Source organism: Syzygium oleosum, unplaced genomic scaffold, assembly GCF_021117445.2.
Source record: "Syzygium oleosum isolate NSW1041296 unplaced genomic scaffold, Sole_v2.1 Sole_v2.36, whole genome shotgun sequence".
Taxonomy (NCBI): Eukaryota; Viridiplantae; Streptophyta; class Magnoliopsida; order Myrtales; family Myrtaceae; genus Syzygium; species Syzygium oleosum.
In genome coordinates, this window is record NW_026607520.1 from 1,129,581 (window position 1) to 1,273,759 (window position 144,179).

Consider the following 144,179-nt stretch of genomic DNA (forward strand, 5'->3'; position numbering starts at 1 on the left):
TTTCATGAAAAATCTCTCCAACTCTCTCAAGACAACAAAAGCACGCTATTTTCCAAAGAGAAGCAAGGAAGTATCGCATACCAGAATATCTCTGTTGGTTTTGAGCAGTGGCAACAGTGAAGCAACAAGACAAGATGCAACCTTGCCATCCATATAAGTAAAATAATCTAACAACTCCTTCAGCCGAGACACATGCTCCTTGATAGCGTACGGATAATTGCGAATCAGGTGACCAAGCAGTCTGAAAATGAAAATTTAATCACCATTGCAGAAAATTTTAGAAATAGCTATCACTATTTTGTGGCTGTTACCTAATAATTGACATGCTTTGCTCAGGCTTCAAGGAAAGGATCCGGACTTTGCTTTGCTCAATTATCTAATAAATAAACAAATTGGTTTTGATTAATTTTAGTGATACTAATATGAAAATGTGCTGCAGCATGAAGATCATTATAACGATACAGGAAGTATTCAGTCACAAGCAAGTGCACCTGTACTCATTCAGCACATATGATGCAAGACTATATCAAACAAATCAAGCATAACAACAATCTATAAAAGAGTCAAAAAAAAAAAAATTACAGCAATTGCACTTCATGACAATTGACGTGATGATTTATATGCAACAGACAGTCCTCTGTTCTTGGACCATAAGCAATTCGCTAAGCTTTGTGCATCCCAAAAGAATGCACAAATAAACGTAAATATATAGCTCTTGGATCTAATAAGCACCTAAAAGAGTATAGCTCAATCGATGCGGCAATTAGTACCTAACCAATATCAGCAAATTACAGATGTTGGAGGGAACAAGGATGATAGTATCTAAGCTATGGGAAATTATGAGGACAACCTCGGGCAAATCTATGTATAGTGCCATGTGCCAACACACGAGTAGGAAAACAACTCTTAAAATACAGATATTACGAATTGACACAAGGGAAAGAAGAAACGAATTGGGATAGAAGCAGGGCAGTTCGCTAATGTGCTCGACCATTCCATTCTTGCAGGACTTATTTTCGGTTGAACATAGAAAGATTTTAGGACTATATAGCAGATTTCACCTGCACCATCTTACAGAAGATTAAAAACTCAAAATATCTCCTGGTTGCACAACTGAGGATATTATTCTTGAGTAAATATTGTCTGCTAATACAAGCTATAGATTAGGCAAGTCAAACCGTGTTTTTTCTTGCATGCCACATGGAACCTATTGCCTACATCACCCTAAACGAAATTCAAGTGGCCAACAACAAGACTGCAGTGAAGAGACATATCAGCATTTATTAAAACAAGGTATACATAATACCTCTACATCCACAATTATCTGCTTATTAAAGCCTTCTTGCACAGTAGACCTATGCACGTGGAGAAAGTTATGGATGCCTAAGCACAGTGGTTAAGCTACATTTACTGTGCATGGAATACGTAAAAAGGTAAGTTTCGCATGTGTAACCTTAGGTGGAGTACTACCCACTTGATCTAAAATCGTAAATAAATAATTAGATAAAGGTATCTTTTTTTATTTAAATACCATAACATTCCCGTACAGACTTAGGTTGGGAGTATGCGTAATACTAAAGCTAAAGACTCCCTTTCACTATGGTGCCAAGATGTTACCTTGACCAAGCCACTACCTATGAGCTGCCGGCTCATTCTTTCTACAAGCAAGTGGTCCAGCCTTAGTAGTCTCCTCCAACTTCTTGGGAGCTTACCTGTGTCCTGCTCCATCTCACTCCCTGACGGGATTTCTTTTCACCCGTCCCACACAGTACTACTTCACTGTTGATGACCCATGAGTATTTAGCCTTGCAATGTGGTTATGCTATGAAGGCAAGTGAGGGGTCTAGATAGATTTCAACACAGAACTTCTCTTACAATGATAGCGTGTAAAATCTTGTGGAACCAATGCCAACTTGATCTAAAAGCTTAAAACTATTAGATGAATGCTTATTTTAATATTCAAACGTTACAACGACTTGTTTAATTTCTTGTGATGTGTGAAATTACTATACTTTCCTCATCTACAAGATCTTGTAAAGTGCTGTTACCATTAGGTTTGGCTTTGAATTTCCAGCCAAAAGAAGAAAACTAACTTAAATTTTAAAAAATGGTGAAAGGATGTAAGATGACTTAAATAATGCAGTTCATATGATTCAAGAATGAAGGTGTTCGACATTTGAAAAAGAAACTGTTTTCAAACTCTAAAAGTTCAGGAAAAAGCCATAACCTGATCTTTCAATATTTATCAGTGCCGAAACAGAGTCCTAAAGGCACTGATTAAGCTACACATATATAGTTGTTTCAACACATTGAACATCAATAAAGTGCAATAGTTTTACACAAGAGTACCTAGCATACAAACTTGCTTTCTATATTTTCAAAGCATATTCAACGGAATTTAACAAGTTCCCTAAGGGCACTTACTAAAAATCCTACATGTATAGATAGATAGAGATATATGGAGAGGCAGAGAGTGTGTGAGAGAGAGAGCCCTGGGCGCACATACTAAAAATCCTGTACATATATATAGATAGACATATGTGAGAACGGGGTGGGAGAAAGATACATCAATGAATAAGAATTTGCACAGTCTCACTAATTTAGCCCAATCATAGAGCCAAAGTTTCAGCATGTTTTGTGACACTTGTTCGCACGACACAAATTCCATCCAAATCCCAAAGAGGTTCTCATGCCATAAACCATGTTAGGCTGGCAAACACAGCAAAACTATACAAGTCCAGTTTCAAAACTTCCAGTAGAGTAACAATGCAAAAAATATAGGTATATATGCCCTACAATATGCTATTACAAATCAATGAGCACACTTTACTTTTTGAGAAATGCTACGACTCTAAGCCTGATTTTCTAAATTGATAAACTAAGTATCATGGCAAACTTTATTGAATGTTGAGTACTGGCCACTTGAAAGGCCAATATGCAATCTGATAATTCGTGTAGCATATCAATTTAATATCCTAGTCTTAGTATACCTAGCACCACACAGCGGTTTATCATCTTTATATGAATCATAATATTTTGAAATCATTAAGGTTTTCTACTTATATGATTAAACCAACCTCACTCCTGGCCATGTCATGAGCTTCAAATAAATTTTTCAGCATATGTATAGCAAGCTCCTCAATACGTGATGAGCCATCAGAGTAGCAAAATTTCTTTTGATTTCCCGGTTGCACCGACTCTAGTAAAAGGAAAGCAAGTTGCAAAAAGCTTGGCACCATATGCTCCCGCCCATAGTTAATCTCGTTTACCTTGATGACAGAGGTAAATTGTGTCATGTATCCATGAAAAAATAATAAGCACCGTGGCCACTATAAACTGAGTTAAGATATAACAAGAGGAGAAGAAATTACTGCTCTGATAACAGCCTTCTCCACTAATTTGAACCCTTGCAAAAATTCCTCTCCCATCTCATGCAGGAGCCATTTGCAATCTCTGAAAAAGAAAAAAAATTCAAAATTTAATAATGAGAGAGGAATAGAACTTTCTACAAGGAAGAGCAGTACTTCTGCAGCACTCCAAGCGATCACATAGAGGGAACTAGGTGGCCCTTGAATATTCTTATCAAGAGAATTAGCAACAATCATATGGGAGACACAAAAGGCAACTACAGTTGCCACAATTAAAGAAGACAAATACAGTGGATGCACAATGTACAGACGTCCCCCTGGCAGCCTCTAACAGTTTAGCTTCATAACTATATCAGCAAGATGAACATCCTATCTCTAATTTTACCATTGAAAACTAGAGAGTAAAGAAAAATAGGATACAAAATCTAACTAGAACTTCCAGTCATGTTTAGAGCCATCAATCTGATTTTAGATACTTATATATTTGTTGTCATTGCTAGAAAGCAACTACAGTTGCTGCAGGTGAAGAAGACAAATACAGTGGATGCACAATGTACAGACATCCCTCTAGCAGCCTCTAATGGTTTAGCTTCATAATTAAATCAACAATATTAACATCCTATCTCTAGTTAACCATTGAAAATTAAAGAGTAAAGAAAAACAGGATACAAAAACTAATTAGAACTTCCACTCATGCTTAGAGCCATTAATCTCATTTTGGATACTTATATATGTTGTCGTTGCTAGACAATGCATTCAAGGACCAGAAAGTTTAGATGTCTCTAGCCTATGCTTTCACAACATGTAACCCTGTGCAACAGAATCTAGACAGCTGCAAAAGTTTATCCAGGTCGTACACTGCGAACTTGTAATCCCCATATGAAGTGACAATTGCCTTCTTAAGGATCTCCAGAGCACTATCGCTGAACCTCTTGATTCTAGCAAGGGATAGCATGACAGCCACGGCAAAATGATTAAGAGCCTGACTATCAGATTTAATTAGCCCCATAACCTCTTTCCCAAGGGAAAAATCCTGCTTCACAGCAAAATTCATGTGAAGCAACACAGTCCCTTCAACTTGCCTAATTATCGAAGCCCCCTTCTTCGGCTCCAATTCCGACCCGAAGAAAGTCACCAACCCTTCAACCACCTCCCTTTTGCAGAACCCTTTTGATGCCAAAACCAACAAGTGATACACCAGAGAGGGCAGATCCTGCAAGTCCAAGTCCCCCATTCCTTCGAACACCTTCTCCAAAAACTCCCTCCCTCTCCCCTTATCCAGAAAGACAAACTCCCTGACTAGTGAAACCAATTTCAACAACAACCCTTTCGACCAAACAGAATCCACTACTCGATCAATCATGGAGTTCGCGAAATCACCCCCTCGCTCGACTTCATTCGAATCGCGAATGAGGTCGATGCACCTGGGCAAAAGATCGAGCAGCTGCGCATCGTCCAACGTGACCAATTTCGGGAAACTGGAGAGGATCGATTCCACCACGGATCGGACGTCGTCGATTTCCAAGGCATTGAGGAGGGTGCCGAAGAGCTGGATAGTCTTGAGCGAGTTCGCGTCGTGCGGGAACCGGCGAGAGACGAACAAGTCGATGTAGGAGAGGAGCAGCGAGGAGAGGAGAGGGGGGAGGCCGGGGCTCTGCGGGGAGAGGGAGATGAGGGAGATGAGAGAGAGGGCGTAGTCGGAGACGGCAAGCGAGGGGTTCGGAGAGTCGGCGGCGCGTGATCTGAGGTGGGAGACGAGAGCCGGGTGGAAGCGCGGGGAAGAGAGCTGCGGGGGGACAGGAGAGGAGGAGGAGGACGTCTGCTGGTGGCGATGGAGGCTTTGCGCGATGCGGATTACGTCCGTGTCCGTCAACGGCGGCGGCTCTCCGGCGGCGGCGGCCATTGTACCAGCCAGCTGCTTCTTCTGAGTTCGCTGCGGATGGGAGGGAAGCGATCAGCCGGAGAGGGTGTTTTGGGCGGGAAAGTGGGAACACACCCAGAGTTGGAGGCAATCTACTCACTTATTAGGAAAAAATATAATCTTTTAACAGTGATTTACGACACCTGTTAAATAAATTTTATTTGCGATAATTTAATTACAAGTTATAGTACGAATAATCAATTTATTGTAAACTGTAAAATTTCTTTAATTGATTTGTTGGGAGACTCGTTAATAAAATAAATAAGTCATGAATTTTTTAGACATTTTTACTTTTTCCATCTATATTTATCTAAGATTTTCAAAAGACCTCAAGCAATGCATTTTTTTCATTATATGATTCCCCTAGATGAGAAAAAAGGCTCAATTCTCTTCATAGCGGTCTAATATTGGAAAATTGGCACAATTGTACGTGATTAAATTCTCATGAAACAAGGGCCAAATTAGTCATGAAAATGTTTATAAAGGGAGGAGAGTGACGAGAAGACAATCCTATAAATATTTTATAGATGACAAAAGTTTTTATTGTTTTCTTTTTGCTAAATAAATTTCCTGAGCTTGATGCAAATTTCCTGGGCCAAATAAGTTTTCTTTTGTATCTTTGCTTCCCGCCCTTACAAAGAAATTCAAGCACCATTCCTAGTGTTTGAATGCTTATTCAATTACATCAACAAAACTGTTATAATTAAGTAATTGTTGCGTACTACATAGAGGTGATGACGGAGTACACTTGAGTAAGGTCGGGCACCTAATGAAGCCGAACTTCATTACTAAGACGGGTTGGACCAAGCGACGGATAGTCGGGTCGAGACTTTTACACGCAAGATCCTTGTCCAAATTTGCTCACCCTATGTTAGGCACCAGGTTCATGTTCGGGTTCAAACGGGCATACCAAGCCATCCGGCCCTAATAACCTCTACATAAGCATCCTAAGTTCCTTGGAGAGACTTCTTCCCAAGTCGCAGGTGTTTTTGTCCTCAGCTACTTGCCCCTTGTGTTTCTTTTTTATCACCATTTATTTAGCTATCCATGAAATGAAAAACTAGCCATTTTGATAGAGGTTTAGTGATTTTCCATCCTAATGCACGTTGAATTTCTTTCTTTCACTAGATATTTTTTTCATATTGATTTACTTCCCGACGATGCATGTACTCGCAGAGACCTTTGAACAAGCTCAATCTTCTCCAAATTGGGTTCTACACACCAAAAACAAGAATGCCTCTTTGGATTTTCCTTAGGAGGATCCTCCGATGATTCAATGAGTTATGGCTCGAAGAAATGGGCCAAAATTTAAGAAAAAGTTTAATTGCGGTATAAATAATTTTGACTAAATCTCAAATCTGAGTGACTCCCTCGTGATTGGCGTGCACGGCAATCTTGTGAGGGGCGAAAACTTTTGGTACTAAAGTGAGCGTCGTATATGAGTTTTGATACTTATAGTGTTCTTTCTCCCAATATATAATGATTCATATGTGGTTGAAAATTGGAGTTAGTTTTGAGTAACATGTAATCCTGGAGATTTGAGCAAACAGCCAAAGGCTCACTTTAATATCCACCCAAAGTCTATTCTCACGTTCTTTTAATGGCAAGAAAAAACCCTTTTTTCCCTTTGATAAAACCAATTTGTAGTGAGAATGAAAATGGGACACGAAAAATAAAAAACTTGTGAAAATTGTGGCCTTGGAAGGGAAATGACAAAAAATGAGACAAATAAAATAAAATATATAGCCAAAAAGTATCGCCAAAAACCTAAACTATATCCACCGTGATGTCAAAACTTCAAAACTTTTTAACGTGTGACTAGGATACCCTTGTCTACCATTCAAAGATCTTAAACTTTGTCCACCAATACAAATATACCATTTATCTATAATAAAAAACCCTAAATTTTCTCTAATATAACTCCAGTGCTCCAAAAAAAATTTCGCATCACGAATATCCCAAACTTATACTAGCAACCCAGAAAAAAAAAACCTTCCGTCATAGTTCCATCCAAGATGGCCGTTTAAATTCTATGTAAAGGCTTGTGTGGACAAAATGGCAAACGGAGCAAGATCATTAGTTAGGCAAACGACTTGAGGGTATTTTTGTGGCATTGATACAAAATTGTAAATATTTTGATCACACAAAAAAAATTGAGATATTGACGTCGCGATGGACATAATTTAGGGATTTCGGCGACACATAAAACTTTTTTAAGAAAACGACACAAACAGTCCCTAAATTTTGGCCCAATGCACAATGTGGTTCTTGAACTTTTAATTTGTTCAATGAAATCCCTGAACTTTAATGCAATGTTCAATGTGTTTCTTGAACTTTTGGTACATATTCAATTTAGTCCCCGAACTATATGAAGATGTTCAATATAGTCTTTAAACTTGAATTAATAGAAGGACTATATTGAACATCTTCATATAATTCGGTGACTAAATTGAATATGTATCACAAATTCAAGGACGACATTGAACAAATTAAAAGTTCAGAGACCATATTGCACATCAGGTTAAAGTTCAGAGACTACGATTAGCAAATTAAAAATTTATGAATCACATTACACGTCGAGCAAGTTTAAGGACTATTTGTGTCGTTTTTCCAAAAAAAATTTAGGGCATTACTACTGCCATAAACATATTTAAGGTTTTTGGTAACATCAAAAAACAAGATTCTTTTGGTGAGGCGGGAGCCATTGTCGGAGGAATCATCTCTCTGGTTTCCGCCCCCCCCCCCCCCCCCCACAAACCGTCACCATCTGATTCGATTCCCACTCCCATCATCCACATTTTCAGGCACTTACAGTGCTCGTTCCGATGCCAGACACCATTCAGTTTTCCATGGCCGTGCAATAACCTCCCCCCCATTTTAATTGTCAACCGGATTCAATCAGAGCGGGAGAGAAACAGAGAAAGAGAGAGAGACAATGGGGAGTTTGGGAGCGATTCTGAAGCACCCGGGCGATTTCTACCCGCTGATGAAGCTGAAGATGGCGGCGAGCGATGCCGGGAAGCGGATCCCTCCGCAGCCTCACTGGGGGTTCTGCTACTCCATGCTCCACAAGGTCTCCCGGAGCTTCGCCCTCGTCATCCGGCAGCTCGGCGCGGAGCTCCGTGACGCGGTGAGCAGCAGTTTGTTCGGATCTCGACGTTCTCGTGATGGGTCCGCGTCTGTTCTTTTTGCGGGGATATGTGAATGATGGTGCGTGAATTAGGATTGCGGATCAGGGGATTGAGTTTTGTGCTGTGTTGATTTTGTTTTGGATGAGCGTTTTTATGCTTTTGTGGACTCGTGATGTTGGCTGAACATATCCGTTCGTGGTGTTTAAGCAATGCCATGATGAGTTTGGATGCATTGACTCTGCCTGTTGCTGCTAAATGGGAACGAAGTTGTTTTCTGTTTCTTTTTTCATCTGTTGGGGCCAAGAGAAATTTCTCTATGGCTTGGTGAACAGTAGATGCGATCAGGAAATGTGAGGAAATTTTGTCTTGTCATAAAGGGAGGAAATGTGAGAGAATCAGGAAAAAATTGCTAATTCTAGACTTCCTGACGAAGACAGCAGGCGCAACGGCTTAGATAAAGTCAATGATCAATAAAAATTCTGCAAAGATGAATTTGGGTACATTTCTCTGTATCTTGTGGCTCGAGTGGTGTGCTCTTACTTACCGAAAGGCCCTGACCCTGAAACAGTTTAATGAGGCATTCTAGTAGATGGTCGGTCAATGCATGATCTTGATGCAAGACAATGACGTTAGAAGGAGTATTCCAAGGATACACTTTTCTCTCTCATTGAGCCCCCATGAGAAGTTCACAAAACTTGTCATTAGTTCAGCATAAGCCCAAGGTTTCCATGATTTTGGCATTTAGTTGATGGGAGGTGGTTTCTCAAGTCCATCCTCCTCCTCCTCCTCCTCCTCCAAAGGTTTATTTGTTTTAGTATTATTGTTTCTGCATTCCTAGCAAAATAAAATATCGGCTTTTTCTCTCTCATCCTTTCTCAAGAGAGATTCTGCAGGCAGGATATATCATGTGTTAATGTTTGGAATGTTTCTTGGCTGGATAGCATGCGCGTGGCAGCTGGAGATCCCACAATTCTGATCAACTGGATATAATTAACAATTTAGTCATAGAAGATGACACATGTATTAGTGAACCACGTGCAGGAACTGATTTTTGTCTATTCCTAGAAATCAGGATATCAGCTGTGAAGTACAAATTATTATCTAGCCATTTTTAAATTGTCATTGGGAGCTAGTTACTTTATCTTGGACAACTGTTTAAATTCAAAAGTCATAGAAAGTGCTATAGGCACTTATGACATGAACCACATGTAAGTATGATCTTGACTGGAATTGCGTGATATTAGTGTCGATGCCTATGCTGTCCTCATCCGTAGATTCATGTGGTTACTTCTTGTTTTCTTTTGATACTTTCTCCTACTGACTTCTCTTGTCTGCCAATCCAAATGCAAAACTATGAACTGTTAGATTAGTTAATGCAAATCCTACTAGTAGCCAATGCAAATTCCATTGGAATTATTAGATTAGTTTCTTGCAATGTATTTTTATCTCTTCAACTTTTCTTTCGCATTTGTGCAGGTGTGCATATTCTATTTGGTCCTGCGAGCACTTGATACAGTTGGTTCGTCCTATAACTTTTTATTAATTCTCTTTGTCTTGCATTTGCAAGATAGTATGCTGTTTATCAAATATAGTGCGTCTGTCCTAAATTACTGTCATCCATTTTGGGGACAGTAAACCTTAGTGGTCGTTTATCAAATTGATTTCAAATGTGTCTATCCAGTTGGCAGCTCTTCTTTTCCCTTCAAACTTCTGCATAACAGGAAAAGGAAGTGGGGGTTTTGAGGCTACATTTTCTTGTCTGTGTTTTCTTAAAGGCAAAAAGGTATGCCTCTTTAAATATTGATAATTTTGTGTATTCTTTTAGCTATGGGAAGTTGCAACACTTATCTTTAGCACTTTTGGTTGGCTAATCTGAGCCAGCTGTCCTTTTTCTGTCAAAGACTAACCATAGCGTAAATGCACTTGGAGCTTCCTTTTATATGCAGATAACATTCATGCAAATATTATTGTGTAGGTCAGAGCGAGTTCTTCACATCTAGACTTCATTCATTTTATTTTTCACCACTAACCATCATAAATGAAAGTGGAGCATGCTAATGCATTAGTTGTTGGGGCCCCTGCTGATTCACCGGATGATAAACATTGACTTATAGTTTTAATCCGTTGAATAATCCATAAAAAATCAGTTTTGAGGATTAGTCCTTAGTTCTCCTGTCTAATTCTCGTTAGCATCGTGTTGATAATCGTTTCCAGCTCCATGATGACATTAGTATGTGATTTGGTGCTGGAATCTTATTGTTTCTAATGTACCCCTTCCAGAGGATGACACAAGCATACCTACTGATGTCAAAGTGCCTATCCTGAAAGCTTTTCATCAGCATGTGTATGATAAGGAGTGGCATTTTTCATGTGAGTAAACATGCCATTCATTTAACTCTTTCTTGCCAGTTAAAGTTTTTGGTGATCTAAGACTGGTCTTCATGTTTTTAATTGCTTGGTTCAGTATTGTTGCCCTTTTCTGACCTTTACAAAAATTTCAGGAAACGTGAGTTATATGTATTCTGACAAAAATTTTGTTTGACTCATGTCTCTTAATGTTTTCCTGGTAAAAGTATGTGTGTATCTATGTGTAAACTCCACATTTTGCGTTAAGAATGGTCTTCAAAGTTACATGGAGATTCTATCTTTAACAATATCTTGTAGCAATTATACATCTTTGCCACATTTTTCTTCATAGAGGAGTAGATCCGTCTGTGACATTTATTTGAATTGACTTCAAATCGACTGAACACCGCTATTTGTAGAACGAGATATATCAACAACATTTTGCCTCTACGTTATGATTCTACATGAGAACCTCTACAAATGATATCATTTAGTTTTCTTCTTTTGTGCATTCTTTTACTACCTTTTTAGAACCAATACTAAAGTACGATAAATGCTCTCTTGCTGTGAGAAGTTCTTGTGATTTTTCTAGCATATGGGGATATTGGACGACCCCTCGTAGGGTAAAAGATTGCCAAATTATATCTGATGTCAAGTTGGGAAATAAGGTGTTCCTAAGCTATTTAGATTCCATCTGCCACTTATTCCTTCAACTAGCAACTTTTGGGACAAGCAGAACTTGCTTAGCAAAGCTGTCTTAAGTTGCGACTGTTGTTACCTTGAAATTCTTATTATTGTAAGTTATAGTCTTTTGCTGTTTTAGTATATGACAATCTGTTGATGGTGCTTATCCACTGATCTGTGTTACCTCATTTGAGAAGAAGTTGGAGCTGGACTATTCAAGGGCCCAGAACTTTAGTGAGTTCACTGACTTGAGTTTTCTATTGTCGTATTAAGGTGGTACAAAGGAATACAAGGTTCTAATGGACCAATTTCGTCATGTTTCCATGGCTTTCCTGGAGCTGGGGAAAAGGTTACTAACTTACGATTTTTCTTTGTAATCTTGATGTGAACGCCTTTTGTGAGATCAGGATATTCTCTTCTTCTACCTGATCTTTAGCCGCTCACTTAACCGTGTGTGTTTCCTTTACCAATATAACTAACCATCATAGTTTCCCAACTGGTTCTTGATAATATCATTGTCTACAAAATGTTTCTCTGACCAGTTTTTTTATGTCAATGGAAATGCAAACTCAAAACTAGAATTTTCCTGCAATTAACACCAACCTTGGCAAACTGTTTCTGCTGGTTGATAGTTGACTGCTTTTCCTTTATAAATTGTGGCTTTTGACTATACTTGCAGGTATCAAGAGGCAATTGAGGATATTACTAAAAGGATGGGCGCAGGAATGGCAAAATTTATTTGCAAAGAGGTTTGTGATCTATGCCATGTGACACTTCTGATATTTTCCAAGACCTTACCTTAACAAGCAGCCAAGCTGAAGGAACTCTTACAAAGATTACAGTACTTGGTTGTGCTTGGATAGTTCAATATTGAGCAAGTGCATGTACTTTACATGAGGAGGATCCTTGCCTCCAGTGGAAGAAAATAAAATTGTTTAGGAGCAGTGTAAACCTTTTCTTTGTTGAGTGGCTGGCACATACAATGGGTAGCCCATCCTGCTGTTTACTATGAATGTGCTGGAGTAAGGATTTGACCTTGGTTCTTTGGTACAACTCCTTGAAAGGTTCACTTGCATATAAAAAAAATTCGTGCCTCTAGAAGTTTAGCATTTGGCCTAAATGACCGTTCTTCCATCTTCCAAGGTCCACTGGCTTATGAACTGACTATTGACTCTACTATTCGCCTGGTTTATGGTAACTGATCGGGTTGGATTGAAACAAGTTTGATAAAAAAGAGCTGGTAATGTTCTTTTGCACAAAGCATTTCAAGGCTAGTTTTAGTCTTGCACCTTCTGCAAGAGTTGCTTGTTGTGGAGATTAATCTGTTTAACACGTCATGCAGTTACTTATCCTACAAAGAGTTCCACTAATTTCTTCCTCATCGCAGGTGGAAACAGTTGATGATTACGATGAATATTGCCACTATGTGGCAGGACTTGTTGGTTTAGGTTTGCCAAAGCTTTTCCATGCTTCTGGAGCTGAAGATCTCGCACCAGATTCTCTATCCAATTCAATGGGTTTGTTTCTACAGGTACTTAAAAAGATGACTTGAGTTTCATTTGCATTAACACCTTTTTATTTTTTGGATTTCTCACATTGATTTGAATATCAGAAAACAAACATTATTGGAGATTATTTGGAGGATATCAATGAGATTCCAAAGTCACGCATGTTTTGGCCTCGTCAGATTTGGAGTAAATATGTAAACAAGCTTGAGGTATACCTCTTCAACATGACTAATGACTATTAAGTGCTTATGTAGATTGCTTAACCTTTTTGCCATATGAAGTCGATTTTCCATGACCTAGTCTGTAGATGAATTGTTAAGATATTATTCACCTATAGTGCTGAATAGCTTGTCGCATGCACATCCTTATTTTCTCTATTCTGTGATTTGCCCCGTCAATGTAGGACTTGAAGTATGAGGAGAACTCAGAGAAAGCAGTGCAATGTTTGAATGACCTGGTCACAAATGCTTTGACACATGTTGAAGACTGTTTGACATACATGTCTGCTTTAAGGGATCCTTCTATATTCCGGTTCTGTGCCATTCCTCAGGTACATGATCAATTATTCTTCAAGACAACTGTGTTCTTCTCTTTGACCAAGAGTTGTTGCCTCACATCTCTCCTAAAACATAGGAAATAGCTATTGATATTAAAATTTTGGCTCTATAATAAGATCTCCTTTGAAAGGTTTTCTCACAAGCATACTATGAACCCACTGTCTGCACTATTCCCCACCCCCTCTCTCATGCACATTTGCGCTTGTGCGCAGCGTGCGCACAGACACACAAATTGTCCCTTTCTCTTTCCTGTCACACATGTTTGTGCATCCTACACTGGTGCGCATTAAAGAAAAAAGTTGCTTCTTCTTTTGGTTTCACACATCGATTTTGAAAAATTTTCCTACCATAATCAGTTGTTTATTTTCTGAACTTGCTCTTCATTAAGACTTTCTGTACGTGGCTGTTTTGCTTTCATGGTGTTTAATGTTTCTATTTTCTTGTCTATGCCATTAATCTTTTGATTATCTGGGAGAAGCTCCTTTGCCAACATTTTTCTACTTTTTCTAGATAATGGCAATTGGAACATTAGCTTTATGCTACAACAATATTGAAGTTTTCAGAGGCGTAGTAAAGATGAGGCGAGGTAAGAAATTGATTTGCTGGTATTTTCTTTCATCATTGAAATTATAGCTATCCTAGAGTAGATGAAATGAAAAAGTTTTACTGGGCATTCATAAAATAGTTTTACTGGGCCATAAGACACGAGGAAATAATGAGGTCTACTGGAGAACTAGATCGAGGCAAGACGGAAATAGCTTGTGAGACTATCACCATTCATTAGTTCGAGACCATCCGTAGGGCCTTGCTTCCAGTTCTCATAATTCATCAATTGTGTCAAGGCAGTGTCTATCCATGACTCTCTCTACTTTTGTGTATGTTCTGTAGTAGCTCCGAGATAATGGTCGCTCGGTGATTCCATTTGTCTACCTATACTTTTCAGGTCTTACTGCTAAAGTTATCGATCGCACAGGAACAATGGTTGATGTTTTTTTTTTTGGTAAGGAACAATGGTTGATGTTTCTGGTGCTTTCTATGATTTTTCTTGTATGCTGAAGTCCAAGGTATGAAAGTCAAAATCTAGAACGCATGTCTGGTAATCTATTCTCATGCACTTATCATATTTAATTTTTTAGTTATTTCTTCTTGAAAATGCACTAGACCTTATAACCTGCATTAGACTTGATTTGTTGGAAACAAACTGCTGATGTTCCCAACTCCCCACTTTGTATGTCTGTGTAACTTTGGGAGGCCCGCTCAGGACATGGCCAGCAATTAAAAAGGCGAATCTTCCAATATCTTAGGGTCATTGGACCAACCCCTGTATCTCCAGATACTTCTTACTCAGAGGACTAATTCCCCTATTTAGCTCTAGCATGCAGCAGAAGAAATTTGGGGTTGGCTGGGGGTGTACTATGAGAATTCCGTACATAGCTCTAGGCAAAAGTTTTTATAATTTACTATAAAATACCTGAGTTGACCCTGAATGTGGGACTGACTGGTGGGAAGCGAGTACAGTGTGAGGGACATGTTATGACTTCTCATTAGAGATAACAGTATCGATATACATGTGGAGCATGAAGGGGATGTAGGTCAAAGCTATTCAGAGGCTATAAGAACAATTTTAATGACGGTGAAGATAGTTCAGATAGTGAGGAAGGAGTAAAACCCTTTCAAGTAAAGTGGCTTTAAGATGATGAAGATGAAGAGTTTTCAGCTGTTAGAAATATTTCAGAAATTCCAGAAGAAGAAGAACATCGAGAAAGTGAGAGTGGCAGAGAAACAAAGTGAAACATCCGCTCGTTGGTTCCACCTACAGGAGATACATTTATGGAAAGATCTGGATTAGTGGAAGAAACAGCAAATGGTGGCGATGAATCAGTGTATTTTGACTCGAGTGACTGTGGGAACTTTGTACATATAAGTGATGAGGATGAAGGAGATCATGCACAAAGCAGGAGAAGCAGGTATCCTGTTTACGACACTAGTGCACTATCACCTTGCATTGTGCTTGGCCTAGGTATGACCTTTTTGGGTCCGGACTGTTCATGGAGGCCATTACTAAGTACTCAATTGATTAGCATAGAGATATTAAGTGTATAAAGAATGACAGAACAAGAGTGAAGGTTGCCTGCAAGTGGGAGGGTTGTCCTTGGTTTATTAATTGTTTACATGATAAGCACAACCATCATTTCCATTTAAAGACCTTTGCAGATGATCATAAATGCTGTCAAACATTTAGAATTACTTAGGTTACTTTTTCATGGATTGCCAAAAGATATGCATCTATGATAATAAGCTCTCCTAGGTGGAAACAAGGGACATGAAGGAAACGTTGAAGCAGGAGTATGCTGTGGATGTTACTCTTAGCCATTGAAGGAGGGCCAAAATGCTTGTCTTTAAGCAACTAGAAGGAAATCTGGTTGATAAATTTGCTATGTTGAGGGATTATGAGGAAGAACTTCTGAAAACTACCATTGGTTCGTGGCTCATTTTATGTACTTAGGTTTAAAAAGGCATGTAAGTTGAGAAGGTGAGGAGTTTCTTTGGATCATCTTTGATGTGTAGCCAAACAGAAACCAATGAAATTGTCAGTTCTTTTTATGTTTCCTTTTTTCCTTCTCTCCCATGGGGGTTTGCACAGTTGATAGGAAAAAACGGGAGAGGGAGAGAGATTGTGGTAATATCCCTAACAAACATTACTCTGCAAAATCTTCGGTGGTCAAATTGGGGGAGAGAAGGGGTATTGAATACGGCAATCCGGATTATAAAGGCTAGCTATCTTGAATCTGTAGTGGACGTGACAACACTCACTTATCTTAAATTTTCCTTCACAATAATTTCCATGCCTTTCACACTACGATTCTTTAAATATAGTCTGAGGTGTTATTCACTATATTACGCTTTTGGCTCCTGTAGGTTGACAAGATTGACCCTAATGCTACAAAAACATTAAGCAGAATCGAGGCTACGCAGAAGGCTTGCAGAGATGCTGGCCTCCAAAACAAAAGGTTCCTCTTTCTCAGTGGTATAGATACTGATTTTGTTCTTTCCTCTATAACAAAACTTCTTTTCATAAATGCTGACAGGAAATCTTACATCCTTCCAAGTGAATCCAGATATAGCTTCGTGCTAGTGAGTTTACTGCCATTTATCTTGCATTTATATGGCTGGTCTAAGGACAATATGCTGAGCAGTAACCCAAACAAAAGAAAAACAACGCTTGTCAGAATCTAAATTGCAGGTCGTTGTTTTGCTCATTATACTGACAATACTTCTCGCTCAACTCTTTGCAAGTAGATCAAGTAACTACTGTGAGTTCCTTTCGGCATTATACGCCACCAATGATTGCTACAAACTTCTCTTATCATTGTCGTACAACCTCTATTCCTTTGCTTTCTCTTGTGCAGGATGGGCTTTGTGGGAACACCAGCAAATCGTAAAGATTGTGTGGATGCATGTGTATATTGAGGAGTTATGCTTTTACATATGTTTGTAATTTTCTCTTTGTAAAAATAGAGAGAATTTTGCTTATCCTTCCCCTTTCCCTTAAAAAAAAGGGAAATAAATACATCGCATTTTTCAAAAATTATTTCAGCCCCATCTTTACCAAATTGCCCCTTATTCCCAGCAAATCCGTTAAAAATTCGAAATGAGAAACTATTATCTTAGTCAACCGAATTAGGATACTCCAAATCTGACATGTTTCGTAAAAGGAGTAACATGAAGATCAGAATTATGGATGTATAAACTATTTCAAGGGGATTGATCTATAGTCAATTCAGTAAAAAAGAAATAGTCATTTTTAGCTTGACCTCGTGAAAAAAGACTTTTATTTGTCAGTTGATGTCGAAATCCATGAAGTGAGAGGAAAGCGAGACAATGCACCAACGATAACGGTGGGCAAACCCGTCGTGGATGCTATTCATCGAGGTGCCTCGACTTCGAACATGATGATGCCCTGGACTGCCTAAAGGAGGACAACATTGTCCTGGAAGCTGGTGCGCGATGGTGGTAGGTCCACAGCCGATCGAGTCTTGCAAACGATGAACTCCGGTGAGATTTTTGGCTACAAAGACCAACGTCGCCTTGACTTGAACTCGGAGCCGGACGTGTCCTTTGTAGATCGCGTCAAGTTGGCTCGCAACTCGACTCGACTCATGGCTCTGTTGCTCCAGCTCATGGCAGCTCGCGGAGACAATATGGGTGGTCGCCGACCATCCTGAAGGGCCACCGGAGGCGGCGATGTTTTGCAAATAGTCAAGGCGCTGGCCTACGACTGTGGCCAGCGTGAGCTAGTGAAGATCAATGGTCGAAGGCCTACGGTGGTGGCCGTTCTTCGTTTTTGTCATCTCCCTCTCTCTGTCCAGTCCACTCGCCTGGACTGAACAGACCCGTACACTTCAGCAGCAGCAGCTTCGCTTCTTTCACACGCATGCGCCCACGCCTCTGTTGTCCTTTTTTCTTTTTTCTACACGCCAAGGTCTTGTCTCTCTCTCTCTCTTTCAGTTTATTAGTCGACTCAACTGAAAACTGAGGACCCCACCATGCTTTTTGTCCTCTATACTCAATCTTGTATCCTTCCGAGTTCCTCCCTGTTCTGGACAAGCTATGACAAAAACGCAGTAGAAAATAATAGAAAGATCATAAAAGATTGATGAGTTTTTTCTTTTTAAATTAGATGGCAAAATTCGAGTGTAAATAATTCTCAAGAAAACTAATAACTCCATAACCAAGCCTAAAATAACAAAAGTCCACAATGCAAGAGAATTTCACGTAAAGTGAACAAAAAAGTATGACTTCTGACAAATCACTCACTGTGAACCTTTTCAAAATAATAGAACAACAAAGTCCTCAATTGGCTTCATGAGTTTTTCATTACTATGTTTTCATTGATACGTGTTAAGACAGTCTATTGTTCTTTATAGATCGCATATGGGGAATTTCGAAAAAAAAGTTGAGAGAATGAAATTAAATATAGATATGTTTGCGTTTTATAAATGTAATGCATTCAGTGCTCACCACAAATTATCCACAATAATAAAAAGTTAAGCATGAAACAACAATCAGATTTCTAAGATTGCAGATTACACAAAACGTCCAAGCTTAAGCCATATCTACCTAGACACACCCAAATTACCATCGGACATGAAGTTTCGCAATCACCTCTTTCGAAGAGAGCATAGAGAAACACAAACATGGGCTTTCGACCATAGTAGTCACTTTTGACTCTACTAAAGCGAAATCAGAGCTGAGGCAAACTCACTGGAGAAGAAGGCTAAGGCTTGTCGGACGGCGAGAGAGCCGAAGCAGAGGCGGGCAAAAGTTTTTTGTGATTTACTGACAATGTGATGAGAATTGAAACGGTGACCATGGTAGAAATTCACCAAAAATGATTCACCTTTCCTTCTAATTTAATCAAGATCTCGTGAATCACATACTTTCGACTATTTAAAAGCCAGATCAATTGAGATTTTCACAAAAAGCACGTATTGACGCGTAAATTCACATTTGATTTGGTATAATTTTTTGAAATATATTTGGTATGTTGAATTTTGCTTGGCCAGATGGAAAAAAAGTTATTTTTGCTTTTGCTTAAACTCAAATAAACAAGCCCCTAATATATGTCACTAATTGAAAGTATGACTTTTCAGTTGCAAATATTCAACTTTCACTATACCAATAAAGCTAATATGTTTTAAACTCGTGTCGTATTTTCCAGCTTCCTTAATATTTCAAAGTTCACGGAAGCTAATGTTCCAAGGTCGTTAATCATGTTAACTGTATAAAACGAGTTAGACACTACCAAAGATTCTTAATGCCTGTTCACAAAGATGCCTTTTCTATCTTGATTATTTAGAATGTTATTACTTACCGAAAATTTGTTCGTTACGGAAGAAAAGACTATGATCAAGCCATAAAGAGAATGTTTTACTAATAAATTATTCACTTCTGGATTTGGAACCCCCTCGATCACTAGGAACTCCCTTCGCACCCCCCCCCCCTCCCAACAATGAGATGTGTTTATTTGTCTAATCTCTCGATTCAAAATACTCAATTTCATGGAATATCGATAATATCTATGTTTGTTTCGATAGAATTGAGGATTCTGTACACCATATCCTTATTTTGGGCGAATTCGTTGTACCTTCGGCCCAACTCTTGTTTCACCGCTTTTACGTCTATAAAAGAACGTAATCTATTTTCGAGCACAGGTTATTGTCAGCAGATTAATTATATTCAAAATTGTATTTGGATGGTTTTTTTTTTTCGGGAACCATTAGTATGCTAGATCCATGCCGCCATAAGGAAAACTCAAATGCTTCATCAGTTTGATCGGCGAATTCACATCTCAGACCATAGACACAGTCCTCTATTCTCGCAACATAACATAATACTTATGGAGCCGAATTCACGTCTCGGGTCCGACTAAAGAAATTTCAACTCATGGAGCCGGCCGATCATACGGAGCATGATATTTAGCACCGTAGGATTAGAATTATTCAAATTCACACCCCTCGAGATCGCGCCACTTGGCACGACCCCGCAAAATTCCCCGAGAAAAAGCCCCTCACCCTTTTTGCCTCGCTTTGTCTGCTGGAAAAAAGATAAACAGAGAAGTGGCTCTTTTTATGAAGGGAAAAAACCACCAAAAACCCCAAACTTTCCCATTTGTGACACATTTACCCCGAACTTTTTTTTGTAACACCAAAAACCCCAAACTTTGTTATTTGTGACACATTTACCCCGATATACATTGTCCATGGGCATTTTCGTCTTTTTAGCTTTTTCTTTTTCTTTTTACTTTTTTTTTCTTTCCGGCGAGGGCCCCTCGCCGGATCCGGCGAGGGGGGCCTCGGGCAAGGGCCGCCCTCGCCAGATCCGGCGAGGGCCGCCCCTCGTCGGCGTCGGGCGGCCCTTGCCGGCGTCGGGCGGCCCTTGCCGGCGCGGGCGAGGCTCGCCCCGCTCGCCTGGGCGAGGGCGAGCCCCGCCCCGACGCGGCGAGGCTCGCCCGACGCCCGGGCGAGCGAGGGCGAGCCTCGCCGGCGTCGGGCGAGCCTCGCCTCGCCCGGGCGAGGAGGGTGAGGAGGGCGAGGCTCGCGGCGTCGGGCGAGCCTCGCCCGGCCCGGGCGAGGAGGCGAAGCTCGCCCTCGCCCGGGCGAGCGAGGGCGAGGCTCGCCCGACGCCGGCGAGGCTCGCCCTCCTCGCCCTCCTCGCCCAAGCCTCGCCGGCTCGCCCTCGCCCGCCCGGGCGAGCGAGGGCGAGGCTCGCCGGCGTCGGGCGAGCCTCGCCTTGGCGGGCGGGGAGGAGGCGAGGCTCGCCCGACGCCGGCGAGCTCGCCCGCCCGGGCGAGCGAGGCGAGGCTCGCCGATCCGGCGAGGCTCGCCTCGCTCGCCTGTGCGAGGCGAGCCTCGCCGGCGTCGGGCGGGGCTCGCCCTCGCCCGGGCGAGCGAGGGCGAGGCTCGCCCGACGCCGGCGAGGGCGGCCCTCGCCGACGCGGCGAGGGCCCCTCGCCGGAAAAAAAAAAAAGTAAAAAGAAAAGAAAAAGCTAAAAAGACGAAAATGCCCATGGACAATGTATATCGCGAATGTGCACAAATAACAAGTTGCGTTTTGGTGTCACAAAAAAGTCGCAGAATGCACAATGTCATGGTGAAAGTTTGGGGTTTTTGGTGATTTTTTCCCTTTTATGAAAGAAAGGGACCCATTTTTTCCGCCTGGCTCTGTTCGTCTTGCTCCGAAAGACACAGGAGCTCTGGTCTCTCGCGAGAGTCCCTTCTCTCCCTCGACCATCGCCATTGTCGTCCTAGTCCTCCTTCGTCCAAGACCTCGCTCTCCTCGTTCGGGCCTTTGCATATCATCCGATCCTGAAGCTCCGGAAGCTCGTCCGGTCGTCCCGTGCCTCGGCGACCACCACAGAAGCCCTGGTTGCACCCCTAAAAGAAAGCCACTCCTGCCGAGCAGGTTCGAGAGGGTTTCTGTTTCGACGCTCTTCCACGGAGACGGGCTAGTGTTCGTGTCCGGGGGAAATCTCAAACCAAGGGAGGCGTTTGCTCGAAGCTTGTTCGGCATTTGTGATTTCACTCCTCAACGATGGCAGCAGTTTCGCTCGCCGATTCAAGCGTCTATCTCGACTTCGCCTTAGCTTATTGACCAGGTAAATACTTCAACTCGATCTTGCTTTGTTCTGATGAAGGAAAAAACCCGAAATAGGCACCGTAGGAGAGTTTATTTCATGGATTGCGCACGCCCTGGAACGATTTTTGTAAAACCCGACAGCAGAACCGAGTTCATTACCCTTCGCCGCGCTCCTCCGCTCAACGCTCGTGATATGTTTGATAAAGATGTCTCTTAGAGGTGGTAACGAATTTTCTGGTTCAAGTTGAGAACATGATCAGCGACGTTCACATGGGTAATCTGAGTCAGTAACCATTTGACATGGTTACATGTCTCGGGCTGTTAAGAATGATATGATTTTTGCTGAACACATTGCTGCATGGGTGTTTTCTTTGTATTGCGTTCTATGTTCCACGGTTATCAGTGGTGGTTGTCGGTGAGGCGATGATGCCGAATCCATGGCCCGAGTGTTGACCATCACACGCATCTGCCCCGGTTTGCTTATCGTCGCGTCCCTTTTATCTGCTTGCTTTAATCATGCCGTGTGCGTGTGAATGTTAAACGGTTGATGATAGAGGTGGAGATTGATGGCCGACAGTTCCGGGTGGCGGTGACCGGTGACTCCGGCAGTGGTTCTGGTTCGGTTCTGAGCATAGGCGAACGACGGTGATGCTCAGTTTAAAGGTTCAGAAGTGAAAATCATGGACGAAACATAAATGCTCAAGGTTTACTTTAAAGAGGAGTTGTGTTCTGGGAAGGAGATGAGCGGAGAAGAAGAAGGAATAGAAAAACAATTAATTAGCAAAGAAAGAAAAAGAAAGAAAAAAGAGAGTAAATGATGGACCAAGGCCAAATCTGTTTGCAAGTGGATCGGGTCTTAGATTGGTTTTGATCAGTTTTGGGGTTTAATCTGATTATAATAGGGCTAGGCATGAATGAATAAGCCCATAGCTTCATTTCGGCTTTTTTCGGCCTAGACCTATTTGACCCAAATTCACCCTACATTGGGACTAGGCTCAAGAGCCCAGCCTCTCTTCCTTATTTTCTAGAATATAAAAATAATTTTTTTTAATAAAATAAAAATTTGAACAATTGAAAAATTGAAAACAGGTTAGGAAAGTAGAGTCTTGATTGAGCTTAATTTCATTTAGTTAGTACCCTTATAGTTTAGGGATTACCTTTGATATAGGTTTAGTCGTAGTAGATTAATCTTTCTATAAAAGAAATTGAACTCAGTTTGAATCAAGCAGCAAGGTTGCTGTGCTGGGGCATAATGATAAGGCCATGTATATTCTATAGTTGGTGTTTTATTGAGTTTACTTTCTTATACTTCACTTTTATCGCATTGGTTGTGATTGTCTACTTTTCCTTAATTGCGCACTCATGCATGGACATCATTTAGCGACATAGGATAATAAAATGGTCAAAGATTGCATGAATCATTGAGCTAACAAACCAATCAAGTTAGGATATTGAAAGAGCACTAGTTAGATAATTAGTGTAATCAAGTCTCCGTCCCTAGATCTCTAATTGCATAGAAAGCGAGTCATGCTTCCATGCCTCACTTTGCTCGTAGTCGGCTCCAATAGGCTAGTGGCTATTCCTATTTAGGTAGGACTTCATGGATAGATTTATTCTAATGGTAGTTTTCCAATGTCGTGCGAGGTAAGGGTTTTGGAGCACTCGCTCCGATTGAGGACCATTGGTCCCCAACTTGACATTACTTATAAACCCGTCCTTTTCCCGAGATGACTGTTGGGAGGTTCGCGACAATGTAATATTGTTTGCCTGATTCGTATTGAATTACTTGATCTCATTGTACCATTTACTCGCCAATTTATACTATTCTTGAATTTAATGAAATTGATCGATTGATTTTGAGGCGACCTTTGTTTATGCTTGCTATAATGCAGTGGCAAAGTCTGTAATTGTTTAGTTGCTCCTCTCATTGGAAAACTTTCAAGCAGTGCAAACACCTAAAGAAAACTGATGGGTCAAAGAGAGAACCGCTGGAAGATTCCCGAGCTTGAGGATGCTTATGAGGTTGGAGGTAGAAGCTCTGATAAGTACACATTGATCTTGACAGATGGAGATTCAGGAAAGGCCCTTGTAGTAAGTGCCGGCACCTTTTGGATGTGTGACATGGAAAGCTTCTTAATTTCGTGGCTGAACAATCTTAAAGAGTTGGCTAACCAAACTGAGTTGATGCAGATGGCTGGGCTTTCTATTGTCGGTCGAGATCATTATGGTGTGTTTCCTTTGAGAGGTAAATAACTCAATTTGAGAGAAACCAGCCCTGATAAGATAATGAGAGACATCATGCAGATTCTTGGGTTGCAGCAAGAATTATGACAGTGTCAAATCTTTAAGAAATGGTCATTTGATGATAATGACAAACCAGGTTTTGCTCTTCTATAGTTTTGTTTTGTGTAATTTTTTTTGTCAAGCATGTGCCACTACTGTTGATGCTTCTCATAGTATTGTGAATAAGTATATATTGCTTTCTGGATGTGCATTTGCAGGATCATGATGGCTCCCATTTTAAAGGCCTTTTAATTAACTTCATTCATTTTTTCTGGCCATCCTTGCTCAAAGTTCCATCTCCTTTAATCGGAATGGTGCTGTTTACTTTCTTACTTTCTTATAATATCACCAAATGATGCTGTTTCTTTTTGTACTTCTATTTTTGCTGACTTGGTCCGTTCATAAAACTCTATGATGAGTTTCGCTTCCTTCATTTTCATGTCCCACTTTATCAATTTCAAATCCATCTCCTTTAATCGGAATGAGCGCCATTGCTGATTCAAACTCTCTAGGGTCCCGGCATCCATTGACCCTATTCCCATTTTTAGTCTCAATAAACAAGACAGGCTGCTCCAGTTCTTCGACATAACAGCACCAAATGATGCTGTTTCTTTTCTTACTTCTATTTTTGCTGACTGACCTATTCACAAAACTCTACAATGAGTTTCGCCTCCTTTGTTTTCATGTCCTACTTTATCAATTCCAAATCCATCTCCTTTAATTGGAATAAGCGCCATTGCTATTTCAAATTCTCTAGGGTCCCGGCATCCATTGACCTTATTCCCATTTTTAGGGTGTCGTCATCTAGGTTTAATTCATCGAGTCTCAAAAAACAAGACAGGCCGCTCCAGTTCTTTGGCATGTCAACACCAAATGATGCTATTTCTTTTTTTACTACTCCGCCACCATCATTCCTGTCCTAGAGAATCCCACAAAGGTCATAAACCTTTCGGTCGTGGGGATTCTTCTCGGTCAAATTCCCATTTAAGAACTTGTCTCTTATTTTGGTCATGTTTTTTCGCAACAGCTTCAGTTTGTTGAATGGGAAGTCGAACTCATCCTAGTTATCCTAAATGACAAGACGGAATGAAACAATGTGGATCAAAGGATCTAGAGTAGTCCTGTCCCGAAATTTAATCATGTTTAGTAGGAGCGAGAACTCCTTCTCCTGGGACTACAGTCGTTTAGTCTTCTTTTTAGGGACTGACGGCTCGACCCCATCGTCGTCGGCCTTTCTTTCCCTCTTAGCAGAGGACTCCGACAGGACTTACGGCTTGGCCCCATCACCGCCGGCTTTTCTTGCCCTCTTAGCAGAGGACTCCAGCTCGATTGTTGAGTGGGACTCCAGCTCCAACTCTCCTTCGTTGCTACCCTCCACATGCCAGAGCTTCTTGCATAGTTTGAAAAGAGTCTCATCGTGTTCGGTCTTAACAAAGTTACTCTTCATTATTCTTTTAGGCAACCTCCTCTTCAACATAGCCATCTTGGTTTTTATTTGACATGACTCGTAAGAGTACTCGAAAATCGCCATATTATCTTGAAGGAAAGTGTTAAAAAGCGGGAAATTTGAGTAGGCAATCCATTTATTTCTCGTCTTGAAATTTAGCCATGTTTTGGAGGAGCACGATTTGGTCCTTTGAGGACACAAATGATTGCGCCTCCTACACTCCTCACCTCTAATAGTTGGAACCCCAGTCTCGGAGAATCGGCCGTGAGATATGGGAGAGAGGGAGAGGTAAGAAGGATATGAGGAATTTTAGAGACAGAGAGAGAATATGATAGTACTTTCGTTATAAAAAGGGCAAAAAAGAAAATCAACTTTGACGCTCTAATTTCTGCCTTTTCTATCTTGACGGATGGTTAGAACATGATTCAGGGGGGCTCAACGCTTATTTAATTACTTAGCAGCATTGAATGCCAGTCTAATTTTTATCCCCCACTCTTTTTGCCTTTTCAATTTTTATATTTAAACATACTTATTCTTCTTTTCGTTGACGTTGATTTTGTTGGTTTTTGAAGAGTTTCAAATTTCTCGTTGTTGCTGAATTTTCAAAATCAAGATGTTTGTACTGTGATTTTCTATTTATCATAATAAAACATAGTGAATTTTCAATTTCTGTTTAATTTATTTAAGGTAATGGTCATTTTCTTATTTCTTAGGCATTTAACTAATGATGCACTTGATGACCAAACAAATAAAATAAAAATTTCTCCTACTTCCCATTGTATTTATATTCGAATATCAAATTCAATTAAAATTGTTCTCTCAATCTCTTCTTATTTCTATTTTTGCTGACTTGGCCCGTTCACAAAACTCTGTGATGAGTTTCGCCTCCTTCGTTTTCATGTCTTGATTTATCAATTCTAAATCCATCTTCTTTAATTGGAATGAGGGCCATTGCTGTTTCAAATTCTCTAGAGTCTCGGCATCCATTTACACTATTCCCATTTTTAGGGTGTCGTCATCTAGGTTTAATTCATCGAGTCTCAAAAAATAGGACAGGCCGCTCCAGTTCTTCGACATATTAACACCAAATGATGTTTCTTTTTTTACTTCTCCGCCACCATCATTCCTGTCCCACATAATTCCACAAAGGTCATAGACCTTTCGGTCGTGGGGATTCAACTTGGTCAAATTCCCGTTCAAGAATTTGTCTATCATTTTCGTCATATTTTTTCGCAACACCTTCAGTTTGTTGAAGGGGAAGTCGAACTCATCCAAGTTATCCTAAAGGACAAGACAAAATGAGAACGTGGATCAAAGGATCCAGAGTAGTCCCGTCTCGAAATTTAATCGTGTTTGGAAGGAGCGAGATCTCCTTCACTTGGGACCACAATTATTTAGTCTTTTTCCTAGGGACTGACGGCTCGGCCCCATCACTGCCGGCCTTTATTTCCCTAATGGGAGAAGACTCCAGCCCCATCATCGCCGGCCTTTCTTACCCTCTTAACAGAAGACTTCGGCAGAACTGATGGCCCAACCGCATTGCCGCCGGCCTTTCTTGCCCTCTTAGCAGAGAACTCCGGCGGGATTGCTGAGTGGGGGCTCTGGCTTCAACTCTTCTTCATCGCTATCCTCCACATACCATAGCTTCTTGCATAGTTTTACAAGAGCCTCATCTTGTTCGGTCTTAACAAAGTCACTCTTCGTTATTCTTTTAGCCAACCTCCTCCTCAACATCGCCATCTTGGTTTTTATTTGACATGGCTCGTAAGAGTACTCGAAAATCACCTTATATTATCTTGAAAGAAATATTATCTTGAAAGAAAGTGTCAAAAGCGGGGAAATTGAGTAGGCAATCCTTTTTTTTCTAGTCTTGAAATTCAGCCATGTTTTGGAGGAGCACGATCTGATACTTTGAGGACCACAAATGATTGCGTCTCCTCCATTCCCCTCCTCCAATAGTTGGAACCCTAGTCCCGTTGCTAGCATTCGTTGCTGTTGACACCTGATTTTTAGTTCATTTTTTTAATTTTTTCAAAAATAGCAAAATTAAGATTAGGAACCCTGGCCAAGCTTAGGAACCTATTTCTAAACCAAAACAATTTTTTAAGAATTTTCCTGAATTTTTCCTTAATTTCTTTTAGTCAACATAAGGGAGAAAATAAAAAAAATAACAAATAGAATCCAAAAATTTCATAAAAATAGTCATTTTTTTTTGGTAAGGGCATAAAATAGTCATTAATCTTCTTTTAAATCCAAGTTCATTAATACATCATTAATTTTGAAAAATCTCAACTGGGGATGTGTTTTTCCCAAAATTGGGTAAAACTAAGCTCAAATTGAGTCAAAAATTCAATTGAGTCTTTTCTAGTCAATTTTAGTCCATAGTGTCTTCACAACAAATGATTCTGAGACCTTGAATTTGCATAATGGTGGGTTCAATTGCACAATTTGCTAAAGAAATTAAAAACCCCAAAATTCAATTGAAAATTAGAGATTTTTAAGCCCAAATTGGGGTTCATAATCAATTCGAAATTGTCGAACCCTGAGACTATTATTTCTAAGATTAATAAGGTGTGGGTAATCCAATTTTGGCACCAATTTTACCCAATCAGGTCATCTAGGTACTGAATTAGACAAAAACCCCAATGACCCGAATTTGCAAATTGAAAATCTTAGGTTTAATTGTGACAAAAATTAGGACAAATCACATATTTGGGTATAAAATGTGATGAGGAATTCAATTTTGGGGTTAAATTTGAAAAATTGATTTAAAATTGGGTCTAATTCGTGGATTTAGACCAACTTGGGTCTACCAAGTCGGTTGGATCAACCCGACTCGACCCGGGTCGGCTTTCTTCCTTACCCGACTCACCCAAGGCACAATGAACCCAGAAAAATCAGCTTGAGCTCGTGACTTGCTGGCTTACCTAGACCAAATGAGCACGTGTTAATCTCCGATTCCAGCTGGAGAATCTCCGGCTGGCATTGAAGATTCGATCCAACTAATTTCGAGTCGGTGCTAACCAACTTTGAGCGGGAAAAATTAAGCTAGAAAAGGAGAGAACACATTATCTCGCGCATAGAGAGTGTTTGACAGAATTCCAGAGAAAAGGAGAGAGAGAACGAGCGCAAAAGGAGAAAGATAGTAATCAGAGGTGTGTTGAGGTTCCGAGAGCCGAGCGATCGGCGCTTTGCAGAAAAGCGCTGGCAAATCAGCTTCGACGGTGAGCCTCCTCACTCGAGACAATCGGCCCGAGGTTGGCCGCCACCGCCTGAAAATCTCGATCTGCCGGTGCATCCAGAGATCCTCCGGCGAAACCAAGCTTACCAGTTTGAAGACCAAGTGACGAGGAACAATTCCGCAGGCGTCGATTGGTTCGGAAATCTCATACGATCATCAAACGAAACAAGTAAAAATCGTTTGTAGTCACGGGTTTTCCAAATTTCCAGAAAATAAGATTGAGTTTGATATTATTAATCGTGCAATTTCTTCAATGATTCTGAGTTCTTTGTTGCCTAAAACAAGTTTCTAATCACATTTTGTGTTTGATTGCATTTGGGTTCTTAAATGGCATAAACCGAGTCAATTCGACATGGAAACCTCCTCGCCGGAATTCAGAGACCTTCGCTGGAGTGTCCTTATGGCCATAGGCCATCCAAGTTAGCTTCATTTGACCTTGTTTGATGTTCTGAAAGTTATCTTGATCAATGTAGACTGTTAGGGCCATCCAAGTGTCCTAATGATGTTAGTTTAGGTAAGTTGCAGATTAGCATTTTTCGACTGGTTTTTCGCCAGTCGGAGGTGGTCCGACAGTGGATCTATGAGTTGATATTGATAGAGGATAATCTAGTCAAGGTGTGAACCCAAAATCAGGTCTTGAAAGCCGCCGGAGGGTCGTCGGAGTCGAGCCCAAATAGTCAGCCTCGCGAACCATAAAACTCAGAACATGCCCATTAGGTATTCGACCAATTGCCCCAAAGAACAGGGGGTCGAATAGGTATTCGACCAATTGCCTCAATTGCCCACTATGATCGAGGCCTTAATGGCCAAGGAGAGGCGAGATACGGACGGAGATTGAAGCCGCGATTAAGGACAAGATCTTGCTGTTATATCTATATCTATGTATCCTATTCGATGAGTCAGTGTGCTCCTCGAGTTCTCGTGCTTGAAAAGCTATGGATTAGTTGGCTTGATTTACTTCCAGTGTACGCGATGGCGTGTGAGAGATGACAAGAATGTGTGTGTTGGCGGGCTCCGTGTTGATGCATCGAACTGCTTCCCTCACTTTCGATCAATTGCTGCTCCACGAACGAACATTGGATGCAAAATGCGGGTTCCTGTGTTGCATACGTATTGCAATGGAAAGTTGTGCCTTTCATTGTCCCTTCCATCACAACATCCTTTTGGATGCTTGGTTGGACTAGATAGTAGGGCTTGCGTTCCACGAACATCTCATGTAATTGTTTGGATGGACCGCGAGTGCCGGCTTGTTCTCTCGGATGTGGAACTTTCTTTATGGGTAAGGAGTCATTAACCCTTGTTCCCAAATCTCTAAGCGTTTATTGCTTTATTAGAATGACGCTCTTGCCTCGTCTTTGACCACGTGGAGCTCTCGAGCTTCGTGATGGATCATATTTGGCGGACGTCGTGCAGGAAAGCTACCTGGTTGATCCTGCCAGTAGTTATATGCTTGTCTCAAAGATTAAGCCATGCATGTGTAAGTATGAACTAATTCAGACTGTGAAACTGCGAATGACTCATTAAATCAGTTATAGTTTGTTTGATAGTATTTGCTACTCGGATAACCGTAGTAATTCTAGAGCTAATACGTGCAACAAATCCCGACTCTTGGAAGGGATGCATTTATTAGATAAAAGGTCGACGAAAGCTTTGCCTGTTGTTCTGATGATTCGTGATAACTTGACGGATCGCACGGCTATTGTGCCGGTGACGCATCATTCAAATTTCTGACCTATCAACTTTCGATGGTAGGATAGTGGCCTACTATGGTGGTGACGGGTGACAGAGAAGTAGGATTCGATTCCGAAGAAGCCTGAGAAACGGTTACCATATCAAAGGAAGGCAGCAGGCGCGCAAATTACCCAATCCTAACACGGGGAGGTAGTAACAATAAATAACAATACAAGGCTCTTTGAGTCCGGTAATTGAAATGAATACAATCTAAATCCCTTAACAAAGATCCATTTGAGGGCAAGTCTGGTGCCAGCAGCCGTGGTAATTCCAGCCCCAATAGCGTATATTTAAGTTGCAGTTAAAAAGCTCGTAGTTAGACCTTGGGTCGGGTCGACCGGTCTGCCTCACGGTGTGCACTGATTGGCTCGTCCCTTCTACCGGCGATACGTTCCTAGACTTAACTGGCCGGATCGTGTCTCCGGTGCTGTTACTTTGAAGAAATTAGAGTGCTCAAAGTAAGCCTACGCTCTGTATACATTACCGTAGGATAGCATCATAGGATTTCGGTCTTATTGTGTTGGCCTTCGGGATCGAAGTAATGATTAACAGGGAAAGTCGAGGGCATTCGTATTTCATAGTCAGAGGTGAAATTCTTGGATTTATAAAAGACGAACAAGTGTGAAAGCAATACTTTTCATTCTCACCAAATTCGCGGGTACTGTTCACTTGGGCAGAATGCTCTCCCCTGCATTTCGCGCAGGTACTGTTCACCCGGCGAGTTTCTGTTGATTCCGGCTGATTCTGGCGGCCATTTTGGCTGATTTTCGGAGGCTTGGTCCCTTGAATGCTCGTCTATTTCCCCTCCAAAGGACTCCTCTCCTCATTCAGCACAGAGACTGTGCTTCCAGATCTGAACGTTGCTCATTTTGGTCTTCCTCGACTGAGATACTTGACTGAACGGAGACTTCGGGTCTGGATTATTTACCTGAAGGTAGTTATCCCCTTTAGATACTCTCCATTTGTCTCCCTCCTGCTTGTTTGGGACTGGTGGTCTGCTTGGTGCTCATAGCAATTTCCGGGAACATCAGATACGTGCTTCCTTGTTCTGGTGCGAACTTGGTTCTGGACCGCTGCTGCTGGTGTTTGCCTGGTTGCTGCTTGGTTGGGTACCTGGTTTTAGTCCTATCTATTGTTGTCTCTCTGCTGGTTGGAATTGGAGTCTGTGTTTGTGGTTGCTTTTTCTTTGGAAGAATTGCTGATAAGTATCCTGCTCTGGTCAATGGTGCTGGTGGGTTGACTGGTAGGTGTTCGTGGTTTTGTCCATATGGAAGAGACTATAGTAACCACATTACTTGACCCATCCCCTGTTCTAGAGGCTGAACCACTCCCTGCTGAGGGTACCCATCAGGTGGCTTTTGGTTCTGATGTGAACAAAACAGCAGCTGAACCTAAAGGAAAATCCTCTTCGGTGTTGCATGAGGCTGATCGTCCCTTGGGTCTTAGACCTATCCTCAAGGGCAACTCTAGTCGGAGTCAGAGTAGGGGTCGTCCGAATGACAGGAGTCGCTCTCGTAGAAGAACACATAATGCTGGTGGTGCTATGCACTCTAAGTCTAGAGCAAATTCAGCAAGGAAATCAGTCGAGGGGAGACAGACCTCTTCTCGTCCTCAAGGTCAGATTAACCATGCCCCTTCTCCTAGAACATGGGCAAACGTTGCAAGGGTGATGACTAAAGGTTATGACTTAGCCTTTTTCCTCCCTGAGGAGAATGGTGAAGTCTTTGTAGATATCACTCGAGTTAAGTTTCTGCATGAGAATCCGTTTTGGCTAGAGTGTATTGTTGGTCATTACATTGGGAAGAAAGTCCCCTTTAAATTAACGGAGGAAGCCTTTAAAAAGCATGGGGAGAGCAAGTAGTTGATATTAAACTACACGAAAATGGGTTCTATTTCTTTCGTGTCCCGAATGATGACTTTCGCAGAAAGATAATTGAGAAGGGTCCAATATCTATTTTCAGCAGCTCTATGCTACTTCAATAATGGCATCCAAAGATGAAGCTCAAGAAGGGTGCTATGGATTCTCTTCCGGTCTGGGTAAGGCTAAGAGACATACCATTCTCTTTGTGGTCTCCTGCTGGCATTGGTAGGATTGCAAGCGCCATTGGAAAGCCACTCTATGTGGATACCCAAACCGAGCATATGACTAGAATCTCTTATGCGAGAGTTTGTGTTGAAATCAAAGCCACAAAACCCAGGTTGGAAACTGTAAAGGTACGTTGGGATGGTGAAGTTAACCTGGTCCATATTGAATATGAATGGAAACCGTTGGTATGCTCTTCTTGTGGTTTATTCGGACATAAATCTGGTTCGAATGGATTTGACTGTGCATCTGGTCATCCTGAAGATAGAGCCCAGAAAACACTTCCACCTCAAACTAATGCTAGACCTGACACTACCCTTCCACCTCGTGAAGCTGAAGGGTGGACTAAAGTTAGTAGCAAAAAAGGCAAACTCCCAATGAGCAAAGGTGCAACCCAACCCAGTTCTGCAGCACACCTTGTTCTGGAGGCTAATCCAGGGGGGGAGGATCCTCTTCCTTCTGTTCGAGACCCTTCTACTGCTCAGGGGCTGTTAAGGCCTGATCTGAATTTTCCAAAGGTACCTAATGCAGGGCTGACCAGAACTGCAATTGACCTTCCTCTGGACATGACTTCAAGGGAGGACGAACTGCTGCCTCCTGTTGTGAACCCCCTTTCTGAACATGAGCTGATCAGTTCTGATCTGAACTTCCCGAAGGAATCTAACATAGGGATGAGTCACTCTGCTGTGCCCGGTCCTTAAGGATGTATCCACCAACAAATTGAGGATCTTGTTATTAACTCTCAATCTTCCTCTGATGATTCTTCTGGCTCTCAAGTCGGGGTGGAGAACGACTCTGAAGAGCTACTGCTGGAGGAACCTGCTGTTATATCTCCCCCAACCACCCGTTCTCGAACCTTGATTCCAAATACCTTGGAGGATACCTCTAAAGTCTCCCGAGGGTCTATTCCTAGCTTGAGCTGTCCTGGTACGACTCCTGGCCGGTCCTCCTCAAAGAAGAAAGACAAAAGGAGGAGGTCAAGGAAATCTCAGAGATAATATTTCCGTTTCTTCCTATGTTTTTTGGTATATGGAATATTAGGGGACTAGTACATCCCCTTAGACAAGCTGAAATCCGTTCCTTTATTAGGAATCACCGCCTATCCTGTCTTGGCATTGTTGAAACGAAAGCTAAAGCCTCTCTTTTTGCTGGTATCTCTCGGCAGCTTTGTGGTAACTGGCGGTGGCTCTCCAACTATGACTCCTCCCCCCTTGGAAGAATTTGGTTCGGGTGGAACCCGGATGAGATGGAAGCCACTCTCTTGTCTTCTTCTGATCAGCTGATTCATGTTCAGCTCAGGCTCTTGAATCTGAATAAAATTTGTCTCTGTACAGTTGTTTATGGTGAACATTCCTTTGTGAACCGGCATTCTCTTTGGGCTGATCTGCTGCGTCTGTCTTCATGTAACCTACCTTGGTTTGTCGCTGGAGATTTTAATGCCATCAAAGATCCGCATGATAGAATAGGAAGTACAACTCCCTGGATCCTGGCTTTTGATGAATTTGGGGATTGTCTGAACCAGGCGGGACTTGAAGATATCCGATACGTAGGATGTAGATATACATGGTCGCATTCTTCAGGCGAGAATCGGAAACTCCGCAAGATTGATCGGGTGCTCTCTAATGACATATGGACTCAGCAGTTTTCCTTTTCGAAAGCCACCTTTCTTCCTCCTGGGATATCCGACCACTCTCCCATGGTGCTAAAAATTCTGTTGCCACATATCTCTAAGAAGCCCTTTAAGTTTTTCAACTTCTGGACTTCGCACCCTAAATTCTTGAAACTAGTTGAGCAAGCTTGGGATACTCGGCTAGTGGGCACTCCTATGTTTATCGTTTGCTGCAAACTGAAGGCACTTAAAGCTAAGTTGAAACAGCTGAATAGGAGCTCCTTTTCTGACATTTCCTTGAGGACAGAACAGGCTAGAACAGAACTTTATGCTGTTCAGTCAGCACTTGAGCACCATCCTTTTGACCAGACCTTACAGGCGAGAGAAGAGGAGCTCACACGATCATTCTCTTCCCTAAGACTACTAGAGGAATCTTTCTTCCGACAGAAGTCCCGCATTCGATGGCTCAAAGAAGGGGATTTGAATACCAAATTTTTTCATCACTTTGTCAACAAAAGGCACTTACATAATCGAATTCTCTCGGTTTCAACAGAGGATGGGCTTCTGGTAACTGATCCTCTGGCGATCAGGCATCATGTTGTTGGTCACTTCCAAGGAATTCTCAATGGTGCTAGTGCTTCTAACCAGGCCTCTGTTTTGGAGATACGTGAGTTTATTGGCCGAGTACTAGATGAAAATCAGGGGAATTTATTGGCACAACCGGTATTGGATGAGGAAATCCAGTCTACCCTCTTCTCGCTTGCCAAGGGCAAAGCCCCCGGGCCGGATGGTTATAATGTTGATTTTTTTAAATCTACTTGGGAGATCACTGGTCCCTCCATCCTTATGGCGGTAAGAGATTTCTTTGAGACAGGATGCATGCTTAAAGAGATCAACAGCACTATTTTAACTTTAGTGCCGAAATCCCCCAATGCTTCAGCCATGTCTGATTTCTGTCCTATTGCTTGCTGTAATACCTTATACAAGTGTATCTCTAAAATCTTGGCTACACGGTTAGCTCGTGTTCTTCCAACTCTGATTGGCCCGGCCCAAACGGCGTTTGTCAAAGGACGCAGAATTAGCGATAACATTTTGCTTGCTCAAGAGTTATTCGCTGATTTCCACCACCAGGCGTACCTTCCTAAGTGTGCCATAAAAGTGGATTTCCAAAAAGCCTACGACACTGTTGATTGGAACTTCATTGAGAAGGTCTTAATGGCTTTCAACTTCTCGGCCTCCTTTGTCAAGCTGGTTATGGCATGTGTTTCGATTGCCAAATTCTCTGTGTCTATCAATGGGGAATTACATGGATATTTTGGTAGCACTTGTGGCATTCGTCAAGGAGACCCATTATCGCCGTATCTCTTTATACTGGTTATGGAAGTCTTCTCTGGTATTCTTAAGGCTAAAACAGAGATTCCAGAGTTTCACTGGTTTTGGCGATGTGAGTACACCCGTCTTTCGCATCTCTTCTTTGCGGATGATGTACTTCTGTTTTTCGAAGCTCACTTGAGATCAGTTGAGCTAATCAAGGAAGCTCTCTCTATGTTCACTGAGTGGTCTGGTTTAAAACCAAACACCACAAAAAGTAATATCTTTCTCTCAGGAGGGACCCCGGATTTGCATGACCAGCTACTCCGATGCATCGGATTTCAGCGAGGTACTCTTCCCTTTCGGTACCTAGGTGTGCCTATTATATCCTCTAGGTTGCGTAAGGAGGACTGTAAAGTGTTGATCGATGCCATCACTGCTCGAGCCCGCTCCTGGACCCAACGGTTTTTATCATTTGCTGGTAGGCTGCAGCTTATCAAATCGGTCTTGCATTCCATTCAGGTTTATTGGGCCACTATTTTCTCTCTTCCGAAAGCTGTTTTATATAGAATTGAGGCTATCTTGCGCCAGTTTCTATTGAAAGATCCTGACCTTGGCATAGGTGGAGCGAGGGTAACATGGAACTCTGTTTGCTTACCCAAGGACGAAGGTGGACTAGGTATACGGCGTCTTGTTGAGTACAACAAAGCGATGATTCTTAAGCACATATGGCTTCTTTTCTCTGATAAAGAATCCTTGTGGTGTAAGTGGATACACTCTACTTTTTTAAAAAACACCAACTTTTGGCTTGTCTCCAAACCTACCTTTTGTTCTTGGACTTGGAAGAAAATCCTTGACATGCGGGTTTCTGCTCAAACTAGGTTCCGGTGGAAGATTGGTAATGGGCATTCTCTTTCTTTCTGGTTTGATTCATGGCACATTAGAGGCCCTCTCTACCTTCTTTTCAGTGATGTGGACATTTATCAAGCGCGCATCCCACGGGATACTTCGGTTAGGCAATTTTATGAGGGTACCTGGCAACCTTCGAACACTCTCAACACTATATTGAGCTGGATGTATTCTCCCCCAACTTTTTCGGAAAATTTGAAGGACTCCCTTTGCTGGATCCTTCATCCATCTAAAACTTTCTCAGTTGCTCTTGCTTGGAATCATATCCGAAGGAAAGGACGGCCAGTTCCTTGGTACTCGTTCATTTGGGATCAGAATATTGCTCATCGCCATGCTTTTCTATTATGGTTAGTTTCCCTTAACCGGTTACCTACCCAGGTGTTCCTTATTCATAATCACAGGATTGCCAATGCTCTTTGCGCCTTTTGTGGATCCATACCAGATTCTATCAACCATCTATTCTTCGAATGCACATCTACCAGTAGGTTGGCGTCTATGTGGCAACAAAATGCAGCTTACCTTGGCGCAACCGACCCTGGCAAGATCATATTAAGTGGGCGATGAAAGTTTGTGGAGGAGCCTCGTTTGCTCACCGAATCTCTAGATTTTCCTTTGGTGCTTTATGTCATATCATTTGGACTGAAAGGAACAATGCAATATTCAGACAAAAGAGTATATTCATCCTAGGCATGCGCAAGCATCTTATCAAAGTCGTCAAGGACAAAGCCATTTCCATGGGAGGAGTTGAGGATACTTATAGGAACCGTGTTTTACAAAGAAAATGGGATCTGCCGTCTACAATCTTTATGAATAGGAGTAGCGTTTAAGTCTTTCCTTTGTTTCTTGTGGTGGTTTTGGTTTTCCGCCCGCCTTTTGTGCTGCTATCGGCTGTGTCCGGTGTGTGTTGGCGCTGTTTTTTCGGTGTCTTGGGTCTTATGCCTCCAATTTTCGGATTGGTTGGTTGACCTTGGTTGTAGTTTTCTTTCTTTCCATTTAGCTGGCCTTGGCTTCTTGTATAGTTCCTGCCGAACCTCTCTTGACCTTGTGTGGACATCTCTATGTCTTAATAGGGTCAGGTTCTGGTTTGGGCTTTAGGTTGTATTTGGAGTTCTAAAAAGTTATATACATACTTACCTTACCAAAATAAAAAAAAACTACAAAAGCAAAGGAAAATCGATAGGGTCCTCATTAATAAGCAATGGATCAGAGATTTCTCCTTCGAGGCCTCATTTCTAGCACCGGAAATCTCTGATCACACTCCCATGATTGTCAGAGTTTTTCCTCACCGATTGTCCAGGAAATCATTCAAATTCTTCAATTATTGGATGTCTCACCCGTCCTTCTTGACTACTGTCACACATGTGTGGGATTCACAGATTTCGGGCACTCCCATGTTTGTCTTATGCAGGAAGCTCAAAATGCTTAAAGGGCGTCTTCAACTTCTCAACAGAGATTCTTTCTCTGATATTTCGACCCGCATAGCCCAGGCCAGATTAGCATTGACTTCCACTCAAGATGCTCTTGTTTCTGATCCCTTTAATATGGAATTGGCTCACCTAGAAAAGGAACAATCCCGAGTTTTCTCGGTACTACGACTTCAGGAGGAATCCTTCTTCAAACAGAAGTCTAGGATCAAATGGTTGACTGAAGATGATCGTAACACCAGATATTTTCATCACTATATCAACAAGCGACACCTCCATAATCGCATCTTATCGGTTTCCGACAATGATGGTGCAATCCTCAGTGATCCAAGCCTTGTCCAGCAACATATAGTCTCTCACTTTGAGAGCCTACTTGTTGCTGACAAATCAACCATATGGCCTGATGTAGCGGCCTTTCGGGCTATGCTTCAACGTGTCCTTGACGATAATCAGACCCTCCTACTCTCCCGAGCAGTGATGGATAGTGAGATTCGGAACTCCATGTTTTCCCTGGCCAAAGGCAAGGCCCCAGGTCCTGATGGCTTTAACGTTGATTTCTTTAAATCTAATTGGGACGTTGTCGGCTCTTCTGTTACTTTGGCCATCAACGACTTCTTCCGGTCTGGTTCCTTGCTAAGAGAGCTTAATACTATTATTCTTACGCTCGGGCCGAAGGTACCCAACGCTTTCTCTATGAACGATTTTCGACCCATTGCGTGGTGTAATACCATATACAAGTATATAACCACGATATTGGCGAATCGAATTTCTTCAGTCCTGCCTTCTCTCATCAGTCCCCCCTAGAATTCATTTGTCAAGAAGAGGAGGATTGCTGACAATATCTACCGAAATGTGCTATCAAAGTTGATTTGCAGAAAGCTTTTGATACACTTGATTAGGATTTTCTATAGATACTTTTGCAAGCATTTCGCTTCCCTCCGAATATGGTCAAGCTTATCATGGTATGCGTTACTTCACCAAAATTCTCTGTTGCTATTAATGGTGAGCTCCATGGGTTCTTTGCTAGTGGCCGAGACATTCGACGAGGGGACCCTCTTTCTCCCTATCTATTTCTCCTAGCTATGGAAGTGTTCACGGGCATCCTTGATGCTCAAACTCGGCTTCCAGGATTCAAATTTTTCTAGCGATGTAAGACCACTAGACTTAGCCATCTATTTTTTGTCGACGATGTCTTCCTATTTTCTGAGGCAAATATGGCGTCTATCACTCTTTTGAAGGATGGGCTTCGATTATTCTCTAGATGGTCTGGCCTCAAGTCGAACGTTAACAAGAGTGAGATCTTTATCTCAGGAGGATCGTCGAAAATTCGGAACCAGATTCTGCAATTCTTTGGGTTCAATGAAGGTACGTTACCTTTTCGGTACCTTGGGGTACCCGTCATTACTTCTAGGCTACTTAAGGCTGACTGTTGCTATCTCGTGAACACCATTATGGCCAAAGCTCGCTCTTGGTCTCAACGGTTTCTTTCCTTTGTTGGCCGATTACAACTTATCAAATCGATACTCCATGCCACTCAGGTGTACTGGGCCAATGTTTTCACCCTCATTAAGTCTGTACTTTCGAGAATTGAGCTGATTCTCGGACAATTTCTCTAGAAAGGACCAGAATTGGGCGTTGGTGGTGCAAAAGTCCCTTGGAGTGTCGTTTGCCTCCCGAAGGAAGAAGGTGGCTTAGGAATTCGGAGACTCGCAGATTGTAATAGGGCGTCAATGCTCAAACATATCTGGCTACTCTTCACTGATAAGGAATCTTTATGGTGCAAATGGATCCATTCTACCTTTTTGAAGACTACAAATTTTTGAGTTGTTACCAAGTCGACCTTTTGTTCTTGGGCATGGAAAAAAATCCTGGATATCCGCTAGGAATTTCAGTCAAATTTCAAATGGAAGATTGGTGACGGGTTTTCACTTCCTTCTGGTTTGACCTCTGGCATAATAAAGGCTCCCTCTACAAATTGTTCTCTGACAGAGACATTTATCGATCTGGTATCCCGAGAAACGCTTCTATGGGAGACTTATTCTCCTCGGACTGGCAACAATCATATGTGCTTGATCATTTCCACTCCTGGTCAGATGATACTGTCACAATTGATTCGGAGAGGCGTGACCGGGTTGTTTGGCAGGGTCACTCATCGGGCGTCTTCTCCATCTCCTCGGCTTGGGATATTATTCGCAATAGGGGCGCCCCTGTCACCTGGTCCTCTTTCGTATGGGACCACAACATTGCGCCCAGACATGCGTTCTTACTATGGCTCATCTCTCTTAACAGGCTTCCGATACTTACCTATTTACTGAATTACCGCAGAATATCTGGAGGAGCTTGTGCATTTTGCCATAATATACTAGATTCTATTGATCACCTCTTCTTCGGGTATGCTACCACTCGCTCCCTTGCACTCTTCTGGGCTTCTAAATGCAACCTTCCTTGGCGTAATGGCTCGTGGCAAGAAAACCTATGGTGGGCTATTCGATTCGTTGGCGGTCACAACTTTCATCATCGCATAGCGAGATTCTCCTTTACGGCTCTATGCCACCTCATCTGGACGGAAAGGAACCATATCCTTTTTAGGAACCGGACCCTCTTTTTGCCGGCCCTTCGCAATCACCTATCTAAGATTGTAAGGGACAAGGAGCTTTCCCTTAAGTCTACCAAAGACATTTCTCGTAATAGAAGGTTACAAGTCAAATGGCGAATCTCGGCTTCCATTTTTGACTGACCATATAGTTGGCTTATATCTAGCTTTCGCTTTTTCTGCTAGCTGGTTGTTTTAGCATTTGCTTTAATTGCGCTCCTTTTGCTACCCTTATTTCACAAGCCATTACACCTTTGCACCTGTCGGGACACCCTTTGTGTCGCCTCAGGTAGGAGGTTTTTATGTTCGGTAACTCTCTTTGTTAGTTGCGCGTTGAAAAGTGTATATGCTACTTACCATACCAAAAAAAAAAATAACTGCGAAAGCACAACTTTTCACTCGCCTCTGGTACTGTTCACGCCGGTGCTGTTCAGTTTCTCTCGGTTGCTGGTGCCCACGGTACTGTTCACCCGCCTGGCTTGTTGCTCTCCTGGTCGATCAGGGCACCGGTTTCTTCTGAAATTTGGTGTCTGGGGTCGCCAGTAAGTATCTTTTCCTTCATCCGTTGTAATTCTCGGTCTGTATTTTCTGCTTAGCTGTAGAGTAGACTTGGGAATTACTGGGTTTTGCTCTGCACTCTGGTGCGTATGCTGTTCTGCGGGATTGGCCCACTGGTTTTGGCTGTTTTAAGCTATACGATTCAATTCCTATGCGGTGCTCTCTTGAGTGATATATGGCAGATCTCGTATAAGGGACTCCATGTCTGGAAATCCCAGTTCTCGTGAAATGTTGCCTTTGCCGAAGGTCCCTGTAGCAAAAGCCAAGCAAGTGAAGGGATCCTCTAAGCATTCCTCTATTGCTAATGCTGGCTCTTCCGAAGCCATCCCGCGACCCACGCCCCCTAAGGAACTTGCGAAGTTGAAACTCCCTGGTGCTTCAGTAGAAGCGGGGACTTCCATTGCTGTGACTCAGCTGGCACAGTGGTCTGGTAGTCGCGGACGTAGCTAGGGACGTTCCTTGTCCAACCCACTTCGTATTATTGCTACTGATGCTGGGACGTCTTTTGACCCCCAAGGAAAACAGGAGCCAACTTCAAGGCGAAGCCGTAGCAAGGGGGTTGCATCAACCAAGATACCCCCCCGGGACTCAAAGTTGCAACCAACTCAGCGCTCATGGGCTACTGTTGCCAAGTCTGCTGAGAAGGGATATACCTTAGCATACATCCTTCCCACAATGATCGATGGTAAACCAATTGTTAAAATCTCTAATGAGATTCTTGAAAATATCAACCCAAAGTGGATGGAATGTCTAGTTGGCTATTATGTGGGTAAGAAATTACCTTTAAGTTGACTGAAAATGCTGTAAAAAATGTGTGGGGAACACATGTTGATGTTTTGGCTAATGTGGATGGCTTCTTCTTCTTTCACATTCCTGACGAAGCTGTACGGAGGAAAATCTTGGATGGTGGCCCGATTACCATCCTCAGGGTACCTATGATTATCCAACAACGGCACCCGACTTTGAAGCTGAAGAAAAATTAGCATCAATCTTTGCTCATTTGGGTCAAACTGAGGGATATACCCTATGCTCTGTGGTCTGCAGCTGGCATAAGTGCAGTTGCTAGTGCAATTGGAAAACCATTGCATGTAGATATGCAAACAGAGAAAATGAGAATGATCTCTTACGTTAGGGTGTGTATTGAGATCAAGGCGAATTAGAATCTGCTTGACTCTGTGCAAATCATCCTGAATGATGAGACTTGGTCGATCGTAATGGAATATGAATGAAGACCCGTGTCTTGTATGGTCTGTGGTACGTTTGGACATAGATGTTCTCCCATCAGTGTGGTGCCCACTGTCAATCATGATGCTCCAACACCAGCACCTGCTGCTGAGGACTCCCCACATCTGGCGGATGGTAAATGGGAGACAGTCCGGAAGAGAAATCGTGTGTTGCAGGTGAGAAGCTCTGCTTTAGCGTCCTCCCCTGTATTGGGTTCTGATTCTGTTGAACTCAACGCTAGTTGTGCGGATGATCAATCCCTTCCTGACCCTGATACGCAATCTCCTGCCACTTCTATGGCTTCGCCTGACTCCGAAGACTTTGAAGGGGAGCTGGCCAGCAACGTTGGCAGTGATTCTAAGGAGAAGTCCCACTCTCCTGCCCCGCCACACACTAGGTCGAGAGCTGTTTTGATCCAAGGTGGTGAACCTGATTTGGGTACTCGTGACCCTACTCCTCCTGTTCCCACCATGGCTATTTCCATCCCCGATAGCAGCCCAAAGACTGCTAAGATGTCCAACCCGAAGTAAAACAAACGAGCTAGCAAGAAAAGGCGATAGGCTCTTCCTCTCCCTGTAAATGTGTTTTTTGGAGTTTGGAATATTGTGGGTCTTATGGATCCTCTTAAATAGGCTGAGATTAGATCTCTTGTTAGATCTAACATCCTTTCTTGTATTGGTATCATTGAGACGAATGTTAATCCATCCCTTTTTGATAAGATTTTTGCTGGGTTGATGCCGGGTTGGGTGTGGACCTCTAATTATAGTTCCTCTCCTCGGGGAAGAATTTGGATTGGGTGAAAGCCTCAAGAGGTGGAACTGGTAGTTGTATATATGTCATCTCAGGTTATTCACGGGCATTTGCGGATATTGGCTTTGAATAAGACTTGTTATATGTCGGTGGTCTATGGAGAACACACCTTTGCTTCTCGGCGGGCTTTATGGTCGGATTTTGTCCAATCGAGTATTCGCTTTGCTACTGCCCCCTAGATGGTTGCGGGCGATTTCAAGGCTATCCGACACCATTCGGATAGAATCGGCAGCTCCAATGCTTGGATCCCTGCATTTGATGAATTCGGATTGTTGGATCTCCCATGTTCGTTTTATGCCATAAGCTCAAGATGCTCTCGCGACTAACTTCTTTAGCGTTGGGTTCAACAGAATTAGAACCCAATACAGGGGAGGATGCCAAAGTAGAGCTTCTCACCTGCAACACACGATTTCTCTTCCGGACAGTCTCCCATTTACCATCCGCCAGATGTGGGGAGTCCTCAGCAGCAGGTGCTGGTGTTGGGGCATTATGATTGACAGTGGGCACCACACTGACGGGAGAACATCTATGTCCATACGTACCACAGATCATACAGGACACAGGTCTTCATTCATATTCCACTATGATCAACCAAGTCTCATTATTCAGGATGATTTGCACAGAGTCAAGCAGATTCTGATTCGCCTTGATCTCAATATACACCCTAACGTAAGAGATCATTCTCATTTTCTCTGTTTGCATATTTACATGCAATGGTTTTCCAATTGCGCTAGCAACTGCACTTATGCCAGTTGCAGACCACAGAGCATAGGGTATATCCCTCAGTTTGATCCAAACGGGCAAAGATTGATGCTGGTTTTTCTTCAGCTTCAAAGTCGGGTGCCATTATTAGATAATCATAGGTACCCTGAGGATGGTAATCGGGTCACCATCCAAGATTTTCCTCCGTACAGCTTCGTCCGGAATGTGAAAAAAGAAGAAGCCATCCACATTAGCCAAAACATCAACATGTGTTCCCCACACATTTTTGACAGCATTTTTAGTCAACTTAAAGGGTAATTTCTTACCCACATAATAGCCAACTAGACATTACATCTACTTTGGATTGGTATTTTCAAGAATCTCATCAGAGATTTTGGCAATTGGTTTACCATCGATCATTGTGGGAGGGATGTATGCTAAGGTATATCCCTTCTCAGCAGACTTGGCAACAGTATCACTCAAGAGAGCATTGTATAGGAATTGAAACGTATAGCTTAAAGCAGCCAAAACCAGCTGGCCAATCCCTCATAATAGTATACGCATCAGAGATCTACTCCACAGCTAAGCAGGAAATACAGACCGAGAATCACAACGGATAAAGGAGAAGATACTTACTGGCGACCCCAGACACCAAATCTCAGAAGAAATCGGTGGCCTGATCGACTAGGAGAGCAACAAGCTAGGTAGGTGAACAGTACCGCGGGCACCAGCAGCCGAGAGAGAAACTGAACAGTACCAAAGGCGAGTGAAAAGTGGTGCTTTCGCAGTTGTTTGTTTGGTTTTTTTTTTTGGTAAGGTAAGTAGTATATTCACTTTTCAACGCGCAACTTACAAAGAGAGTTGCCGAACGCAAAAACCTCGTACCTGAGGCGACACAAAGGGTGTCCCGACGGGTGAAAAGGTGTAACGGCTTGTGAAATAAGGATAGCAACAGGAGCGCAATTAAAGCAAAGGCTAAAACAACCAGCCAGCAGAAAAATCGAAAGCTAGATATAAGGCGACTATATGGTCAGTCAAAAATGGAAGCCGAGATGCGCCATTTGACTTGTAACCTTCTATTACGAGAAATGTCTTTGGTAGACTTAAGGGAAAGCTCCTTGTCCCTTACAATCTTAGATAGGTGATTGCGAAGGGCCGGCAAAAAGAGGGTCCGGTTCCTAAAAAGGATATGGTTCCTTTCCGTCCAGATGAGGTGGCATAGAGCCGTAAAGGAGAATCTCGCTATGCGATGATGAAAGTTGTGACCGCCAACGAATCGAATAGCCCACCATAGGTTTTCTTGCCACGAGCCATTACGCAAAGGAATGTTGCATTTAGAAGCCCAGAAGAGTGCAAGGGAGCGAGTGGTAGCATACCCGAAAAAGAGGTGATCAATAGAATATGGTCTATTATGGCAAAATGCACAAGCGCCTTTGGATATTCTGCAGTAATTCAGTAAATAGGTCTGTGTCGAAAGCCTGTTAAGAAAGATGAGCCATAGCAAGAACGCATGTCTGGGCGCAATGTTATGGTCACATACGAAAAAGGACAAGGTGACGGGGGCGCCTCTATTGCGAATAATATCCCAAGCGGAGGAGATGGAGAAGACGCCCGATGAGTGACCCTGCCAAACAACCCGGTCACGCCTCTCCGAATCAATTGTGACAGTATCATCCGACCAGGAGTGGAAAGGATCAAGTACATACGATTGTTGCCAGTCCGAGGAGAATAAGTCTCCCACAGAAGCATTTCTCGGGATACCAGATCGATAAATGTCTCTGTCAGAGAACAATTTCTATAGGGGGCCTTTATTATGTCAGAGGTCAAATCAGAAGGAAGTGCAAACCCGTCACCAATCTTCCATCTGAAATTTGACTGAAATTCCTGGCGGATATCCAGGATTTTTTTCCATACCCAAAAACAAAAGGTCGGCTTGGTAACAACTCAAAAATTTGTAGTCTTAAAAAAGGTGGAATTGATCAATTTGCACCATAAAGACTCCTTATCAGTGAAGAGTAGCCAGATATGTTTGAGCATTGACGCCCTGTTACAATCCGCGTGTCTCCGAATTCCTAAGCCACCTTCTTCCTTTGGGAGGCAAACGACACTCTAAGGGACTTTTGCTCCACCAACGCCCAAGTCTAGTCCTTTCTAGAGAAATTATCTGAGAATCAGCTCAATTCTCGAAAGTACAGACCTAAGGAGGGTGAAAACATTGGCCTAGTACACCTGAGTGGCATGGAGTATTGATTTGATAAGCTGTAATCGGCCAGCAAAGGAAAGAAACCGTTGAGATCAAGAGCGAGCTTTGGTCGTAATGGTGTTCACGAGATAGCAACAGTCAGCCTTAAGTAGCCTAGAAGCGATGACGGGTACCCCAAGATACCGAAAAGGTAACGTACCTTCATTGAACCCAAAGAATTGCATAATCTGGTTCCGAATTTCTGACGATCCTCCTGAGATAAAGATCTCACTCTCGTTAACGTTCGGCTTGAGGCCAGACCATCCAGAGAATAATCGAAGACCATCCTTCTGAAGAGTGATAGACGCCATATTTGCCTCAGAAAATAGGAGGACACCGTCGACAAAAAATAGATGGCTAAGTCTAGTGGCCTTACATCGCTAGAAAAATTTGAATCCTGGAAGCCGAGTTTGAGCATTAAGGATGACCGTGAACACTTCCATAGCTAGGGGAAATAGATAGGGAGAAAGAGGGTCCCCTCGTCGAATGTCTCGGCCACAAGCAAAGAACCTATGGAGCTCACCATTAATAGAAACAGAGAATTTTGGTGAAGTAACACATACCATGATAAGCTTGACCATATTCGGAGGGAAGCGAAATGCTTGCAAAAGTATATCTAGAAAATCCTAATCAAGTGTATCATAAGCTTTCTGCAAATCAACTTTGATAGCACATTTCGGTAGATACGATTTATGATAAAAGCCAGCAAATAATTCCTGTGATAGAAGGATATTGTCAGCAATCCTCCACTTCTTGACAAATGAATTCTGGGGGGAATTGATGAGAGAAGGCACGATTGAAGAAATTCGGTTCGCCAATATCGTGGTTATATACTTGTATATGGTGTTACATCACGCAATGGGTCGAAAATCGTTCATAGAGGAAGCGTTGGGTACCTTCGACACGAGCGTAAGAATAGTAGTATTGAGCTCTCTTAACAAGGAACCAGACCGGAAGAAGTCGTTGATGGCCAAAGTAACAGAAGAGCCGACAACGTCCCAATTAGATTTAAGGAAATCAACGTTAAAGCCATCAGGACCTGGGGCCTTGCCTTTGGCCAGGGAAAACATGGAGTTCCGAATCTCACTATCCATCACTGCTCGGGAGAGTAGGAGGGTCTGATTATCGTCAAGGACACGTTGAAGCATAGCCCGAATGGTCGCTACATCAGGCCATATGGTTGATTTGTCAGCAGCAAGTAGGCTCTCAAAGTGAGAGACTATATGTTGCTGGACAAGGCTTGGATCACTGAGGATTGCACCATCATTGTCGGAAACCGATAAGATGCGATTATGGAGGTGTCTCTTATTGACAAAGTGATGAAAATATTTGGTGTTACGATCACCTTCAGTCAACCATTTGATCCTAGACTTCTGTTTGAAGAAGGATTCCTCCTGAAGTCGTAGTACCGAGAAAACTCGGGATTGTTCCTTTTCTAGGTGAGCCAATTCCATATTAAAGGGATCAGAAACAAGAGCATCTTGAGTGGAAGTCAAGATTAATCTGGCCTGGGCTATGCGGGTCGAAATATCAGAGAAAGAATCTTTGTTGAGAAGTTTAAGATGCCCTTTAAGCATTTTGAGCTTCCTGCATAAGGCAAACATGGGAATGCTCGAAATCTGTGAATCACATACATGTGTGACAGTAGTCAAGAAGGACGGGTGAGACATCCAATAAATGAAGAATTTGAATGGTTTCCTGGACAATCGGTGATGAAAAACTCTGACAATCATGGGAGTGTGATCAGAGATTCCCGGTGCTAGAAATGAGGCCTCGAAGAAGGAGAAATCTTTGCTCCATTACTTATTAATGAGGACCCTATCGATTTTCCTTTGCTTTTGCAGTTGTTTTTTTTTTTTTGGTTAAATTGCTTTCGCAGTTGTTTTTTTTTGGTAAGGTTTGCTTTCGCAGTTGTTTTTTTTTTTTGGTAAGGTAAGAATGTATATAACTTTTCCGAACACTAAATACAACCTAAAGCCCAAATCAGAACCTGACCCTATTAGGACATAGAGATGTCCACACAAGGTCAAGAGAGGTTCGGCAGGAACTATACAAGAAGCCAAGGCCGGCTAAATGGAAAGAAAGAAAACTATAACCAAGGTCAACCAACCAATCCGAAAATTGGAGGCATAAGACCCAAGATACCGGAAAAACAGCGCCTACACACACCGGATACAGCCGAAAGCAGCACAAAAGGTGGGCGGGAAACCAGAACCACCACAAGAAACAAAGGAAAGATTTAAGAGCTACTCCTGTTCATAAAGATTGTAGACGGAATATCCCATTTTCTTTGTAAAACACGGTTCCTATAAGTATCCTCAACTCCTCCCATGGAAATGGCTTTGTCCTTGACGACTTTGATAAGATGCTTGCGCATGCCTGGGATGAATATACTCTTTTGTCTGAATATTGCGTTGTTCCTTTCAGTCCAAATGATATGACATAAAGCACCAAAGGAAAATCTAGAGATTCGGTGAGCAAACGAGGCTCCTCCACAAACTTTCATCGCCCACTTAATATGATCTTGCCAGGGTCGGTTGCGCCAAGGTAAGCTGCATTTTGTTGCCACATAGACGCCAACCTACTGGTAGATGTGCATTCGAAGAATAGATGGTTGATAGAATCTGGTATGGATCCACAAAAGGCGCAAAGAGCATTGGCAATCCTGTGATTATGAATAAGGAACACCTGGGTAGGTAACCGGTTAAGGGAAACTAACCATAATAGAAAAGCATGGCGATGAGCAATATTCTGATCCCAAATGAACGAGTACCAAGGAACTGGCCGTCCTTTCCTTCGGATATGATTCCAAGCAAGAGCAACTGAGAAAGTTTTAGATGGATGAAGGATCCAGCAAAGGGAGTCCTTCAAATTTTCCGAAAAAGTTGGGGGAGAATACATCCAGCTCAATATAGTGTTGAGAGTGTTCGAAGGTTGCTAGGCACCCTCAAAAAATTGCCTAACTGAAGTATCCTATGGGATGCGCGCTTGATAGATGTCCACATCACTGAAAAGAAGGTAGAGAGGGCCTCTAATGTGCCATGAATCAAACCAGAAAGAAACAGAATGCCCATTACCAATCTTCCACCGGAACATAGTTTGAGCCGAAACCCGCATGTCAAGGATTTTCTTCCAAGTCCAAGAACAAAAGGTAGGTTTGGAGACAAGCCAAAAGTTGGTATTTTTTAAAAAAGTAGAGTGTATCCATTTACACCACAAGGATTCATTATCAGAGAAAAGAAGCCATATGTGCTTAAGGATCATCGCTTTGTTGTACTCAACAAGACGCCGTATACCTAGTCCACCTTCGTCCTTGGGTAAGCAAACAGAATTCCATGTTACCCTCGCTCCACCTATGCCAAGGTCAGGACCTTTCCATAGAAACTGGCGCAAGATAGCCTCAATTCTATATAAAACAGCTTTCGGAAGAGAGAAAATAGTGGCCCAATAAACATGAATGGAATGCAAGACCGATTTGATAAGCTGCAGCCTACCAGCAAATGACAAAAACCGTTGGGTCCAGAAGCAGGCTCGAGCAGTGATGGCATCGATCAAAGCTTTACAGTCCTCTTTACGCAACCTAGAGGATATAATAGGCACACCTAGGTACCGAAAAGGAAGAGTACCTCGCTAAAATCCGATGCATCGAAGTATCTGGTCATGCAAATCCGGGTTCCCTCCTGAGAGAAAGATATTACTTTTTGTGGTGTTTGGTTTTAAACCAGACCACTCAGTGAACGTAAAGAGAGCTTCCTTGATTAGCTCAACTGATCTCAATTGAGCTTCGGAAAGCAGAAGTACATCATCCGCAAAGAAGAGATGCGAAAGTCGGGTGTACTTACATTGCCAAAACCAGTGAAACTCTGGAATCTCTGTTTTAGCCTTAAGAATACCAGAGAAGACTTCCATAACCAGTATAAAGAGATACGGCGATAATGGGTCTCCTTGACAAATGCCACAAGTGCTACCAAAATATCCATGTAATTCCCCATTGATAGAAACAGAGAATTTGGCAGTCGAAACACATGCCATAACCAGCTTGACAAAGGAGGCCGGGAAGTTGAAAGCCATTAAGACTTTTTCAATGAAGTTCCAATCAACAGTATCGTAGGCTTTTTGAAAATCCACTTTAATGGCACACTTAGGAAGGTACGCCTTGTAGTGGAAATCAACGAATAACTCTTGAGCAAGCATGATGTTATCGCTAATTCTGCGTCCTTTGACAAACGCCGTTTGGGCCGGGCCAATCAGAGTTGGAAGAACACGAGCTAACCGTGTAGCCAAGATTTTAAAGATACATTTGTATAAGGTATTACAGCAAGCAATAGGATGGAAATCAGACATGGCTGAAGCATTGGGGGATTTCGGCACTACAGTTAAAATAGTGTTGTTGATCTCTTTAAGCATGCATCCTGTCTCAAAGAAGTCTCTAACCGCCATAAGGATGGAGGGACCAATGATTTTCCAAGTAGATTTAAAAAAATCAACATTATAACCATCCGGCCCGCGGGCTTTGCCCTTAGCAAGCGAGAAGAGGGTAGACTGGATTTCCTCATCCAATACCGGTTGTGCCAATAAATTCCCCTGATTTTCATCTAGTACTTGGCCAATAAACTCACGTATCTCCAGAACAGAGGCCTGGTTAGAAGCACTAGCACCATTTAGAATTCCTTGGAAGTGATCAACAACATGATGCCTGACCGCCAGTGGATCAGTTACCAGAAGCCTATCCTCTGTTGAAACCGAGAGGATTCGATTATGTAAGCGCCTTTTGTTGACAAAGTGATGAAAAAATTTGGTATTCAAATCCCCTTCTTTGAGCCATCGAATGCGGGACTTCTGTCGAAAAAAGGATTCCTCTAGTAGTCTCAGGGAAGAGAATGATCGAGTGAGCTCCTCTACTCTCGCCTGTAAGCTCTGATCATTAGGATGGTGCTCAATTGCTGACTGAACAGCATAAAGTTCTGTTCTAGCCTGTTCAGTCCTCAAGGAAATGTCAGAAAAGGAACTCCTATTCAGCTGTTTCAACTTTGCTTTAAGTGCCTTCAGTTTGCAGCAAACAATAAACATATGAGTGCCCATTATCCGAGTATCCCAAGCTTGCTCAACTAGTTCCAAGAATTTAGGGTGCGAAGTCCAGAAGTTGAAAAACTTAAAGGGCTTCTTAGAGATTTGTGGCAAGAGAATTTTTAGCACCATAGGAGAATGGTCGGATATCCCAGGAGGAAGAAAGGTGGCTTCCGAAAAGGAAAACTGTTGAGTCCAGATGTCATTAGAGAGCACCCGATCAATCTTGCGGAGTTTCCGATTCTCGCCTGAAGAATGCGACCATGTATATCTACATCCCACGTATCGAATATCTTCAAGTCCCGCCTAGTTCAGACAATCCCCAAATTCATCAAAAGCCGGGATCCAGGGAGTTGTACTTCCTATTCTATCATCCGGATCTTTGATGGCATTAAAATCTTCAGCGACACGCCAAGGTAGGTTACATGAAGACAGACGCAACAGATCAGCCCAAAGAGAACGCCGGTTCACAAAGGAATGTTCACCATAAACAAATGTACAGAGACAAATTTTATTCAGATTCAAGAGCCTGAGCTGAACATGAATCAGCTGATCAGAAGAAGACAAGAGAGTGGCTTCCATCTCATCCGGGTTCCACCCGAACCAAATTCTTCCAAGGGGGGAGGAGTCATAGTTGGAGAGCCACCGCCATTTAGCACAAAGCTCCCGAGAGATACCAGCAAAAAGATAGGCTTTAGCTTTCGTTTCAACAATACCAAGACAGGATAGGCCGTGATTCCTAATAAAGGAACGGATTTCAACTTGTCTAAGGGGATGAACTAGTCCCCTAATATTCCATATATCAAAAAACATAGGAAGAAACGGAAATATTATCTCTGAGTTTTCCTTGACCTCCTCCTTTTGTCTTTCTTCTTTGAGGAGGACCGGCCAGGAGTCTTACCAGGGCAGCTCAAGCTAGGAATAAGCCCTCGGGAGGCTTTAGAGGTATCCTCCAAGGTATTTGATATCAAGGTTCAAGAACGGGTGGTTGGGGGAGATATAACAGCAGGTTCCTCCAGCAATAGCTCATCAGAGTCGCTATTCTCCACCTGGACTTGAGAGCCAGAAGATTCATCAGAGGAAGATTGAGAGTTAATAATAAGATCCTCAATTTGCTGGTGGATACATCCTTGAGGACCGGGCACAGCAGAGTGACTCATCCCTGTGTTAGATTCCTTCGGGAAGTTCAGATCAGACCTGATCAGCTCATGTTCAGAAAGGGGGTTCACAACAGGAGGCAGCAGTTCGTCCTCCCTTGAAGTCGTGCCCAGGAGAAGGTCAATTGCAGTTCTGGTCAGCCCTGCATTAGATACCTTTGGAAAATTCAGATTAGGCCTTAACAGCCCCTGAGCAGTAGAAGGGTCTCGAACAGAAGGAAGAGGATCCTCCCCCCTGGATTCGCCTCCAGAACAAGGTGTGCTGCAGAACTGGGTTGGGTTGCACCTTTGCTCATTGGGAGTTTGCCTTTTTTGCTACTGACTTTAGTCCACCCTTCAGCTTCACGAGGTGAAAGGGTAGTGTCAGGTCTAGCATTAGTTTGAGGTGGAAGTGTTTTCTGGGCTCTATCTTCAGGATGACCAGATGCACAGTCAAATCCATTCAAACCAGATTTATGTCCGAATAAACCACAAGAAGAGCATACCAACGGTTTCCATTCATATTCAATATGGACCAGGTTAACTTCACCATCCCAACGTACCTTTACAGTTTCCAACCTGGGTTTTGTGGCTTTGATTTCAACACAAACTCTCGCATAAGAGATTCTAGTCATATGCTCGGTTTGGGTATCCACATAGAGTGGCTTTACAATGGCGCTTGCAATCCTACCAATGCCAGCAGGAGACCACAAAGAGAATGGTATGTCTCTTAGCCTTACCCAGACCGGAAGAGAATCCGTAGCACCCTTCTTGAGTTTCATCTTTGGATGCCATTGTTGAAGTAGCATAGAGCTGCTGAAAATAGATATTGGACTCTTCTCAATTATTTTTCTGCGAAAGTCATCATTCGGGACACGAAAGAAATAGAACCCATTTTCGTGTAGTTTAATATCAACTACTTGCTCTCCCCATGCTTTTTTAAAGGCTTCCTCCGTTAATTTAAAGGGGACTTTCTTCCCAATGTAATGACCAACAATACACTCTAGCCAAAACGGATTCTGTGCAGCAGAAACTTCTGGAGTGATATCTACAAAGACTTCACCATTCTCCTCTAGGGGAGGAAAAAAGGCTAAGTCATAACCTTTAGTCATCACCCTTGCAACGTTTGCCCATGTTCTAGGAGAAGGGGCATGGTTAATCTGACCTTGAGGACGAGAAGAGGTCTGTCTCCCCTCGACTGATTTTCTTGCTGAATTTGCTCTAGACTTAGAGCGCATAGCACCACCAGCATTATGTGTTCTTCTACGAGAGCGACTCCTGTCATTCGGACGACCCCTACTCTGACTCCGACTAGAGTTGCCCTTAAGGATAGGTCTAAGACCCAAGGGACGATCAGCCTCATGCAACACCGAAGAGGATTTTCCTTTAGGTTCAGCTGCTGTTTTGTTCACATCAGAACCAAAAGCCACCTGATGGGTACCCTCAGCAGGGAGTGGTTCAGCCTCTAGAACAGGGGATGGGTCAGGTAATGTGGTTACTATAGTCTCTTCCATATGGACAAAACCACGAACACCTACCAGTCAACCCACCGGCGCCATTGACCAGAGCAGGATACGCATCAGCAATTCTTCCAAAGAAAAAGCAACCACAAACACAGACTCCAATTCCAACCAGCAGGGAGACAACAATAGATAGGACTAAAACCAGGTACCCAACCAAGCAGCAACCAGGCAAATACCAGCAGCAGCGGTCCAGAACCAAGTTCGCACCAGAACAGTGAAGCACGTACCAGATGTTCCCGGAAATTACTATGAGCACCAAGCAGACCACCAGTCCCAAACAAGCAGGAGGGAGACAAATGGAGAGTATCTAAAGGGGATAACTACCTTCAGGTAAATAATCCAGACCCGAAGTCTCCGTTCAGTCAAGTATCTCAGTCGAGGAAGACCAAAATGAGCAACGTTCAGATCTGGAAGCACAGTCTCTGTGCTGAACGAGGAGAGGAGTCCTTTAGAGGGGAAATAGACGAGCATTCAAGGGACCAAGCCTCCGAAAATCAGCCAAAATGGCCGCTAGAATCAGCCGGAATCAACAGAAACCCGCCGGGTGAACAATACCCGCGGGAAATGCAGGGGAGAGCATTCTGCCCGAGTGAACAGTACCCGCGAATTTGGTGAGAATGAAAAATATTGCTTTCGCAGTTGTTTTTTTTGGTAAAGGTAAGAGTTTGTATTACTTTTCTGAATGACCAAATACAAGGAAAACGACAAGAGATAACCCCAGGCCCCGAATCTACAAGAAGTCCGAGAGGGGGGGCACTCAACAAGGCAAAAAGAAAAAGCTAACAACCAACAATGCTAGGTACAAGATAGAGAAACTACACAACCAAATTATGAAAAAATGGAAGGTGAGAGTTCCCAGTTCCTTTGTAGTCGCCTATTTGTAGGTGTGTCAGCAATTTTCCCTGAGGATAAAGCTTTATCCTTCACCAGCTTGAGAATGTGCTTGGGAATTCCCGGAATGAAGATACTCTTGTTTCTGAAAAGAGAGTTGTTCCGCTCAATCCATATGATGTGACAAAGAGCACCAAAGGAGAACCTAGCAAGTCGGTGGCCGAAAGAAATGCCTCCACAAACTTTGAAGGCCCACGAAAGAAGCTCCAGCCACGGACGATTTCGCCATGGCAGATTACATTTGGTTGCCCAAAATGAGGCCAGCCTGCTGGTAACAGAGCATTCGAAGAAGAGGTGGTTGATGGAATCAGGGATAGTACGACAGAAAGCACATAAGCCTGATTCAATCCGACGATTTTGCATAAGAAAGACCTGAGTAGGTAGCCGTTTTAAAGTCACAATCCATAGTAAAAAGGAGTGGCGGGGGGTCAAATGAGAGTCCCATATAAAGGAGTGCCAAGGGGCTGGATTTCCTTTCTTCCTTATATGATTCCAGGCCTGGGCCACCGTGAAAGATTCAGTCGGATTTGGGCTCCAGATCAAGCTATCCGGAGTGTCATCGTCTAATCTTGGAAGATCATCCATCCATTCCAGGATAGAGTGTAAGGTTGCTGATGGTTGCCATGTAGAGTGGAAAAAGTCTCGAACCGAAGAGTCCCGCGGGATCCGAGATTGGTATATTTCCGTATTGTTGAAGAGAAGGTAGAGGGGGCCTCTTGTGTGCCAGCAATCGTACCAAAAGGATATCGACCGGCCATTGCCAATCTTCCACCTGAAAAGGGTCTGGGCTGAGACTCGCAAGTCGAGAATCTTCTTCCAAGTCCATGAACAAAAGGTGGGTTTGGATACAACCCAAAAGTCCTTTTTTAAAAAGTTTGAATGTATCCATTTACACCACATAGATTCCTTATCGGTGAAAAGGATCCATATGTGCTTTAGAGTCATGGCTCTATTATATTCAGTAAGTCTTCGTATCCCGAGGTCGCCTTCTTCTTTTGGGAGACAGACGACATTCCAAGATACCTTAGCACCTCCCGTTCCTAAGCCAGGACCTTTCCAAAGGAAGCGGCGAAGGATAGCCTCAATGCTATTCAGGACCGATTTGGGAAGGGAGAAAATCGTTGCCCAGTAGACTTGGATGGAAAGCAAAACCGATTGTATGAGCTGTACGCGACCAGCAAACGATAGGAATCTTTGGGTCCAAGAACGGGCTCGTGCCGTTATGGATTCAATGAGGAATTTACAATCCTCTTTACGCAGCCTAGAAGAGATAATAGGCACTCCCAAGTATCGAAAGGGCAGAGACCCTTGTTGGAAACCGATGCATTGTAGAAGATCACTACGGAGTTCGGGATTACCTCCCGAGAGGTACATATTGCTCTTATTAAGATTTGGTCTTAAGCCAGAACAATTTGAGAACAAATTAAGGGATTCCTTTATAAGCTGTAGCGATCTCATGTGTCCTTGCGAAAATAAAAGAACATCATCAGCGAAGAACAAATGGGATATGCGAGGCTTCTTGCATCGCCAAAACCACTGGAAGTCTGGGCTGTTAGTTTTGGACTTGAGTATAGCTGAGAAGATTTCCATAGCTAGGATGAATAAGTACGGCGATAGCGGATCGCCCTGACGTATCCCTCGACTACTAGGAAAGTGGCCATGCAGTTCTCCATTAATGGAGACCGAGAATTTTGCTGTTGAGATGCATGTCATAACCAGCTTAATAAAAAAGGCTGGAAATTTGAAGGCTGTGAGTACCCTTTCTATGAAGTTCCAATCAAGTGTGTCAAAGGCTTTATGAAAGTCAACCTTAATGGCACATTTTGGTAGATAAGCTTCATGGTGAAAGTCCGCAAAAAGCTCTTGTGCAACCATGATGTTGTCACTGATTCTGCGGCCTTTAACAAATGCTGTTTGGGAGGATCCAATCAACGTCGGTATAACCTTTGCAATGCGCCCAGCAAGGATTTTGGAGATGCATTTATAAAGGGTGTTGCAGCATGTAATTGGTCTGAAGTCGCTCATGGCCGATGCATTTGGGGATTTCGGCACCAACGTTAAGATGGTGTTATTAATCTCTTTTAGCAAACGACCTGTCTCAAAGAAGTCCTTTATAGCCGTCAGAATAGATGGGCCAATGATCCCCCATGTGTGTTTAAAGAACTCAACATTGTAACCATCAGGGCCAGGAGCTTTGTTCTTAGCAAGTGAGAAGAGATTTGATTGAATTTCTTCCTCAGTAATCGGCTGAGATAGGATAGCCCTCTGATTTCCATCTAAGACTTGGTCAATAAGAATCTCCAACTCTGGAACAGAAAGTTGGGCTGGTGCTGAATCGCCATTTAATAAACTCTGAAAGTGGCGTACAATATGGTTGCTGACTTCCTGAGGTTCGGTAATTAGCACACCATCCTCTGTTGAAACAGTGAGGATTCTATTGTGGAGTCTCCTTTTGTTAACAAAGTGGTGGAAGTACTTTGTGTTCATGTCGCCTTCCTTGAGCCAATGAATTCTAGATTTTTGGCTGAAGAAAGATTCTTCTTGCGATCTCAAGTCAGAGAAAGTTCGCAGGAGAGTGACTTCGCTTGCATTTAGGTCTCGATCAAAAGGATTCGACTCCAGGACTGTTTGAACGTAAGAGAGATTCAATTTGGCCTGCTCTGTCCTGTTGGAAATGTCTGAGAAGGAAGCCCTATTCATGAGTTTCAGCTTTGCTTTGAGGGCCTTGAGTTTACAGAAAACTATAAACATAGGGCTGCCAGTGTAGTGAGTATCCCAAGTCTGGGTAACTATGTCCATGAAGGCTGGATGAGAAGTCCAGAAGTTAAAGAACTTGAACGGCTTGTTGGAAGAACTAGGTGGAACAATCTTAATCACCATGGGGCTGTGATCAGATATTCTAGGCGGAAGAAAATTGGCTTCAGAGAAAGAGAATTGTTGGAGCCAGCAGTCATTTATAAGCACTCGGCCGATCTTACGCATTTTCCGGTTTACCCCTGAAGAATGTGTCCAAGTGTATCGACATCCGATATATCGAAGGTCCTCCAATCCGGCTTGGTTGAGGCCTTCCCTACATTCATCAAAAGATGGGATTCATGGTGTTGAGCTGCCCACCCTATCCTCCGGATCTCTGATTGCATTGAAGTCCCCGGCAACAATCCATGGTAAGTCGCCATTGGAGAGTCGGTAGAGATCAGCCCATAGTTGTCTGTGCTTCACAAAAGTGTGTTCACCGTATACAATTGTAAACAAGCAAGATTCCTGGAGGTGCAAAAACCGGAGCTAAAGATGCATTATTTGGCAAGAAGTAAAGATGAGACTAATATCCAGCTCATTTGGGTCCCAGCCGAACCAAATCCTTCCAAGAGGGGAGTAATTGTAGGTGGAAAGCCAACGCCAGTTGGTGTATAAGCCTCTTGAAATCACAGCAAAAGAAGAGGCTTTAACTTTGGTTTCAATAATCCCAATACAGCGAAGGTGATTTTTAGTAATGAAGGCACGAATTTCAGCTTGCCTCAGGGGATCTACTAGTCCCCGTATATTCCATACGCCAAAAAACATAAGAATAAACTGATAACTAACGCTGAGTTCTCCTAGGCTTCCTCCTTTTGGATTTCTTTTTAGAGGAAGACGGACTAGGGGCTGTTCCAGGGTGCATTGCGTGATGTCCAGTACCGAGAGAGGGTCTAGGCAGTTCGTCCGAAGCTCCAGACAAAGAAGTGCGAGACCTTGTGTTGGGGGGGGAGGAAGGAGCTGCTCCCCTTTCCAGTATTCCTTCCGAGTCACTAGAGTTGTCCAGAATTGCCTGGGACTCAGAAGATCCTTCGGTGGAAGCCTGCAGAGGTAGAGAATGCTCCTCGGTCAGCTGATCAGTAGGTTCTGCAGGACTCGGAGCAGAGGGCAGGCTTGGGCCTAGATCGGTGACCATAGGAGGTCTCAGGTCAGTGTCCCCTCTCTCGGGTTGCAGAGGAGAATGCAAAACAGCCGGAAGGGATTCTGCAGTGTTCAGATTCAAGCCTGAAGCAGGGCCTGGAATGAACTGCGTAGGAACTGTAATTGGCGCTGAAAGGGACTGTCCAGCAGGTGCTTTGCCTTTCCTAGAGGGCACTTGGGTCCATCCTTCATTTCTCTGGACAGGTGCAGGTTGGACTACTCTGTTGACATGGCCATTTGCACGAGTTGTGTCTCGCTGAACAGGAGCAGATTGAGCTGCACATTTGTAACCAGTAGATCCTTCTTTATGTCCAAAAATGGCACAGGAAGGACAAGCCAGCGGTTTCCATTCGTATTCAACTTGGATTACATTTACTTCGTTTCCATTCGTATTCAACTTGGATTACATTTACTTCGTCTTCCCACCGGAACTTCACTTGTTCAGCTCTAGGATCTGAAGCCTTTATCTCCACACAGACTCGAGCATAAGAGATCCTTGACATTTGTTCTGTTTGAACATCAACATAGAGAGGTTTCCCTAAGGCACTTGCGATTCGCCCAATGCCAGAAGGTGACCATAAGGAAAAGGGGATGTCTCTCAATCTTACCCAAACCGGCATGGTCTCAAGAACTCCTCTTTTGAGCTTAAGTTTGGAATGCCATTGCTGCAGTAACATAGTGCAGCTAAATATTGACACCGGGCCAGAATCAACGAGCTTCCTGCGGAACTCAGAATCTGGGACTCTAAAGAAGTAGAATCCGTTTTCATGGAGTTTAATATCAGCCACTTTGTCACCCCATGCTTTCCTAATAGCCTCTTCAGTCAGCTTAAAGGGAACTTTGTTCCCAATGTAGTGTCCCATGACACATTCCAGCCAGAGGGGGTTTTCATCAGCCATAATATCTGGTGGAATGTCCACTATCAATTCACCATTTTCCTCTCTCGGGGGAACATAAGAAAGGTTGTAACCTTTAGTTAAGACCCTAGCAACGTTAGCCCAAGTTCTGGGTTTGGAGGCCGAAGTAGGGAGACCATGAGGTTGACTACCATTTTGTCCAGGCACAATTTCAGTCTCCTTAGTACTAGGTTGGCGACTTGAGGATGCTACAAACTGGCCGCGTCTGAGAGAGCGGCTTCTAATCTTCGACCTACCCCTACTCCGATTACGATTAGGTCCAGCAGGGGGAGCAGCCAGAGTCGAAAATCTTAATTGTTCTACTACAGAAGAACCAGCAGCAGGGCGATCAGCAACAACAGTCGTGGATGGGTTTAGGGATTTCCTAGCCGGCTCAAAGTCAGGCAATGGGTTCCTAGCAACCTCCTCCATTTGACCAATACAGAAATGCTATCACCAACACTATCGATCAATCAGCCAGACTCAACAACAAACATCTCAGCTACAGCTCGAAACCGAAGCTCAAGTACCCCAAATGAGTGCGTCCAGGCCAAATCAATAACACCAGGGGGAGGGACTGATAGGGGGAGTTACCTTCACGGCGAGAGGGCTTCCCCTTCAGTATAAGCCCAGGAGAACCCGTCGAGAGCAAGAACCAGAGACGAACGGCAGAACAGAACAGGCCGACTCAGATCTGGATTTACGTCCTCTTCACTACGAGAGAGAAGGAATCAGGAGGATAGGACGATGGGGAGAGTCCAGCGGCCTATGACTCCTGATCACGTCTTCAATCGTCGCCGGAAACCGCCGGAATCAACGAATTTCCGTCGGGTGAACAGTGTCTCCGAGAACCCTAGCAGAGCACATGATCTGTTCGCATGAACAGTAACCGAGAAGGTGAAAAATGAGAAAAGTTTGCTTTCGCAGTTGTTCGTCTTTTATAAATCCAAGAATTTCACCTCTGACTATGAAATACGAATGCCCTCGACTTTCCCTGTTAGTCATTACTTCGATCCCGAAGGCCAACACAATAAGACCGAAATCCTATGATGCTATCCTATGGTAATGTATACAGAGCGTAGGCTTACTTTGAGCACTCTAATTTCTTCAAAGTAACAGCACCGGAGACACGATCCGGCCAGTTAAGTCTAGGAGCGTATCGCCGGTAGAAGGGACGAGCCAATCAGTGCACACCGTGAGGCAGACCGGTCGACCCGACCCAAGGTCCAACTACGAGCTTTTTAACTGCAACTTAAATATACGCTATTGGAGCTGGAATTACCGCGGCTGCTGGCACCAGACTTGCCCTCAAATGGATCTTTGTTAAGGGATTTAGATTGTATTCATTCCAATTACCGGACTCAAAGAGCTCGATATTGTTATTTATTGTTACTACCTCCCCGTGTTAGGATTGGGTAATTTGCGCGCCTGCTGCCTTCCTTGGATGTAGTAACCGTATCTCAGGCTTTCCCTTCGGAATCGAATCCTATTTCTCCGTCACCCGTGACCACCATAGTAGGCCACTATCTTACCATCGAAAGTTGATAGGTCAGAAATTTGAATGATGCGTCGCCGGCACAATGGCCGTGCGATCCGTCAAGTTATCACGAATTATCAGAACAACAGGCAAAGCCCGCGTCGACCTTTTATCTAATAAATGCATCCCTTCCAAGAGTCGGGATTTGTTGCACGTATTAGCTCTAGAATTACTATGGTTATCCGAGTAGCAAATACTATCAAACAAACTATAACCGATTTAATGAGCCATTCGCAGTTTCATAGTCTGAATTAGTTCATACTTATACATGCATGATTTAATCTTTGAGACAAACATATGACTACTCGCAGGATCAACCAGGTAGCGTTCCTGCACGACGTCCGCCAAGTATGATCCATCATGAAGCTCGAGAGCTCCACGTGGTCAAAGACGAGGCAATAGCGTCATTCCAATAAAGCAATAAATGCTTAGGGATTTGGGAACAAGGGTTAATGACTCCTTACCCATGAAGAAAGTTTCGCATCCGAGAGAACAAGCCGGCACTCGCGGTCCATCCGAACAATTACATGAGATGTTCGTGAAACGTAAGCCCTACTATCTAGTCCAACCAAGCATCCAAAAGGATGTTGTGATGGAAGGAACAATGAAAGGCACAACTTTCCATTGCAATAGGTATGCAACACAGGAACCCGCATTTTGCATCCAACATTCGCTCGTGGAGCAACAATTGATCGAAAGTGAGGGAAGCAGTTCGATGCACCAACACGGAGCCTGCCAACACACACATTCTTATCATCTCTCGCACGCCATCGCGTACACTGGAAGTAAACCAAGCCAACTAATCCATAGCTTTTCAAGCACGAGAACTCGAGGAGCACACTGACTCATCGAATAGGATACATAGATATAGATATAACTGCAAGATCTTGTCTCTAATCGCGGCTTCAATCTCCATCCCTATCTCGCCTCTTCTTGGCCATTAAGGCCTCGATCATAGTTTGATCTCGGTTCAAATCGGGACTCGATCGTTTGCTTGATCGTGGGATGATCATTGCACCATTGTGGCTCATTCATTCATGCTGCGAGGCATGGTCTCATCTTACCAAATGGACTTATGGATTCATCGATTCCCAAGGAACTCGATCATCGATTCATCCTGTGTGGCCGCTTGGCTTGTCGACGACCCATGCACTCGGCCATGATGCTTGCTTGAAGTGAGCCACGCGATGCACGAGTCATCTGTCCATCCATATTTGTTTAGAGGTGCTCTATTTGATCGATCATGGCCTATTTCATCGGTCATTGATCTTTGTTATGACTCAATATTGTGCCCATAACATGAGTCCATGCATTGCCCAACAATTGCTCGAAGGCCGGTCATGGCCTTTGAGCACCTCTACCCCCCTAAAGAGCCTTTTGAGCAATTTTGCTCCCAGCAAGAGGAGACATTCACTATTTTTGAGATGGCACCATATCTCTAAAAAAATGTAGAAATTGAATTTTGATTAGATTTTTTGCAGGGATGCTTAGAATAATGTGAACTAAATTATGGATGAATAAGAAAAAAATTTTGACCCCCGAAATTTTTATTTTTGGTATTTAAAAAATTATAAAAGTAGGAAAATTAGAAAAAAATAGTTTGGAGTTGGGAAAACAAATGGGGGAGCTATTTCATGACTCAAACAAAATTTAGGAAGAATAATGGATTCAATTGGATGAGAAATGATCAGCAAAGTAGCGATCGGTTCTATGAGCCTCGTGCAGGACCGATGCACTCGGCCATGATCATCGGCCACGTCCCATGCACTCAGCCACGACGCAGGGCCATGAACGATGCCCGGGCACGATGCACGGGCATGACGCTTGGCCATGAACGATGCACGGGCACGATACTCGGCCATGAACGATGCACGGGCACGACCCTCGGCCATGAACGATGCACGGCACGATGCACGGCCATGAACGATGCACGGCACGATGCACGGCCATGAACGATGCACGAGCACGACCCTCGGCCATGAACGATGCACGGGCACGATGCTCGACTATGAATGATGCACAGGCTCGACGCACGAGCATGACCTTCGGCCATGAACGATGCACGGCACTATGCACAGGCACGAGCATGGCCTCGGCCATCAACGATGCACGGGCACGATGCGCGGCCACGATGCACGGGCATGACCCTCGGCCATGAACGATGCACGGCACGCTGCATGAGCACGAGCACGGCCTCGGCCATCAACTATGCACGGCACGATGCACTGGCACGAGCAAGGGCATGAACGATGCACGGGCACGATGCTCGGCCATGAACGATACACGGGACGATGGACAGGCACGAGCACGGCCATGAACGATGCACGGGCACGACGCTCGGACATGAACAATGCACGGGCACGAGCACAACACGATGCACGGGTACGATGCACGTTCTAACCATCCGTCAAGACAGAAAAGGCAGAAATTAGACCATCAAAGTTGACTTTCTTTTTGGTTCTTTTTGTGATGAAAGTACTATCATATTTATCTATCCGTCTCTCTCTAAAATTCCGCAGAGCCTCTTCACCTCTCTTTCACTCTCCCATATTTCGTGGCCAATTCTCCTTCGACATCCTGCTACCTGAAATTGGAACCGCGCTCAACGACTATGCTGGAGAAGAAGAATCCGGCTGCATTTCAATCCTCCATGGCAACTGTTGCGCCGCGCCTTTTCCAAGGGGCACGCTATGGAGGTACTTCCATTTGTCACGAATGGGGAAAATGTTCCCGAATGGGCTACTAAGTTCCGATACGGATATTTTGCCCAGACGTCCCACAGACATCCCATCATTAGACAAACATGGGCCTCTCCCAGACCATACCTCACGTGACAGCGGATTGTAATTTCTATCTTCCTATTTAATCTAGATTTTCAATTTGGAAGTCACCACTAGTCATTATTGGTAGATTGACTAGGAACCTAATCGAGATACGGGAGAAATACCACGATTCCACGATCCAGAGATTCTAAATACGTGGACTTGGTTACGCTAATGATCCCGAATTGAGATCCCTAACGCCCTTTCGGTACCTAAAACGATACGGAGTGTCTAACGCGTCACATGAGTTTCCGAAGCCTATCCATTAATGCTATCCATTCTAATCATAGAAAATCAATCAAGCAATCAATCAATAATAGCACAATCAATGCCACTCAAGCAAAACAATCCTAGTTTGTCTCTAAGGAAAGCCAATTTCAAACACCTAAACCCTAGTGAAGCCCTAAAAGGCTTGTTCATTTCATGGTTTATGTCATCTTAGGGTTTTAGGATTTTTTAGGGGTTAAAACCCCTACACTTAGGATTTTCTAAAAATGCCACTTGGGCACTTCAAAAAATTCTAATTTCAATTGCAAAGGTTGGCCACATTGTTTTTGAGTCATTCTGTGAATTTTTGAAATTTTTGAATTTTTTTGGAAATGGATTTTCTGAGAATTAATTTTTTCGAGAATTGATTTTTTATGATTTTTTTTATGTTTTTTTAGAATTTTCATGGATTTTTTAATTTTCCAATTTTTTTTATGTTTTTCTGAATTTTTATATTTTTTAAGGATTTTCTGATTTTTTTGAATTTTTAAGAAATTTTTCAGAAATTTTCATTTTTTTGGTAATTTTCTGTGAATTTCTTGAATTTTTTGAAAATTTGGAATTTTCTAGGATTTTATTGAAATTTTGTAAAATTTTCTAAAATTTTCGAATTTTCGGAATTTCTAAAATAAATTCTACATTTTGGTGAGTTTTTTTTAAATTTTAAATTTTTCAATTTTTTTAGAATTTTATAGAATTTTATGATTTTTTTCTTTATTTATTGATTTATTGTAAAAAAATTTAGAATTTTTTTATTTCTTTTAAATTTTCCTGCCTCGATAGCTAATCGGACCGGCCGGTTCAACCCGATTCGGCCGAGTCGAACCGGGCGTCACCAGCACCGGCCGCTGTCCAGGTGGGCACGACGCCAAACGGCGCCGTTTCGACCCCCTGTTCTTTGGGGCAATTGGTCGAATACCTAATGGGCATGTTCTGAGTTTTATGGTTCGCGGGGCTGACTGTTTGGGCTCGACTCCGATGACCCTCCGGCGGCTTTCAAGACCTGATTTTGGGTTCACACCTTGACTAGATTATCCCCTATCAATATCAACTCATAGATCCGCTGTCGGACCACCACCGACCGGCAAAAAACCAGTCGAAAAATGCTATTCTGCAACTGACCTAAACTAACATCATTAGGATCCAAATCCCTATCCTACTCGCCCTAACCGTCTACGTTTATCAAGATAACTTTCAGAACATCATACAAGGTCAAATGAAGCTAACTTGGATGGCCTATGGCCATAAGGACACTCCAGCGAAGGTCTCCGAATTCCGGCGAGGAGGTTTCCATGTCGAATTGACTCGGTTTATGCCATTTAAGAACCCAAATGCAATCAAACAACACAAAATGTGATTAGAAACTTGTTTTAGGCAACAAGGAACTCAGAATCATTGAAGAAATTGCACGATTAATAATATCAAACTCAATCTTATTTTCTGGAAATTTGGAAAAATCGTGACTACGAACGTTTTTTACCTGTTTCGTTTGATGATCGGATGAGATTTCCCAACCAATCGGCGCCTGCGGAATTGTTCCTCGTCACTTGGTCTTCAAACTGGTAAGCTTGGTTTCGCCGGAGGATCTCTGGATGCGCCGGCAGATCGAGATTTTCAGGTGGTGGCGGCCAACCTAGGGCCGATTGTCTCGGGTGAGGAGGTTCACCGTTGGAACCGATCGCTCGGCTCTCGGAACCTCAACACACCTCTGATTACTATCTTTCTCCTTTTGCGCTCGTTCGCTCTCTCCTTTTTCTTTGGAATTCTGTCGAACACTCTCTATGTGCGAGATAATGTGTTCTCTCCTTTTCTAGCTTAATTTTTCCCGCTCAAAGTTGGTTAGCACTGACTCGAAATTAGTTGGATCGAATCTTCAATGCCAGTTGAAGATTCTCCAGCTGGAATCGGAGATTAACACTTGCTCATTTGGTCTAGGTAAGCCAGCAAGTCACGGGCTCGAGCTGATTTTTCTGGGTTCATTGTGCCTTGGGTGAGTCGGGTAAGGAAGAAAGCCGACCCGGGTCGGGTCGGGTTGATCCAACCGACTTGGCAGACCCGGGTTGGTCTAAATCCACGAATTAGACCCAATTTTAAACCAATTTTTCAAATTTAACCCCAAAATTGAATTCCTCATCACATTTTATACCCAAATATGTGATTTGTCCTAATTTTGGTCACATTTAAACCTAAGATTTTCAATTTGCAAATTCGGGTCATTGGGGTTTTTGTCTAATTCAGTACCTAGATGACCTGATTGGGTAAAATTGGTGCCAAAATTGGATTACCCGCACCTTATTAATCTTAGAAATAATAGTCTCAGGGTTCAACAATTTCGAATTGATTATGAACCCCAATTTGGGCTTAAAAATCTCTAATTTTGAATTGAATTTTGGGGTTTTTTAATTTCTTTAGCAAATTGTGCAATTGAACCGACCATTATGCAAATTCAAGGTCTCAGAATCATTTATTGTGAAGACACTATGGACTAAAATTGACTAGAAATGACTCAATTGAATTTTTGACTCAATTTGAGCTTAGTTTTACCCAATTTTGGGAAAAACACATCCCCAGTTGAGATTTTTCAAAATTGATGATGTATTAATGAACTTGGATTTAAAAGAAGATTAATGACTATTTTTATGAAATTTTTGGATTCTATTTGTTATTTTTTTTTATTTTCTCCCTTATGTTGACTAAAAGAAATTAAGGAAAAATTTAGGAAAATTCTTAAAAAAAAATTTTTGGTTTAGAAATAGGTTCCTAAGCTTGGCTAGGGTTCCTAATCCTAATTTTGTGATTTTTGAAAAAAATTAAAAAATGAACTAAAAATCAGGTGGCAACAGCAACGAATGCTAGCAACGGGACTGGGGTTCCAACTATTGGAGGAGGGGAGTGGAGGAGGCGCAATCATTTGTGGTCCTTAAAGTATCAGATCGTGCTCCTCCAAAACATGGCTAAATTTCAAGACCAGAAAAAAAGGATTGCCTACTCAATTTCCCTGCTTTTAACACTTTCTTTCAAGATAATATAAGGTGATCTTCGAGTACTCTTACAAGCCATGTCAAATAAAAACCCAAATGACGATGTTGAGGAGGAGGTTGGCTAAAAGAATAACGAAGAGTGACTTTGCTAAGACCGAACAAGATGAGGCTCTTGTAAAACTATGCAAGAAGCTCTGGTATGTGAAGGATAGCGATGAAGGAGAGTTGAAGCTAGAGCCCCACTTAGAAATCCTGCCAGAGTCCTTTGCTAAGAGGGCAAGAACGGCCGGCGGCAATGGGGTCGGGCCATCAGTCCCGCTGGAGTCTTCTGTTAAGAGGGCAAGAAAGGCCGGCGATGATGGGGCTGAAGTCTTCTGCTATGAGGGAAATAAAGGCCGGCGGTGATGGGGCCGAGCCGTCAGTCCCTAGGAAGAAGACTAAATGACTGTGGTCCCGAGAGAAGGAGATCTCGCTCCTTCCAAACACGATTAAATTTCGAGACGGGACTACTCTGGATCCTTTGATCCACGTTCTCATTCTGTCTTGTCCTTTAGGATAACTTGGATGAGTTCGACTTCCCCTTCAACAAACTGAAGCTGTTGCAAAAAAATATGATCAAAATGAGAGACAAGTTCTTGAACGGGAATTTGACCGAGAAGAATCCCTACGACCGATATGTCTATGACCTTTGTGGAATTCTGTGGGATAGAAATGATGGTGGCGGAGAAGTAAAAAAAGAAACAGCATCATTTGGTGCTGATATGTCGAAGAACTGGAGCAGCCTGTCCTATTTTTTGAGACTCGATGAATTAAACCTAGATGATGACACCTTAAAAATGGGAATAGGGTAAATGGATGCCGAGACTCTAGAGAATTTGAAACAACAATGGCCCTCATTCCAATTTAAAAAGATGGATTTAGAATTGATAAAGCAGGACATGAAAACAAAGGAAGCGAAACTCATCGTAGAGTTTTGTGAACGGGCCAAGTCAGCAAAAATAGAAATAAGAAGAGATTGAGAGAACAATTTTAATTGAATTTGATATTCGAATATAAATACAATGGGAAGTGGGTGAAATTTTTATTTTATTTGTTTGGTCATCAAGTGCATCATTAGTTTAATGCCTAAGAAATGAGAAAATGACCATTACCTTAAATAAATTAAACAGAAATTAAAAATTCACTATGTTTTATTATGATAAATAGAAAATCACAGTACAAACATCTTGATTTTGAAAATTCAGCAACAACGAGAAATTTGAAACTCTTAAAAAACCAACAAAATCAACGTCAATGAAAAGAAGAAGTATGTTTAAATATAAAAATTGAAAAGGCAAAAAGAGTGGGGGATAAAAATTAGACTGGCATTCAATGCTGCTAAGTAATTAAATAAGCGTTGAGCCCCCCCGAATCACGTTCTAACCATCCGTCAAGATAGAAAAGGCAGAAATTAGAGCGTCAAAGTTGACTTTTTTTTTGGCCCTTTTAATGATGAAAGTACTATCATATTCTCTCTCTCTCTCTCTCTCTCTCTCTCTCTCTCTAAAATTCCTCATATCCTTCTTACCTCTCCCTCTCTCCCATATCTCATGGCCGATTCTCCTTCGACATCCTGCTACCTTAAATTGGAACTGCGCTCAATGACTACGCAGGAGAAGAAGAATTCGACTGCATTTCAATCGTCTAAGGCGACGGATGCTGGCAACAGGACTGGGGTTCCAACTATTAGAGGTGGGGAGTGGAGGAGGCGCAATCATTTGTGGTCCTCAAAAGACCAAATCGTGTTCCTTCAAAACATGGCTGAATTTCAAGACCAGAAATAAATTGATTGCCTACTCAAATTTCTCGCTTTTTAACACTTTCCTTCAAGATAATATGGCGATTTTCGAGTACTCTTACGAGTCATGTCAAATAAAAACCAAGATGGCTATGTTGAAGAGGAGGTTGCCTAAAAGAATAATGAAGAGTAACTTTGTTAAGATCGAACACGATGAGACTCTTGTCAAACTATGCAAGAAGCTCTGGCATGTGGAGGGTAGTGACAAAGGAGAGTTGGAGCCGGAGTCCCACTCAACAATCGAGCTGGAGTCCTTGCTAAGAGGGTAAGAAAAGCCGGCGACGATGGGGCTGAGCCGTAAGTCCCGCCGGAGTCCTCTTCTAAGAGGGAAAGAAAGGCCGACGACGATGAGGCTGAGCCGTCAGTCCCTAAAAATAAGACTAAACGACTGTGGTCCCAGGAGGAGTTCTCGCTCCTACTAAACATGATTAAATTTCGAGACGAGACTACTCTGGATCCTTTGATCCATGATGTTTCATTTCGTCTTGTCCTTTAGGATAACTTGGATGAGTTCGACTTCCCATTCAACAAACTGAAGCTGTTGCGAAAAAAATATGACCAAAATGAGAGACAAGTTCTTGAATGGGAATTTGATCGAGAAGAATCCCCACGACCGAAAGGTCTACGACGTTTGTGGGATTCTCTAGGACAGGAATGATGGTGGCGGAGAAGTAAAAAAAGAAATAGCATCATTTGGTGTTGATATGTCGAAGAACTGGAGTGGCTTGTCTTGTTTTTTGAGACTCGATGAATTAAACCTAGATGACGACACCCTAAAAATGGGAATAAGGTCAATGGATGCCGGGACCCTAGAGAATTTGAAATAGCAATTGCGCTTATTCCAATTAAAGGAGATAGATTTGGAATTGATAAAGTAGGACATGAAACAAAGGAGGCGAAACTGATCGTAAAGTTTTGTGAACGGGTCAGTCAGCAAAAATAGGAGTAAGAAAAGAAACAGCATCATTTGGTGCTGTTATGTCGAAGAACTGGAGTGGCCTGTCTTGTTTATTGAGACTAAAAATGGGAATAGGGTCAATGGATGCCGGGACCTTAGAGAGTTTGAATCAGCAATGGCGCTCATTCCGATTAAAGGAGATGGATTTGAAATTAATAAAGTAGGACATGAAAATGAAGGAAGCGAAACTCATCGTAGAGTTTTATGAACGGGCCAAGTCAGCAAAAATAGAAGTAAAAAAAGAAACAACATCATTTGGTGCTGTTATAAGAAAGTAAGAAAGTAAACAGCACCATTCCGATTAAAGGAGATGGAACTTTGAGCAAGGATGGCCAGAAAAAATGAATGAAGTTAATTAAAAGGCCTTTAAAATGGGAGCCATCATCATCCTGCAAATGCACATCCAGAAAGCAATATATACTTATTCACAATACTATGAGAAGCATCAACAGTAGTGGCACATGCTTGACAAAAAAAATTACACAAAACAAAATCTATAGAAGAGCAAAACCTGGTTTGTCATTATCATCAAATGACCATATATTAAAGATTTGACACTGTCATAATTCTTATTTTGCTGCAACCCAAGAATCTGCATGATGTCTCTCATTATCTTATGTAACATCATCAATTTCAGTCCCTGAGAAATGGCTATGGTTTAAGTTTGGTAGTTTTCCAATTGGAACCAAGTTTTACTCTTGCTCTGGAAAATTTAGTTTCGGATCCTTTGTACCCCTTCGTTTTGTTATTTTTGGGGAAAATTTTGTGATCCTAATTTTCGAACACTTCCTTCTTGAAAGTTTCTCCAAACATCTTGAAGTTTTACATACTTTAATTTTAGAATTTTTGGACTTGATATGAGTGGTAAGATGGCCTGATTTTTGAACCGTGTAAAACTGCCCAGGATAGGTATTTCGGTGATGTTCACCGTTCCTTTATTTTCTACAAGCTTTTACGGGATGATTTTGGAAAAGTTTCCTTCACAAAAGTTGTTGAGAACTTCTTTTTCTATAATGTATATAAATTTGGGAATTTTTCGAGATGATTTGGATTCTGGACAGAGCTTACTTTAAGAAACAAGAATTCTGTTCCAGCGAACTGTTTTTAGTCTGTCTTTGGGCTACTAAAAATGGTGTTTACAGAAAGATTCCGATTTTGTGTTCTTCATGAAAAATGTTTGTTAAGGCCTTGTTTATGACATATTAAAATTTGAGAATTTTCGGAGTCCATTTACTATATTTTCAAGTCCGATTTTGTGAACAGTGCAAAGCTGTCCGGTTTTATTAGATTTCAAAGATTTATCAATTTCTATATGAGAACGTTGGAATCTCGTCTTGATGTCTTTTGGTGATATTTGAGGACATTCCTACGCCGAACCTCGGGTTGGATGGAATTATTATGCATGTTTATCGCGGAAAACCCTCAAAAAATCTTGTGATTAAGTATGGCGCGGGTTGTGATTTTTGTGCCAATTGGTCTATTTCGTGTGACCCGATTGGCCTGAGTCATTTGCGTGAGAATTCAGTAAATCCAGAAGACTCTAGGGAGTCCACGGTTTGGAAATTGGTAGAAGAATCTAGAGGATAAGGCCTTGACCGAGTCAAAGCTTATCCTCCAAGCTTCATTATGGCTTTCATTTATTAAAGTTGGACTTTGGTGGCCTTCATCATGACGCGCAATAAATGAATGAAGACTCTTGACTTTGAGGCACCGTCATCATGACCGACATTAAGGGCCTGGAGTAACGGCGAAGAAAAGCTTCTATAAATAGAGAAGCCCCCCCTCTCTCTCTCTCACGCCACTCTCTCTCCCCTCTCACGCCTCCCTTCCCTCTCTCTCACGTCTCTCTCTCCTAGTTCACGCCCCGAGAGCTCCGGCCAACCTTCTTTCTTATTTCTTGCTTCGTATTCATGACCGAGAAAGAGAGAAAAAGCTCACCGGCTAGCCCGTGTCTCTCTTGTGGTTTGATCGAGTGAGGAAGCCACGTCCAAGGCCCGAGTGTTCGTGTTCAAGCCCGAGAACCACCAAGAATCGCCCGAGAATCGCCGAGACTCACGTGTCCTTCACACGCCTCGTTTTCTCTAGTTCTTGTTTGATATCATTGAGTAAGTGAATTCCCTAATATCGGGAAAGGAAGTTGAGATGCGTTGTGACGTGGTTTGCTTGGACCGTTTCTCGGTCGTTTGGTTGGTTGTAGTTGGTTCATTTTCTTAGTTTGATCATGTTTCATGTTTGATGTTGTTTTGAGATAGAACCGAGCCTTGATTGGTAAAGTGTACATGATGTGGCCATGCGTGATGTTCTCTTGTTTGAACTTTGCTATTGATCTGCCATCGAAGCGGGTGCGGTAAGGGCCGACTTATGTTAACGACGATCGATATATCCTGACTTGATATTAGTGTTTTCACTTGCTGAGTTTCCCCGACTCATCCCCCGTTGTTTCTCATTTTTCAGGTCTGTATGATGGCATCTCCCCCAACCCGCGTTGGCAATCCCGTGGAGCAGAGAGCCGAAGTGCTCACCGTGATAGATGTTAGAGAAGATCGCGCCTACCGTCGAATCACGACGCTTGTGATGTTCGATGAGGGCCTAACGGACTTGGTGCCTCATCCGTACGTGGCGTGGTATCGCTATGCGAACGGAGAATGGGTTGATCACTATGTGGGTTCAACGGTGCTTTGGCGGTGTGGGCGGGTCGGCTCCGGGATAAAGCCACGGGTGAGATGTGAGATGGCCAGGCGGACGGGACCGGGGTGAAGGTAAAGAAGCGAGGAGCAAGAAGCCGTAGTAGGTATAGGATAACCCAAGTCAAATTTTGCAATCCTTAGTTGGCCTGTATTTAACATGTTCACACGCGTTGTAAACATAAGGTTTGCTCATGATGCTTCTTGTCTTATTCCGCTGTGTGTATTGAATGTGATTGTCCCGAAATTATGCTTCCGCTTGTGTGTAACGAAAGATAATAATGAACGAGACGTCACATGAATAACCCCGAGGTGGGGGTATTACATCTTATCAGGGCTGGTTTATCTCAGATTGAGTAATTTACCTCTCAAAGGAAACACACCATAATGATCTCGACCGACAATAGAAAGCCCAGCCATCTGCATCAACTCAATTTGGTTAGCCAACTCTTTAAGATTGTTCAGCCACGAAATTAAGAAGCTTTCCATGTCACACATCCAAAAGGTGCCGGCACTTACTGCAAGGGCCTTTCCTGAATCTCCATCTGTCAAGATCAATGCGCACTTATCAGAGCTTCTACCTCCAACCTCATAAGCATCCTCAAGCTCGGGAATCATCCAGAGGTTCTCTCTTTGACCCATCAGTTTTCTTTAGGTGTTTGCACCGCTTGAAAGTTTTCCAATGAGAGGTGCAACTAAACAATTACAGACTTTGCCACTGCATTATAGCAAGCATAAACAAAGGTCGCCTTAAAATCAATCGATCAATTTCATTAAATTCAAGAATAGTATAAATGGCGAGTAAATGGTACAATGAGATCAAGTAATTCAATACGAATCAGGCAAACAATATTACATTGTCGCGAACCTCCCAACGGTCATCTCGGGAAAAGGACGAGTTTATAGGTAATGTCAAGTTGGGGACCAATGGTCCTCAATCGGAGCGAGTGCTCCAAAACCCTTACCTCGCACGACATTGGAAAACTACCATTAGAATAAATCTATCCATGAAGTCCTACCTAAATAGGAATAGCCACTAGCCTATTGGAGCCGACTACGAGCAAAGTGAGGCATGGAAGCATGACTCGCTTCCTATGCAATTAGAGATCTAGGGATGGGGACTTCATTACACTAATCGTCTAACTAGTGCTCTTTCAATATCCTAACTTGATTGGTTTGTTAGCTCAATGATTCATGCAATCTTTGACCATTTTATTATCTTATGTCACTAAATGATGTCCATGCATGAGTGCGCAATTAAGGAAAAGTAGACAATCACAACCAATTCGATAAAAGTGAAGTATAAGAAAGTAAAGTCAATAAAACACCGACTATAGAATATACATGGCCTTATTATTATGCCCCAGCACAGCAACCCTGCAAGCTTGATTCAATCTGAGTTCAATTTCTTTTATAGAAAGATTAATCTACTACGACTAAACCTATATCAAAGGTAATCCCTAAACTATAAGGGTACTAACTAAATGAAATTAAGCTCAATCAAGACCCTACTTTCCTAACCAGCTTTCAATTTTTCAATTATTCGAATTTTTATTTTATTTTAAAAAAATCATTTTTATATTCTAGAAAATAAGGAACAGAGGCTGGGCTCTTGAGCCTGGTCCTAACGTAGGGTGAATTTGGATCAAATAGGTCTAGGCCGAAAGAAGCCAAAATGAAGCTATGGGCTTATTCATTCATGTCCAGCCCTATTATAATCAGATTAAACCCCAAAACTGATCAAAACCAATCTAAGACCCGATCCATTTGCAAACAGATTTGGCCTTGGTCCATCATTTACTCTCTTTTTTCTTTCTTTTTCTTTCTTTGCTAATTAATTGTTTTTCTATTCCTTCTTCTTCTCCGCTCATCTCCTTCCCATAACACAACTCCTCTTTACAGTAAACCTTGAGCATTTATGTTTCGTCCATGATTTTCACTTCTGAACCTTTAAACTGAGCATCACCGTCGTTCGCCTACGCTCAGAACCGAACCAGAACCACTGCCGGAGTCACCGGTCACCGCCACCCGGAACTGTCGGCCATCAATCTCCACCTCTATCATCAACCGTTTAACATTCACACGCACACGGCATGATTAAAGCAAGCAGATAAAAGGGACGCGACGATAAGCAAACCGGGGCAGATGCATGTGATGGTCAACACTCGGGCCATGGATTTGGCATCATCGCCTCACCGACAACCACCACTGATAACCGTGGAACATAGAACGCAATACAAAGAAAACACCCATGCAGCAATGTGTTCAGCAAAAATCATATCATTCTTAACAGCCCGAGACATGTAACCATGTCAAATGGTTACTGACTCAGATTACCCATGTGAACGTTGCTGATCATGTTCTCAACTTGAACCAGAAAATTCGTTATCACCTCTAAGAGACATCTTTATCAAACATATCACGAGCGTTGAGCGGAGGAGCGCGGCGAAGGGTAATGAACTCGGTTCTGCTGTCGGGTTTTACAAAAATCGTTCCAGGGCGTGCGCAATCCATGAAATAAACTCTCCTACGGTGCCTATTTCGGGTTTTTTCCTTCATCAGAACAAAGCAAGATCGAGTTGAAGTATTTACCTGGTCAATAAGCTAAGGCGAAGTCGAGATAGACGCTTGAATCGGCGAGCGAAACTGCTGCCATCGTTGAGGAGTGAAATCACAAATGCCGAACAAGCTTCGAGCAAACGCCTCCCTTGCTTTGAGATTTCCCCCGGACACGAACACTAGCCCGTCTCCGTGGAAGAGCGTCGAAACAGAAACCCTCTCGAACCTGCTCGGCAGGAGTGGCTTTCTTTTAGGGGTGCAACCAGGGCTTCTGTGGTGGTCGCCGAGGCACGGGACGACCGGACAAGCTTCCGGAGCTTCAGGATTGGATGATATGCAAAGGCCCGAACGAGGAGAGCGAGGTCTTGGACGAAGGAGGACTAGGACGACAATGGCGATGGTCGAGGGAGAGAAGGGACTCTCGCGAGAGACAAGAGCTCCTGTGTCTTTCGGAGCAAGACGAATAGAGCCAGGCGGAAAAAATGGGTCCCTTTCTTTCATAAAAAGAGCCACTTCTCTGTTTATCTTTTTTCCAGCAGACAAAGCGAGGCAAAAAGGGTGAGGGGCTTTTTCTCGGGGAATTTTGCGGGGTCGTGCCAAGTGGCGCGATCTCGAGGGGTGTGAATTTGAATAATTCTAATCCTACGGTGCTAAATATCATGCTCCGTATGATCGGCCGGCTCCATGAGTTGAAATTTCTTTAGTCGGACCCGAGACGTGAATTCGGCTCCATAAGTATTATGTTATGTTGCGAGAATAGAGGACCGTGTCTACGGTCTGAGATGTGAATTCGCCGATCAAACTGATGAAGCATTTGAGTTTTCCTTGTGGCGGCATGGATCTAGCCTACTAATGGTTCCCGAAAAAAAAAAACCATCCAAATACAATTTTGAATATAATTAATCTACTGACAATATCCTGTGCTCGAAAATAGATTACGTTCTTTTATAGGCGTAAAAGCGGTGAAACAAGAGTTGGGCCGAAGGTACAACGAATTCGCCCAAAATAAGGATATCGTGTACAGAATCCTCAATTCTATCGAAACAAACATAGATATTATCGATATTCCATGAAATTGGACCCCAACTTGAAAATAAATTACCTGTTTGGTTAAAATAAATTTCCTGAAAACAAAACAAAAGAAAGCTAGAGGATTACGAAACTGTGAAGTTGAATGAGGAATGTTCGGCTATCCTACAAAATAAATTACCTCCGAAGTTAAAAGATCCAGGGAGTTTTACAATTCCTTACACTATTGGAGATTCTTACTTTGAAAAGGCATTGTGTGATTTAGATGCAAGTATTAATTTGATGCCTTTCTCTGTTTTCAGGAAATTAGGATTGGGTGAAGTAAAAGCAACTACAGTGTCGCTTCAACTGGCTGATCGATCAATTAAATATCCGAGAGGTATTGTGGAAGATGTATTGGTAAAAGTTGACAAGTTTATTTTTCCTGCAGATTTCATAGTTCTTGACATAGAGGAAGATTTTGAGGTACCACTTATCTTAGGTCGTCCTTTTCTAGCAACAGGAAGAGCTCTTATTGATGTACAACTGGGAAAGTTGATTCTTAGAGTTCAAGATGATGTTGTTTCTTTCAATGTTTTTAAAGCAATGAAATATCCCTCTGATGATAATTATTGTTTTAGAGTTGAGACAGTTGACAAGTTAGTGAACAATGTTTTTCAAGAAAATATTTTTAAAGATCCACTTGAAGCATGTTTGGTTCAACCAAAAGACAGAGAAATTGAGAATGAGGAGATAATGGAGTATGCAAATTTTATGGAGGCAAATCCAACATATTCAAGGCATAAGGCAACAAAATTTGAGGAGTCGGGACAACACACAACGAAGCTTAAGCTATCAATTGAAGAGCTTCCTATTCTTGAACTCAAACCCTTACCTTCTCATTTGAAATATGCTTATTTAGATGGAATTTCTTCTTTACCGGTAATTATATCTTCTTCTTTGACAGATTTGATGGAGGAGAAACTGCTCAGAGTGTTGAGAGAACATAACGGTGCAATTGGATGGAAAATAATTGACATCAAGGGAATTAGTCCTTCAATTTGCATGCACAAAATTTTGATGGAGGAACAACATAAACCCACTATCCAACCTCAGAGGCGTTTGAACCCGAAAATGCAAGAAGTGGTGAAAGCTGAGGTAATTAAGTTACTTGATGCAGGGTGTCACGCCTCGAACCCCATCGAGCTCGCGACATCCCACCCCGGTCGAATAGTTGCGACGTCCCAGGAACATCGCCGACCCAACCCAAACATCAGAGACACATGCGGAAATGATTATAAAAACCCCGGACTAAAAAAAATATGACGACGGGGTAGATCATCAGGACAGTCAAAGAACAACAACATTCATTTTTATACAACGCCATTGCACCGAGCATATAAACATTATATTACAAACAAATTAACAAACAAGCATTCATAACCACCGACATAACAAAAGGATCGGGTGGTTTGGTTAACTTAGCTTCACTATAGGTCGACCTAACTATCCAAAGGTAACTAGTCAGACCTATATTACGCAACCCCTAAAATACCCTAGGGAAACCTAATGGTCGCCTTCCTCCACTCTGCTTCAGCGTCCTCTGGCTCGAGCCCTCGGAAGATCACTTGGACTACGACACGGGGACATCGCCTGCAGCTCCACTGGGGCACCATGGGCGGTTCCTCAAAACTCCAAAAAGAGGAGGCGGGCCTCTTGGGTTTAGGGCTGGGGGTCTGAAATTGTAGTTATACAACTATGAGACGAATCTCAATAAGTACACAACCCCAAACCCCACATAGGCTCTCACGTACCGCCAGACGAAACACGCATAACACACAACGATCAACTATACTAACAATCACATACGATCCTACCTGGAATCCGTCATGCACGTCCCTGCATGTTAGATAATAATACAGCCAACATGCCACAGTAATGCATCACAACCGCGCGCGTGCCTCGATTATAAGGCAAAACCTACTTGGGCACGTCCCATACCATGCCTAGTAGTTTTTACTCCATAATCGAGCACTACATTACGCGATACAAACCGCACTCGCACACTAACTCACGCCAGGCGTTAACTTTCACAATCCTCACACGTCCAGCCAAGTACAGCTCATTCCCAAACTTTTCCACCACTACCGCGCCCGCGTAAAACGCATCAGGCCAACGGTCTTCTGACCTCGTCAGGCATCGTCACCCCGTCGGGCCGGGCATCGTCACCTCGTCAGGGATGGCATCATCCCGCGTAAACGAACACGCCTCAGGACGGAACCTACCCCGCGTAAACGAACACGCCTCAGGGTATCACTTTTCCAACCAATCCTACATTCCCGTACGTTCGTTCCACACCTTCCACACGTACTAAACGGCCACACATAATCTCGCGCCTCACATACACTTCGCAAATGCACATTCTCGTCACACGAGCACACCACACGACCATACACACTTAGCACGCGACCCCAATGCACGATCACACCACCACACCTCACGGCCACACATACACACAAGGCACACGGCCACTCATGTAACATTTTGAATTTTAGATCCTTTTCTCGGGATTTATGAAATGAATATTTTGGCCAATGCACTTATAGTGAGATCTCACCCGGAACCTCGCATTCTTGGGGATGCTAACCTTAGGGGTAAGGCCATTACGGGATTGAGTTCGCACGACCAAAGAACTCGACCTTGGTTCGACCTTCGACCATAAGAATTGTCGAGGGAATGTTTTGGGCCAACAGAGAGCGATTTGTTTGATTGATCGTGTCCGAAGGGAACTAGCGACAGACCCTCGCAATTACATGACAATCGAGGTCACCTCGGTTCGAGCAATTGTAAACGTGATTTGACTTAGTGTTGATCACGGGTGGAGAGCGCGGAATTCCAATGAGCCACCCGTTACCAAGAGATAAGCTAAAGTCGCGATTGATCGATTCTAGTCATTTCTTGGAATTCGGGCCCGGGAATTGAGAATTTTGAAAGTGACAATTTTTAGTGGCCGATGGCGTTTTTGGCATGGCCAATCTTGGGGCCACCCATTTCTGTAAAAAAATGGATTTCGGTTCGGGACCGGAAAAATGACTGTTTTGCCCCTGGGTCCGCGAACGAATTTTGAGGATTGGATTAAGTCGGGGGACTGAAAATGATCCTATATGGTCGAAATTAGAGAGACAAGAATGCCCCTATTCTTTTTTTGGTCAATTACTCTTTTGCCCCTTAAATTATTGGATAAGGGCAAACGTGGCCCATCGGATTTGGATAAGATCAATTCTTGGCCATTGGATCGGAGGGGTAGTTAGATGGGTATAATGGTAATTTCCGGTGGGGTTTTGAGATCAATTATTGGGGGTACCCTTTAAATATCATTTCCTCTCTCTCTTCTCAATAATTCTCTCCCTCTTTCTCTCTCCTCACCCCTCACCCACCGAAACTCTCTCTCCTCTCCCTTGGGCGTGAGCCAGCTTGGCCAGCCACCAGCTTGCTAGCCGCCTGGTCGCCGCAGGCCAGCCGTCCGCCGGCGGTGCCTCCTCCTTCCCGGCCGCGCCTCACCACCCGCCGTTCTCTCTCTCTCTGTTCGCCTGTCCAGTTCAGCCTCGCCACCACCGAGCCACCCTTGGCCGACCTCCCCTGGTCCATATGACCAGATCACCACCTCCAGCCGCCCGTGCGTCACCCGCCAGCCGCCCGTCCACGGTGGTGCCGTTGATCGCCCGCCTGGCCGTCGGCGCTGCTGCTAGACTGCTGTTGCTGTTCCGGCTATTCCAGCCACCCATCCAGCCCGTTTGTCACGCCTCTCTAAGGTAAGTGACTTCCCCAAATGTTACCTAGGACCTCGGGTATTGTTAGACGCGTTTAGGGCTCGGTTTAGGTGATTTGTGTAGCTGTTTTGGGACTTGGAGCGGGGCTGGATGTTCAATTGTCGTGGACTGAATTGTGGAGTGGAAATATGAGGTTCGGATAGGGCTGTGAGGATAGGAAACGATTATGGTTGAATTGTGCGTTTGATTGGTAGTTTCATGGCTTGTATGGGTTTAATTGAATGACCGTACGAATTGTGGTTGTTGGCTGGTTTGGAATATACTTTGGGCTGAGTGTAGTGTGGCCGTGTGTGCCATGTGTGTGACCGTGGGGTGTGCCGGTGTGATCGTGCATTGAGGTCGTGTGCCAAGTGTGTGTGGCTGTATGATGTGTTTGTGTGACGAGAACGTGTATCTGTGAAGTGTATGTGAGACGTGAAATTGTGTGTGACAGTGTGGTATGTGTGTAATGTGTGGAACGAAGGTACGGGAATGTAGGATTGGTTGGAAAAGTTCCGTCCTGAGGCGTGTTCGTTTACGCGGGACGATGCCGTCCCTGACGAGGTGACGATGCCCGGCCCGACGGGGTGACGATGCCTGACGAGGTTAGAAGACCGTTAGCTTGATGCGTTTTACGCGGGCGCGGTAGAGAAGGAAGTGAGAATGTAGGATCCGTCCTGAGGCGTGTTCGTTTACGCGGGACAATACCGTCCCTGACGAGGTGACGATGCCCGGCCCGACGGGGTGACGATGCCTGATGAGGTCAGAAGACCATTAGCTTGATGCCTTTTAAGCGGGCGCGGTAGAGAAGGAAGTGAGAATGTAGGATCCGTCCTGAGGCGTGTTCGTTTACGCGGGACGATGCCGTCCCTGACGAGGTGACGGTGCCCGGCCCGACGGGGTGATGATGCCTAACAAGGTCAGAAGACCGTTGGCCTGATGCGTTTTACGCGGGCACGGTAGTGGTGGAAAAGTTGGGAATGAGTTGGACTTGGCTTGACGTGTGACGATTGCGAAAATAGGCGCATGGCGTGAGTTCGTGTGCGAGTGTGGTTGGTATCGCGTATTGTAGTGCTCAATTATGGGGTAAAAACTACTAGGCATGGTATGGGACGTGCCCAAGTGGGTTTTCCCTTATAATCGAGGCACGCGCGTGGCTGTAATGCATTATTGTGGCATGTTGGCTGTATTGTTATCTGATATGCAGGGACGTGCATGATGGATTCCAGGTAGGTTCGTATGTGATTGTGAGTATGGTTGATCGTTGTGTGTTATGCGTGTTTCGTCTGGCGGTACGTGAGAGCCTATGTGGGGTTTGGGGTTGTGCACTTATTGAGATTCGTCTCATAGTTGTATAACCACCATTTCAGACCCCTAGCCTTAAACCCAGGAGGCCCGCCTTCCCGTTTTTGGAATATGAAGAGTTGACCATGGTGCCCTAGTGGAGCTGCAGGCGATTCCCCGTATCGTGGCCCAAGTAATCTTCCGGGGGCTCGAACCAGAGGACACTGAAGCAGAGTGGAGGAGGGCGACCAGTAGTTTTCCCTAGGGTATTTTAGGGGTTGTGTAATATAGGTCTGACCAGTTACCTTTTGTTCGATAGATCGACCTATAGTGAAGTTAAGTTACCCCAGCCACCTGATCTTTGTGTTATGTCGGTGGTTTTGGATGCTTGCTTGCTATGTACGTTTGTAATATGATAATTGTATGCTTGGTGCAATGGTATTGTATAAAAATGATTGTTGATGTTCTTTGATTGTCTTGTTGATCTACCACATCGTCGTCTTTATAGTTAGGGGTTTTGTATTCGCTTCCGCATGTGTTTCTGATGTTTGGGTTGGGTCGGCGATGTTCCTGGGATGTCGCAGCTATTCGACCGGAGTGGGATGTCGCGAGCTCGATGGGGTTCGGGGCGTGACAACTCAATATTCAGCACAAAACACATTTCAGAACCAACCAACAACCACAATTCATTCAATCATCCAATGGGCTCATTCAAGACATAAAACTACCAATAACACGCACAATTCAGCTCAAATCATTCCACGTCATCTCAGCCCTATCCGAGCCTCCCAAACCTCGCATTTTCATGCCACAATTCAGTCCACAGCAACCAAACACCCAGTCCTCATCTCAGTCCTAAAACAGCCACTTAAACTACTCGAACCAAGTCCTAAAGGTGTCTAACAATACCCGAGGTCCTAGGTAACATTTGGGGGAGTCACTTACCTTAGAAAGGCGTGACAAACGGGCTGGATGGGTGGCTGGAACGACCGGACCAGCAGCAGCAACCAAACGGCGTCGCCGGCGGCCAGGCGGGCGAACGGCGGCACCACCGTGGACAGGTGGCTGGCGGGCGGCGATCGGGCGGCTGGGGGTGGCGGTCAGGTCGTATGGACCAGGGGAGGACGGCCAGGGGTGGCTCGGTGGTGGCGGGGCTGAACAGGACAGGCGAACAGAGAGAGAGAACGGCGGGCGGTGAGGCGCGACCGGAAGGGAGAAGCGGCGGCGCGGACGGCGGGAGGGCGGCGACCAGGCGGCAGCGAGCTGGTGGCCGGCCAAGGTGGCTTCACGCACGGGGAGGGAGAGAGAGAGAGCGCCGGTTTGGTGGGGGTGAGGAGAGAGAGAGGGAGATAATTATTGAGGAGAGAGAGAGGAAATAGATATTTATATTCTAACCCTAATAATTGGCCTCTAAAACCCCACCGAAAATTACTAAAATACCCCTCTAACTACCCCTCCGATCCAATGGCCAAGAATTGATCTTATCCAAATCTGACGGCCCACGTTTGTCCTTATCCAATAATTCAAGGGGCAAAAGAGTAATTGACCAAAGAAGAATAGGGGCATTCTTGTCTCTCTAAATTCGACCATACATGATCATTTTCAGTCCCCCGACTTAATCCAGTCCTCAAAATTTGTTCGCGGTCCCAGGGGCAAAACGGTCATTTTTCCGGTCCCGAACCGAAGTCCATTTTTTTTTTACAGAAATGGATGGCCTCAAGGTTGGCCACGCCAAAAACGCCATCGGCCACTCAAAATTGTCACTTTCCAAAATCCTCGATTCCCGGGCCCGGATTCTAAGAAATGACTGAAATCGACAATCACGACTTTAGCTTATCTCTTGCTAACGGGTGGCTCGTTGGGATTACGCGCTCTCGACCCGTGACCGACACTAAGTCAATTCACGTTTAAGTTTGCTCGAACTAAGGCGACCTCGATTGTCATGTAATTGCGAGGGTCTGTCGCTAGTTCCCTGCGGACACGATCAATCAGATAGATCGGTCTCTGTTGGCCCAAAACATTCCCTCGTCAATCCTTATGGTCGAAGGTCGAACCAAGGTCGAGTTCTTTGGTCGTGCGAACTCAATCCCGTAATGGCCTTACCCCTAAGGTTAGCATCCCGAGAATGCGCGGTTCCGGGTGAGATCTCACTATAAGTGCATTGGCCAAAATATTCATTTCATAAATCTCGGGAAAAGGATCGAAAATTCAGAATGTTACACAGGGATCATCTATCCTATCTCTGATAGTTCTTGGGTAAGTCCTATGCAAGTTGTGCCAAAGAAAAGCGGTATGACTGTTCAGAAAAATGACAATAATGAATTGATTCCTACTAGGACAGTTACCGGATGGCGTGTGTGCATGGATTACAGAAAATTGAATGATGCCACTAGAAAAGATCATTTTCCTTTACCATTTATTGATTAGATGTTGGAAAGACTTGCAGGACATGAGTTTTATTGCTTTCTTGATCGATATTCAGGGTATAATCAAATTCCTATTGCACCAAAAGATCAAGAAAAAACTACTTTCACTTGTCCCTATGGTACTTTTGCTTTTAGAAGAATGCCCTTTGGTCTTTGTAATGCACCAGCTACTTTTCAGAGATGCATGATGGCTATATTTTTTGATATGGTTGAAAAATATATTGAGATTTTTATGGATGATTTTTCCGTTTTTGGCTCATCATTTGACTCTTGTTTAAATAATTTGGCTTTGGTCTTACAAAGATGTGAGGAGACTAACTTTGTTTTAAATTGGGAGAAGTGTCATTTTATGGTACAGGAAGGAATAGTGCTCGGGCATAAGATTTCTAGAACTGGAATAGAAGTCGATCGAGCCAAAGTGGAGGTTATTGCAAAATTGCCTCCACCAACATCTGTGAAACTTGTCAGAGGATTTTTTGGGCATGCAGGATTCTACAGGCGGTTTATAAAAGATTTTTCAAAAATTGCTAGACCCCTATCTAATCTTTTGGTAAAAGATGCACTATTTAATTTTACTGATGAATGCGTGCAGGCTTTTAACACTTTAAAGGAGAAGTTAATATTAGCACCAATTATGGCAGTACCAGAATGGGATTTACCTTTTGAGCTAATGTGTGATGCTAGCGATTCTACAGTGGGACCTGTTTTGGGACAGAGGAAGAATGGAATTTTTCAAACCATTTACTATGCCAGTCGAACCTTGTCAGGTGCACAATTGAATTATTCAACAACAGAAAAGGAACTTTTGGCAGTAGTTTTTGCTTTTGATAAATTTCGTTCTTATTTAATTGGCTCAAAAGTTATAGTTTATTCTGACCACTCTGCTCTTAAGTATCTGCTTGAAAAGAAAGAATCAAAACCACGTTTAATCAGGTGGATTCTATTGCTGCAAGAATTTGATTTGGAAATCAAAGATAAGAAGGGGACCGAAAATCTAGTTGCAGATCACTTGTCAAGAATTCCGAATTTAAAGGAAGATGTAAGTCCAATTATGGAAGAGTTCCCTGATGAGAAATTTTTTTCCATCAAATCCACAAAAATTCCTTGGTACGCTGATTTTGTGAATTATTTGGTAAGTAATATTCTTCCTCTTGAATTGTCATATCAACAGAAGAAAAAATTCTTTTCTGATGTTAAAAATTATTTTTGGGAAGAACCTTTCTTTTTAAGGTATGTGCAGACCAAGTCATAAGGAGATGTGTTCCAAACGAAGAAAAGGCAAATATTCTACATCATTGTCATGACATAGAGGCAGGTGGTCATTTTGGTGCCACCAAAACTGCAGCTAAGGTTTTACAATCTGGATTTTATTGGCCCACACTTTTTAAAGATGCTTACTCCTTTGTAGCTTCATGTGATCGGTGTCAGAGAACTGGAAATATTTCTAGAAAAAATGAGATGCCTTTAAACAACATTATTGTGTGTGAATTATTTGATGTTTGGGGTATTGATTTCATGGGACCCTTTATATCTTCTTATGGTAATTTATACATTTTAGTGGCTGTGGAGTATGTGTCTAAGTGGGTAGAAGCTGTAGCATTACCAAAAAATGATGCTAAGGCTGTTGTCAAATTCTTGAAGAAAAATATTTTTACGCGATTTGGCACTCCTAGGGCAATCATAAGTGATAGGGGGACACACTTTTGCAACAAACAGTTTGAAGCACTTTTGAGTAAATATGGAGTCACACATAAGGTTGCAACCCCTTATCATCCTCAGACTAGTGGTCAAGTAGAGGTTTCAAATAGGGAAATCAAGAGAATTTTAGAAAAAACAGTGAATGCCTCTAAGAAAGATTGGTCAATGAAACTTGATGATGCACTTTGGGCCTATAGGATAGCATTCAAAACCCCAATTGGGATGTCTCCTTTTAGGCTAGTGTTTGGGAAGGCTTGTCATCTACCGGTGGAATTAGAGCACAAAGCATATTGGGCATTGAAATTTCTGAATTTTGACATGCGATGCAGTGAAAGAAGATTGTTGCAACTAAATGAATTGGAGGAATTTCGCAATGAGGCCTATGAAAATGCTAAGATGTACAAGGAGCGTACCAAAAGATGGCATGATAAACACATATTCAGAAGAGAGTTCGAAATTGTCCAAAAAGTTTTACTTTATAACTCTCGTCTTAAACTTTTTCCAGGAAAGTTACGTTCTCGATGGTCTGGTCCTTATACAGTCACACAGGTATTTCCATACGGAGCAGTTGAAGTTGCACATGACACCGAAGGCACATTTAAGATGAACGGTCAACATTTGAAGCCCTACTTCGAAAGCGGTTACAACAAGCAGAAGACCACTATTGAACTTCATCCTCCAGAATAGCGACATCTGTGATAGTTTGGCTGAAAACTATAAAGCAAGCGCTTCTTGGGAGGCAACCCAAGCAATTTTATTATGTTTCTTCATTAATTTTTAAGTTCATTTTCTTTTTCAAAAAAAAAACATGATTAATAATTTTTATCCAGGTTAATTTTCTTACTTGAAGGATCACCTTTTTGGAGTTTAGTCATCAAGACCATCCATGGACACATCCTACAGCAAGGGGAGTTTTCTTGTTCCTATTTTTCTTTTGTTTCTTTTGTTTTTCACACTGAGGACAATGCTTCATTCAAGTTTGGGGGGAGACAAAATTTTTGCTAAATCTGGAATTTTTTTTTGTTGCATTCCTTGTTGTGAATTTTTGCGATTCTTAGGAAAATTTAAATTTTGTTCAAACTTGCGAATGATATGTGAGTTAATTTTGATTCTGATGATGTCGATCCACTTACTGAGCACTAGAAGTCCTTAATTTTTGAGTAGTGTGTACATCTAGAGAACATTCATGTGAAGTATGTGCTTTTCTTAGATCTCACCCAAATCTTAGAATTTGTTTGATTTTCTCTTGAGGCGAAATCTTATGCTGCATCTAACTGAGAAAATGATTTAAGCAATTTTTGGATCGATTGAGCCTTTCAAGCCAACCCTCTTTATTTATCCATAGTCACCCCGTTGAGCCTTAATTATTATCCAATCTTTTATTGGCACCCACGTACTTTTTAGCTTACCTTTTGCCAAATTATATCATTGTCCCACGCCTCATGAACATGTTGATTTTTTTTAGGATAAAAGTTTATTTGAGCATAATAGCAATTTCGGAGGAAGGGTGGAGCATGGAAATAATTTGATTGCTATGGTTGTTTGGAGTGTATCTTCTTCTTCAAAAAAAAAAAGAAAAAAAGAAAAAATTGCTTTTATGGTTCCCTATCCAACTTTCAATTGAGTGAGCCTTTTGGATACTCAATGGGTTGGGAATGCTCACGTTATATTAGGAGGGACTTAGGGAGGAACTCTACCATAAAGCAATGAAAAAAAAAAGAGAAAAAAAAGAAAAGAAAAAAAAGAGAGGAAGAATGATGATCCGTAGTGGTAGAAAGATTATTTTGAAGATGTGAAATTGGGGATAGTGGCATGTGCTCTAATTAGATCCTAGAAATCAATGTGTTTATGGGTGATTTGAGCTTAAATTTACGGCAAAAGAACACTACAAGTGCCATAACTTGTGTACAGCGCTCACTTTAGTGCCATAACTTTTTTTGGATCACTTTAGTGCTAAAATTTTTGAAAAACGATCACTTAAGTGCTAAATTTTTTTAAAAACGATCACTTAAGTGCCAACTTCGGTGCCGTACACAATTTTTCGCCGGAAATCTGACGTGGCATTTTTTTTTATTAATTTCTGAAGCTGACGTGGCTCGCCGGAGTCTCGCCGGAGATTGGCACTTAAGTGATCGTTTTTCAAAAATTTTAGCACTTAAATGATCGTTTTTCAAAAAAATTTAGCACTTAAGTGATCGTTTTTCAAAAATTTTAGCACTGAAGTGATCCAAAAAAAAAGTTATGACACTTAAGTGATCGTTTTTCCTCCGACTTAGCACCAAAGTGATCCGAAAAAAAGTTATGGCACCAAAGTGAGCGCCGTACACAAGTTATGGCACTTATAGTGTCCTTTTGCCTTAAATTTACCATTATCTCACCGTTAGCCCAGCCTTACATTACAACCTGAGGAAAGTCCTATTGATTTTTGGTTGGATGATTAGCTTACATTAGTGGAGAGAGGAATGAAAAGCAAACCTATGAGATTTGGTTATAATTATAAAGAGTTTTTGAGAGGTTGCATACTAATGTGAACTTATTTGGATTGCATATAATTCGAAAAGATGAGGACTCACACACACACTTGGACCACATAGTTAGAATTGGTTTTAACTTATGAATCTATTTCAATGTTTGGATGAAATTTGTGTTTTTCTTTGAATTGTGATTTCGAGCAATTATGGAAGGAAATCATGGAGGGGGTTGTTAGCTTGAGTATGTCTTATATCTTGCTTTTGCTCGAGGACTAGCAAAATGTTAAGTTTGGGGGTTTGATAACTCTATAAAAATAGAGTTATTTTATCTACTCTAGGCAATAAATAATGCAATATTTGTTAGAATATTTTTGGATTTCCTTTTATTTACTTAATTTTTCCTTGTTTATGCAGAATATTGAGATACGGAGAAAATAAGGAAAATATGGCAAAAAGAAGGAAAGGAATATGCGACCCAGAGAAGAGTTAGAAGGTGGATATCACATTGGGAATTCTGCGATTTATTCCCTAATTTTATACGAAAAAGAAGCAATTGCCTTGTGAGAGGAGTCTTGGATGTTATCATATAAATAGGATAAATTGGGGGAACATGGAGTTTTTTTTTTCTTTGAGATCATTTTTGTTTTCAGTGTTCTGATAGTTTTTCAAGTATTTTGAAGAGAATACAAAAGTGGTGACATAATTCTTGTTCTTTGATTCAAGATGTTTGGTTTAATTTCTATTGTCGTTTCTTCTTCTATTATGTTCTAATTTTCTTTGTTAGAGCAACGATGTAGCCTAATCATGATGATATGAATTTCATGCTTTTTATGCTTTGCAAGTAATTTCATTCATGTGAGTTATATATTATTGTGCTTAATGCGTTTAGGTGACTGGCCACCACTTGAATGATCTGATGTGCATGTTTGAGACTGAGAAGTGATAATATGCAATTGCTCCTTATAATATATAACCATGAATTAAATGTAGATAGAAATATACCATGTTATTTGTGTAGCTTTCGGTAATAAGGTGGTCCAAAAGATTCATTGTAAACCGGGAATATTCACAGATTTTAATGCGCTTATGTTTATTTAAATTCACATAGAAATATAGTGAATTGATAAACTAAGTAGGTTTGCTATATCTAGAGATAGGATAGTAAATAGACTAGGAAATTCCGCTATCACATGTTTGATATTGTTCTTCTATGCATAATGATCCGAAATTCATATCTAGTGGTTATGGTGAAATCGGATGCTCTAACATATTTTACCTGATTGATTATCTGCCTTTAGTTTATAAAATTTCGTTTTTAAAAATTGTCAATTTTTATTTGTTCTCAATTATATTTTGATTTGTTAGATAAATTTTAGAATTAGTCTATTTTTAATATTTAATTGGTTTATTATCATCAATCTTTGTGGGACGATACTCTTCTCATCATTGTATTACTTGTTCAACACGTTCGTTGACACGTGCAGAATTTTACGAACATTAGCACCAGACTTGCCATTCAATGGATCCTCGTTAAGGGATTTAGATTGTACTCATTCCAATTACCAGACTCAAAGAGTCCGGTATTGTTATTTATTGTCACTACCTCCTCGTGTCAGGATTGGGTAATTTGCGCGCCTGCTGCCTTCCTTGGATGTGGTACCCGTTTCTCAGGCTCCCTCTCTAGAATCGGAACCCTAATTCTCCGTCACCCGTCACCACCATAGTAGGCCACTATCCTACCATTGAATGTTGATAGGGCAGAAATTTGAATGATGCGTCGCCGGCACGATAGCCGTGCGATCCGTCAAGTTATCATGAATCATCAGAGCAATGGGCAAAGCCTGCGTCGACCTTTTATCGAATAAATGCATCCCTTCCAAGAGTCGGAGTTTGTTGCACGTATTAGCTTTAGAATTATTACGGTTATCCGAGTAGCAAATACCATCAAACAAACTATAACTGATTTAATGAGTCATTCGCAGTTTTACAGTTTGAATTAGTTCATACTTACACATGCATGGCTTAATCTTTGAGACAAGTATATAACTACTGGCAGAATTAACTAGGTAGCATTCCTTTATGACGCCCGCCAAGCATGATCCATCATGAAGCCCGAGAGCTCCATGTGGCCAAAGACAAGGCAAAAGCGTCATTCCAGTAAAGCGATAAACGCTTAGAGATTTGGGAACAAGGGCCAATGACCCCTTACCCATGAAGAAAGCTTCGCATCCGAGAGAACAAACCGGCACTCGCGGTCCATTCGAACAATCACATGAGATGTTCGTGGAACGCAAGCCCTGTTATCTAGTCCAACCAAGCATCCAAAAGGATGTTGTGATGGAAGGGACAACAAAAGGCACAACTTTCCATCGCAATAGGTATGCAACACAGGAACCCATATTTTGCATCCAATGTTTGTTCGTGGAGCAACAATTGATCAAAAGTGAGGGAAGCAGTTTGATGCACTAGCACGGAGCCTGCCAACACACACATTCTTGTCATCTCTCACACGCCATCGCGTACACTGAAAGTAAACCAAGCCGACTAATCCATAGCTCTTCAAGCATGAGAACTTGCGGAGCACATGGACTCATCGAACTAGGCCACATCCGCACCGCTAGACGCGAGAACAACAAGATCTTGTCCCTAATCGCGACTTCAATCTCCGTCCCTATCTCGCCTCCCCTTGGCCATTAAGGCCTCGGTCATGGTTTGATCTCAGCTCAAATCGGGACTCAATCGATCGCCTGATCGTGGGACGATCATTGCACCATCGTGGCTCATTCATTCATACCGCGAGGCATGGTCTCATCTTACCGAAGGGACTCGTGGATTCATCGATTCCTAAGGAACTCGATCATCGATTCATCCTGTGTGGCTGCTTAGCTTGTCGACGACCCATGCACTCGGCCATGATGCATGCGTGAGGGGAGCTACGCGATGCACAGGTCATCTGTCCATCCATCTTTGTTTAGAGGTGCTCTATTTGATCGGTCATGGCCTATTTCATCGGTGATTGATCCTTGTTATGACTCAATCTTGTGCCCATAATATGGGTCCACATTGCCCAATAATTGCTCGAAGGCCGGTCATGGCCTTCGAGCACCTCTACCCCCCTAAAGAGCCTTATGAGCAATTTTGCTCCCAACATGAGGAGATATTCACCATGTTTGAGATGGTACCACGTCTCTAAAAAAATGTAGAAATTGAATTTTGATGAGATTTTTTGCAGGGATGCTTAGAAAAAAGTGAACTAAATTATGGATGCATCAGAAAAAATATTTGACCCTCGAAATTTTTTTTTTAATTTTTGGTATTTAAAAAAATATAAAAAAATAGGAAAATTAGAAAAAAAATAGTTGGGAGGTGGGAAAACAAATGGGGGAGCTATTTCATGACTCAAACAAAATTTAGGAAGAAAAATGGATTCAATTGGATGAGAAATGATCAGTAAAGTAGCAATCGGCTCCATGAGCCTCGTGCATGACCGATGCACTCGGCCATGAGCCTCGTGCAGGACCGATGCACTATGCCATAAGGCTCGGCCAGGACCGATGCACTTGGCCACAATCATCGGCCATGTCCCATGCACTCGGCCACGATGCACGGGCACGACACACGGCCATGAACGATGCCTGGGCATGATGCATGGGCACGATCACGGCCTCGGCCATGAATGATACATACGGGCACGAAGAACAGTCATGAACGATGCACGGCACGATGCATGGGCATGACGCACGGCCATGGATGATGCACGGGCACGAACGATGCACGGGCACGGCGCATTTCCGCGAACGATGCACGGGCACGATGCACGAGCACGACACTCGGCCATGGGCAATGCACGGGCACGACGCACGGCCACGAATGAGGCACGGGCACGATGCACTGGCACGACGCACGGCCACGAACGATGCACGGGCACGATGCACACGGGCACGACGCACGGCCAAGAACGATGCACGGGCGCGACACACGACCATAGACAGTGCACGGGCACGACGCACGGCCATGAACGATGCACGGCACGATGCATGGGCACACGATGCATGGCCACGACGCACGGGCACGACGCACGGGCACGTACGATGCACGGGCACAACGTACGGCCACGAACGATGCACTAGCACGACGCACGGCCACGAACGATGCTACGTGCCCAGCCGTGTACCAGCCATTGTGCCTGACCCTTGTGCCAAGTGTTATGCCCGTCAGATCGGGCTCCGATCCAGTCTCGTGCCTAGAAACTTGGCCATGGGCCATGCATTATGCCCATTCATGAGCCAAGGCATGTGTTAGGCCCATGGACCGGCCCTTTGCTCATGCGGCCCGGCAACGTGCTCTGCGCAACCCTTGTGCAGCCCGGTATGATGCCCGTGTGGCCCAGCGCAGCGCTCGTTCGGCTCGGCCATGTGCTCGGCCGTGTGCTCGTGTGACCCGGCAGCGTGCTCGACCCTGTGCCCAATCAAGCCCGGCTACGTGTCCAAGCAACCCGAGAGACCCGAATTGGCATAGTTTGGCTTAGACCTTTGTATGGTTATACTTGGTCACTTTTGGAGGGTTTCATACACCGAACCTCGATTTGAAAGGGGTCGTTATGCGTGTTTTGTTGCGGAAAACCCTCCGAAAACAAGTTAGATGTTATGATGCGGGATTACGACTTAGGCATCGGTTAGTCAGTTTCGAGTAACCCAATTGACCTGAGATATTTTGAGTGAAACCAGCAATTCATAGGGCCTCAAGGAAGCTTCACGTTTCGGATTAGAAGAGACTAGAGGATAAGGATGGACCAAGTTAAGGCTTATCTCTTCATTTAAGGCTTCCATTATTGCTTGGCTTAGGTGTCCCCCTTCCATTATTGGAGCCAAGCTGAGTTGTAGGCCTACATAATTGTGGCATGGTGACTCATGGTCACCAATAATGTGCATGAGACAAGAAGGGGAATTGGCCGAGAGAATCACCGAGAGAGAGAGGAAGAGATAAGGATCAATAATGGCTTGGATTTATTACATAATCTCCATCATGCTCTTTTGGTCTATGTTCATTAATGCCATTTAAGCCCAAGACATCATGACACTTGACTTTGAAAGCCATTTCATTTCATGAAAGCTTTTGTCTTCTCTTCATTATAATACCAAGTGAGAACCACTATAAAATAGAGAGAGACCCCACTTGATGGAGCCTTCACACACACCTCACGCACACACTCCCACTAACCGGCCATCATCTTCTCCATTTTCTTTCTTGCTTCCTTGTTCACGTGCAAAGGAGACCCACCAACTTTTCCTTTTCCTTGTTCTCGGCCAATCAAGAAGCCCACCGACTCATCCTTTGTCTCTTGTTAGTCGGCCACCTAGAGTCCACGTCCGAGAACCGCCCGAGACCCCTTGTCCGCCACATGCCTCTTGTTCTCTAGTTCTTGTTTTAGTTGTTGAGTAAGTGAATTCCCTAATGTCGGGAAAGGATGTTGTGATGCGTTGTAGCATGGTTGCTTGGACCGTGTTCGGTCTAGATTGGTTTTACCAATGGCATGTTCATGTCTTGTTCTTGATGTTCACGTTTGGTGGTCAAAATTGGGACTTGGCTTGATGAGTTGCATGTGATAGTCATGATTGATGTTTTCCTGATGCTTTCGGATTGAACTTTGCTATTGATTTTCCATCGATATCGGTACGGTAAGAGCCGACTTATGTGAACGGCGATCGCTCCCTCCTTGCTTGATATTAGTGTTTTCACTTATTGAGTCTCTTGACTCACTCCCATTGTTTTTTCCCTTTTTCAGGTCCGTAGATGGCGTTTCCCCCGACCTGGTTCGGAAACCCTGTCGAGATGCAGGCGGAATTGCTCACCGTCATTGATGCCCAGGAGAACCGCGCATACCGTCGCATCACTACATACGTGATGGTGGACGAGGGCCGAGCGGAACTAGTCCCCCACCCATACGTGGCCTGGTATCGATTGGCAAATGGTGTTTAGGTTGGACCCCTTCGTGGGTTCAACGGGCCGTTCGACGGCGCGGGCGGGCCAGCTCCGGGGCAAACCGCTGGCGGGGTGTAGCTCGACCAACGGACAGGGGATGGGAGCAAGGAGATGGAGGAGCGAGGAGTGAGGAGCAGAGGAGGAACCGTAGTGGGATTAGGCATAACCCAAGCCAAGTTTTGTTTGTTTAATAGTTGGCTTGTGTTGGAACCGCCTTTAGAGTAAGCATGTAAAATATATGCTTGTGGTTTGCCATGGCCCGAGAAGAGGGCTTGTCTAAATAAGAATCATCATGTAAATACAAGATGCCACGGTTTGCTCCTGTCTTGTTGGATGTCTCATTTTTATTATTTGCTTCAGTGTGCGCATTATTTTAAAATGAACGGGATGTCTAACAAATTTCCGCGAGTCACGGGCTTGATCAGATCATAGTCGGTCATAAAGCATCACTTGTGATTTCGGATCGGGGCGTGACACCGAGGGCGCCCGATTCTCATGCTAGGCTCTTCCCAATTCGCTCGTCGTTACTAGGGGAATCCTTGTTAGTTTCTTTTCCTCCGCTTATTGGTATGCTTAAACTCAGCGGGTAGCCCCGCTTGACCTGGGGTCACATTGGTGAAAGGTAGATTCGTGGAGCGTGTGCATGAGTGACACGCACGACATTGATCATTGGGGTCTCATCAACCACCGAATGTCATGGTACTAATTGCTCCAACGCTCGATTTTGGGCCAACCGGGACAAGGTCGTCTCGGGAGGCCAACATACACACCCAAGTCACGCCCGCCCAATTCAAGGCGAGCGGTTAGGGGCAACGCTATGTGTGACACCCAGGCAAACGTGCCCTCTACCAAATGGCTTCGGGCGCAACTTACGTTCAAAGACTCGATGGTTCACGGGATTCTACAATTCACACCAAGTATCGCAGTTCGCTACGTTCTTCATTGATGCGAGAGCCGAGATATCCGTTGCCGAAAGTCATTATTAATAATAGGAGATTGCATGGCATCCCGTACACGCACCATGTCTGGGGTGGCAGGAGCATCGCTCTCTTGTTGAAGTTCCTTGGCGCATTCCGCGTCAGGGTTCGTTGTGCCGCCAAGAAAGGCCTGAGCGCCATGGGCTCTTGGCCCATCTAAAATTGTTGGTATCTAGCCCATTTAGTAAAAGGTTAATGCTACGAAAAACTCCAAATTAGTATACATGTGAGAGATTTATCCTGAACTAATTTTTTTATCACCAAAGATCCTAAGCCGGTACACTTATGAAAAATTTATCCTAAACTAATTTTTTGACCATTAAAAACCTCAAATTGGTACACTTGTAATAAATTTACCATCCGTAACATTATATTAATATCACAAAAAATCATAAATTGGTAAACTTATGACAAACGGAGGGGTAAAACCCAAAACTAGTACACTTGTCAACTGTTACGTGTCATTCAACTCAGCAATTTGACGGTAAAATTTAACGGAAACCAACAAAGGGTAAATTTGTCACAGGTGAACCTGTTTTGGATTTTTAGTGGTCAAAAAATTATATCGGGATAAATCTGTCACATATATACCAGTTTGGAGTTTTTCGTGATATTAATCCTTTATTAAATTTATGTTTTTACCACAACGGTTGCCCCATATCCTTCTAATACAAAGCATCTTTTTTTTACCCCTTATTTAAGTCGCATCAAGCTACAGCATGCCATGCACTGGCTTTGACCCCACTATAAAAATGTATTAAATTTTAATTTGAATATGGTCCTAACGCCACATTAATAGTCAACTACTTCCTTTGGTCAACTTTGACTTAATTTGTCAGCTTGAGCAAGCTGGGTGCTTACTTGAATGAAGTCAACACTATGCTCTCACCGGTCGAAAATTTTGCCATTTGAACAAGCTGACAAATTAACTGCTGGCAGGTTTGGTGGGAGGCAATCCAAAAATAAATAAATCATATTTTCATAAAAGTGGAACTCGTGCGACCCTTTGGACATTTGCCATAGGTTAAACATATGCATATGCCCGTCTCGTTGTAAAATAAGAGTCGTGCTGTGGCCATATCATCTCAATCATAATTTCACACCATAAAAGAGATATTGAATTTCAAAGTGATGTTACGAAGATGGTGTGCATTTCTATGTATCAATATGCATATATTATTGATTCTTTCAAGTGCTCCGCGTTAAAAAAATATCGAATCATAAGAAACGTAAAGTATGAAAAATAAATAAAAGAAGTTAAAGCGAGAGTCATTCCAAACAAGCTCTTTAACATTAAGCTTCCTAAATCCCATTGCTTTTCTGCAAAAATAAAAGGAAATACTTCAATTTTAGTAAAAATTTTGAGAATCTAGATAGAGGGGAAAGAACACTAGAAGTGTCAAAACTTGTGTACGGCACTCACTTTAATGTCAAAAGTTTTTTTCGGATCACTTAAATGTCACTTAAAAAAAAACGATCACTTAAGTGCCAATTCCAATTTGGGTTGCCGAAAAATTGATGTGGCCATATTTTATTAATTTCTCAGTCTTACGTGGCACGCCAGCGCTGACGGGGAAATTTTTTAATAATTTTTTGATTTTTTTCCTTCTTTTCTTTTTTTCTTTTCTTTCTTCTTCTTCTTCTACCTTTGGCCGGTGACCGGACATTGGCCACCGGCCATGGCCGGCTGCCTGGCCTCGCCCGAACGAGACCGCGTCACCCGCCACAGGCAAGGCCCGGCCGACCCTCGCCTAGGCGAGGGCGGGCGAGCCCTAGCGAGGGCTCCCCTCGCCAGATTCGGCGAGGCTGCCGTGGCCTGTGCGAGGGCTGGCCTTGCTGGATCTGGCGAGGCCTTACCCAAGCAAGGTGAGGCCGCCCCTCGTCGGGGCTCCCCCGGCCTCGCCCAGGCGAGGGTCCACGAGGCCTCATCTGTAGTGGGCGACGGCGACCTCGTCCGGGCAAGGCCAGGCAGCCGGCCATCGCCGGTGGCCAGTGTCCGGTCACCGGCCAAAGGTAGAAGAAGAAGAAAGAAAAGAAAAAAAGAAAAGAAGAAAAAATATTTAAAAAATTGAAATATACACATGGAAATGCCCCGTAGACTTTTTTTTAAAAAAAAATTCAACTCATATTAAAATTTTAATTATAAAAGCCACGTATTAATTTGGCCGGAATTTATTGCCGTTGGCACTTAAGTGATTGTTTTTCCTCCGATTTGGGACTTAAGTGAGCTGGCGAAAATTTTTGGTACTAAAGTGAGCATCGTACACAAGTTTTGACACTTCTAGTGTTCTTTCCTCTTTGATATATAATGATTCATATGTGGTTGAAGATTGGAGTTAGTTTTGAGTAACATGTAATTCTCGAGATTTGAACAAAGAGCCAAAGGCTCACTTTAATATCCACCCAAAGTATATTCTCACATTCTTTTAATGGCCAGAAAAAACCCTTTTTTGCCTTTGATAAACCAATTTGTAGTGAGAATGAAAATGGGACATGAAAAATAAAAACTTGTGAAAATTGTGGCCTTGGAAGGGAAATGACAAAAAATGAGACAAATAAAATAAAATATATAACCAAAAAGTATCGCCAAAAACCTAAACTATATCCACCGTGTAACGTCCTGAATTCGACCCACTTTCGTGATCAATAATATGGATATGTATTTCTCATTTCGTTCTAGTAAGTCTCGCCCGGAACTGATCATTCTCGGGATACTGACCAAGAGGGAATGGCTAACTAGGAAAACGATATGTGGACCCAAGAACTCGACCGTGATTCGAGACCCGATTCCGAGAAATGACGAGAAAATATTTTGGGCCAACGTGGGCCGATCCAAGGAGAGTGACGGATTTGGTTTGGCCAACGACGTACGATCGGATCGCGGGTGATTCCGCACGACCGAGAGTACGCGTGGCGAACGATCCCGAACTTATTCCGAACGATTGCGACCTCCAGAACTAGCGATAAATCCTTGCGTACTCTTGGAAGTCGAGACCGTCACGACTCGAGTAATCCTAAGTCGATACGCGTAACCCCTAAACAGCCGCCCGTTAGTGTGAGACCCTAAAATCGCATTTGAGCGAAATCGATCGTGGAATTGAGTCCGGACTTCGGTGTCGAATTTCGTGGACGTACGCGACTATTTTGCAAGGACAACGTCGTATAAGTGTGGCCAATTATATTTGGGATCGGTAGAGTCGAAACGGGACCGGAAAATTACGATTTTGCCCCTAGGCCTTAGGTATTAATTCTGAATTTTGAGGTTTAGATTAGTCTTGTTCAGCCCTATTATTTCAGAAAATCGTAGGACTAAATTGCCCCTAGACATTTTAGTTAGAATTAATCGAAGCCCTTGATGGATGGGCAAGATAGTCATTTGTTGGGAAGTTGTTCACCTAACCCCACTTAGGCCAATAATACAACTCTCCACTCACTCTCTTTCCCTCGCTTCTCATTGTGACCGGCCACTCCCTCCTCTCTCTCAATCTCGCCGACTCCCCCCTCTCCTTACCCTTGCTTGGTCGTGAGGGCCAACTGGAGCAGCCCTCGCCGGAGCACGCCGCCGCCAGCCAGAGCCGGAGCCAACCCACCATCCTCGTCCGCCTAGCCTCGCCATCACCATCTCGTCTCGCCATTCTCTCTCTCCCTCTCCATTTCTCCTTTCGGCCGTGAGGAACAGCCGCCGATCAGCCCCCCCTTGGCTATGAAGGCCGCCGTTCGCCGCCGCTCGCGCCGTCGTGAACCCGCTCGGTCTGCCCGTTCCTCACCAGTTCAGCCACCTTTGGGAGCCTAGGAATTAGGTGAGTAATAATCCCTAAACCCTAATTAGGCTACTAAGCATTTCTAGATAGGTTAGAGTTAGATTAGAGGTTAATTAGGGTGAAATTAGGCTTGATTAGTGGCTGATTGTTGGAGGCTGTTTACGTGCTGATTATGGGAGCCTATTGTGAGGATTTGGAAGTGGAAAAATGACCGAGAGCGTGCTGATTTGGTGGCTGTCCATGATGTGATTAATTGGACTTAGATTGGTTAATGAGGAGCTTAATCGTGAAAATTGCCGCGTGTGCTTAAATGGTTCAATTGATGGTTGAATTGGTTGATTTTATATTGATACCGTGATGCCATGTCGCGTGCCTAGTGTGGCCGAGAATGAGGATGCATGGTGAGCCGTGCGTATGTGTAATGGTGTCGCTCAAACCGCGTGAATTGGGTGTGCCGACTTTGTGCCATGCAAGATTGAATTGATTTGCTTAATTGGGCACGCTAGTATGTTAATGTGACACATTGAGTTTGTTACATGGTGAATTGAGCACGTCGTGGCATCGTGTGAGCATGTCTTGGCACGGTTTGATTATGTGCCCATGTTGGAATTGAATGCTCATTGTGCATTGTGTTATTGCCCGAGTGCCGGGATTTCATGGCCACGCATTTCGCATGCTGTGCATTGGCGTGATACGAGAATTGTGCGAGTATGCGTGCCTGACATGAGCATGTGATCACCTAATTGCCCTGATGCGTTCTACGCGGGGTTCAGATAAAATTGGCTGTGTGTGCGTGTGATCACATAAAGCTCTGATGCGTTTTACGGGGGGTGTTGAATCCGTCTTAATGCGTTTTACGCGGGACAATGCCCGGATTGCCGGAAGACGGTCAACCTGATGCGTTTTACGCGGGTTCGGTCCGTATATGGAGATCGGTGTTGCGCTTGACGCGTTTTACGCGGGCTAGAGACACTGGGCTTGATGCGTTTTACGCGGCCCAGGAAGTGTTGGATATTGATATAGACCTGATGCGTTTTACGCGGGTCAGACCTGATGCGTTTTACGCGGGTCAGACCTGATGCGTTTTACGCGGGTCAGACCTGATGCGTTTTACGCGGGTCGATCTATAATGAGAAATTGACTGAGTGCAAGTGTGCATCATTGAGCCGGATCATAAGCATGATCATATTGCTGGCATATGTATGCAAGAGTGCATTGGCAAGTGTGCAAGCATATGAGTATTTGTGACTCGTGTGTGATGCAGGCATTAATGAGCTTGAGCATGTGCATGGCGTACGTGTGACTAAGCCTGTCGCGTATGTGCCATTATTGTGATTATTATATGCCTAACCTGCAGGGTCAATTGTGTGTTCGATCTGGGCCCGAGGGCCTAGGTCAATTGATTTTGGTCGGTTCGCGTGATTGTTTGCCTGTCAGGAGGTGCATGTTAGCCTAGTTTAGGTTTAGGGGGTTTTACTCGCTGAGATTTGTTCTCATTGTTGTTAAAACCCAACTTTTCAGACCCCCGGCCCTGAAGATGTCAGAAGTTCCTATACGTTTTGGGATCCCGTCTCGGATAGGTCGGGACGTGACTGAGTACCCCGTAGAGAACGGGGATACGTATATTAGACACTTTACTACAGTATGGATCGATGTGGGCGTACAACACTTTCAGGCCCACGAGTATATAGCTTGGTGCTTTAGGGACTACACCGGGACTTTTGGATCCCTCAGAACCTTTGATGTCCCGTTCAACAGGCTAGGAAACCTAGATCCCCAGTGTGCTGATGGAGACCTGGCGAGCCTCGAGTATACGTCCGAGGGGAGTTCCAGTGCTGACGTCAGGACACGGACCTGTTGTCTGGGAGATGGACGAGCCAGACTCGATGGACAAGGAGCCTGTGGATTGGGACTCTGACCCGGAGCCGATGGAGTCGGATGAGGAGCTAGAGCCTATGGAGCAGGACCCCGAGCAGGAGGGCAAGCCTGAGGAGATGGATTCTGAGGAGGAACCGGCAGAGGCCGAGTTCGAGCTGGATTCCCTAGACTCCGAGGTCGAGCTGCCTGACAGTTGTTCCGAGTCCTCGGGATCCGACTCGGACTGGGTCCCTTAGGGTTTAGCCGTATCCCTAGTTAGGTCGGGCCAGTACCTTTTTGACCGGAGCCCTTCCTTAGGTTAGTGTTAGACTGACCGCCCGGGCCACTTACCCCCTTTTTGTCAGTAGTGGCCGTTAACCCGCTTTTGGTTTTTGTGCTGATGCTGTAAATAGATATTGTATATGTTTCCCTGATGTTAATGCAAGTGTATATTCATAATGTGGTTTGTTGCTTGTGCTATCCTGGGTCACGGTGTTTTATTTGTACGGGTGTTTATGTTGCTTCCGCGTGTGTCTTGATCTCTGTGTTGGGTGTTGGGTCGGCGACGCGTCCTAGGACGCCGCACAAATTCGACCTCGGTTGGGATGCTCGTGCGCCATAGGGTTCGGGGCGTGAAACACCGTGATGTCAAAACTTCAAAACTTTTAACGTGTGACTAGGATACCCTTGTCTACCATTCAAAGATCTTAAACTTTGTCCACCAATACAAATATATCATTTATCTATCATAAAAAACCCTAAATTTTCTCTAATATAACTCTAGTGCTCCAAATTTTTTTTCGCATCACGAATATCCCAAACTTATACTGGCAACCTAGAAAAAAAAAATTCCGTCTTAGTTCCATCCAAGATGTCCATTTAAAATTCGATGTAACGGCTTGTGCGGACAGAATGGAAAACGGAGTAAGATCATTAGTCAGGCAAATGACTTGAGGGTATTTTTGTGGCATTGATACAAAATTGTAAATTTTTTGATCACACAAAAAAAATTGAGATATTGGCATTGCGATGGACATAATTTAGGGATTTTGGTGACACATAAAACTTTTTAAGAAAATGACATAAACAGTCCCTAAATTTTGGCCCAATGCGCAATGTAGTCCTTGAACTTTTAATTTGTTCAATGAAATCCCTGAACTTTAATGTAATGTTCAATGCGTTCCTTGAACTTTTGGTACATATTCAATTTAGTTCCCGAACTATATGAAGATGTTCAATATAGTCTTTAAACTTGAATTAATGGAAGGACTATATTGAATATCTTCATATAATTCAGGGATTAAATTGAACATGTATCAAAAGTTCATGGACGGTATTGAACAAATTAAAAGTTCAAAGACCACATTACACATCGGGTTAAAGTTCAGAGACCACGTTGAGCAAATTAAAAATTCATGAACCACATTACACGTCGAGCAAGTTTAAGAACTATTTATGTCATTTTTTCAAAAATGTTTTAGGGCATTAGTACCGCCATAGACATATTTAAGGTTTTTGGTAACATAAAAAAACAAGATTGTTTTGGTGGTAGTAACCAAAACAGGCGGGAGCCATTGTCGGAGGAATCTCTCTGTGCCCCATATTCAAACCGTCACCATCTGATTCGATTCCCACTCCCATCATCCACATTTTCAGGCACTTACAGTGCTCGTTCCGATGCCAGACACCATTCAGTTTTCCATGGCCGTGCAATAACCTCCCCCCCATTTTAATTGTCAACCGGATTCAATCAGAGCGGGAGAGAAACAGAGAAAGAGAGAGAGAGACAATGGGGAGTTTGGGAGCGATTCTGAAGCACCCGGGCGATTTCTACCCGCTGATGAAGCTGAAGATGGCGGCGAGCGATGCCGAGAAGCGGATCCCTCCGCAGCCTCACTGGGGGTTCTGCTACTCCATCCTCCACAAGGTCTCCCGGAGCTTCGCCCTCGTCATCCGGCAGCTCGGCGCGGAGCTCCGTGACGCGGTGAGCAGCAGTTTTTTCGGATCTCGACGTTCTCGTGATGGGTCCGCGTCTGTTCTTTTCGCGGGGATATGTGGATGATGGTGCTTGAATTAGGATTGCGGATCAGGGGATTGAGTTTTGTGCTGTGTTGGTTTTGTTTTGGATGACCGTTTTTATGCTTTTGTGGACTCGTGATGTTGGCTGAACATATCCGTTCGTGGTGTTTAAGCAATGCCATGATGAGTTTGGATGCATTGACTCTGCCTGTTGCTGCTAAATTGGGAACGAAGTTGTTTTCTGTTTCTTGTTTCATCTTTTAGGGCCAAGAGAAATTTCTCTATGGCTTGGTGAACAGTAGATGCGATCAGGAAATGTGAGGAAATTTTGTCTTATCATAAAGGGAAGAAATGTGAGAGAATCAGGAAAAAAATTGCTAATTCTAGACTTCCTGACGAAGACAGCAGGCACAACGGCTTAGATAAAGTCAATGATCAATAAAAATTCTGCAAAGATGTATTTGGGTACATTTCTCCGTATGTTGTGGCTCGAGTGGTGTGCTCTTACTTACCGAAAGGCCCTGAAACAGTTTAATGAGGCATTCTAGTAGATGGTCGGTCAATGCATGATCTTGATGCAAGACAATGACATTAGAAGGAGTATTCCAAGGATACACTTTTCTCTCTCATTGAGTCCCCATGAGAAGTCCACAAAACTTGTCATTAGTTCAGCATAAGCCCAAGGTTTCCATGATTTTGGCATTTAGTTGATGGGAGGTGGTTTCTCGAGTACATCCTCCTCCTCCTCCTCCTCCTCCAAAAGTTTTACAGTTTTAGTATTATTGTTTCTGCATTCCTAGCAAAATTGGCCTTTTCTCTCTCATCCTTTCTCAAGAGAGATTCTGCAGGGAGGATATATCATGTGTTAATGTTTGGAATGTTTCTTGGCTGGATAGCATAGCGTGGCACCTGGAGATCCAACAATTCTGATGAACTGGATATAATTAACAATTTAGTCATAGAAGATGACACATGTATTAGTGAACCATCTGCAGGAACTGATTTTTGTCTATTCCTAGAAACCAGGATATCAGCTGTGAAGTACAAATTATTATCTAGCCATTTTTAAATTGTCATTGGGAGCTAGTTACTTTATCTTGGACAACTGTTTAAATTCAAAAGTCATAGAAAGTGCTATAGGCGCTTATGACATGAACCACATCTAAGTATGATTTTGACTGGAATTGCGTGATATTAGTGTTGATGCCTATGCTGTCCTCATCCGTAGATTCATGTGGTTACTTCTTGTTTTCGTTTGATACTTTCTCCTACTGACTTCTCTTGTCTGCTAATCCAAATGCAAAACTATGAACTGTTAGATTAGTTAATGCAAATGCTACAAGTAGCCAATGCAAATTCCATTGGAATTATTAGATTAGTTTCTTGCAATGTATTTTTATCTCTTCAACTTTTCTTTCGCATTTTTGCAGGTGTGCATATTCTATTTGGTCGTGCGAGCACTTGATACAGTTGGTTCGTCCTATAACTCTTTATTAATTCTCTTTGTCTTGCATTTGCAAGATAGTATGCTGTTTATCAAATATAGTGCGTCTGTCCTAAATTACTGTCATCCATTTTGGGGACAGTAAACCCTAGCGGTCGTTTATCAAATTGATTTCAAATGTAGCTATCCAGTTGGCAGCTCTTCTTTTCCCTTCAAACTTCTGCATAACAGGAAAAGGAAGTGGGGGTTTTGAGGCTACACTTTCTTGTCTGTGTTTTCTTAAAGGCGGAAAACCTATGCCTCTTTAAATCTCGATAATTTTGTGTGTTCTTTTAGCTATGGGAAGTTGCAACACTTATCTTTAGCACTTTTGGTTGGCTAATCTGAGCCAGCTGTCCCTTTTTCTGTCAAAGACTAACCATAGCGTGAATGCATTTGGATCTTCCTTTTATATGCTGATAACATGCATGCAAATATTATTGTGTAGGTCAGAGCGAGTTCTTCACATCTGGACTTCATTCATGTTATTTATCACCACTAACCATCATAAATGGAAGTGGAGCATGCTAATGCTCTAGTTGTTAGGGCCCCTGCTGATTTACTGGATGATAAACATTGACTTATAGTTTTAATCCGTTGAATAATCCATAAAAAATCAGTTTTGAGGATTAGTCCTTAGTTCTCCTGTCTAATTCTCGTTAGCATCGTGTTGATAATCGTTTCCAGCTCCACGATGACATTAGTATGTGATTTGGTGCTGGAATCTTATTTTTTCTAATGTACCCCTTCCAGAGGATGACACAAGCATACCTACTGATGTCAAAGTGCCTATCCTGAAAGCTTTTCATCAGCATGTGTATGATAAGGAGTGGCATTTTTCATGTTAGTAAACATGCTATTCAGTTACCTCTTTCTTGCCAGTTAAAGTTTGTGGTGATCTAAGACTGGTCTTCATGTATTTAATTGCTAGGTTCAGAATTGTTGCCCTTTGCTGACCTTTACAAAAATTTCAGGAAACGTGAGTTATATGTATTCTGACAAAAATTTTGTTTGACTCATGTCTCTTAACGGTTTCCTGGTATAAGTATGTGTGTATCTATGTGTAAATAATTTGTGTGCTCCACATTTTGCGTTAAGAATGGTCTTCAAAGTTACATGGAGATTCTATCTTTAACAATATCTTGTAGCAATTATACATCTTTGCCACATTTTTCTTCATAGAGGATTAGTTCCGTCTGCGACATTTATTTGAATTGACTTCAAATCGACTGAAATCATTTTCCTTAACACCGCTATTTGTAGAACCAGATATATCAACAACATTTTGCCTCTACATTATGATTCTACATGAGAACCTCTACCAGTGATATCATTTAGTTTTCTTCTTTTGTGCATTCTTTTACTAACTTTTTAGAACCAATACTAAAATACGATAAACGCTCTCTTGCTGTGAGAAGTTCTTGTGATATTTCTAGCATATGGGGATATTAGACGACCCCTCGTAGGGTAAAAGATTGCCAAATTATATCTGATGTCAAGTTGGGAAATAAGGTGTTTCTAAGCTATTTAGATTCTGTCTGCCACTTATTCCTTCAACTAGCAACTTTTGGGACAAGCAGAACTTGGTTAGCAAAGCTGTCTTAAGTTGCGACTGTTGTTACCTTGAAATTCTTATTATTGTAAGTTATAGTCTTTTGCTGTTTTAGTATATGACAATCTATAGATGGTGCTTATCCACTGATCTGTGTTACCTCATTTGAGAAGAAGTTGGAGCTGGACTATCCAGTGGCCCAGAACTTTAGTGAGTTCACTGACTTGAGTTTTCTATTATCGTATTAAGGTGGTACAAAGGAATACAAGGTTCTAATGGACCAATTTCATCATGTTTCCATGGCTTTCCTGGAGCTGGGGAAAAGGTTACTAACTTACGATTTTTCTTTGTAATCTTGATGTGAACGCCTTTTGTGAGATCAGGATATTCTCTTCTTCTACCTGATCTTTAGCTGCTCACTTAACCGTGTGTGTTTCCTTTACCAACATAACTAACCATCACAGTGTCACAACTGATTCTCGATAATATCATTGTCTACAAAATGTTTCTCTGACCAGTTTTTTTATGTCAATGGGAATGCAAACTCAAAACTAGAATTTTCCTGCAATTAACACCACCCTTGGCAAACTGTTTCTGCTGGTTGATAGTTGACTGCTTTTCCTTTATAAATTGTGGCTTTTGACTATACTTGCAGGTATCAAGAGGCAATTGGGGATATTACTAAAAGGATGGGCGCAGGAATGGCAAAATTTATTTGCAAAGAGGTTTGTGATCTATGCCATGTGACACTTCTGATATTTTCCAAGACCTTACCTTAACAAGTAGCCAAGCTGAAGGAACTCTTACAAAATTTACAGTACTTGGTTGTGCTTGGATAGTTCAATATTGAGCAAGTGCATATACTTTACATGAGGAGGATCCTTGCCTCCAATTGGAAGAAAATAAAATTGTTTAGGAGCAGTGTAAACCTTTTCTTTGTTGAGTGGCTGGCACATACAATGGGTAGCCCATCCTGCTGTTTACTATGAATGTGCTGGAGTAAGGATTTGACCTTAGTTCTTTGGTACAACTCCTTGAAAGGTTCACTTGCTCATAAAAAAAAAATTCGTGCCTCTAGAAGTTTAGCATTTGGCCTAAATGACCGTTCTTCCATCTTCCAAGGTCCACTGGCTTATGAACTGACTATTGACTCTACTATTCGCCTGGTTTATGGTAACTGATCGGGTTGGATTGAAACAAGTTTGATAAAAAAGAGCTGGTAATGTTCTTTTGCACAAAGCATTTCAAGGCTAGTTGTAATCTTGCACCTTCTGGAAGAGTTGCTTGCAGTGGAGATTAATCTGTTTAATACGTCATGCAGTTTATCCTACGAAGAGTTCCACTAATTTCTTCCTCATCACAGGTGGAAACAGTTGATGATTACGATGAATATTGCCACTATGTGGCAGGACTTGTTGGTTTAGGTTTGTCAAAGCTTTTCCATGCTTCTGGAGCTGAAGATCTCGCACCAGATTCTCTATCCAATTCAATGGGTTTGTTTCTACAGGTACTTAAAAAGACAACTCCACCTTTTTATTTTTTGGATTTCTAACATTGATGTGAATATCAGAAAACAAATATTATTCGAGATTATTTGGAGGATATCAATGAGATTCCAAAGTCACGCATGTTTTGGCCTCGTCAGATTTGGAGTAAATATGTAAACAAGCTTGAGGTATGCCTCTTCAACATGACTAATGACTATTAAGTGCTTATGTAGATTGCTTAACCCTTTTGCCATATGAAGTCAATTTTCCATGACCTAGTCTGTAGATGAATTGTTAAGATATTGTTCACCTATAGTGCTGAATAGCATGTCGCATGCACATCCTTACTTTCTCTATTCTGTGATTGGCCCCGTCAATGTAGGACTTGAAGTATGACGAGAACTCAGAGAAGGCAGTGCAATGTTTGAATGACATGGTCACAAATGCTTTGACACATGTTGAAGACTGTTTGACATACATGTCTGCTTTAAGGGATCATTCTATATTCCGGTTTTGTGCCATTCCTCAGGTACATGATCAATTATTCTTCAAGACAACTGTGTTCTTCTCTTTGACCAAGAGTTGTTGCCTCACATCTCTCCTATGTTTTTTAAAACATAGGAGATAGCTATTGATATTAAAATTTTGGCTCACGAACATACTACGAACCCACTGTCTGCACTATTCCCCACCCCCTCTCTCATGCACATTTGTGCTCGTGCGCAGTGTGCGCAGACACACAAATTGTCCCTTTCTTTCTCCTGTCACACATCTTTGTGCATCCTACACTGGTGCGCATTAAAGAAAAAAGTTGCTTCTTCTTTTGGTTTCACACATCAATTTTGAAAAATTTTCCTGCCATAATCAGTTGTTTATTTTCTGAACTTGTTCTTCATTAAGACTTTCTGTATGTGGCTGTTTTGCTTTCATGGTGTTTAATGTTGCTATTTTCTTGTTTATGCCATTAATGTTTTGATTATCTGGGAGAAGGTCCTTTGCCAACATTTTTCTACTTTTTCTCGATAATGGCTATTGGAACATTAGCTTTATGCTACAACAATATTGAAGTTTTCAGAGGTGTAGTAAAGATGAGGCGAGGTAAGAAATTGATTTGCTGGTACTTTCTTTCATCATTGAAATTATAGCTATCCTAGATTAGATGAAATGAAAAAGTTTTACTGGGCCATAAGACACGAGGAAATAATGAGGTCTACTGGAGAACTAGATCGAGGAAAGACGGAAACATCCTGTAAGACTATCACCATTCATTAGTTCGAGACCATCCGTAGGGCCTTGCTTCCAGTTCTCATAATTCATCAGTTGTCAAGGCAGTGTCTATCCATGACTCTGTCTACTTTTGTGTATGTTCTGTAGTAGCTCAGAGATAATGGTCGCTCAGTGATTCCATTTGTCTACCTATACTTTTCAGGTCTTACTGCTAAAGTTATCAATCGCATGAGAACAATGGTTGATGTTTATGGTGCTTTCTATGATTTTTCTTGTATGCTGAAGTCCAAGGTATGAAGTCAAAAACTAGAACGCACGTCTGGTAATCTATTCTCGTGCACTTATCATATTTCATTTTTTAGTTTTTTCTTCTTGAAGATGCACTAGACCTTCTAACCTGCATTAGACTTGATTTATTGGAAACAAACTGCTGATGTTCCCAACTTCCCACGTTGTATGTCTGTGTAACTTTGGGAGGCCTGCTCAGGACATGGCCAGCAATTAAAAAGGCAAATCTTCCAATGTCTTAGGGTCATTGGACCAACCCCTGCATCTCCAGATACTTCTTACTCAGAGGGCTAATTCCCCTATTTAGCTCTAGCAAGCAGCAGAAGAAATTTGGGGTTGGTTGGGGGTGTACTATGAGAATTCCGTTCATAGTTCTAGGCAAAAGTTTTGATAATTTACTATAAAATACCCGAGTTGACCCTGAATGTGGGACTGACTGGTGGGGAACGAGTACAGTGTGAGGGACATGTTATGAGTTCTCATTAGAGATAACAGTATCGATATACATGTGGAGAATGAAGGGGAAGTAGGTCAAAGCTGTTCAGAGGCTATAAGAATAATTTTAATGACTGTGAAGAGAGTTCAGATAGTGAGGAAGGACTAAAACCCTTTCAAGTAAAGTGGCTTTAAGATGATGAAGATGAAGAGTTTTCAGCTGTTAAAAAATATTTCAGAGATTCCAGAAGAAGAACATCGAGAGAAGTGAGAGTGGCAGAAAAACAAAGTGAAACATCCGCTCGTTGGTTCCACCTACAGGAGATACATTTATGGAAAGATCTGGATTTGTGGAAGAAATAGCAAATGGTGGCGATGAATCAGTGTATTTTGACTCAAGTGACTGTGGGAGCTCTGTATATATAAGTGATGAGGATGAAGGAGATCATGCACAAAGCAGGAGAAGCAGATATCCTGTTTACGACACTAGTGCACAATCACCTTGCATTATGCTTGGCATGGGTATGACCTTTTTGGGCCTCGGACTGTTCACAGAGACCATTACTGAGTACTCAATTGATCAGCATAGAGATATTAAATGTATAAAGAATGACAGAACAAGAGTGAAGGTTGCCTGCAAGTGGGAGGGTTGTCCTTGGTTTATTTATTGTTTACATGATAAGCACAGGCATCATTTCCATTTAAAGACCTTTGCAGATGATCATAAATGCTATCAAACATTTAGAATTACGTAGGTTACTTTTTCATGGACTGCCAAAAGATATGCATCTAGAATAATAAACTCTCCTAGGTGGAAACAAAGGGACATGAAGGAAACTTTGAAGCAGGAGTATGCTGTGGATGTTACTCTTTGCCAGTGAAGGAAGGCAAAAATGCTTGTCTTTAAGCAACTAGAAGGAAATCTGGTTGATAACTTTGCTATGTTGAGGAGATATGAGGAAGAACTTCTGAAAACTACCATTGGTTGGTGGCTCATTTTATGTACTTAGGTTTAAAAAGGCATGTAAGTTGAGAAGGTGAGGAGTTTCTTTGGATCATCTTTGCTGTACAGCCAAACAGAAACCAATGAAATTGTCATTTCTTTTTATGTTTCCTTTTTTCCTTCTTTACCATGGGGGTTCGCACAGTTGATAGGAAAAAATGGGAGAGGGAGAGAGATTGTGGCAATATCCCTAACAAACATGACTGTGCAAAATCTTCGGTGATCGAATTGGGGGAGAGAAGGGGTATTGAATACGGCAATCCGGAATGTAAAGGCTAGCTATCTTGAATCTGTAGTGGACGTGACAACACTCACTTATCTTAAATTTTCCTTCACAGTAATTTCCATACCTTTCACACTACGGCTCTTTAAATATAGTCTGAAGTATTGTTCACTCTCACTATATTACGCTTTGGGCTCCTGTAGGTTGACAAGATTGACCCTAATGCTACAAAAACATTAAGCAGAATCGAGGCTACGCAGAAGGTTTGCAGAGATGCTGGCCTCCAAAACAAAAGGTTCCTCTCTCTCGGTGGTATAGATACTGATTTTGTTCTTTCCACTATAACAAAACTTCCTTTCATAAATGTTGACAGGAAATCTTACATCCTTCCAAGTGAACCCAGATATAGCTTCGTGCTAGTGAGTTTACTGCCATTTATCTTGCATTTATTTGGCTGGTCTAAGGACAATATGCTGAGAAGTAACCCAAACAAAAGAAAAAAAACACTTGCTTATCAGAATCTAAATTGCAGGTCGTTGTTTTGCTCATTATACTGGCAATACTTCTCGCTCAACTTTTTGCAAGTAGATCAAGTAACTACTGTGAATTCCTTTCGGCATAATACACTTCCAATGATTGCTGCAAACTTCTCTTATCATTGTCCCACAACTTCTATTCCTTTGCTTTCTCTTGCGCAGGATGGGCTTTGTGGGAACACCAGCAAATCATAGAGATTGTGTGGATGCAGAAGCAACCCTTGCTTGGTGTAGGTCGGCGCCATGACTAGTCGGTTCGGGCCACGAACTTGGTTTCGTGCTCGGCATGACTTAAGACTGTAGAGGCAACATGGCATGATACACATTTCGCGTGAAGTACTCAAGTTGGTATGATGCTTGTTGGCATGGTCGCATGAGGGAAAAGAATAGTCGTCGCCCTTGATCGGAGACGTTGCTCGATTAAATTCGGATGAATAGCCGTCGCCCTTGTTTAGGGGACGTTGCCCGATTAAGTTCGGATGAAAAGCCGTCACCCTTGGATTAGGGGACGTTGCCCAGAGAATTTCCGGAATAACCGTACCAACAATTGAGATGTTAAATCCCTCGTGTGCATACTTTTGGTTGAGATGTTGCTTGAATAGTGTTGGGTTTATTACTTTAGAGTTTTAGCAAGTTGGGGGTATTTGTGTAAATGTATTAGGCTTAATCTTAAGCCTATAAATACTCTTTGTTATCTCATAAATAAAGTAAGTTACTCTTTTATCATTAACATGGTATCAGAGCACAATTAAAAAAAACATAAACCCTAAAATTAACACTTCTCACAGCAAACCCTAGCCACCACCACTGTAGATCCCTCCGGCGACCTCCGTCCGGCGTCGCCCAGGGCCGGCGACCCTCAGATCCGGCGAGATCTAGGTCAGAAATCAGTGTTGTCTGACCATTAATTCACTCGCCTCAGATCTCTCTTGTGTTTTTGATGTATTGAAACCCAGAAATCGATGTTATCAGGGGAGTTTCTGAGGCCGAGGGTTGTGTGGAAGTGATATTTGGCTGCTGAAAGTGACATTTGGATGTGGGGTAGTTGATTTATGAGGCTTGATTGTTATATATTATTATATGATGTTACGAAGGGTTAAATGGTGTTCTGAATTGTGTGGATAGAATTCTGAGTTTGGCTAGCTGAATTAGAGTAGCTGAATTTGGAACGACTGAATTAGTGTGGTTGAATTTAATTGATTGAATTAGTTGGAGTGACATGTGGGATTACTAAGATTTGCGGATACTCGCAGAAGTTATATAATAAGAGGGTGTGTTATTTATTACATACGCGGGTTAAGTTTCCAGTGATTAGTGGTTTGTGAGGATGTCTACCGGTTCATCTAATTCACCGTCTATTACTTCGGGGATGGGCTCCTCTAGTACTTTCTTCAAGTTCAGTATCTTTTGGTTCATATTATAGTATGACTAATCTGCACAATACCTTGGTCAAGTTGGACGGTACCAATTACCCTTCTTGGTCGATGGCTCTTTCGACTTTTATTTATTCTAATTGCCAGTCTAGATGGCTTGAAGAAGAACCACCTGCATATTCAGCTAGTCTAGAAGAATGGAAGTACGTAGATGCTACTTTGCGTACACTTTTATGGGGAAGTATGGCTGAATCTATTCGTCATCTTTTCATGGATTGCACTACAGCCTGTGAGATATGGATAAAGTGTGCTTTACTGTATTATGGACATAATAACATGAGTTGAGTTTGTGACACGTGGGAGGCTTTATATGAAGCCAAAATTGGTGATGCTAGTTTGGCAGAACATTATGCTCGTTTTGCATCTTTGTATCAGCGCCTCAAGTCTTATTTTCCACCTGCTACCACAATTACTCAGATGCAGCAACGAGAAGCGGACATGATAACCGTGCTCTTTCTTCGTAGCCTTGGTCCAGATCATAGTGCTCTTCGTCAACATATTACCTCTCAGAGCACTCTTCCTTCCATTGAAGAAGTGTATTCTCGAGCTGCTCATTATACTTCCAGTCCTAAGACTTCAGCAATTTCAGATAGTAGTGCTATGGTGGCTCGTGGAGGTCAAGGGACTCGTGGTCGTATTAACGGCCGTGGACAATGGAACTCTGATAGTTCTTACCGTGGTCGTGGTTTTCAAGGCCGAGGTACCGCTCGTGGTGGTGGTAGTAATACTTCTAGAGGAGCACGTGGTGGTGGTCGAGCGAACCGTTTTTGTACTCATTGCCAGCTTTCTGGGCACACTCTTGATTATTGTTATGACCTCCATCCTGAACTGCGGGGTCTACATGCTTCTATTGATACTGAGCCTTGGACTCCTTCCCTTGGATCTTCTTCTGGACAGGGTACAGTACAGTTGACTCGTGCAGAATATGATGAATTGGATAGAGCACGACAGAGTGAGAGTGGTGCTGTCTCTGGTCCTACTGCTACTTTAGCATAGCGTAATGATTCTACATGTCTATTGTCCAGTACAGCTCCTCCTCGTTCTTGGGTTATTGATTCGGGTGCCACTCATCATATGAATGGTGATCCTCGTCTTCTCACATCCACCTCATCTATTCCTTCTATGTCAGTCACCTTAGCAGATGGTTCTCAATCCAAAGTTACTGGTACAGGTTGTGTATCATTGAGTTCCTCTATCTCCTTACCTTTTGTTTACCATATTCCACACTTTCCTTACAATCTATTATCAGTAAGTTCTATTACTCGTGATCTTGATTGCGATATTATCTTTTCTTCGTCTTCGTGTGTTCTTCAGGATTGGAAGACTGGACGCAGAATAGGTGGTGGGCGTGAAGCTGGTGGATTGTACATCCTGGAACCTGAGATTATTGCTGCTGCTACAACAGTTTAGAATAAAGCTGTGGATAATCCTTATCGATTACATTGTCATATTGGTCATCCATCAGCAGACGTACTCCGACGGTTTCCTTTCGTGTCTAGTTCAAGTCTTCAGTTTAATTGTGAAACGTGTCAGTTAGGTAAACACCATCGTGAGTCTTTCTCTCCTCGTGTTTTGAGTCGTGCATCACATCCATTCGAGTTAATTCACTTCGATGTGTGGGGTCCTAGTCGAGAGTCTTCATTTGGTTTTCGGTATTTTGTCACTTTTATTGATGATTGTACTCATACAACTTGGTTATATTTAATAAAAGATCGTACTGAAGTTTTTCATTCTTTCTGCCAGTTTTATCATGAAGTACGTACGCAGTATGATTGTTCTATTAAGTGTTTGCGTACTGACAATGCTCGTGAGTACTTTTCTTCATCTACCTTTATTCCGTTTCTCAAATCTCATGGTATTTTACATCAGAGTTCTTGCGCTCACACTCCGCAACAAAATGGAGTTGCTTAACGTAAGAACCGTCATTTGTTGGATGTTGCTCGTTGTCTTCTTCTTCACACTCATATACCTAAATCATTATGGAGCTATGCTCTACTTACAGCATGTCATCTTATTAATCGTCTTCCGTCCTCCGTGCTGAAAGGAGCTATTCCTTATGCTCTTCTTCATCCTGATCGTCCATTATGGTCTGTTCGCTCTCGTATCTTTGGATGTGTCTGTTTTGTTCATTCTTTGTTTCCTGGATTAGACAAATTATCAGCTCGTGCTGAAAAATGTATATTAATTGGTTACTCCCGTACTCAAAAGGGATATGTTTGTTATAATCCTACTCGTCGTCGGGAGTATGTTTCTGCTGATGTGACTTTCTTTGAGGATAAAGCATTCTTTGGCGATGATCGTCCTCCAAAGACCATTAACCCCGGACCTTCGCCACCCTCTCGCACCTACATCTCACCGGAGCCACCGTTTGTTACTTCGATCTTGCTCCACCGGATCCGGGCTCACCAAAGACCGACCCCTCTTCAGGTCTATACACGTGGTTCTCGTTCTGTTTGGGGTAATACATCTTCACCAGCAAGCGTTCCACCACCACCACCACCAACACCAACTTCAGTCCAGGCTTCCGATCCTCTTCCACCGTCTCCTGACAGTTCTCCTATTGCTCACCGTACTCGATCTCGCTATCCTCTTTCTAATTTTGTGTCTTATCATAACTTAAGCCCTCAGATGTCTGCCTTTGTGTCATCTCTTGCTTCTGTGTCTGTGCCTAGTAGTGTCCAGGAGGCTTTGACCCATCCAGGGTGGGCTCGCGCTATGGAGGAGGAGATGGCTGCTTTACATCATAATAAGACTTGGGAGCTCGTTCCCTTGCCGGCTCATAAACAATTGGTAGGTTGTCGCTGGGTCTTTGTTGTCAAACACCATCCAGATGGTTCAGTTGAGCGCTTAAAGGCGCGTCTTGTGGCAAAGGGTTATACTCAAACTTATGGTATTGACTATGATGAAACTTTTTCTCCAGTAGCCAAAATTCCTTCTGTTCGTATCATTATTTCCTTGGCTGCTCGGTCTCAGTGGACTCTTCATCAGCTTGATGTCAAAAATGCCTTCCTTCATGGTGATCTTCACGAGGAAGTATATATAGAGCAGCCACCTAGGTTTGTTGCTCAGGGGGAGAAGGTGTGCCGATTGCGAAAAGCTCTTTATGGGCTTAAGCAATCTCCTCGTGCTTGATTTGGCCGGTTTAGTGATGCGGTTATTACTTTTGGCATGCATCGGTGTAGTGTGGATCACTTAGTATTTAGTATGTCATCTTCAAAAGGATGTGTTATTCTTGTTGTTTATGTTGATGATCTCATTGTCACAGGCAGCGATGTTGAAGGCATATGACGACTCAAGCAATTTCTTCAAAAGGAGTTTAACACTAAAGACCTAGGTCGTCTGCGATATTTTCTTGGCATTGAAGTTGCCTATGCCAATGGTAGCATTGCTCTCTTCTAGCGAAAGTATGCTCTTGAAATTCTTAAGGAGGTTGGCTTACATGATTCTAAGCTTGGTGACATACCTATAGATCCTGGAGTGAGGCTTGACAATGAACAGGGAGAACTTCTTCATGATCCAGAGAAGTATCGTCGGCTAGTAGGCAAGTTAAATTATCTTACCATTACCCGTCCGGATATTTTATTTGCTGTTAGTGTGGTGAGTCAGTTTATGAGCTCTTCTCGTACTAATCATTGGCAAGCTGCTCTACAAATTGTTCGATATTTGAAGAGAGCTCCAGGTCAAGGACTTGTGTCCCATAATCAAGGTCACCTTCGTATAGCTGGTTATTCCAACCCTGAATCTTTGGAGGTGACAGGATATTTTGATGCAGATTGGGCTGGTTGCCCTATGGATCGCTGGTCTACTTCGGGATACTATGTATTTCTTGGCGGTAATCTTGTGTTGTGGAAAAGTAAGAAACAGTATGTTATTTCCCGATCTAGTGCAGAGGCCGAGTATCGTGCTATGGCTAATGTTACCAGTGAACTTCAATGGGTTCGTATGTTGTTAGCTGAGATTAGACTACCTATGACCGGATCATCTATTCTGTGCTGTGATAATCAATCTGCTATTCATATTACTAGCAATCCAGTGTTTCGTGAGCGAACGAAGCATATAGAGGTGGATTGTCATTTTGTTCGAGAAAAGGTGAACTGTGAAGACATACGGTTGGTACACACACGTTCTGAAGAGCAACTAGCAGACATTTTCACAAAGCTTCTTCGACGTTGACGAGTTTCATATATTTGTCATAAGTTAGGACTTTTTGATATGTACTCTCCAACTTGAGGGGAGTGTTGGGTTTATTACTTTAGAGTATTAGCAAGTTGGGGGTATTTGTGTAAATGTATTAGGCTTAATCCTAAGCCTATAAATACTCTTTGTTATCTCTGAAATAAAGTAAGTTACTCTTTTATCATTAACAAATAGAAAGGCAAGTTGAGATCATCTTATGCACAAAAAAGAGTGTGTTTGAAGCATCTTTGCTATTGATCTGCTATCAATTGATATGGCTATGACATGTGCTTTGTTCAATGGCGAGGTGTCCTCTTATCCGAAGTTTAGTGAGTTTTACTTACTGAGTTGTGACTCACTCTTTAATTTTTACAGAGTTGCAGGCATGGAAGTCTCACACTAGTTTTGGGAGCTGTAGTCACGTTAGTGGAGATAGGAATTTCTCCCAACCTACGCGGATACGTGTAGTGTGTTGAAAAGAGAAAAAAAGCCCGTAGAAAAAGGGACTTGTAAAATACACTCATGTAATATAAGAAGTAGTGTATTGCAAAGTTGTTTTTCCTTACTGCTTGTCTGGGTGTTTGTTGTATGCTTCCGCATGCTCTTAAAGAGAAGATAAAAGAAACGGGATGGCGACACGCCTGAAACGTCGCATTAATAAGCCCGAGATTAGGATATGACAACAAATATGACACAAATATGTGAAAAACAGCGGCCTTGTGAGGCGCCATGTAGAAGCACCAACTTTTAGTTATTGTACTTATTTATTTTTGTGATTCCATACCTTGTGGGATAACGCACATTGTCAGAGCAAATTTGGATCCTACGCACATAGAGAGGGTGCTTGATTTTTTTAATTTATTGCAAATATAATACTTAACTTGCAAACATTATGTTGGTAGGGAGATCATCGGTTGACCTCATTGAAGGGATATGGACCTTATTATTATACTAAACGAATCTTTTATTTGGAGTAGAAAAGATTTTCAAGATACGTTTGGGTTGGTTTGAAAGAAAATTAAGATTGGATGCGGCACCAACAGAGGGCTCCACTTAGCACCAATAATTTGTAGAGTCAATATCACGAAAAACCCTAAATTGGTAGATGTGTGATAAATTCATCAAAAAATAATTTTTTGGCCATAAAAAACCCCAAACTGGTACACTTGTGATAAATTTACCCCAAACTAATTTTTTAACCATAAAAAACCCCCAAACTGGTACATTTATGACAAATTTATCTTCCGTTAGTTTCCTTTTAATTGAATTAATATGACGAAAACCACAAATTGATATACATGTGACAAACAGAGGGTAAAAGCTCAAACTAGTACACCTACCAACTGCCACGTGTCATTTAACTCAACTATTTGTTGGTAAAATTTAACCAGAAACTAACAGAAGGTAAATTAATCATAGGTATACAAGTTTGAGATTTTTAGTGGTCAAAAAATAAGTTTTTGGTAAATTTGTCACAAGTGTACTAATTTGCGATTTTTCGTGGTATTAACCCTAATTTGTACTGACCCACCATGTTTATGGAAGACTTTGGGGCGATAAAAAAATAAGAGGGTTGAATAATGAATAAAAAGTATGACCAAAAAGAATAAATGAATAAAAAGGCTTTGATTGGTCGCCCAAAAAGTAAGGCTAAAAATAATCTACTTATTTTATAAACTAAACTAATCTATAATCTGGGGTACGACTAAAAAATGGAAAAAAAAAACCATGTATTTTTCTGCTAAAAAAGACAGGTTTTGCTGATAATTGAAGATGTTTCGAAGTTGCGATATTAATTAGTTAGCACATGAGAATAATGCGTTGAAATGCCTAGTAATACACAAGTGTCACGGTCCGGAGGTTTTTAACATATGATGGTCCAAGGATCATTCAAAAAGACTAGGTGAGCCTTGAAACTTCTAAAGTCCTTGTGTTTCTCGAATACTCTAAAATATTCTTAAGGGCAGGCAGTATGGGAAATCCATTAGATTGAAGGGAGATGTACAATTGTGATTAGGAGAACCTCTACCGTTAAATTAAATGGAGATGTACGGTTGTGATTATGAGAGTACTTGTATATATAGAGATCCGTTCGCTCATTTGTATCATAAGTAATACAATTCAAGAGCTTCTCTCTAAGAATTTATTTCTTTTAAATGATTGCGTGTGTGGGAACGCTAAATCAACCCGTAACATCTTTTCGTTGGCAGTGGATTTGGAAGAAAAGGATTGAACGTATTTCTTGGCGAAACATGCATTATCATATGTTTATCACATACACGATCCATTGAGATGCATGATCCACCTATCACAGTTTTACTCCCGCAGCGTATAGAGATCTAGCACACAACATACACACATGTTTCCAGCGCACACATGACTCACATACTTGTTTCGGATGCGACTTATGCATACACAACTCTCCTCGATTCATTTACTACACAAACAATTGCCTCCGCATGCATATCATTCAGATAAGTCGATCAACTAGCTTTCTTTACCAAACAAACCATAATATCAACACATTTCGTTCAGTAATACTAATAAACACATTGCAAGTGTTTTGGAAATGAACGCCATATACAAAATGTATTGCTCAGAAACTCAGAATCATCACAAAGCAACATAGATTCAAATGGCTAATGGAACCTCAATTATAAACGATTTGGCAACTAGAGTTCTCAACCTCTACTTCGAATATAAAACTACCGAAAACAGAGTGTAGAAGACAAACCTTGTAGAGAAACAGAAACTTATCGTGATTTGTCAGAGGAGTGAAATCTCGAAAGTGTAGAAACATACCTTGTAGAGAAATGGAAACTGATCATGATTGGTTAGAGCAGTGAAATCTCGGAAGCATTACCACAAAGGATCGGAGCCTGCGAAGAAAAAGAAACGGAATCAGATTACTTCAAATTAAATATGCGAAAAACAGACTCAAATGGAGCTTCATTGGTGCCACTATGAGGACGGTGGAAAGCGACTACGGGTGACTCTCCAGTGACTAAGAGTGGTGGAGATTGATTGTAATTGATGAAATTTCTTCAACTGAGAGGATCACTCCGCGAGCCTAATGGATTCTCTTGCTTTTTCTCATTTGTTTCACTCTGCACGCGAGCGTGAATAGTTGGTGGATGAATTTTGATGGATCGAGAGATATTTCACTCTGTTCTCCGTTCTCGAGTTCTCAGTTGTTGTTCTCTCAAATCGTGATCAAATCTTAACAATCCAAGTTCCATAAAGAAAAAAAAAACGCTTGGCAATTTCGCTAGAGAGTCAATATGTGGATCTTCGATGAATAACTGAATTCGAGAATAAATCCAGCTTTGAACACTTTGCCAGCGTTGTCGTGCCATTGGGTTGATCATTCGAGGATGATGTTATGGAATCTGGCTCTTTAGGAAGTGTTGAAAAGAGAGGAGGAGCATGGGATGGGATTTGGAGAAATAAAGGGGATAGGGACAAAAGATTTTTCAGAAATGATGGAAACGATGGCGTTGGGAATGCTTTGGGAGATGCAAACCATTTTTCCCCGGTTTCCCCTGTAATGATACACAATCTCAGCATTTCGTTTGTTCCACCTCTATAAGAGCATTGCGACATAAATAAAATTCCAAAATTGATGAAATTAGCTTCTTGATGAAGAGTGGAGAGAGAGAGAGAGAGTGAATATTAAAGGGTTTATGATTTTCTGGTTGGCAAACAGCCGTGTAATAAAAAAGCAGAGAGAGAGACAAATTTAATAAGGGACCAGTGAAGTTCTTGATGCTTGAGGTTTAGACAGATTCTCAAAGAGCTTCTTGCAACAAAAAGGAAAAAAATGGCGGTTGAAATTGTTTTGTTTCCCTTTTTTCTTGAATTTTTAAATTTAATCTTTCTCTTTGGCAGCTAATGAACAAGAGAAAATAGACATTAAAACCTTGGACTGCGTTTGATCGTATGGATTTCTAGTCAGGATAGGACTGGATAAGATAGGATATGAAATCCAAGGGATTTGCTATATCCTATCTCTTGTTTGGTGAATCGCAATAATAAAGCCGGAGATTTTTACATCTTACCATATCCATTATTTGCTATAAACATCATATTAGTGTAAATAAACTTAAAAATTGTACAAACGGAGATAATGAAAATCTATCATGACACTCTTACCTACTTCATTTTTATTTGCTTATTTTCTATTTTTTTCCCTCTCTTTTTTAATTAATTTATTTTTTTATTTCTTTTTCCCCTTCCATCATTCTCTAATAAAATTTTATTAAATAGTAAACTATACTAATACACCTAAAATATTTAATAAATATAAATACTAAATGTATTTATTTATATATATGAAATTTATATCACAAGATAGAAAGAAATTTGAATATTTAAATAAAAATAAGAATAAATAAAAATGAAATTATTTTTATGTTTTTGTTATTTTGAATTTTTATATTACAATTCAAATATTATTTATATTCAAATATTATTTTAATTTTATTAATTTAACAAGTTTGTTATTCGAGAAAAATAACTTTTATATTATGGAGATTAGAAATCCTATCCACCCTTATTCCACCTCTCCCATGGGATAATTTTATCCGGACTATATCCCTCTTATATCCGACTTTATCCTGTCTTCGGCAGACACCAAACACGAGATAGGATAAAACATATTCATATCCTGAATTTTATCCCGACTACCAAACGTAGCCTTGGAGTATATGTAGATGATATATATTGAAAAGACGAGACTAGATAAGTGATTTTCACGCTACCTAGTGGACATGATCAATACGAAGTAAACAATAAGTAGCATTTGTATTTAATTATGATTTTAACAATACCATTGCTATATTTTCCCACATTAATGGAAAGGTTGTTTGCCATGCACTTTAGTTTGTAATCTTAACCTCTCACCTTCGCCTTCAATCTCATATATATGCTTTGAGATATGGATCAGCCCTCCTAAAGTCTGCTTTTAGAAGATCTGAAGTGTTGTAAAACTTTGGTTACAAAGAAAAATGGCTCATGACCACGTATGGAAAGGGGAAAAGTGTCAGAAAAGTTATAAACCTATTGCATTTGTGCCAATTTAGTCCTAAACCTTATTTTGATGCCAATTCAATCTTAAACATTTCGTTTTTGTGTCAATTCAGTCCTTCCGGCTAATTTTGGCTAGATATTGCTAACGTGGACTTTGGTTGGCCTACGTGGCACATCCAACGATGATGTGGATAACTTTTAATAATATTTAGTATTTTTTGAATTATTTATTTATTTATTTATTTTTTATTTTTTTCTTTTCCTTTTTTTTCCCTTTCTTCTTCCGCCGACCGGCTGGAGGCCAAGGCTGGGGAGCCCCGTCGACGCCAGTGGCCGTGAGGTCAATTCTGGCAAGGGCTCAAGCCTCGCCAGCGGCTGGGTGAGGCACGACCTCACGGAATCTGGCAAGGTTGGCCTCACCCATGGCTGGCGAGGCTCCACTCTTGTTAGCCCTTGCGACTATCGGGCGAGGTCGAAGGCCGTGACCTCGCGGCCTCTAGCGAGGGCTCGAGCCTCGCCAGCCACTGAGCCTCCTCGACCATGGGTGAGGCTCGACTTTGCCAGATCTGATGAGGCTTGCCTTCGCCATCGCTGGCGAGGGCGAGCCTTGCTAGTGGCCAGCGGGGCTCAACGGCCCTGGCCTCTAGTCGGTCGCTAGTCCAACGACCGGCTAGAGGAAGAAGAAAGGGAAAGAAAAAAAAGAAAAGAAAATATATTAAAAAAAGTCAAAAAATATTAAAATATTATTAAAAGTTGTCAACGTCATCGTCAGTGGTGCCACGTAAGTTGGCCGGCGTCCACATTAGCAATATTCGGCCAAAATTAGCCGGAAGGATTGAATTAGCACAAAGACAAAATATTTAGGACTAAATTGGTACAAATACAATAAGTTTAAGACTTTTTTTACACTTTTATCACACACTTGTTGCCTTCTCCAAGTCTATGGAAAGGGGTTGGGAGTAGAAAAAGAACATCGACGGGTGTTAAGGAGCATGTTTTACGTGTGGTAAACGAGTATCAACATGAAAGTATAACTACTGTGAAGTGGACTTAATTTGAGTAATAACCGTTTGCTAAATCAATTTCATTTAATATTAGTATTTTCTTTTAGGTTAGTTTAGAAATCATCTTATATAGATTGAACGGGTTTTAATTTTGGTTCACTTTTTTTTGGGGGTTAAATCATTTTCATATAGGATCGATTTGATTCCTCAATTTAGGTGAACTAATAAACTTCGGCATAATTTGATATTCAAGGGCAACTGAACTTTATATTTTTATTGTATTTTTATTCTTGGCCCTTGTCAATTGTTATCGATTGTTTTTTCAATGGTTATATTGTTTTAATATATAAAAAAAGAGAGAAATATATAAGATTTCAGTAGAATATGATAATTAAACATATTTGCAGGGAGCGACTCGGTGCAATTTGATTTTCTTTTCTTTTGGGTGCCGCCCTTTTAATGCCAAAGAAACGGGAAAAAGACCATTCAGCCACCCAATGTAATTGCCTATTTCATGCGGTTACAACTTAGAATACAGAAAAATATTAAAATACAAGTAACGATAAAAAGTGTTTCGTTGTTCACATCTAGCATCTAGAAAAGTGAATTCATTGTCTGTTGCATGTTGTTAAATCCCCGAAAGACAATTTAATAAGAAAAACAATTTAAGCATTAGCTGATGATATCAATTTGAACCCTTCATTTCGAGTGACATCGTATTTCACTAGGCAAATACAGAAAAATGTTGAGGAGAAGTTCGACTTATCATAACAATTATTTCAAATGGAGTATATGTTTTCTTTTCTTCCACTAGTAACATAAATGAATTCTACAGAAATGCAATCGGTTCGCAATTTGTCTTATTAGTTTCACGCTTTCTGTATTTTCTTAAAGTTTAGCATAATTAGTTAATGGATTTCCTTTCATGTATTACGGAAACTAAAATTTTTTTGTAGAACTTATTAAGGTAATTCTTTAGATAACAATTGAAAAACGTCTTTTGGTTGATTTCTTTAGAGTGCAAAAGATCATAATTTCAAAGATTCATGTTCTTATGCTTGGTGACGCTTTCATGGGTTACTGCCCCGTTTGGTTCAGCATTTGGAAGGGGTTTTTGGCCTCGAAAGCCCCTTAGGGAATTGTTGAACCGTTTGGTTCAGCATTTGGAAGTCCATTGGCCAAATGCTAGCATTTGGAATGCTGAACCCAAATTTTTTGTCCCCAAATTGCCCTCAATTATTTTGGCTTATTCTGATTTTACCCCTCTTGTTACTGTTCATCTTCTTCGTGAGGCGGTCGGCGAGGGCGGCCAACACCAGATCGGGTCGGCGAGAGGCCGGCAAGGTCGCACGACCCAGGCGCCGCCAGCCTGGGTTGCGCGAGGCTATCTGCCGCCTAGGTCACGCGAACCTCGCCGAGGGTCGCCCAACCTTGAGCGACGGTCGCCGGTGGCAGATCTGGCTCGTTGGGGGGCGCCCGACCTCGAGCGACGACCGTAGGCCTTTGCCGGCTCCGGCGAAGGGTAGGGTAGGGTAGGGTAGGTTTTTTTTTTAATAAAAAAGATCATTCCCAAAGCCCTTTTACAAAATCGATTATGATGAAACTTTCTCACCTGTAGCCATGCTAAAATCCATTCGAATTATGTTGGCTATAGCTACGCACCTAGATTATGAGATATTCCAAATGGATGTCAAAACGGCTTTTCTAAATGGTTTTCTTGAGGAGGACATCTATATGGAACAACCATGGGGTTTTGAATCCAATGGTGAACGTCGGAAGGTGTGTAAGCTTAAGAGATCCATTTATGGACTCAAACAAGCCTCCAGAAGTTGGAACATCCGTTTTGATGAAGTAGTCAAATCGTTTGGTTTCATCAAAAACCCGGATGAACCTTGTGTATACAAGAAGGTCAGTGGGAGTGCAATTGCATTTCTAGTTTTGTACGTCGATGATATACTTTTGATTGGGAATGATGTACCGATGATATCATCGATCAAACTATTCTTGTCACAGAAATTCTCCATGAAAGATTTAGGAGAGGCAACCTATATTCTAGGTATCAAGATCTATAGAGATAGATCGAGACGATTGAATGGCCTCTCACAGTCTACGTACATAGACAAAGTGTTAACACGTTTTAACATGCAATGTTCCAAAAAAGGATTATTGCCTTTTAGGCATGGAATCCATCTTTCCAAGGAGATGTGTCCCAACACTCCTGAAGAAAGAGAGCGGATGGCAAAGATACCTTACGCATATGCTATTGGAAGCATAATGTATGCTATGTTATGTCCGAGACCTGATATTGCACATGCTGTAAGCATTACTAGCATATATTAGTCTGATCCAGGGGAAGAGCACTGGATGACAATCAAGAATATCCTTAAGTACTTGCGAAGGATTAAGGATTTATTCTTGATATATGGAGAAGGAGAGTTTAAAGTTGAAGCTTATACTGATTCCGATTTTCAATCGGATCCTAATGATTATAAGTCTACATCTGGGTTTGTCTTTACACTTAATGGTGGCGCAGTTAGTTGGAAGAGTTCCAAACAGAGCATAACTGCTGATTCCACCACTGAGGCAGAGTATGTAGCCGCTTTAGAAGCAGCAAAGGAAGCCCCTTGGATGAAGAAGTTCATTTCTGAACTTGGAGTCGTTCCTTCCATTGAACAACCAATAACATTGTTTTGTGATAACAATGGGGCAATAGCTCAAGCGAAGGAATCAAGGTCTCACCAGAAGTCCAAGCACATTGAGAGACGCTTCCATCTCATTAGAGAAATTGTTGGGAGAGGTGATATCACCTTGCAGAAAATTGCCTCAGCGGAAAACGTGGCAAATCCCTTCACTAAGGCCATACCTTAGTCTTCTTTTGAAAGACACATTGACAAGATGGGTTTGAGGTACCAAACAAAATGGCTTTAGTGCAAGTGGGAGATTGTTAGATGTATGCCCTAAAGTTATCATGTAATAGTTACATGTTAGGGATTTAAGTTGTATTTTCAATTTCATTATTTATTTAATGGCAATGACGTATTCATTCATTTGTCCAATTATTTAAATATATGAATGATTCCATAAGATCAGTTGTGACTGGACCTATTCTTGAGACATTAAGAATATGTGTGACAGGTTCATAGTTAGACTGAATCTTTAAATTGTTCCCGGTCGATGGATCATTGAGTGGATATCAATAATCCTGTTGAAACCGGTGTGTTCTTAGCTTCATCGTTAAGTATTGGATATTTAAGGGAATGACGAGTCACGAGTCATTGGGTATTGTGATGCCCAAGTTAGAACACATGTGTTTGTACCAGACAAGTTCACTGAACGTGACACGCATTTAACGATTAGCAACATGGAAGCTTTTAGCGTGGTCAATGTCTAATCGTTCATGCTCTGGTCTTGTGTAAATAATCCTTAGACCTGAGGCACAGTGTTGACTTGTGTGTTGGGTGGCTATGGTTCACAGGTGCGCATATTGCCGGTTCGTTGATCTGTCTCTGTACTTGATGGCCATAGTTCGTTCACATACAAAGTTACATGTGTGCGCAAAATGGAATCTGTCTCCTTGTTATACACAAGGTACAATAATGATGTCCTATGCAATCTAATTTTGACACTGCATGAAAAATCCTCGGCCGGGGTTGTAATCGAGAATAAACTGTTCATATCTCATATAAAATGCATGTCAATTAGATTTGTGCATATGATCGAATTGGTGACTTGACAAATATTCCATGGTCTTTGTTTGATCGGGACATATCAAGGTAGAGGGATTGATGTTAAACTGTAGCCAAAGCTGACAGGTTCATTATGTTCTTAAAATATTCACACTATCTGGGTAGCCATGACATATTGCTAGATGTCAATCATGGCTTGTAGGACCTAGAGGTTGATCGAGACAATCAATTCTCTTGGGAGTACTAACGTGTTAGTGCAAGTCCTACTACCAGTTCAGTGATGAACCTAGGAATGTCACACACCATAACCAATTTAGGATGACGTTGTACGAAAGATGCAATATTGCAAATATGTTTGTAATTATAGCAATCGATTAGTCAGATTGAGATTAAATTAAATGTGATTTAATTTTATTTTATTTCAGTCATGAGCGTGCGTGCATATGATGCACACGCAAACCTAAAGTGGACACATGTTAATGTGCCATATGATCTTGCACTCTTAATTTTATAAAATTAAATTAATTAAAAGTGTACACGGTCAACAAATGTTGACCGTGTGCAGCACACGATTAGCTCCTTGCTGATCGCGTGTGTTTTAATTTAAAAAAAAAAATTGTATGATGATGATGGTGGTGCATGCACACGGTCAGCAACTGTTATGTGCACACACAATCAGCAACGGTTGCTGATCGTGTGAAGGGTTTAGCGATCAGCAACGGTTGCTGGACATAGAGCAAAAAAAAAACGAGTGCAAGCGAGAAGTGAAATTATCAATTTTGTTCGTGAGAGTTAAAAATACGTTTTCTCTCTTCCGACGCTGCGACTGAAATATCGAGAGTGCAAAGAATTGTCGCCACAAGATTGCTAGCACAATTCTATTGGTGATTATCCGCAAGTTCTTCATTCCGTTCGTCGTGCGATTGGTGGTGTGTCTGAACTAGAGGTCCGATGGTTGTGGGGCTCGAACTGAAGAACATCCGAACCGAAATCGCTTTGGGCACGCTACGAAAGGTAATCCGTTTAACCCCCTATGGTTTTCTGATTTTTGATTGAAACGCACGAACAACGCCTTTGGAGATACATGTGTGGTTATATCTTTCCACTGCGTTTATAATTTTTAACTATGCATGTTCTGTAGAAAACCAACATTGGGCTTGTCGGACGGTGAGAGAACCGAAGAAGAGGCGGGCAAAAGTTTTTTGTGATTTACTGACAATGTGATGAGAATTGAAACGGTGACCATGGTAGAAATTCACCAAAAATGATTCACCTTTCCCTCTAATTTAATCAAGATCTCGTGAATCACATACTTTTGACTATTTAAAAGCCAGAACAATTGATTTGGTATAATAATTGAGATTTTCACAATTGAGATTTTCACAAAAAGCACGTATTGACGCGTAAATTCACATTTGATTTGGTATAATTTTTTGAAATATAATTGGTATGTTGAATTTTGCTTGGGCAGATGGAAAAAAAGTTATATTTGCTTTTGCTTAAACTCAAATAAACAAGCCCTTAATATATGTCACTAATTGAAAGTATGACTTTTCAGTTGCAAATATTCAACTTTAACTATACCAATAAAGCTAATATGTTTTAAAGTTGGGTCGTATTTTCCAGCTTCCTTAATATTTCAAAGTTCACGGAAGCTAATGTTCCAAGGTCGTTAATCATCTTAACTGTATAAAACGAGTTAGACACTACCAAAGATTCTTAATGCCCGTTCACAAAGATGCCTTTTCCATCTCGATTATTTAGAATGTTATTTGTGACATCCGGAAATTTCGTAATAATATGTTTGTGACGTTAGAAATTTTCTATATTTGAAAATGATATTTAGATTTAAAGCTAAGTATTATTTTCGAGTTAGTATTCGTGAGGACGCGTAGGAATTTTCGTTGGATCGTATTTCGCGAAGCGCGAATTCGGAAACGTAATCGTACCGAGTCCAACATGTTTAATTTTTAGATGTGGTCGTATGCGTTAATCGTAGTACGGTGTTAATTAAATTACCGTTGCCTTGGTAACTAGTGGGTAATATTATTATTATTATTAATGATTAATCTTGGTTAAGTAATGTTATTGCCGTAAGGAAAAAGGGGGAAGATATCTTCTCAAAATATCTTCTGGACTCTTCTTCTCTCACGTGGTTATTAAGGGAAAAGTTGACCGAATGCCATTTGTCCCCTTGAGTTAGACACCTAAGCCTTGGGTAATCATTTTCCTTGGCCAATACTCTTACGATTAAGCCACTGATTCCTTCCACCTGGCCATGATGAAGAGATAAGGTGCCACATGTGAATACAATGAATTTACCCACCCCTTCGTATACTTCTCAGTTTTCATCTTCGCCTGGGTAATTACCGAAGACAATTTCACCCAAACCTACACTCTCTCCTTCATTTTCTACTCTCACCATCACCGATCCAAAAATCTGTGGAAGAGTTTTAACCTTTGGGGTGTTCAAATTCTGCACAAGGTAAGTGAAAACTCTAGATTTAAGCTAAGTAAATCTACTTGGCACTTGTAACTTGGTTGCTTGAGAAAGGTTATTTTGATGTGCGATAGTGAGGTTGTGATGATGGTTGAATCTGTTTTGCTGGTTCTGTGCACGTTCAAATGGATGTGATTTGTTTCCTTAAAGTATGGTGATAATCGGCAAGCGAACGATTAAATCTGATCGTGTAAGTGTTAATTTTGAGGTGATTGTTGGATTCTTCTTATTGGTTTATGTATGTTTAAACAAAATGGAAAATTGTTTTACTCAAAGTGATGAATTTGTTTATTTTTTAAACTGGGCAGATTTTTAATCTCAAAATCTGGTTCTGTATACTTTTTAAACTGTTCAGACTTTACCTTCAGACCTTATGTTCAGACTTTACCTTCACACCTTACCACTCAGACTTTACCGCTCAGACTTTACCATTCAAACTTTACCTTCAGACTTTAGCATTGTGAGTCTGAATTCGCTTCTGAGTCTGAACCCGGATCTGAGTCTGAATTCGCTTCTGAGTCTGAACCCGCTTCTGAGTATGAATTCGCTTCTGAGTCTGAACCCGGTTCTGAGTCTGAATTCGCTTCTGAGCCTGGACCCACCCCTGAGTCTGAACTTGCTTCTGATGACTCGAATTTGCTTCTGAACCCGAATTTGCTTATGAGTTGAGTTTGCTTCTGAGTTCGAAATGTATTGTTTCATATTTAAATTGCTCGAATGATGCATTTCATGGCTTTAAAGTACAAAAATCGTGATGGCTCGGTATGGGACGGGCCAAAGCGGATTTATGCATGCAAATACTTGATTGTCATAACTTGCATGAGAATAATATTAATTCTGTTGCCCATTTAGTGGTGTGTGACGATGACCCATGTGTCGGGATGCCCCGTAGGTCGGGATGCCTCGGGGAGTGTTTCGGGATGCCTCGAGAGTCGAGATGCCTCGTTGGTCGGGATGCCCCGGGTGTGTGCCGGGATGCCTCGGAGTTGGGATGCCCCGTTGGTCGGGATGCCCCGGGAGTGTTCGGGAGGATGAAGTAATGAACCTAATCGCATGAGCATAAATGTTTTACACCATGCTTGCGTCTGAGTGGAAATATCATGATATGTTGCATTATTCAGATTTTGCGGCACATCCAGACGGAAAAGGTATAACTTGCATTCAAGTTCTATGTATATCGTTTGCTATGCATGCGTATGTGTTTATGTCAGCGGAAGTGGTAAGCTGATTTCCTAACTTAAAACTAGAGATTTCATTTGCTGGGCTTCGGCTCATCCCATTATTTTTCAGACATGTAGGATGGATGTTCCACAGCCCCTGCGTTTTGGAGTTCCCGTTTATTTTGACGCTGTTTATAAGGATGTGTTTGCGCCGGAGTCTGACGCCGTATTTACTAAGTGTAGTTCTACGATATTGGTCGATGTGGGGCTTTCGGAATGGGTTCCTTATCTTTTTGTTGCTTGGTATTTCAACTTGGAGGGCGAGTTGATTGGTCCGTTGAGGGGCTTTGACCTAGACGATGATGGTTTCGCAGCGGAGGGTGAAGTGATCGACCCGTGACAGCTTCGGGCTTTAGGCAGACTTTTGGATGTAGGATCTAGTTGGAGATAGGCAACCCTGACCTACCTAGTTTTTGTTTTTTGTATTTGTATGATGCTTTGTCTGGGTTGTAAATCTGACAAGGGTTTCTTAATGAGAAGAAAAAGTATTTTGACTAAATTTGTGTGATATTCATGTTTAGTCTTTGTTTTCCGCTGGCCAATTTATTAATAATATTATTTGGTACGTGTCGCACGTGACGTTCTGGGGCGTCACATTATTACTTGCCGAAAATTTGTTCGCTACGGAAGAAGAGACTAGGATCTAGCCATAAAAAGAATGTTTTACTAATAAATTATTCACTTATGGATTTGCAACCCCCTCAATCACTAGGAAGCCCCCCTAACAACAAGATGTGTTTATTTGTCTAATCTCTCGATTCAAAATGCTCAATTTCATGGAATGTCGATAATATCTATGCTTGTTTCGATAGAATTGAGGATTCTGTACACCAGATCCTTATTTTGGGCGAATTCATTGTACCTTCGGCCTAACTCTTACATGACTATAATGATTTATTATGTTTCACCGCCCTCACGCCTATAAAAGAACGTAATCTATTTTCGAGCACAGGTTATTGTCAGTAGATTAATTATATTCAAAATTGTATTTGGATGGTTTTTTTTTTCGGGAACCATTAGTATGCTAGATCCATGCCGCCACAAGGAAAACTCAAATGCTTCATCAGTTTGATCGGCGAATTCACATCTCAGACCGTAGACACGGTCCTCTATTCTCGCAACATAACATAATACTTATGGAGCCGAATTCACGTCTCGGGTCGGACTAAAGAAATTTCAACTCATGGAGCCGGCCGATCATACGGAGCATGATATTTAGCACCGTAGGATTAGAATTATTCAAATTCACACCCCTCGAGATCGCGCCACTTGGCACGACCCCGCAAAATTCCCCGAGAAAAAGCCCCTCACCCTTTTTGCCTCGCTTTGTCTGCTGGAAAAAAGATAAACACAGAAGTGGCTCTTTTTATGAAAGAAAGGGACCCATTTTTTCCGCCTGGCTCTGTTCGTCATGCTCCGAAAGACACAGGAGCTCTCGTCTCTCGCGAGAGTCCCTTCTCTCCCTCGACCATCGCCATTGTCGTCCTAGTCCTCCTTCGTCCAAGACCTCGCTCTCCTCGTTCGGGCCTTTGCATATCATCCGATCCTGAAGCTCCGGAAGCTCGTCCGGTCGTCCCGTGCCTCGGCGACCACCACAGAAGCCCTGGTTGCACCCGTAAAAGAAAGCCACTCCTGCCGAGCAGGTTCGAGAGGGTTTCTGTTTCGACGCTCTTCCACGGAGACGGCTGGTGTTCGTGTCCGGGGGAAATCTCAAAGCAAGGGAGGCGTTTGCTCGAAGCTTGTTCGGCATTTGTGATTTCACTCCTCAACGATGGCAGCAGTTTCGCTCGCCGATTCAAGCGTCTATCTCGACTTGGCCTTAGCTTATTGACCAGGTAAATACTTCAACTCGATCTTGCTTTGTTCTGATGAAGGAAAAAACCCGAAATCGGCACCGTAGGAGAGTTTATTTCATGGATTGCGCACGTCCTGGAACGATTTTTGTATAAACCCGATAGCAGAACCGAGTTCATTACCCTTCGCCGCGCTCCTCCGCTCAACGCTCGGGATATGTTTGATAAAGATGTCTCGTAGAGGTGATAACAAATTTTCTGGTTCAAGTTGAGAACATGATCAGCGATGTTCACATGGGTAATCTGAGTCAGTAACCATTTGACATGATTACATGTCTTGGGCCGTTAAGAATGATATGATTTTTGCTGAACACATTGCTGCATGGGTGTTTTCTTTGTATTGCGTTCTATGTTCCACGGTTATCAGTGGTGGTTGTCGGTGAGGCGATGATGCCGAATCCATGGCCCGAGTGTTGACCATCACACGCATCTGCCCCGGTTTGCTTATCGTCGCGTCCCTTTTATCTGCTCGCTTTAATCATGCTGCGTGTGTGTGAATGTTAAACGGTTGATGATAGAGGTGGAGATTGATGGCCGACAGTTCCTGGTGGCGATGACCGGTGACTCCGGCAGTGGTTCTGGTTCAGTTCTGAGCGTAGGCGAATGACGGTGATGCTCAGTTTGAAGGTTCAGAAGTGAAAATCGTGGACGAAACATAAATGCTCAAGGTTTACTGTAAAGAGGAGTTCTGTTCTGGGAAGGAGATGAGCGGAGAAGAAGAAGGAATAGAAAAACAATTAATTAGCAAAGAAAGAAAAAGAAAGAAAAGAAAGAGTAAATGATGGACCAAGGCCAAATCTGTTTGCAAATGGATAGGGTCTTAGATTGGTTTTGATCAGTTTTGGGGTTTAATCTGATTATAATAGGGCTGGGCATGAATGAATAAGCCCATAGCTTCATTTCGGCTTCTTTTGGTCTAGACCTATTTGACCCAAATTCACCCTACATTGGGACCAGGCTCAAGAGCCCAGCCTCTGTTCCTTATTTTCTAGAATATAAAAATAATTTTTTTAAAATAAAATAAAAATTCGAACAATTGAAAAATTGAAAACTGGTTAGGAAAGTAGGGTCTTGATTGAGCTTAATTTCATTTAGTTAGTACCCTTATAGTTTAGGGATTACCTTTGATATAGGTTTAGTCGTAGTAGATTAATCTTTCTATAAAAGAAATTGAACTCAGTTTGAATCAAGCTCACGGGGTTGCTATGCTGGGGCATAATAATAAGGCCATGTATATTCTATAGTTGGTGTTTTATTGAGTTTACTTTCTTATACGTTACTTTTATCGCATTGGATGTAATTGTCTACTTTTCCTTAATTGCGCACTCATGCATGGACATCATTTAGTGGCATAGGATAATAGAATGGTCAAAGATTGCATGAATCATTGAGCTAACAAACCAATCAAGTTAGGGTATTGAAAGAGCATTAGTTAGACGATTAGTATAATCAAGTCTCCGTCCCCAGATCTCTAGGTGTGGCTCGGCAGGCATAGCGGCCTGGTAGTCGCGGACGAATCCGGGGACGATCCTCGTCCAACCCATTTCGTATTGTTGCTGTTGATGCTGGGACGTCTTCTGACCCCAAGGAAAACAAGGGCCAACTTCAAGGCGAAACCGTAGCAAGGGGGTTGCATCAACCAAGATATCCCACTGGGATTCAAATCTGCAACCAACCCAGCGCTCATGGGCTGCTGTTGCCAAGTCTGCTGAGAAGGGATATACCTTATCATACATCCCTCCCACAATGATCGATGGTAAACCAATTGTTAAAATCTCTGATGAGATTTTAACAAATACCAGCCCAAAGTGAATGGAATGTCTAGTTGGCTATTATGTGGGTAAGAAATTACTCTTTAAGTTGATTGAAAATGCTGTAAAAAATGTGTGGGGGAATACATGTTGATGTTTTGGCTAATATGGATGGCTTCTTCTTCTTTCACATTCCTGACGAAGCTATACCGAGGAAAATCTTAGATGATGGCCCGATTACCATTCTCAAGGTACCTATGCTTATCCAACAATGGCACCTGGTTTTGAAACTGAAGAAAAATCAGCATCAATCTTTGCCCATTTGGGTCAAATTGAAGGACATATCCTATGCTCTATGGTCTACAGCTGGCATAAGTGCAGTTGCTAGTGCAATTGGAAAACCATTGCATGTAGATATCCAAATAGAGAAAATGAGAATGATCTCTTACGCTACGGTGTGTATTGAGATCAAGGCGAATCTGCTTGACTCTATGGAAATCATCTTGAATGATGAGACTTGGTCGATCGCAGTGGAATATGAATGGAGACCTGTGTCCTGTATGGTCTGTGGTACGTTTGGACATAAATGTCCTCCCGTCAGTGTAGTGCCCACTGTCAATCATGATGACCCAACACTAGCACCTGCTGCTGAGGACTCCCCACATATAGCGGATGGTAAATGGGAGACTGTCCGGAAGAGAAATGGTGCGTTGCAGGCGAGAAGCTCTGCTTTGGCGTCCTCCCCTGTATTAGGTTCTGATTCTGTTTAACCCAACGCTAGTTGCGCGGATGATCAGTCCCTTCCTGACCTTGATACGCAATCTCGTGCCGCTTTTGTGGCTTCACCTGACTCTGAAGGGGAGCTGGCCAGCAACGTTGGCAGTGATTCTGAGGAGGAGTCCCACTCCCCTGCCCCGCCACACACTAGATCGAGAGCTGTTTTGATCCAAGGTGGTGAACCTGATTTGGGTACCCGTGACCCTACTCCTGTTCCCGCCATGGTTATTCCCAACCCCGATAGCAGCCCTAAGACTACTAAGATGCCCAAACCGAAGTAAAAAAAAACGGGCTGGCAAGAAAAGGCGGTAGGCTCTTCCTCTCCATGTAAATATGTTTTTTGGAGTTTAGAATATTAGGGGTCTTATGGACCCACTGAAACAGGCTGAGATTAGATCCCTTGTTAGATCTAACATCCTTTCTTGTATTGGTATCATTGAGACGAAAGTTAATCCGCCCCTTTTTGATAAGATTTCTGCTGGGTTGATGCTGGGTTGGGTGTGGACTTCTAATTATAGTTCCTCTCCTCGGGAAAGAATATGGATTTGGTGGAAGCCTCAAGAGGTGGATCTGGTAATTGTATTTATGTCCTCTCAGGTTATTCACGGGCATTTGCGGCTACTGGTTTTGAATAAGACTTGTTATATGTCGGTGGGCTATGGAGAACACACCTTTGCTTCTCAGCGAGCTCTCTGGTCGAATCTTGTCCAATCGAATATTCGCTTTGCTGCTGCTCCCTGGCTATTTGCAGGCGATTTCAATGCTATCCGACACCATTCGGATATAATAGGCAGCTCCAATGCTTGGATCCCTGCATTTGATGAATTTGGTCTATGCTTAGACCAAGCTGACCTTGACGATTTAAGATATGTTGGCCATAGATTCACTTGATCAACCTCCTCGGGTGCTTTTAGTAAGCAGAGGAAGATTGATCGAGTCCTAATTAATGAGTAGTGGGCCAGAGAGTTTTCCTTCTCGGAGGCCACATTCTTAGCCCCCGTTGTCTCGGATCATACCCTGATGATTATTAGAATTGTGCCTCCCAACTCTTCCCCGAAGCCTTTCAAATTTTTTAACTATTGGATGTCCCATCCATTCTATTTGGCTATGGTCACTCAGGTATAGAAATCCCGGATTGTTGGATCTCCCATGTTTGTTTTATGCCAGAAGCTCAAGCTTCTCAAAAGGCGCCTTAAACAACTGAACATGGATGTTTTTTCTGATATACCCTCTTGCACCGCCTTAGCCAGGTCAGCTCTTACCTCCACTCAAGATGCTCTTGTGGCTGACCCCTTTAACCTGGTTCTGGCGAGTCTTGAAAAAGATCAGCTCCAGGCTTTCTCGCTTCTCAGAATCCAAGAGGAATCCTTCTTCAAATAGAAGTTGAGAATCAAATGGTTGAAGGAAGGGGACCATAACACGAAGTACTTTCATCACTTCGTCAACAAGAGGCACCTTCACAATCGGATCCTTTCGGCATCTGACAATGGGGGTGCTATCCTCACTGACCAGAATTTAGTCCAGCATCATGTCTATCTTATTTTGAGAATCTTCTTGCTGCTAACTCTTCAAATACCCAACATGCTGTTGCTGATTTACGGGCAATAGTGGAGCGAGTCCTTGACGATAATCAAACGCTTTTTCTAGCCAGAGACATCACTGATATCGATATACGTAACTCTATGTTCTCTCTTGCGAAAGGTAAGGCCCCGGGCCCTGATGGTTTCCATGTTGACTTCTTTAAATCCTCTTGGGATATAGTAGGTTCTTCGGTCATGTTGGCTATAAAGGACTTCTTTCAATCGGGTTCCTTGCTTAAGGAGACCAATACTACGATTCTCACGCTGGTGCTGAAGGTACTCAATGCCTCAGCTATGAGTGACTTCCGGCCCATTACTTGCTGCAACACGGTCTATAAATGCATAACCAAGATATTGGCGAACATGATTGCTTCTGTGCTGCCGTCTCTCATTAGCCCTCCCCAGAATGCATTTGTTAAGAGGCGGAGGATCGGAGATAATATTTTACTTGCTCAGGAACTTTTTGCTGATTTTCATCATGAGCCTTATCTGCCCAAATGTGCAATCAAAGTCGACTTTCAGAAGGCCTATGATACTGTTGATTGGGGCTTCCTTCAGATGGTATTACAAACCTTTAGCTTCCCTCGGATGTTTATTAAGCTTATCCTGGAGCGTGTTACCTCCCAAAATTTTCGATTGCCATTAATGGTGAGCTTCATGGCTTCTTTGCTAGTGGTAGAGGTATCCGTCAGGGGGACCTTATGTTCCCCTACCTCTTCACCCTAGTTATGAAAATATTCACTGGCATCCTCAATGCTCGGTCACGGCTTCCTGGCTTCAAGTTCTTTTGGCGGTGTAAGGTTAGTAGCTTAACCCACCTGTTCTTTGCCGATGATGTCCTCCTTTTTACGGAGGTCAATATGGTTTCCACCACTCTTCTGAAGGACGGCCTTGATTTATTCTCTTCCTGGTCTAGTTTAAAGCCGAATGTAAGCAAAAGTGAGATCTTCTTTTCGAGCGGGTCGGCGAATTTACGGGATTCTATTGTGCAATCCTTCGGCTTTCTCGAAGGTATGCTCCCTTTTCGGTATCTTGGTATGCCTGTCATCGCATCCAGGCTTAGCAAGGCTGACTATTGCTTGTTGGTGAACTCCATTACTGCTAGACCACATTCCTGGTCTCAGCAATTTCTATCCTTTGCTGGCCACCTTCGACTCATTAAGTCGGTCCTTCATGCCATTCATGTATTCTGGGCGAGTGTTTTCAGCCTCCCTTTGTCTATATTATCGACGATTGAGTTGATCCTCAGACAATTTCTCTAGAAAGGACCGGACTTAGGTGTTGGAGGGGTCAAAGTCCCTTGGAGTGTTGTGTGCCTCCCGAAGGAAGAAAGTGGCTTAGGCATTCGTAGACTCGTTGATTGTAATCGTGCAGCAATGCTCAACATACCTGAGTGCTCTTCACATATAAGGAGTCTTTATGGTGTAAGTGGATTCACTCCACCTTTCTGAAACTTAAAAATCTTTAGGTTGTATCCAAGCCAACCTTCTGCTCCTGGGTATGGAAATAGATTCTTGATATCCGCCAGGAATTCCAGCTACAATTTAAATGGCGGATTGGAAATGGAGCCTCTACGTCTTTCTGGTATGATTTTTGGCATCATAGAGGCCCTCTCTATAAGCAGTTCACGGACAGGGATATTTACCGTTCCGGTATTCCGAGAAGTGCCTCTGTACAGGACTTCCAAGCGTCCGTCTGGCAGGTGTCAAATGTTATCGAAACTTTTAACTCCTGGACGGAAGGTAGCCTTGCTCTTGACATGTCAAGTGATGACAGGCTTATTTGGCAATGGCACTCCTCTGGTGTTTTTTCTATTTCTTCGGCTTGGGAAATTATCAGAAAGAAATAGCTATATCCCTTACAATCTTGACAAGGTGAGTGTTTTGGGGGGTATCTTCAACAGGCTTGAAAGAAATAGCTATATCCCTTACAATCTTGATAAGGTGAGTGCGAAGGGCTGGCATAAAGAGGTTATGATCCCTGAATAGGATATGGTTCCGTTCTGTCCAGATGCAAAGGCACATCGCCCCGAAAGAAGCTCGAGCAATACGCTGGTGGAAGTTGTGTCCACCAATAACCCGGATGGCCCAACTGAGATTGTCCTGCCATGTACCATCTCTCCAGGAGATGTTACACTTTTCTGCCCAGATGCGCGCAAAGGCGCCCGTGATTGCACACCTGAAGAATAAGTGATCAATTGAGTCAGGCCTTCGACGGCAAAAAGCACAAGAATCTTCTAAGATCCTGTGGTAAGACAACAATAACACTTGCGTTGGGAGCCTATTGAGACAGATAAGCCACAATAAGAAATCATGTCTCGGTGCAATGCTATTATCCTAAACAAATGAGTTTCATGTCACACTGTCCCCTATTCCTGATCATTTCCAAAGCCGAAGAGATCGAAAAAACACCAGAGGAGTGCCCTTGCCAAATAAGCCTGTCATCACTTGCCATGTCAAGAGCAGGGCTACCTTCCGTCCAGGAGTTAAAAGTTTCAATAACATTTGACACCTGCCAGACGGACGCTTGGAAGTCCCGCACAGAGGCACTTCTCAGAATATCGAAACGGCAAATATCCCTATCCGTGAACTACTTATAGAGAGGGCCTCTATAATGCCAAAAATCATACCAGAAGGATGTAGAGGCTCCATTTCCAATCCGCCATTTAAATTGTAGCTGGAATTCCTGACGGATATCAAGAATCTTTTTCCATACCCAGGAGCAGAAGGTTGGCTTGGATACAACCCAAAGATTTTTAAGTTTCAGAAAAGTGGAGTGAATCCACTTGCACCATAAAGACTCCTTATATGTGAAGAGCACTCAGGTATGTTGAGCATTGCTGCACGATTACAATCAACGAGTCTACGAATGCCTAAGCCACTTTCTTCCTTCGGGAGGCACACAACACTCCAAGGGACTTTGACCCCTCCAACACCCAAGTCCGGTCCTTTCTAGAGAAATTGTCTGAGGATCAACTCAATCCTCGATAAAACAGACAAAGGGAGGCTGAAAACACTCGCCCAGAATACATGAATGGCATGAAGGACCGACTTAATGAGTTGAAGGTGGCTAGCAAAGGATAGAAATCGCTTAGACCAGGAATGTGGTCTAGTAGTAATGGAGTTCACCAATGAGCAACAGTCAGCCTTGCTAAGCCTGGATGCGATGACAGGCACACCAAGATACTGAAAAGGGAGCATACCTTCGAGAAAGTCGAAGGATTGCAGAATAGAATTCTGTAAATCCGCCGACCCGGGCGAAAAGAAGATCTTACTTTTGCTTACATTTGGCGTTAAACCAGACCAGGAAAATAATAAATCAAGGCCGTCCTTCAGAAGAATGGTGGGACATCATCGGCAAAGAATAGGTGTGTTAAGCTACTAACCTTACACCGCCAAAAGAACTTGAAGCCCGGAAGCCGTGACCTAGCATTGAGGATGCTAGTGAATATTTCCATAACTAGGGTGAAGAGGTAGGGGGACATAGGGTTCTCCTGACGGATACCTCTACCACTAGCAAAGAAGCCATGAAGCTCACCATTAATGGCAATCGAAAATTTTGGGAGGTAACACACTCCATGATAAGCTTAATAAACATCCGAGGGAAGCCAAAGGTTTGCAATACCATCTGAAGGAAGCCCCAATCAACAGTATCATAGGCCTTCTGAAAGTCGACCTTGATTGCACATTTGGGCAGATAAGGCTCATGGGAGATCCAACAATCCGGGATTTCCATACCTGAGTGACCATAGCCAAATAGGATGGATGAGACATCCAATAGTTAAAAAATTTGAAAGGCTTCCGGGAAGAGTTGGGAGGCACAATTCTAATAATCATCGGGGTATGATCCGAGATACCGGGGGCTAAGAATGTGGCCTCCGAGAAGGAAAACTCTCTGCCCCACTGCTCATTAATTAGGACTCGATCAATCTTCCTTTGCTTACGAAGAGCACCCGAGGAGGTTGATCAAGTAAATCTATGGCCAACATATCTTAAATCGTCAAGGCCAGCTTGGTCTAAGCATAGATCGAATTCATCAAATGCAAGGATCCAAGCATTGGAGCTGCTTATTATATCCGAATGGTGTCGGATAGCATTGAAATCGCCCGCAAACAGCCAGGGAGCAGCAGCAAAGCGAATACTTGATTGGACAAGATCCGACTAGAGAGCTCGCCGAGAAGCAAATGTGTGTTCTCCATAGACCACCGACATATAACAAGTCTTATTCAAAGCCAGTAGCCGCAAATGCCAGTGAATAACCTGAGATGACATAAATACAGCTACCAGATCCACCTCTTGAGGCTTCCACCTAATCCATATTCTTCCCCGAGGAGAGGAACTATAATTAGAAGTCCGCACCCAACCCGGCATCAACCCAACAGAAATCTTATCAAAAAGGGGCGGATTAACTTTCGTCTCAATGATACTAATATAAGAAAGGATGTTAGATCTAACAAGGGATCTAATCTCAGCCTGTTTCAGTGGGTCCATAAGACCCATAATATTCCAAACCCCAAAAAACATATTACATGGAGAGGAAGAGCCTACCGCCTTTTCTTGCCAGCCCGTTTTCTTTACTTCGGTTTGGGCATCTTAGCAGTCTTAGGGCTGCTATCGGGGTTGGGAATAGCCACGGCGGGAACAGGAGTAGGGTCACGAGTACCCAAATCAGGTTCACCACATTGAATCAAAACAGCTCTCGATCTAGTGTGTGGCGGGGCAGGGGAGTGGGACTCCTCCTCAGAATCACTGCCAACGTTGCTGGCCAGCTCCCCTTCGGAGTCAGTTGAAGCCACAGAAGTGGCAGGAGATTGCGTATCAGGGTCAGGAAGGGACTGATCATCCGCGCAACTAGCGTTGGGTTCAACAGAATCAGAACCCAATACAGGAGAGGACGCCAAAGCAGAGCTTCTCGCCTGCAACGCACCATTTCTCTTTCGAACAGTCTCCCATTTACCATCCGCCAGATGTAGGGAGTCCTCAGCAGCAGGTGCTGGTGTTGGGTCATCATGATTGACAGTGGGCACCACACTGATGGGAGGACATCCATGTCCAAATGTACCATAGACCATACAGGACACAGGACTCCATTCATATTCCACTGCGATCGACCAAGTCTCATCATTCATGATGATTTCCACAGAGTCAAGTAGATTCGCCTTTGTTTGAGAGGATAAAGATGTTTCTTATTATGTTTTAATGAGGGATTACAATATATATGTACTTAACATAACGTAAATCCCTCTAAACACAATATTACAATTATACATTTATTATCATAATTCTAACACTCCCCCTCAAGTTGGGACGTAGATATCAAGTAGTCCCAACTTGTTACATAAAAAATCCACTCTATTCCCTCGTAAGGATTTTGTAAAAATATCTGCCAGTTGATCCTCTGTCCTTGTATGTTGAAGAATGATCTCCCCCTTCTGGACCTTCTCTCGTATAAAGTGACAATCAACCTCAATATGTTTGGTTCGCTCATGGAAGACAGGATTGTTCGCAATATGGATGGCTGATTGATTATCACAATATAATGTTGATGGATCTGATGTTGACACACCAATTTCTGACAATAACATCCTCAACCAGATCAATTCACCTGTCACATGTGCCATAGCTCTATATTCTGCTTCAGCACTCGACCGGGAAACCACATGTTGTTTCTTACTTTTTCAGGAAACTAAATTACCTCCAAGAAATACGCAATACCCTGATGTAGATCTCCTATCAGTAGGACATCCAGCCCAGTCTGCGTCAGAGAATCCTGTAGTTTTAGATGACCATAATTCTTGAAAAGTAGTCCTTTACCTGGTGTTCCCTTCAAGTACTTAATAATTCACAGTACAGCATTCCAGTGAGTAGTACGAGGGGAACTCATAAACTCACTCACTACACTCACAGCAAAGGATATATCAGGCCTTGTAACAGTAAGGTAATTCACCTTATCCACTAATCTTCGATATTTCACTGGATCATGTAACAGTTCTCCATTTTCTGCATCAAGTTTCACATTAGGTTCCATAGGTGTATCAACTGGTTTTGCTCCAAGAAATCCAACCTCATTAAGAATATCAATCACATATTTTCGTTGTGATAAATTGATGCCTGCCTGTGAGCAGGCAACTTCAATTCCAAGAAAATATCGTAGACGTCCTAGATCTTTAGTATTAAATTCTATATGCAAAAACTGCTTAAGTTGTTGAATACCAACCGAATCACTACCAGTGATAATAATATCATCCACATATACCACCAGAAGAACACAACCAGTTGAGGAAACAAAACTAAACACTGAATGATCTACTTGACATTGTTTTAACCCAAACTTGATAACTGCATCAGTGAATTTACCAAACCAAGCACGAGGAGACTGTTTGAGTCCATATAAGGCCTTACGTAAACGACATACCAGATTCTCCCCCTGAGCAACAAACCCAGGTGGTTGCTCCATATAGACTTCTTCAGCCAAATCACCATGTAAGAAGGCATTTTTGACATCCAATTGATGAAGATGCCAACCAAAGTGTGCGGCTAGGGAAATAAGAAAATGAACAGATGGAATTTTGGCGACAGGTGAGAAAGTATCATCATAATCAATACCGTATGTCTGAGTATATCATTTGGCAACTAACCGAGCTTTTAATCGATCGAGAGAACCATCAGGATGAACCTTAACAGTGACAACCCAACAACAACCAACAGGTTGTTTGCCTTTAGGTAATGATGTGAGTTGTCAAGTACGATTCTCAAGAAGAGCCTTCATTTCATCTTCCATGACTTGTCGCCATCCAGGATGAGCAAGAGCTTCAGCAACATTACTGGGCACAGAAATAGTGGACAAGGACGAGACAAAGGTAGAAAAGGTAGGAGACAAATGAGCATATGATAAGAAATTGGATATGGGATGATGAGTACAAAGACAAGAAGAAAGGTTAGAAAAGTGAGCATAGCGATCTACAGGACGACCAACACAAGAACGTGTACCTTTCCGAAGAGCAATGGGTGGATCAGGATCAGAGGATGGTGTCGCAACTGATGAAGGGACAAATGAATCAGATGTTTGTGGGCCCGGTACTAACGTGGGAGGAGCTGCAGCACATCTATGATATGTGCGCTTGGCAAATTGAAATCCTGTTGATGGTGCTGGAGGTACAGAGAGTGGAGGAAGTGCTAGGAGAACACACTCGCCACCCTTAGTAGTCACCGTAGGATCTGATTGAGTATCATAATAGGCTTCATCCTCAAAGAAAGTCACATCAGCTGACACAAACAGACGACGACGAGTAGGACTATAGCATTTATAGCCCTTTTGAGTTCGAGAATACCCTACAAAGACACATTTCTCGGCACGAGAATCTAATTTATCAAGACCCGGAGAAAGACAATGAACAAAGCAAATGCAACCGAAGACACGTAAAGGTAATGCAAAGGGAGGAAGGTTTGGATGTAAAACAGAAAATGGTGTCTCCCCCTGAAGAACAGAGGTTGGAAGCCGATTAATCAAGTAACATGCTATAAGTACAGCATGACCCCAAAAATGTTTAGGAAGATGCATATGAAACATAAGACAACGAGCAACATCAAGAAGATGACGATTTTTGCGTTCGGCTACAGCATTTTGCTGTGGAGTGTATGAACACGATGTTTGATGAAGAATACCATGAGATTCAAGAAAGGATCGAAAACCAGTAGAGGAGGCAAGATATTCTTTAGCATTATCTGATCGCAAAGTTTTAATAGATGCATTATACTGATTCAATACTTCAAAGTAAAATAGGCGAAAGTAATGAAAAATCTCAGTACGATCTTTTATTAAGAACAACCATGTCATTCGAGAAAAATCATCCACGAATGTAACAAAGTATCTAAAACCAGAAGTATCAGAAACACAACACGGAGCCCAAACATCTAAGTGAACTAACTCAAATGGACTAGACACACGACTCTGAAAACGAGAAGGAAAAGAAGTCCTATGATGTTTACCAAACTGACAAGCTTCACATTGAAAAGTACTCACAGACTCAGACTTAGGAATTAAACATCGAAGAATGTTCGGTGGGGGATGACAAGCACGACAATGCATTCGATACACATCAGAGAATGTGTGCGTCACAGCTGCAGCAGCCATTATTTCCTTGTCAAGATAGTACAGGCCATTTGATTCATGTCCCCCACCAATCATCTGTCCAGTCCTCAGATCCTGAAAAACACAATGAGACGAAGAAAAGGTGACTAAACAGTTCAGTTCCTTAGTCAATGAACTAACAGAAATCAAATTATAGGGAGATTTGAGGTGTAAGACAGAAGACAGTGAGAGAGAAGGACTTAAACGAGCAACTCCAGTACCAGAAACATGAGATTGTGAACCATCAGCTAATGTAACAGAATTAGACACTTCAGAAGATGTGGACTGAAAGTAAGACAATAGCTTATGGTTACCAGATATATGATGAGTGGCTCCAGGGTTTATAACTCAGAAGTCAGATAGTGTAGACAGTAAACAAGATGAACTACCTTTGGTGGTCTGTGCCAAAGTTGCAGTAGGAGCTGAAGAGCCTATCACCTGTTGAGAACGAAGCCATGTATCATACTTAGTTCGTGACAGTGTAACAGTATCACCTGTACCATGCGTAATAGGAGGTTCTGATGAAGTCAATGCCGAAGAATCAATATAGGCAGCAACAGTAGGTCGAAGCTCAAGATGAAGAGTATAGCAATAAGCCTTGGT

At 42.5% G+C, this 144,179-nt stretch overlaps 2 protein-coding genes and 1 non-coding gene across 4 annotated transcripts in view; 1 reads left to right on the forward strand and 2 right to left on the reverse strand.

Annotated features, from left to right (window-relative positions):
* The window catches only part of LOC115692974 (uncharacterized), a 12,524-nt gene extending 7,231 nt beyond the window's left edge, over positions 1–5,293 (reverse strand). The window contains exons 1-5 of the mRNA XM_056305237.1: positions 4,226–5,293; positions 3,372–3,453; positions 3,078–3,269; positions 312–376; positions 82–241 (exon numbers count right to left, since the gene is read on the reverse strand). Coding sequence (XP_056161212.1) covers positions 82–241; positions 312–376; positions 3,078–3,269; positions 3,372–3,453; positions 4,226–5,271 — 1,545 coding nt within the window. The 5' untranslated portion in view covers positions 5,272–5,293. The remainder of the gene's footprint in view (positions 1–81; positions 242–311; positions 377–3,077; positions 3,270–3,371; positions 3,454–4,225) is intronic.
* Positions 5,294–8,070: 2,777 nt separating this feature from the next.
* Positions 8,071–110,651, forward strand: LOC115692967 (squalene synthase-like). Of its 2 annotated transcripts, XM_056305265.1 has the most exons (14): positions 8,071–8,419; positions 9,897–9,939; positions 10,701–10,790; positions 11,724–11,799; positions 12,130–12,199; positions 12,838–12,981; positions 13,063–13,167; positions 13,362–13,508; positions 14,026–14,101; positions 108,156–108,244; positions 110,106–110,197; positions 110,276–110,321; positions 110,435–110,504; positions 110,601–110,651. In XM_056305265.1, coding segments are annotated over exons 1-14 (1,245 nt in total). In that variant the 5' UTR covers positions 8,071–8,224; the 3' UTR covers positions 110,603–110,651. The 2 variants fall into 2 exon arrangements, 1 of the variants encoding a protein (XP_056161240.1); XR_008814925.1 differs by lacking the exons at positions 8,071–8,419; positions 9,897–9,939; positions 10,701–10,790; ... (7 more) ...; positions 110,435–110,504; positions 110,601–110,651 and adding exons at positions 101,840–102,169; positions 103,635–103,677; positions 104,441–104,530; ... (3 more) ...; positions 106,810–106,914; positions 107,109–107,255.
* LOC115661389 (5.8S ribosomal RNA) lies at positions 94,413–94,568 on the reverse strand. Its single transcript, XR_004003081.1, has one exon. It is a non-coding gene; the product is annotated as a 5.8S ribosomal RNA (ribosomal RNA).
* Positions 110,652–144,179: the final 33,528 nt, after the last annotated feature.

Bases quoted from the DNA above. Each gene is read 5' to 3' on its own strand.
- LOC115692967 (XM_056305265.1), top strand. From the start codon at position 8,225: ATGGGGAGTTTGGGAGCGATTCTGAAGCACCCGGGCGATTTCTACCCG. The intron at 11,800-12,129 runs GTTACTAACTTA...CTATACTTGCAG, and splicing joins TTCCTGGAGCTGGGGAAAAG to GTATCAAGAGGCAATTGAGG. The intron at 14,102-108,155 runs GTAAGAAATTGA...TATACTTTTCAG, and splicing joins CGTAGTAAAGATGAGGCGAG to GTCTTACTGCTAAAGTTATC.